This window comes from Girardinichthys multiradiatus, chromosome 22 (genome assembly GCF_021462225.1).
Source record: "Girardinichthys multiradiatus isolate DD_20200921_A chromosome 22, DD_fGirMul_XY1, whole genome shotgun sequence".
Lineage (NCBI taxonomy): Eukaryota > Metazoa > Chordata > Actinopteri > Cyprinodontiformes > Goodeidae > Girardinichthys > Girardinichthys multiradiatus.
This window is the reverse complement of record NC_061814.1, coordinates 12,024,538-12,156,417: the sequence shown is the minus strand read 5'-3', so window position 1 is coordinate 12,156,417 and position 131,880 is coordinate 12,024,538. Positions and strand designations below refer to the sequence as shown.

General features: G+C 39.7%; 6 protein-coding genes and 1 long non-coding RNA gene across 11 annotated transcripts; 1 reads left to right on the top strand and 6 right to left on the bottom strand.

Annotated features, from left to right (window-relative positions):
• Positions 1 to 7,912: 7,912 nt before the first annotated feature.
• LOC124858885 (actin-related protein 2-B) lies at positions 7,913 to 23,616 on the bottom strand. The gene is made up of 9 exons (XM_047351198.1): positions 23,461 to 23,616; positions 19,961 to 20,071; positions 18,392 to 18,607; positions 18,102 to 18,174; positions 16,846 to 16,982; positions 16,573 to 16,722; positions 12,602 to 12,747; positions 12,169 to 12,301; positions 7,913 to 9,362 (listed from the first exon to the last, which is right to left on the bottom strand). The coding sequence occupies exons 1-9, from the start codon at positions 23,506 to 23,508 to the stop codon at positions 9,192 to 9,194; spliced, it is 1,185 nt and encodes a 394-aa protein (XP_047207154.1). The 5' UTR covers positions 23,509 to 23,616; the 3' UTR covers positions 7,913 to 9,191.
• Positions 23,617 to 30,018: 6,402 nt separating this feature from the next.
• Positions 30,019 to 42,396, bottom strand: aftphb (aftiphilin b). 2 transcript variants are annotated; one of them, XM_047352165.1, is made up of 11 exons: positions 42,276 to 42,386; positions 41,919 to 41,944; positions 37,463 to 38,748; positions 37,219 to 37,385; positions 34,723 to 34,849; positions 34,570 to 34,626; positions 34,298 to 34,414; positions 34,156 to 34,213; positions 31,071 to 31,157; positions 30,821 to 30,944; positions 30,020 to 30,699 (listed from the first exon to the last, which is right to left on the bottom strand). In XM_047352165.1, exons 3-11 carry the CDS (start codon positions 38,711 to 38,713, stop codon positions 30,555 to 30,557), a joined length of 2,133 nt encoding a protein of 710 aa, XP_047208121.1. In that variant the 5' UTR covers positions 38,714 to 38,748; positions 41,919 to 41,944; positions 42,276 to 42,386; the 3' UTR covers positions 30,020 to 30,554. The 2 variants fall into 2 exon arrangements, with proteins under 2 accessions (XP_047208122.1, XP_047208121.1); XM_047352166.1 differs by lacking the exon at positions 41,919 to 41,944 and having other exon boundaries at positions 30,019 to 30,699; positions 42,276 to 42,396.
• A 484-nt stretch (positions 42,397 to 42,880) lies between these two features.
• On the bottom strand, positions 42,881 to 44,459 carry LOC124859282 (zinc finger and SCAN domain-containing protein 12-like). Its single transcript, XM_047351994.1, has 2 exons — positions 44,096 to 44,459; positions 42,881 to 43,886 (listed from the first exon to the last, which is right to left on the bottom strand). Exons 1-2 carry the CDS (start codon positions 44,292 to 44,294, stop codon positions 43,081 to 43,083), a joined length of 1,005 nt encoding a protein of 334 aa, XP_047207950.1. The 5' UTR covers positions 44,295 to 44,459; the 3' UTR covers positions 42,881 to 43,080.
• Positions 44,460 to 47,044: 2,585 nt separating this feature from the next.
• LOC124859632 (zinc finger protein 3 homolog) lies at positions 47,045 to 49,335 on the bottom strand. Its single transcript, XM_047352522.1, has 2 exons — positions 49,137 to 49,335; positions 47,045 to 48,051 (listed from the first exon to the last, which is right to left on the bottom strand). The coding sequence occupies exons 1-2, from the start codon at positions 49,333 to 49,335 to the stop codon at positions 47,357 to 47,359; spliced, it is 894 nt and encodes a 297-aa protein (XP_047208478.1). The 3' UTR covers positions 47,045 to 47,356.
• A 3,635-nt stretch (positions 49,336 to 52,970) lies between these two features.
• On the bottom strand, positions 52,971 to 60,787 carry LOC124859496 (galectin-related protein B-like). The gene is made up of 5 exons (XM_047352307.1): positions 60,164 to 60,787; positions 59,588 to 59,680; positions 59,396 to 59,484; positions 57,973 to 58,159; positions 52,971 to 55,541 (listed from the first exon to the last, which is right to left on the bottom strand). The coding sequence occupies exons 1-5, from the start codon at positions 60,194 to 60,196 to the stop codon at positions 55,398 to 55,400; spliced, it is 546 nt and encodes a 181-aa protein (XP_047208263.1). The 5' UTR covers positions 60,197 to 60,787; the 3' UTR covers positions 52,971 to 55,397.
• Positions 60,788 to 60,941: 154 nt separating this feature from the next.
• Positions 60,942 to 68,698, bottom strand: LOC124859284. 3 transcript variants are annotated; one of them, XR_007036059.1, is made up of 4 exons: positions 68,558 to 68,698; positions 64,494 to 64,597; positions 62,778 to 62,888; positions 60,942 to 62,557 (listed from the first exon to the last, which is right to left on the bottom strand). It is a non-coding gene; the product is annotated as an uncharacterized LOC124859284 (long non-coding RNA). The 3 variants fall into 3 exon arrangements; XR_007036057.1 differs by having other exon boundaries at positions 60,942 to 62,554; XR_007036058.1 differs by having other exon boundaries at positions 60,942 to 62,554; positions 64,494 to 64,583.
• Positions 68,699 to 69,134: 436 nt separating this feature from the next.
• abch1 (ATP-binding cassette, sub-family H, member 1) lies at positions 69,135 to 118,492 on the top strand. Of its 2 annotated transcripts, none has more exons than XM_047351995.1 (20): positions 69,135 to 69,279; positions 72,761 to 72,906; positions 74,442 to 74,601; positions 76,579 to 76,733; positions 78,057 to 78,164; positions 80,974 to 81,067; positions 87,652 to 87,726; positions 87,992 to 88,169; positions 88,572 to 88,668; positions 88,769 to 88,943; positions 91,414 to 91,514; positions 98,732 to 98,802; positions 99,061 to 99,110; positions 99,313 to 99,369; positions 99,465 to 99,535; positions 99,730 to 99,818; positions 103,012 to 103,115; positions 109,036 to 109,195; positions 111,062 to 111,166; positions 114,780 to 118,492. In XM_047351995.1, exons 1-20 carry the CDS (start codon positions 69,247 to 69,249, stop codon positions 114,884 to 114,886), a joined length of 2,136 nt encoding a protein of 711 aa, XP_047207951.1. In that variant the 5' UTR covers positions 69,135 to 69,246; the 3' UTR covers positions 114,887 to 118,492. The 2 variants fall into 2 exon arrangements, with proteins under 2 accessions (XP_047207951.1, XP_047207952.1); XM_047351996.1 differs by lacking the exon at positions 69,135 to 69,279 and adding an exon at positions 69,630 to 69,768.
• Positions 118,493 to 131,880: the final 13,388 nt, after the last annotated feature.

Here is a 131,880-nt window from a genome sequence, read left to right as displayed (position 1 = left end):
GGGACTGGGGCACTTCACTATATACACTGCTCAAAAAAATAAAGGAAACACTCAAATAACACATCCTAGAGAATGAAATATTCTCATTGAATACTTTGTTCTATACAAAGTTGAATGTGCTGACGACAAAATCACACAAAAATCATCAATGGAAATAAAATTTATTAACCAATGGAGGCCTGGATTTGGAGTCACACACAAAATTAAAGTGGAAAAACACACTAGAGGCTGATCCAACTTTGATGTAATGTCCTTAAAACAAGTCAAATGAGGATCAGTATTGTGTGTGACCTCCATGTGTCTCTATGACCTCCCTACAACGCCTGGACATGCTCCTGATGAGACGGCGGATGGCTTCCTGAGGGATCTCCTCCCAGACCTGGACTAAAGCATCCGCCAACTCCTGGACAGTCTGTGGTGCAACCTGACGTTGGTGGATGGAGCGAGACATGATGTCCCAGATGTGCTCAATCAGATTCAGGTCTGGGGAACGGACGGGCCAGTCCATAGCTTCAATGTCTTCATCTTGCAGGAACTGCTGACACACTCCAGCCACATGAGGTCTAGCATTGTCCTGCATTAGGAGGAACACAGGGCCAACCGCACCAGCATATGGTCTCACAAGGGGTCTGAGGATCTCATCTCCTAATGGCAGTCAGGCTACCTCTGGCCATGTGGTCCTCCAAAGAAATGCCACCCCACACCATTACTGACCCACTGCCAAACCAGTCATGCTGAAGGATGTTGCAGGCAGCAGATCGCTCTCCACGGTGTCTCCAGACTCTGTCACGTCTGTCACATGTGCTCAGTGTGAACCTGCTTTCATCTGTGAAGAGCACAGGGCGCCAGTGGCGAATTTGCCAATCCTGGTGTTCTCTGGCAAATGCCAAGCATCCTGCACGGTGTTGGGCTGTGAGCACAACCCCCATTTGTGGACGTCGGACCCTCATACCATCCTAATGGAGTCTGTTTCTAACCGTTTGTGCAGACACATGCACATTTGTGGCCTGCTGGAGGTCATTTTGCAGGGCTCTGGTAGTGCTCCTCCTGTTCCTCCTTGCTCAAAGGCGGAGGTAGCGGTCCTGCTGCTGGGTTGTTGCCCTCCTACGGCCTCCTCCACATCTCCTGGTGTACTAGCCTGTCTCCTGGTAGCACCTCCAGGCTCTGGACACTACGCTGACAGACACAGCAAACCTTCTTGCCACAGCTCACATTGATGTGCCATCCTGGATGAGCTGCACTACCTGAGCCACTTGTGTGAGTTGTAGAGTCCGTCTCATGCTACCACGAGTGTGAAAGCACCACCAACATTCAAAAGTGACCAAAACATCAGCCAGAAAGCATAAGTACTGAGAAGTGGTCTGTGGTTTATTTAGTGTCTTGCTAATCGCCAAAGATTTCACCTGTTATCTATTGCATTTGCACAACAGCTGTGAAACTGATTGTCAATCAGTGTTGCTTCCTAAGTGGACAGTTTGATTTCACAGAAGTTTGATTTACTTGGAGTTTTATTGTGTTGTTTAAGTGTTCCCTTTATTTCTTTGAGCAGTGTACAGGTCCTTCTCAAAATATTAGCATATTGTGATAAACTTAATTATTTTCCATAATGTCATGATGAAAATTTAACATTCATATATTTTAGATTCATTGCACACTAACTGAAATATTTCAGGTCTTTTATTGTCTTAATACGGATGATTTTGGCATACAGCTCATGAAAACCCAAAATTCCTATCTCACAAAATTAGCATATTTCATCCGACCAATAAAAGAAAAGTGTTTTTAATACAAAAACGTCAACCTTCAAATAATCATGTACAGTTATGCACTCAATACTTGGTCGGGAATCCTTTTGCAGAAATGACTGCTTCAATGCGGCGTGGCATGGAGGCAATCAGCCTGTGGCACTGCTGAGGTCTTATGGAGGCCCAGGATGCTTCGATAGCGGCCTTTAGCTCATCCAGAGTGTTGGGTCTTGAGTCTCTCAACGTTCTCTTCACAATATCCCACAGATTCTCTATGGGGTTCAGGTCAGGAGAGTTGGCAGGCCAATTGAGCACAGTGATACCATGGTCAGTAAACCATTTACCAGTGGTTTTAGCACTGTGAGCAGGTGCCAGGTCGTGCTGAAAAATGAAATCTTCATCTCCATAAAGCTTTTCAGCAGATGGAAGCATGAAGTGCTCCAAAATCTCCTGATAGCTAGCTGCATTGACCCTGCCCTTGATAAAACACAGTGGACCAACACCAGCAGCTGACACGGCACCCCAGACCATCACTGACTGTGGGTACTTGACACTGGACTTCTGGCATTTTGGCATTTCCTTCTCCCCAGTCTTCCTCCAGACTCTGGCACCTTGATTTCCGAATGACATGCAGAATTTGCTTTCATCCGAAAAAAGTACTTTGGACCACTGAGCAACAGTCCAGTGCTGCTTCTCTGTAGCCCAGGTCACGCGCTTCTGCCGCTGTTTCTGGTTCAAAAGTGGCTTGACCTGGGGAATGCGGCACCTGTAGCCCATTTCCTGCACACGCCTGTGCACGGTGGCTCTGGATGTTTCTAGTCCAGACGCAGTCCACTGCTTTCGCAGGTCCCCCAAGGTCTGGAATCGGCCCTTCTCCACAATCTTCCTCAGGGTCCGGTCACCTCTTCTCGTTGTGCAGCGTTTTCTGCCACACTTTTTCCTTCCCACAGACTTCCCACTGAGGTGCCTTGATACAGCACTCTGGGAACAGCCTATTCGTTCAGAAATTTCTTTCTGTGTCTTACCCTCTTGCTTGAGGGTGTCAATAGTGGCCATCTGGACAGCAGTCAGGTCGGCAGTCTTACCCATGATTGGGGTTTTGAGTGATGAACCCTGGATGGGAGTTTTAAAGGCCTCAGGAATCTTTAGCAGGTGTTTAGAGTTAACTTGTTGATTCAGATGATTAGGTTCATAGCTCGTTTAGAGACCCTTTTAATGATATGCTAATTTTGTGAGATAGGAATTTTGGGTTTTCATGAGCTGTATGCCAAAATCATCCGTATTAAGACAATAAAAGACCTGAAATATTTCAGTTAGTGTGCAATGAATCTAAAATATATAAATGTTAAATTTTCATCATGACATTATGGAAAATAATTAACTTTATCACAATATGCTAATATTTTGAGAAGGACCTGTAGATCACATTAGGAAAGAACATCTGAAAATATTGAAGGCATCAGCAGTGTAAATGGGTCTTCCAAATATACCAAGATTCTAAGCATACCACCAAATTAGTTACAAAGTGGTTTAAGGACAAAGCGATGCTCTGGAATGGCCATCACAAAGATTTGATCTCAGTTCCATAGAAAACATGGAGGCAGAGCTAAAAGGTTGTGCACAAGCCAAGCAGCTTAAAAACCTGACTCCGTTACCCGAGTTCTATCAGTAAGAATGTGCCAAAACTACAGGAAACTCTTGTGAGAAGCTTGAGGAAAGAAACCCAAAGCTTAGACCCAAGTCATAATCCTAATTGACCTAAAAAGGGAAATGTTTAGTCTGCTTTAATGTCACAGAGAAAAGGGGCTGTCTTTATATGATCTTTGTGTAAATCTCTGGTTTTAACTGTAGATTAATTGCAGATAGAGTGATCATATAATGGATAAAATAAGTACTGAACATGTCAATATATTCTCAGAATGTTTCTAATAGGACTATGAACCCAAACTTCACCCAAGATGTTTGCTAAAGCGTAAATAATCCACACACTTGGAATAAAGGTCTATACATAATGTGCTAGAACAGAGAAATTTCTTCTCTCTCCCAGGGCTGCAAGAACAACATCTGGACAGAACTTTTTTTTTTTCTTGCAATGGTATCTGACAATATTTAGAAATGCAGAAATGGTGGGGACCTATGCGGACTTTCCAAGATTTCTTATGAAGTATGAAATGCCCAGGCCAGAAATAACTTTGTTCTTATTCTTGCCACCTAAAAAGAAAAAAATTCTCTGTTTCTGCAATGTATGTATGGGCCTTAAGTGCAGAGTGGTAAGATTGGTAAAAGGAAAGATTCCTTCAAAAATCTTACTGTTGCAAAACCTATTAATGGAAATGGTTACAGTTCCATTTCTAAACTTCTGAATGTTCCAGTGAGCACTGGTGTCTCTTGTTGAAGCTCGGAGAACATAGTCTGGTTCAGGTGAGGCCAAGGCTGAACTCTGTAAATGTCAATGAGCACACCATGATTGGTGGAAGAGTGGTTCTGCACATCATCCCCAAAACTCATGCCAAACATTTGCAAGGAGAGATATAATTGGATGGACCAAAACATGATGTCCCAGAGACGTTCTATTGGATTTAGGTCTGGGAAGCACGGAGGCCAGTCAACGGCATCAATTCCTTCATCCTCCAGAAACTGCCTGCATGCTCTGGCCACAATAGGCTTTATCATGCACCAGGAGGAACCGAGGACCCACTGCACCAGCGAAGGGTCTAACAATGGGTCTAGGATTTCATCCCAACACTTAATGGCAGTCAGGGTGCCGTTGTTTAGCCTGTACAGGTCTGTGGGTCCTTTAAACTGATGTTAAAGTTCAGTGCACTGGCAAATAATTATGCTATCATGATATTTTTATTTAGAAATATTTTGGTATAATCAATAGCATAATACAGCCACATTTGTGTTACATGGATAGTCTTCTGTTTTCCTACTAGAATATATGTTTTTCCTTTTTCTATAATGCTACTTGAGAATTAATAAAGTGAATAAATAAAGATTCCATGGGAGCCGCGATGTCCATTGTTCTGGTTGCTGGAGAACCATAGCTATTTAAAAGAGATCCAATGGTAAAAACTTTGTTACCCGTCTGAGGTTTTTTTGTTTTTTAAAAGGGCATACATTTTTTAGAAAAAACATATTTAATTATACAATCTCTGTAGGATGGAGGACGGTTGTGAATACTACCTTGATAGATCCTTGTCTTTTTCACAATTTCATTATCTCCTGACCAGAAATCCCAGTTTAGTGGGCAAATGTTAGCCTGCCCAGGTTGCAGCAGTGTATTTCATCACAAACAGCAAAACGAGGACATCAAGGCTTAACCCACAGGCCACTGATTTGAGAACCCAATATATCACTAAATCCACTTTATTTAAATGAAAAAGACTTTGATCTGATAAAAAAAAGTAATCACAACGAAGGAAAACTTGGTACAGATGATCTTCTCAAGATGTCTTTCCCGAGCTGCCTCCCTCCTCAGCAGGAACATGTGATAGCCATCGAACTGTTTCACTCAGGATGTCTCTGGAAAAGCATGTGGGCGATAATGATGAAGCCCGGGAGAGAGAGAGGGTCCCTCAGGGCTTTTGGGGGCCTAAGCAGCTCAACGGCTGCAAACAGCATCACAGTCCACATGTGCAAACATTTAAGATATCTGCCTGTGTAATGGGGTCAACATGGCCCCTCTCCGGGTGCACCGAGCGCTGGCGTTCACTTCCCACCGCAGTTTACAGAAATGAGGCGACCGTGGAGTCCAAAGTCAGGGAAGGATTTGGATTTTCTTTTACCTCGGGAATTTGGTTCAGTAAGAAAGCTGTACATTTGCAACGTTGTGGCCTTTAGTTACTCTATCAAGTCCCATCAAAGTCTCTGAAATAACTTGGAGCCCATCTGAGCAGGAGCAAATCCAACTCAGGAAGCAAAGAGTAAATGTACTTGGCTGCAAGTTGTCCTTGAAAACATGAAAAAGAAAACAACACAAAAGCGGATGTTTGGCTGGTGAACACATTCTTTGGCATCAATAGTTTTTACGAGTCTGAAGTTACTAAACCAAACTTTTCAGTTATGTCAGTGAATAATACAAATCCAGTACAGATTTGCAGACATGGAAGTGTGTTTTAGTGCATAAAAAGGCAAATATTAGTTTTTTGCTCCGTAGATGTTGGAGCTTGCTTCTCTGTCGTAGAAAAAAATGAGCATTTTCCATTTTTCTTTATTTATGGAAGCTCCACATTGAGATTGAGTTCTTTTACGATATTAGTACAAGCTAAGCATGGGTCGGTTAGCTGTATCAAGGTGAAACAAGGCTTTAAAGGTTCTGTTTTCAAGACTGTTCAAATTTCACGTCGTTGCTTTACTGTGGTTTGAAATCCTTCTGAAGAGATGCCGGAGAAAGGGCTGGAGTGAGCGGAGTTTTGTCCGGGCAGTGCGGAGCAATGGGTAACCCACTGCCCTTCCTCCACCTGTTGCTGTGCACTGCAGGTCAGTTGGCTGAAAGATGGCTACAGCGTTTTCCCTCACACAAAAGGCAAACTGAAATTATTTCAGGATGTTAAAAGCATGGTTGTTGTTATACTCCTGTTACTCTGTAAAACGCAGAATGGTTAAAATGTATAATATTCTGTACAATGGCATGTGAAAATTACTTAAAGTTTATTTTATAGTTCAACCCAAAAGTATTCATACCCTTGGCAGATGTAGGTTTAAAGTGATCTTTTAATTTTACCAACATGTTTATTTTGACTAGAAGCAATATTAAGGTTTAGGAGCAGCCCTGCCAGCATCCCGACTAATTCTCTAACTAGGGTGATGGCCAAGAGGCCTTTCCTACCTCAAAGACTTGGAGCTCATCACTAAACATAAACCATCAAAACGCCAGAGGCAGCATGCAAAAAGCTGCTCAGCAATTACATAAAGTGTTTGTTGTAATACCAATAGTTTTTCCATTGATTATTGAAAAGGGTATACATCATTTGACTTTTTTTAAAATAAAAAAATACACTCGTTTTACAAGGTTTCACTATCTTTTGAGAGATGTCTGTCTCATTTCCCATTACAAACAGACTTCTCATCTGAATGGAAATGATTTGAAATCCAGATCTGCTTGCTGTATAACTGACTGACTGGCTGTGTGTTTGTGTAGGGCTACGAATCAAAATCAAAATAACTAATAGATGTTACATCTGTAGTTTATTTAAATAGTGCCAATTCACAAAAAATATCGTTTCAATGTACTTCAAAAAACAAAAAAAAAAGTTGCTTTTAAGTGCTCTACAACGGTTGGCATCTTTACCTCATGGTTGTCATACTAAACCTACCTAAAATTATAAAAGCATGACTTTTTAACAGTACAAGTTACAGGTCTGTTCCACAGTGATATGTTGAAACAAACACGCCGATTGAACAGTGAGGGGAGGCATTGATCGGTTCCTGGTATCAAGGTATGCAGAGGTTTTAAACAGCGACGAGTTCAAGAATAAAATATTCCATCATCTCATTCCTGTTGTTTAACGTCTGTTGAATGAGATGGCAGAAGAAAGGGTCAATAGTTCTCTCTAGTTGTATGGAGCATAGAGAAATGTGGAAATTCCTCTCCACCACCAACTGCTGAGCACAGCTGGTCAGCTAGCTGAAATCAAGCTACTACAGGTTTCCTTCACAAGATAGATTTGGCCACCAGGAAATATTTGCAGTCACAAAACAAAGCTAAAGGAGCACCACCCATCACTTTCAATTGTTTTAGTAAATAACCATACTTACTGGCCTAAGCCTACTGCAGGGTTTGTCACGCTGAGTTTGACCCTAGCAACTCTCAGCTACATACAGAACACCTTCAGAGCTCCTTAGACGATGTCTCCGTTAGCGCTCAGACATGTAGGTACCAGTTCAAGGTTACAAGGGAAGTGCTGCACGTCGACGGATTAAAACAGAACAAGGCCGGAAGAGTCTGGGGTGAGATCTTTATTTCGGGCACGGAAAGTCTCTTCCTCTGATGGCGCCACTGCCACTGTTCCATTTCCCCTTCCTCCTTCTGGCCGCTGCAGAGATCCAGTCCCCTGCGGATGAGTCTGTGCGAGTGTAATTAATACCTCTAAAAACTCATCTGGCATCTAATAATTTAAGTGATTAAATGAAAACAAATGGTTTAATGACCCACAGAGCCATCATTATAAATCACTTTTCTTTATTTAAATCAGCGTTAGGCAGTTATGCTATGAACGACACAGGAAAATAAAAACAAAAACAGTGACAAAAAGAAAGATATTAAAACATAAAATCCAGTTAACATTAACTGCACTTGGCACTGGATAGACGTTCATGGAAAGAGGGGAAGGAAAAAAAAAATATACACATTTTTCATACCCAAAATAGAAGTGCCTCCAGTAACAAGTCAAACCGTTGGGAGTCAAGAGACTGGAGAACTTAAATATGGTCTCAGCGACGTTTCTACATTTATTAGGATATTGTGAGATTTTCCAGGTTTTATAATCGTTCACCTGCGACTGCCTCCAAACTGTTGATTCTGAGAGACAGCTGTGACTGCTCATATCCATTCATTCAACTCGAGATTTACACCTAAGGAGGAGGCAGAGGCGAGGCTGTGTAATGAAGAACAAATATGAACTCCCTCCCATTTCTTATTAACCGTGTAACCCCCCCCCCCCCCCCCCCCCCACTAACCCCTAACGTACCGTCACACACTCGCCATCAAGTTCAGGGGCTTTTACTTTGTTTTTCTGTCCCTTTATGAATCAACGATTAATTCTTTATTTTAAAAAAAAAAGAGAAAAGTGTCACCCTGTGCATTCCATTTACAATGGTAGCAATGCTCAACACCAGGAGGAAAAGTTGATAGAAAAACACAACAAAGAATGTATAATCCAGCCAAAGAAAAAGAGCAGAACCATAACCCCTCACCCAGAAAACATAAATCATGATATCATTTATATTAAAAAAAAAATGTGATCAGTTTGCGCTCGCCTATACCAGATGCTGAAAGCGGCCGTGGCTATTAGTGATGGGCTGTGAATGCAACATTATGAGCTTGAAACTTTGCATTGTTTTAATCCTCCTAAAGGCCTGAAGCTGGTGGGTGGACACATATCTGCAGGTGAACATCTCCACCAGCCCCCCCACCCCCCCCCAAAAAAAAGCGAAGCAGGAAATTATTTCTCGGGGCTTCCTAGACCAGTTTTATAGCCAATCCTCAAATAGGAGAGAAGAAAGAAAAGAGGTAGGAGCAGAGAAGAGGAGGAGGAAGAGGTTAACTCTTGATTCTTTCGGATGTTTGAGGAAAATCAAGAGCAGCTGATATATTAAAAAAAAAAAAAAAAAAAAAAAAGAGGGATAAATAGATATAAATTTTGCAATACGGGTGAAAGGAGGAAATGTGTGTCTGTGAATCTGTGTTTTCAGGTGTGTGGTTGTTCTGTCCGTCCTGGTTCTTTATCTGACGGTGACTCCGAGTTTTTCCAGCACGCGGACTCCTTTTTCCTGGTACTCCTCTCGGGTCAGCCAGAAGTTGTCCTTGTCCTTCATGATGTCGGCCAGTACCGCTCCACCCAGGAACACCATGTGCTTTCGCCTGGGAGGATCCTCAATCCGGATCTTAAATTTCTGCAAGACAGAGGAACACAGAGGAGTTATAATAAGGTTACGACCCAACAGCGTGTTGCCCAACCGTAATGGTTCTCTAATCAGTAGGAGGGAGCTCTAGATCTAAAGTGAACTGGACTTCCAACATTTCCTCTGCTGTGCATCAAGATGCATTTTTGTTTTCAGGACCAGGTTTGGTGACCATTATTAAAAAAGGTTAAAAAGGTGTTTGCAAACATAACATATTTATAGTCAGAGCTTGAAAGTCCTCCTGGTATATTTCAAACATTCTTTGACAGAAAGAAGAAACCTCTAACAATCCCGTTCCTGAACTGTAATGTTGAAAGATGAACCCCACATTAAAAAACAGTAGTCGGAGTTCCTACACATTTTTCCAAAATCCAGTTTTCCAGACTCAAATTACCAGTTAATGTTTGACTTAGTCTTAAAATGAAAATCCAAAAGTTTACTGTGAATTTAGGGTAGATGGACAGATCATTAGATGGAAGGACGGACCAACGGACAGAAAACAGATGGATACGGATAAAAGGATTGACAGACGGATGGACGAAGAGACAGAAACCTGACAGATGGAAATCTTTTGTTTAAAAACTAGGTCTGAATGGATCAACTTTTTTCATATCTTAAAATATGCTTCATGTAGACAATAGGACTGCGAATGTCTTCAAGCACAAGTACATGTCAATAGGAAGACAAAATATCGCTTTAATGAGCTGCAAAATGATTTCAGATCTCTATAGATTCCATCTCAAATTTCTCCTTTTGCACATTTAACTGAAAACTTTCAAGTTACTTTGACTGAACCAGATAAAAAAAAAAAAAAAAAACCATAAAAGATCAAATAAACAATGTGGCATGAAAGTCATACTAAAGAAATGTGTCCTTTATGCATCAAGTTGTGACATTAAATACATTTAAAAAAAAGTTTAAGTGGTGAACAATAAACGTATCTTTCTGGCTAGAGGGAAACATAAACTAAAAGGTTTAAGTCATTACCCTGTAAACTGTATTTGGTGCACAGCATGTCAGTTTCAATATAAAACCCTGCAGACTTCAGTGCTGATGACATTTGTTTGGAATCAGTTTTCATACAATAAAAAGTGTTCTTAGGTTTTTCCTTCCTGCTGGTTGGTTACGTTGATTTCCAGTGAAACCTTTGAAAGCCTAATGGTCCATCTGTGACACAAAGAAGAGTTGTCAGGGTGAACTAAAGCTGAATGCACTCAAAGCATCGCAGGGTCAAATGCTTGTTAAACATCAAATCTATTTCCTTTATCCAGGCAGCTACGTGACGGAGGTTAGACTCAAACACTCGTGTTCCCTCCAGATAGGGTGAAAATCTAAGCCGTATTTTTGTTGATCAGAACAAATATTTATAAGGTGCGTCTTTACTCATATTTTGCCAAATAACTGAGAACTTTAACAGCCTTATGTCTTCAGTTTACAACTCAAAGCACCCATCAAACAGGGTTCCTAGATTTGTCCATAAGATGGTGGACATTTCAGTATAAAATCATTTACCTGAGTGAAGTTTTAATATCTTTATAAGTGCTTTTTTTTTTTTTTATAATCTGGGCTAATTTAGATCCGCTGTATTTCTAACTCTAGCATTTAGATTTGTCAAATCTGGACTTAAAAATGTAAATATTCTAATTTACTGTTTCATTTATGTGAGACTGACATTTTAAAATGAGTCATTTAATGTATTTGTTTTGTAATATACATTTTCTTTACCTTTGTTTCTTCATTAACCTGAAAGCACCTTGTGTAATAATGGTGCCATTCAAACAAACATGCCTGGTCTCTAGATGACCAGTAAGCAGTGAATTGTCCCTTTTTCATTCCTGAATGACTGAGCATTATTATGTGGATTTCCTCACACCAGCTTAAAAGGTTGGGCAAAGATGTTAGTTTCTGATGTGACAAATTAAAGATAAAAGTGCCATTTATTTGTAAGTCATTAAAAAAGCAACTGTTTCAGTATTTTTTAGTAGTTAAATAAAAAATAAACTTTTTACATCATTTCTTACTTTCACCAGAAAATCTCATAGGAAACTAAAGATTCCTTTTAATACTGGACTAATTACAGGAGCTAATCCTCCAATATAAATCACACCATTACATGAATGAATAAATATAAATGCAGTTTACCAAGCACCAAACGTGTTGTTACGTGAGGATACTTTTACCTTAATTTCAAGACTAAGGATCCGACTAAACTTCCTGAAATCTGAATAATTAAAACAGAGCAGATGTTTTTTCTTTTGACCATGACAAAATGATTTTGTCTTAACCAGTTTTATTTCTTGGAAAGGTGAATCCTAGATTTATATTCTAGGATATAAACAAGCTGCTGCCATTTACAGCTGAATTTTAGAGAACTGAAAAGGGAATCAAGGATGCAAGTCTATTGCACTTTGGCACCACCTTGTGGTGGTTTATTTACACTGCATTAACTACAACATTAATGTTTTCCAAACTTTACGTTAACTCATTCCCATGAAACTCACATGATATTATTTCCCTAAACATTTAAACCGTTTATGTGCTTTTCCCACATGTTTGCAGCTCCACCTATGCTAAGTTGGAAGTTTTAATTCACACTAGTTGACAGAGGAGAAAAGCTGAACACAAAAGTAAATTATGCATCTTTTAAAAAAATTTTAAAAACACTGCAGCGAGTTCTTTCATGATAAACTATTATTAGCATGGTTTCTCAGGCTCTCCCTGCCATGTTGTAAACCACATCCAGTCAGTTTTAGATCACACAGTCTATTATAGCAGGGGTGTGAAGTCAGTTTCTCACCGAAAGTTTGTCCACGTCTCCCTTTAGCACGCGCTCCAAGTAGAGCTGCTTCAGTTCCCTCTCCAGTCGCGATGGCAGGCCTGGGTACATGGTGGAGCCTCCGGACAACACGATGTGTTTGTAGAACTCGGCCCTGATCGGGAGGAGATGGATAATAGTAAATTGGAGTGAGAAGGAACACAATCTAAGACCAATGTTACCAACTTTCTCAGGTAAATATTAAAAGTCCACAAATGTCTTAAATGCACCTTTCAGTATCTTCCTTGTTTAAATTGACTAATTTATGATGCAGTCACTGACAGTTTAGGCTCTTTTTATTACCTGTTATTCTGATAAATATTCTAAATCAAACAAAGATTAGGAAATCTAGGTTACTGAAAATGTTTAATTGAAGAACTTTACAGCTGAGGTGTGTTGGACTCGTGGGCCTCACCTGGTGTCTATGTCAGCGGCCTGGATGGTGTTGAAGAGGAGCTCAGCCACTCCGACGCCCTCCACATTGATGAGGTGGGGCTGGAACAGAGCCTCGGGGGCTTCAAAGCGCTCTCCTCCTACCTTGATCACACGGCCATCTGGCAGCTGGAACCGTGTGGGAGGGATGAGATGAAAAGACAAGGGATGAGGAGGGGGTTTGACACCATGAGGTGGCAGAGTGCCTCAGGGTGTCATTCCAGGTTAAAAAAAATTTGAATAAAATACAAAGATGGTTAGAAAGTGAGACCCTCCCAAAATAACTGCTACGCAACATAAAATTCTCCCCAGAGTGATGACAATGAACAGCCAGAGAAACCGTGGGCTCTAAGCCATGTTGAGTGAATGTGTTCTGAGTGTAAAAAGGCTTCATTGAGCAGAGGGCAGTGGGAGGAAGTGGAGCCCAGCCGCTGGCACAAAGTGGCTGCACAGGAAATGATGTCACACATAGTTCAGCAGCCTTCGGCCACAGTTACATTGCCCTCCTTGTTTCGGTGTGCTCTGCTCGCCGACTCGCCTACACTAACCATAACACACACGGTCAAAGCGAGCTCCGAGACACAACATGTGCTTGGAAAGGCATGCAGGAACACAGACGTTTAGATTCTGTGGTTCCCTCCGAAAGGGAAAAAGAACCTCGGAAAGAAAAGCAAGTCTGATGGCAGAGGGCTGCACGCCCAGATGTTTTAGACCCAGAGAAAACAGCACTACCCCGTCATTAAGCAGCCATCTGGTGGTCCCTCAGGCTCAGTGCTGATGTCTAATAACCTACCAGTTTTCAATACTTTATAATGAATCCTTTGATTATAATACATTATGTAGTAACGTGAAGCGAATGCTCGTGTGTGGGGCATGGAAAGAACTAATTTTACATTAGAAAAGCAAACTAGACATTGGTGTTCCCCAAAGGGCTGCATTTATGCTGGCAGGGGTACCTCAAGGCAATATGTCCTGAAAGATGCAGATGTTCCAGTTGGTCATTATTGTTTTAAAAGTAACTGCAAATCTGGGTCTCAAATGTGACATATTTTCATTGTCTTTTTTCTTGCCTACTCAGGTCCATTCTAGGTAGCTTAAAGCAAACGACGAGGGTGATGTGGGCAGGTGGAATTAAGGTCCACACATGGAGGGGTATCTGTTGTCTACAAGTAAAAGCATTTTCTTATGAACACGTATTTTTATTCATTCATTTTTTTTCTTGATTTTTTTTACCACTTGATATAAAATAATAGTTTCATATACTAAATGTCCAGTGGAAAGCAGTAGGGGGTCAGTTTTACAGAGCAGGCTAAACGATTTATTACAATGTTATACAGCTGCAGACTTAACATCATGTTAAGACCCCACACGTGCTTCTGGAAAACCTGCCCAAGTTCTGTTTCAGTTCACAAAGCTAATAAACAATGCATCATTTGATGACTTTTTGGTGTGGTATGTAATGGAAGTCAGGGGTAGGGTTGAGTTCACCAGGCAGGAAAAACCAGTAATGGAAACCGGTCACAAATCGGACTGAGTGGAGAGGAAGCGGCCAAAACCGAGCCCATGGAGAAAGGGCATAAGGTAACTTTAGGCGTTTAGAGATCAAAGCGATGAAAGCAATTAACGTTAGTTAGAAATTAAAGTTAATTAAGATGCTTAAACCTGAAAAGTACAGGACCCGTAATCACAAAGAATCCGAAGACTAAAAGTAGCTCTTAATGACGTCACTCGAAGAAAAATCCAAGAATTTCTCAAATTCTAGGATTTTCCTCAGAATTTTCCCTCATTAAGATAAAAGTTATTCAGTTATTCATGTGGCCTCTTAGGCCTGAAGAGATCTCCTAACGTGAGGAAATGTTTAGAGTAGTGAGGAGGACTTTTAGTGAGCTTAAGACTTTCTTAAGCAGAGAAGATGGCAGACAAACAGAGAGAAAGGAGAGATACTTTCCCAACAATAAACCACAGTGAATTAATAAAATGCTGCGCAGGGATCCACCCCCTAAACAGTCGAGTAAATAAGCACATAAACTTCTATACCGATCATACAATTATTAATATAGAGATAAGATAAACCTTATCATATAAGGCCAAATTAAATAGTTTCAGCAGCTCGACAGATTAAAGGTGCACCTCTAGTGAGGTAATATTAAGTAGGATAAATAAATTATAGGAACAAATAGCCATGAATAAAACTTTTATATAATTACAAACATTATAGCACAGAATTATTTAAATATTTACAGACTGTGAATTGCTTTCAAAAAATACATTTGGAAAAACAAATCAAAATAATGAGGAGCATGTAAATAAACTACGTTCAAACACGATGCTGTGTGACAATTAATCTAATCTTGCTAAGTTTTATCATTCGTGGTTTACACATTTCTGAATCCAGTTTCAATTCTGTCGTTGGTTCATTTTTCTCCATTTATTACTAGGAGCGCTTTTTTGTTGTTGTTTCTCATATCTGAACAACCAATCGCAGCTTCTAGAAGACAGTGTCACACCTAGCAATCACTCTTAAGCTATGGGTCCTTAGCAGGAATGTTTAGGCTAAGATATGAGCTCCCTGAGAGGACTCTGAGAATCTTTGTGAATACGGGCCCAGGTCATTTATCAGGAGCTCCAGACTGCAGACCGCGTCATTCTCTACAATCCACTAAATATTCTTATTGTACATTTATGTTCAAAGTCTCCCCTTGTTTACTTTTTCTGCTTAAAGAAAAATCACAAACCAAACATAACATGTTTATTTGTAACCTTATAGTCTAGATGTTTAAACTTCCTCTTTTATCCTTGGAGGTAGTTTAAAACAAAAAGAATTGAATGCAGTCCGATTGTTGCACAGATTAAAACTGCAGCTTTAAAAGTAGACAACTAATTCAAAAAAACCATCTAGAGCTGCAGCTTTTACATAAAAAAAAAAAACTTTTATCCTAAAACTTGTGTAACTGAATTTGCAGCAGCATTAATCTAGATTTAAATAGAATATATCTTTCCCTTTTATGAAAGCACATACTTTCCAAAGATGTGTTATAGGTGTGTTTTTGAACCTTGTCATTCATTTTTATTATTTTTATTTCAGATCCAACTGTAGACAATTTATATCTCTGCACCAAAATACAACCCACTCCCCATTAGGATCAAATCACTTAACAGCCTTACTTGTATTATACAACAGACACCAATGTGCTTAAATACATCAAAACCAATATTTTTAGCTATCCTCCAATTTAAAATACTTATAAAAACGTTTAAACTGGAGTTGTGAATAGACAATGTGCTAGAGGTGCACCAATTGCAGTTTTCTGGCTGATCACCGATCTTTAAAAAGCCTGACCTGCCGATTCGGATTTTGGTTGTTATAAGGTCACAATACACCTTCAATTTTATTTTACTGAAAAAAAAAAAACCCTGAAACAATATAAACTTGTTCTAACTGCACATGAGGCAGAGCTCTCAAATATAAATGAAACGTTTAGAGCACTGCAGTTCCTTTAGTCTTTCATTTTTCACATTTTAAAAAGAAACAAAACTCAATAGGTTAGACAAGTAGATAGAATCAGTGAATAAGATCGGTTTCACATGTAAGAATCGGCCGATTCTCATAATTATTGAAATCAGGGCCGATCAATTGGTGAACCCCTACAATGTACCCAGAAAGATTTTAAAGCCCATTGTTAAAGCTTTATTTAGCTGTCTGAATATGAGAAAGGTAGCTCTTATAGTTTGATGTAAAGCATAAAAAATGCTTTAAAATCTGTTTTTGAGAAGAATTTCTCACATAGGCACCAAAAACCGTGGCTGAATCTGAAGTGACCCCTTTTCAACTGATTGTAATACCAGCCACTGGTTACACAATGAGCTCTGTGAAACACCTTCAGCTTCATTTCTGATCTGATTAAAAGGAAGTTGCACCAACTGTACTAGAGGCAAGAAGAAGTGCAGGTGTACCGTATATGACTCCACCAACACAGTGGTCTCCAGTGCCAGCTTCTGCTCCTGCTCAATGTTGTAGCCCACATAACACAGCTTCTCCTTCATCATGCGCACCGTCTCAAAGTCTGCAGAGTGGTTGAAGGCGTAACCCCTCAACAACAGCAGCTGCATCCAAATAAAGACGAGAAAGAAACAGGTAAGAACAGGGAGAGGGGAGCTGGATTAGTTCAGCTCAGCTTTGAATTCACCATCTGAAGCCATTTTTTTCTCTCCTTTGGGGCCATTTACCTTAATGAGGTAGCGGGTGATGTCCCTGCCTGCAATGTCCAGACGTCGTGTCAGGTGGGGCAGACTGAAACCCTCGTACACTGGACAGATGTGTGTCACACCATCACCTGAGTCCACCACCACACCAGTCAGAAGGCCTGAAACACACAAACAGGGCAGTTTATTATATACTCCACCAAAGCTGAGGGGGCTTCATGAACAAGTTCCATCAGATTAGTATGCTGTGATGAAGGGTGACTGGGATAAATATCTTTATTATTCAGATTCAGGCAAATAAAAAATAAGGTCAGTCTTCCAATGAATGATGTTGAAATTGAGAGTGAAGTCAAATATGGGAGGGATAATTCACAGGAAATTCTCTTGCAAGTCACTTTGCAACTGAACTTCAATTCTGCTTGTCCACAATAGCTCTACAAATGTTAACACAACGCTCTATTATATGACAATTCCCTCTTTTCTAATTATTTACCATAAAAAAAAAGACTTATTGTGAAAAATTTGATCTGTACCGATCAGGTATAAGAAGAATATCAAGAATTTTCTTCTTAGTCTTTGTGCCGTGAGATATTATTTATATTAAGTGCAGTGGCAAGATTTCTTTTTTTTTTTTTTTTTTAAACAGACAAAATTATTATAGTGAACATTTTAAACTGTCATCTAATAACTGTAATATGCACAGCTGGCCTTACTAAAACAAAATCCTCCTTGAATATTCTCAATAAAATGTCAATTCTTACTTTAACTCCGGGTTTTCTTAAAGACCGACTATTAGAAATACAGCATGTTCCATGACAGACTGAGATTAAAAGGATAACAGACCTGCTTTGCTCTACTTTGTTCAGCCTTCCTGTTATCTGCTGAAAGGGCTGTTCTCTCTCAACCTGAAAGACCTGTAAACATGTCTGGACGCGTTTCCCCTCAAAAAACCTCTTCTGACCTCATCTTTCATTTCCTTACTGACACTGAAAATAGTCAACTCTGAGTTTTCTTCCTGCAGTAACATCCTCCAAACTGAAGACTGTCATTGTCAGCATGACCACATAAAGGTTAATATGGTGTGTTCACAGACTGGAATTTTGAGATTTTAACCAGCCGGTCACCAGTCAGCACAAATCTGCAAATTTGTGGTTTACCTCTAAAAAAAATATCTATTGTTTTACTAACAGTGGATATTATTTGTGGGAGTTGAAATATTGGGGAACAAGGAATCAAAAGCATTATGAATAAATTTGCAGCCCTGACATGAGGACTCTTACCCTGGGCATACAGTGTCAGGACAGCCTGAATAGCGATGTAGACTCCTGCAAACTGGTAGGTCTCAAACATTACCTGTGACAGGCATGAGAAAATACATTGGTTTGATAAGATTATAAAGCCAGCAACATTTTCTTTTGCATGTGATTTATGAGCTTTTACAGTGGTGTCACCGGAATAGCTGCTATGAGATGGAACAAACAAAGAACTGAACCAGTGACAAACAGCAGCTCATCTAACCCACTTTTGTCAGGAAGCTAAACTGCTCAAAAACAGACCCGCATCGCTGTACCTCAATGATTTTCTCGCGGTTTTTGGTGGGGTTCATGGGGGGTTCGGTCAGGAGGATCTTGCAGTTGCGCGAGTCGATGTTGAGCTTCTCTGGGCCGAAGGTGTAGTCCCACAGGTGCTTCATGTCATCCCAGTTTCTGACGATGCCATTTTCCATGGGGTAGTTCACCTCCAGCATGGAGCGCAGCTCGCTGGCCTCATCTCCTACCATCAAGTCCTGGAGGAAGGGATCAACACAGATAAACAACATTAAAAGGCATTATTTATTTCAGAAATCTCATTTATGGATCATTTGGTGTCACTCAGACAGGATGAAAACCAGCACAGAATCTTGCCTTCTGGTTTTCCTAGTTGACTAAAACTTGTAAATCTCGAGCCATCTGTCTAATGTTAACAGATGCATTCCTACAGTCTTTCAGCTCAGGACTCTGTTACCCAGCATGCACTACAAAGCATTGGTTTCCATGCATTTCCACCTGGAACCACTTCCCCCTCAGCAACATCAAACCACTTTTTTTTCCAATCCCCCATTCAACTATCCACATGCAAGGCCGATTAGCGATGTAAACAGCTGCTGGGTTAGAACTCAGTGTTAGCCACACAGTCAAGCATCTCACGTTCCACTTGGAGACATCAAAAGCTGACAGAAAGCAGCCATTTTATGGGTTCATCCTGTGCGCTTTGGCATTAACAAAGTACCAGGCAGGCTTCGCCTCGATGCGGTCTTAAAAGAAAAACAGATGTCCTCTTGTCTCAGACTCTCAGCTGCCTGCCATGCAACCTTCAGTATGGACACTTCCTCTGCTCCAAACCTTGATTTGAAATGTGTAATGCCTACAGGTCCTACTAATTTGTAGTAGTTGGGAACAAAGAGCTTCGATGAAGCTGACATTTCAATTTCTCTCCTGCTTAAAGCTGCGATAGGACTGAGGTGGGCGTTTGGCTGTCAGGGTGCACAAGGAGATCAGAGACTCTGAAAATGGAAATGGTCCAAAATCTCTTTTAGCACTCCATCGATAACAGCTGGCCTGTGATTCATCACAGGCATTTCTGCCAACACTCTTAGTCTGCAGAAGGGAGTGCATTAACAAAGTGATTGATGTCTTCCTTATTCCCTGCCACTCACTGGGCCAACCACACACACACAAAAGAAATTAGGTGTAAAAGAACATCGGTGAGTAACAAAACAAAAAGACTTAACAAAACTCCTCATTTTCAGTTTGAAAACTATCCGTAGCAAGCAAGAACAGGAGGCCCACAACAACCTGAACTTACCATCTTCTGGGAATTCTACTTCACAGAGGGAGAACAAAACACCGAGAAAGGGCAAGGCGTGTAGAAAAAAACAAAAGATGAATAAAGGAAAATAAACAGGGGAAAGGTAGAGACAGGTGCCAAGACGTAACCCTCTGCTGTCTCTAAAATGATAATTACTGTAATACAGAACTTATAACACCTGATAAACATTACCCACATGGCCTTTTGACAAAAACTTGAAATATTACGTTTTTTAAAAGATTTTGGTCCAATAAACATAATTTCAGGAAACACTGGGACAACCAGTTCCTACCTTGATCTCAATGTTTCCCACTTTGGCTGTCGAGCGGATGATGGGTCTCCCGACGAGCGCAGGGAATATGTGCTCTGGAAAATTGGAGCCCGCATAGCCACACTTGACAAACTGCAGGAACCAAAAAAAAAAAGACCGGAGCAAAGAGGAAGTGATTAGCAAATACATTCAAGTGCTTAAAAGATAAACAACCCACAACTTTACTTTATTTGACTACAAGAGCTTAAATATTAGGCATGAACCGTAATCTTTAAAAATTGTTTTGGCTTAATGCATTACTTGTCTAAATATCAAAGGAAATCTATCGACAGGCCTGAGCTTGTTTCCAGCGTCAAGGTATACAAAGATTTTTAAATGTCACATTTCCCAAAGCACTAAATCATATTATTCCTACGGATTAAAGTTCATTTAATAAGATGCCAGAAATAGGGACTGAACAGGACTGAAGCTTTTTTGACTGTATGAACCCCGGAGTATCACAGCCCCTTCCTGTTGTTGCTGCACACTGAAAGCTAACTGGCTGAAAGAAGCCTTCTACACTTTCCCAACTCTTACAAGAAAGGGATATTCAGCAGCTTTAAATATTTTTTGTCGTATTTGGTAGGCTACTGTATTTTAGGTTGCATGCATTCAAACTCTCCAAGCTAATACTATATTTGGTCAGTAGCAATGTTATAATGCCATTTCTGCCTCAACTTGATACAGGTTAAGGAGAACAGTGAGTCATTGTTATAATGGAAAAGAGGAAGAATAGGGAAATGTCGGATAACTGCAATTAATATCGTCACCAAAATATTCAAGGCGAATACAGCAATTTTTCTATTTTCCTATTATTGTGCAGCCCGAGTAAATACTGTGGAAAATGAGGTGATTTTACTTAATCTCATCATACTGTAGGAATCATATACCAGATCACACCTAGTGGTCATGAATGCACTTCCAAGAATTTGAAATGTGCACTTGACATCTGCAGTTTGGTTTGAGAGCTCAGTTCCTAAACAAGGAAAATCTGCATCTTTGCATCAGTATCATAATGATACGGCAGGCAATTTTGATTTAATCATAATGATCTCTTTTTGCAACAACGTTTAAATTGTGCACACAAAGCACTTGTTTTAGTTGAGTAACAGATTCAAGTGTTCAGACTTTTATTATTGATCTTTTTGAATCATATTTGAATATTTAACAGCAGAAGACCGAAATCTTCTCCAGCTCAATCCTCCCTAAATGACTTCAGGGAAAAACTCAGATTTTAAAATAAGGTCATCTCTTATGTTGATTAGGAGCCGTTTGTGTCTGTAACTTAAAAAAAATACCACGTCCCACATTGAACGCCAATCTGAAACAGAATGTGTCAGATCTCTGAATATGTGCCTGTGACATAAGCGGCTGTGGTTTTGTCTCTTCTCACTTCCTCTTGACTTCTCTATTCAACTCTAACACATGGCAGTTTCTTTTTTTTTCCCCCTTTACCGGCTTCACACAACAGCACCGAAAAATTCACATCCGAAAAAAGCCTTATTAGTCAGTAACGCGCTGAGCCGACATCCTCCCTGACTGCTGACAGTGTTTAGACAAGGAAGTCCTTGCACTCCAGATGAGGCAGCGGTACCTGTATGTGCAGCGAGCAAATCCCTGAGTTTAAACAACGACTAGCAAACTGTGCATTTTATGTATGAAAGATGTCAAGAGGTCACAGATGCGCAGAAATTATTCTGTCCATGAGCTTGGTTGTGACGACACCAAAAAACATAAATGAATTACATCACGCCAATAATTTGACTTTTTTTTTTTTTAAATAACGAATTTACTTTCATTCAAACAACCAATATGTGTTGTCATTGTCCAAACTCCAATGAAGGTGTGTTTCACACAGTTGTAAACAGAAATGTTCTTAAAAAAAATGACAATGTCTACAATAAAAACGCACAAAAGTGTTTGGCAACCCAATTTAGAGAACACCAATAGGGTACAAATGCCAAAAATGGATGTCTCAGACGTACTTTAAATGTTGTTCAGGCTTCCAATTCTCAAATGGACGGATTCAGTTTTTCTTCAAACATGATAGAGGTATTAGTTTAGAATCCAACAGAAAATTAATTATATGTCACTAATCTTTATTTCATAAAAAAAAAATCTAAGTCTGCGGTTGGTAGTGTTTAAACCAAAAATAGCAGGCGGTCTGAGTTTTATTGCATTTGATGAATACAAGAAAGGAAAAGAAGCAAATTGAATATTTGAGTATTTGACCTGTCGATCACAGATCATCGCTGATTATGGGGAAATTGGCCATTCGGATCTCTGGCCCTTTGATTGGTGCACTCTTAAATCCTCTAGAGTTTACAAATGCACAGCTATACTTCTTCCTACTAAGCAACTAAACATAACAGCTAGGTTGCAATGAAAGAACGCATTTATCGATTAGTTACGATTATTTTGACCAGATTTTAAATCTGTCATAGATGAGATGTGTTGATAAATTGGTAGGTACTGTTTTATTGTGTCAATGTAAGGCAATATGGGTGCTGTATGGACAATTCTTTAAAAACAATTTTGGACTAATCAAGGTTTAAACGCCCTCCTAAACGGAGTGTCTAAAATGTCTCGACAACGCAGTCCATTATAATTTATATGGCTATGAAGCAATCATGATAACATAGCAACCATAGCTTAATAAACCTGCCTTATTTCAAAAGATCGGCATCTTTATTGGCCAATGAAAAACCGCTAAGACAAATGTGGCGAGCTTATTGTTCAATGTTCGGGGGTATTTTTCCGCCGGACTGAAGGCTCTTGCACTGACATTTCCCATATCCCCCAACGACATGATACAATGTCAACAGCTGTGGATCTAATCGTAGAAAAATGCGTGAAACGCAGCTAAAACATGCCTGCTTTTGTGTGTGTTTTTTACCTATGCTAGCCGCCGCCAGGTAACTTTTTTTTGGGCGAAGTCGCTGCAAAGATCATAGAGGTTCCTCTATTCACCTGGAAGGGCCTAGTCAGCCTTCCACCTAGCTGTTGATGGCATTTCGTGCATAAAACACAATCCTTTGCCTTTATTAGCAAATCACGTGATTAGCAAAAATAATAAACCTGCAAAGTCCCAGCGTCTGTCGAGCAAATCTTTAGAAATCCCTGAAGATGCTAACAGACAACCAGCTGTTTTACCTGACAGGCTACTTAGCTAGCAGCTTTAGCTCAGTTACCGTTGGTTACGAAGAACAGCTCTCGTTAGTCGCGATTTTAAAACGTACGAGAGCCTCATTCATAGCAATTAATTCAACTCTTGGCTTGACAATTGCAAAAACTCGGGTGTTTTCAAGGAGAGTATGGATGAATGAATATTTGCTGGAAACAAAGCTACACGCCCAGTCCAGGCTAGCTAGCTTCAGACACTGACAGCCCCACTTCCTGTTTCAGCAATTTGTTCGACATTTCGGCTCCGTTTCAAGCGAAGCGCAGCTCGATGAAACAGCGAGCCGAAGACGCAAACCTACCCCGGTTCCATTGTCACAGACCACTACTTTCCTTCCCTGGCTGTCCATTGTGTAAAAGCCCAGTTGCCGCTGAACCCTCCTCAACTTTCTTCGGCAAGCCGGAAGAAAGACACAGCAGCCCGTCCAAAAAGAGGAAGGGAAGGGTGCTCATCCGGTGTGTGACGGAGCCGCTAAAATTACTAGTCACTGCCTCTGATATATTCACCCTTCTACCTAAAATGCTATTTTACACCAATATAGTTTTCATAACCTTGCCAGATTACCGTCCAAACGTCTTTAGTTTACATTTAAAAGCTTTACTTTAATGTCTTACCGAGGCATTATTTTCACTGAGCCCAAGAAGAGCCTTGTTGCAACAACTTATGTTTGAATCAAAATCATAATCATCTTTATTCGCCGAGTTTATGCAAACATAAAAACAATTTGACTTCGGTTCCACTTTTGTTGTAAATATGTGTACAGTGTTTTTACAAGACAGGAAGACGATGTTGAGCTATATTATTAAGATGATGCTTACTCTGATTCATATCTATAATTATTGAGCCCAGAAAGTGCCAGGATATCAAATTTTAAACCGTACGTTATTTAAATTTGCTCCTTTAGTTCATTGAACTGTGTGAATGAATGTGCGAATTATTACTTAGTTAAGGAAACATTGCTGTGCAAATTCACCGTTAACAAAAAATACTTAAAAATGTAGTTTGCATTTTCGCATAATAATCATTGGCCTGGAAGAAGTAAACGTGCTATTTATGCTGTGGTCCAAACTTCGATTTGTTTCAGTTTCAAGTGTGAAAACTAGTGGAAGTTGCTATTTGATATAAAGTGGTTGCAATGTTAAGTCAGTTAACTTCCTGTTCGGTACTCTGGGGGACATGCAGATCCATCCATCCATCAGGAATGTTGGAATGAGATTAAAAAGTCATTCCAACATCCCTACAGTCGTTCAGTAACCAGGCTAACTGTAATTAGCAGTTCAAGCTAATAACTATAAACAGTTTCTCTACTTTTAAATGCTGTACCAATATGTTCACTAAAGGAGTGTGTGTAGTACTGTGTGTGCATCTGACTTAATAAAAAACAAATAATCCAAAGTGCAAACAAACTTTTTTTCTACTTCAGCTTTTAAGATGTTTTTTATACGAGGCAGCCTTATTGGATTTTCAGATTTGGTTTGGTGAGAAATATTTGACTACTTAACTTGAAATTTTTTTTAAACTAGGGCAATATTATTACCAACCAATTACAATAATATTTTAAGGGAACATGTTAGGTACAATGCAGTATTTTTCTTTCAAAAATTATATTTTTTGCACTTTAATTTCATAGTAAATGGGACCACACCTAATTTATGCAAACCATTTTTCAGTTTTGGATCTACAGTGATTTACACATCCTTTTCCAACTAATAATTTTGACTACTTTTTTATTTTTTAAATATTGCATGCTTATGGTAAACGGCCTGCACTTGTATAGCTCTTTATCAAGTCAGAGGACTCCAAGAGCTTTGCACTACAATCAGTTATTTACCCATTCAGACACAATAACTGAGTCGGACAGAGCGGGGCTTCAAACCAGCAACCCACCAGTTACAGGATGAACCCCAAGTGAGCCACCGTCACCCTCATGCTTAGTTTATTGTTGAGCTGGTGAAGACAATTAACAATTACATTTTTTGTGATATTAGGTTTTTTTTATATATATGTTTGCTCTGTTAGTACTTTTGACCTGATGACTTTGGCACACGTGTCAAAAGGTTTGGACACTCCTCACCTAAAGGAAGAGAACACTACACAATTTAGGTAACTGGCTACAACAGCAGATAGCTCAAGCAGAAAATCAACAGCCAGACTGGATGTTGTTTGTTAGCATAAACTTTCTCTTGTGAGAAAAGGCTTTCCTTTGCCACAGTTTTTACTTTTTGTGTCCTTAGTGCAAAACGTCCGATGATGTCCGCAGACTGAGGCAATCAATAACTGCTCTTTCCAAATGTGAGAATTTGCACAACACTATATATATATATATATATATATATGTTTGTTTGGGGTCAATGAAGAGGAAAGGTTGGCCAAATTCTTACTCTCATGATGAGTTACTCAAAAACAAATAGTAAAATCCCAAACTCTGTCTCCTTTCATAGAAAGGTTTTTAGCAGTCAATCAATTTTTTTTATTACCACAACAGATATTTAAAAATCCGTTTTTTTTCCAACCAGCTTTCTTTTTTTTTTTTTTTACCTGGGATCAGATGTTTGCTTGTTTCTTTGAGCATAAAACGTTTTGTAGGAGCTGAAAAAAGGGCTTTGAGACCATCATATTGTAATGCAAGGATAAAAACGCCCCAAAATCATTAATGTTTCCAATTTACTACAAAGGTCTTTTATTTGCTATTTATTACTTATAGTTATGTGAAAAAAGGATTTAGTCCTAACAGTTTTTTCTGTTTATGGTCACATTTAAAAGTTTCAGATCACGAAACAAATTTTAATATCAGACAAAGATCACTGAAGTAAATACAAACAGCAGTTCTTAACTGATTATTTTATTTACTAAGGAAAAATACTTTTCCAAACGAACCTGGAGCTATGTGAAAAAGTAACTGCCCCGTAAACCATTTAACGGTATTTGGAAGCAGCTACCGCCATCAAATGTTTCTAACTTGGCAATTTTGGTTATGAAAAGGTTTCAATTTACCTATGCTAGAGGTTTAACAAATTAAAACAGCCTGTTTAAGGTCATGTCCCAGCATCAGTTTCACTTTTCTCTTGCTCTCGGTGGAAGACACACGCATTTTCTCTCCCTCCCTCCCTGCTGATCCCTGCTTCTGCTTTTGTCTGTATTTTTCTCAGAGCCTCGCTTTGCATATCCTCCAAACTTGTAAATTATGGATTTGGTCAGCTGGGCTCTCAACGTACAGGTCCTTCTCAAAATATTAGCATATTGTGATAAAGTTTATTATTTTCCATAATGTCATGATGAAAATTTAACATTCATATATTTTAGATTCATTGCACACTAACTGAAATATTTCAGGTCTTTTATTGTCTTAATACAGATGATTTTGGCATACAGCTCATGAAAACCCAAAATTTCTATCTCACAAAATTAGCATATTTCATCCGACCAATAAAAGAAAAGTGTTTTTAATACAAAAAACGTCAACCTTCAAATAATCATGTACTCAATACTTGGTCGGGAATCCTTTTACAGAAATGACTGCTTCAATGCGGCGTGGCATGGAGGCAATCAGCCTGTGGCACTGCTGAGGTCTTATGGAGGCCCAGGATGCTTCGATAGCGGCCTTTAGCTCATCCAGAGTGTTGGGTCTTGAGTCTCTCAACGTTCTCTTCACAATATCCCACAGATTCTCTATGGGGTTCAGGTCAGGAGAGTTGGCAGGCCAATTGAGCACAGTGGTACCATGGTCAGTAAACCATTTACCAGTGGTTTTGGCACTGTGAGCAGGTGCCAGGTCGAGCTGAAAAATGAAATCTTCATCTCCATAAAGCTTTTCAGCAGATGGAAGCATGAAGTGCTCCAAAATCTCCTGATAGCTAGCTGCATTGACCCTGCCCTCGATAAAACACAGTGGACCAACGCCAGCAGCTGACACGGCACCCCAGACCATCACTGACTGTGGGTACTTGACAATGGACTTCTGGCATTTTGGCATTTCCTTCTCCCCAGTCTTCCTCCAGACTCTGGCACCTTGATTTCCGAATGACATGCAGAATTAGCTTTCATCCGAAAAAAGTACTTTGGACCACTGAGCAATAGTCCAGTGCTGCTTCTCTGTAGCCCAGGTCAGGCGCTTCTGCCGCTGTTTCTGGTTCAAAAGTGGCTTGACCTGGGGAATGCGGCACCTGTAGCCCATTTCCTGCACACGCCTGTGCACGGTGGCTCTGGATGTTTCTACTCCAGACTCAGTCCACTACTTCCGCAGGTCCCCCAAGGTCTGGAATCGGCCCTTCTCCACAATCTTCCTCAGGGTCCGGTCACCTCTTCTCGTTGTGCAGCGTTTTCTGCCACACTTTTTCCTTCCCACAGACTTCCCACTGAGGTGCCTTGATACAGCACTCTGGGAACAGCCTATTCGTTCAGAAATTTCTTTCTGTGTCTTACCCTCTTGCTTGAGGGTGTCAATAGTGGCCTTCTGGACAGCAGTCAGGTCGGCAGTCTTACCCATGATTGGGGTTTTGAGTGATGAACCAGGCTGGGAGTTTTAAAGGCCTCAGGAATCTTTTGCAGGTGTTTAGAGTTAACTCGTTGATTCAGATGATTAGGTTCATAGCTCGTTTAGAGACCCTTTTAATGATATGCTAATTTTGTGAGATAGGAATTTTGGGTTTTCATGAGCTGTATGCCAAAATAATCCGTATTAAGACAATAAAGACCTGAAATATTTCAGTTAGTGTGCAATGAATCTAAAATATATGAATGTTAAATTTTCATCATGACATTATGGAAAATAATTAACTTTATCACAATATGCAAATATTTTGAGAAGGACCTGTAATTGATCAATTTTTTTTCTTTTCAGCGGGAAGACAGGGTAAAGGAGAAGCCTCTTATCCAAACGGGACGTTCTTCTGTTGTGTGCCTGACTACGATGTCGGTCGAGGTAGAAGATGTGTACATATTTGGACTTTTGATAACAGGATTTCTGCTTTTTGGAGTTGGTGGTTACCTGGCTTATCGAGTGATTCGCAAAATGTGGGCGGCTGTTCAAAGCACTCCAAAGCTGCCTGCGATGTTAGATGGAGTCTGTAGAGCGATCAACACTCAGACTGAAATGTTAAGAGAGCAGAATCGCAAGCTGGACACGATTCTTGAACAGAATCGCATCCTGGCAGCAGTTGGACTCAGAGGTTAAAGGATATAATCTTGGAGAAGTTGTACGCTCCAGATCTGTGGAAAATACCAGAAATTTGGCTATTTAGATTCGCATTTGAGACATACCAGTAAAACTTTTAAGGTAGTTGGAAATTCACAACTGCCTGAAACACAACATTTATTGTTTTTCTAAATCTGGCGCCCCAATGTGGCCTTGGCAACGTCTACTAACTGGCTATCGACAAAACTCTTGTATCTCCTGGATGTTATATAAAGATGACGCTCTTCCCCAGCACTCCCCTACCAGCTGTGTGCTGACAGGACTATGCAGCCGATAAATAAAACTTTCACCTCTCTTCTCAAGGACAATGGCGCTTCTATCAGTGTTGACAGTCTAATTCTTGCAAACACACTCAGACTTACATTCGCACCCTCAAGATCCCACCGTACCCTTGCTGAATCTTTACTTATGTGTGTGTTGCTTACCCCTGCTGAGGTTTTTTTGTACTGTTTGTACTGAAATATGATTTTTATTTTCCCCTCCTATCTTACTTTACCTAAATGTGTGATTGCATTACTTTTCATAGATTTTACCAGCGAAAACCAAACATTGTTAGTAACTTGGACTTTAGCTGCTCTTACACCAATGATCCAGCTTTCTTAATTAGATTACTTAGTTCAACTTCAGCACTAGTAAAAGCAATATATTATTAGCACCTGAAAATGTGGATTAAAGCTGTTTTGTACCAGTGACTCAGCTTCACGAGTTAGAATTCAGTGGAATGATGAGACTTCTTAGCACAAGATGCTTTCCCCTACATAGAGGACTTAATGATATAATTGCCTCTTTAGAAAGATTGGTTTAGAACCAGCTCTTACCAGTAAAACCCAAAGGATTATTAATGTTATCTGTATCATTGTAATATTGACCAGAGATTTTTAGATTTCTCAGAAGGATTCATAGATTTTTAGATTTCTTAGCATTTGATTTGTTTTTCTGTGTTCTTTGTGATTGTATTGTAATTGTATGTACAGAGCTTTGAGTGTCTCGTTACTGAAATGCGCTATATAAATAAACTTACCTTACCTTACCTTATCACAATCAAATTCAACTCTCAATCAAAACTCAAAGTCCAGACATAGACTAGGTCACTCCAAAACCTCCATTTTGTTTTTCTTTGGCATTCAGAGCTGGACTTGCTGGTGTGCTTTAGAACATTTCCCTGCTCTATAACCTAAGTGCACTCTGACAGAAAGCAAGAATGATGTCTTCATCAATTATAGCAAGTTATTCAGACCCTGAAGCATCCCTAAACCAACACAATGCTACCACCATGTTTGATTATATTGTCAATGCGCTGTCGATGAGTAATTTTGGTAGGCGACCTACAATTGGGGAGTTTCATCGATGTCCCTTATTTGCTCTATTTGTAGATATCGCCTCTGACTGTGGTTCACTGAAGTCCCACAGCCGTTGTCAGGATTTCAGTACCTAGGCCTGGATATTGGTATTGAAATTAAAGTATATTATATTTTGGGAAATATAGTTTCATATTGGGCTAAGAAGGCTGGTAGACCTTTTTTCTCTTAATAGTGGAAACTTCTTGTATTTAGTTTTTATTTTTCTCAGATATCAAAATTTGTTTGATGATCAAAAACATTTAAGTGTAGCAAAACCAAAACATCAGTTTTAAATATGTAACCAATCAAAAGAGGATTATATTTGCCTTATATTTGCAACTTCCCATCTTCAGGACTTCTCAGATGATCCATAAACTAAATTATTTCGGATATGTGAGGAAAAATATATATAAAATATATAATTTGTCTTTTATAATCTTACATATGCTTAATCTGAAACATTTTTAATAAAACATATGCATACTCTAAATATTTAAAGAATTCATCATAATACAATATTTAAGGGAATACATGTTGGATAAAATCAAAGTAAAACCTGAAGAGTGCACTTTAGAAGAATAATACTTGTATTCACAGTACTGCAGCTGTATATCTGCTCAAGTTTTAATAGTAAATATTTTTTTGATTGTCCTCAACACTGAATAAGAATAAGATGTATTGAATAGCCAGCGGGTGGCGTAGTTTGATCAAAACATGAAAGTTAAATAGGCCAGTATGGGGCATCTCAGATTCTGCCTTATCTACAGTACATTAGCTCGTGTAATGAACATATTTAATGTTTTCCTTGTCTTTTCAAACAAGTAAGTTGTAAGTGGCAGATTAGGCTTTCAGTGTTGCATGTTACAGTAGTTTTGGGGAACTATGAGCATTGGGTGCGAGAAATATTGGGAACATCAGAACTTTGGCCTGCATGAAGGACAGGTCAGGAAGTTCAGAAATCATTCTGCCAGCTTCTGCACTCAGCTCTTCTTGTGCTGAAGGCTTCCTGATCAAGAACAGAAACACGAATCAACAGATTTAATGAGTAATAGCTCTTTTTCTTTTTTGTATTTTATCTGATGTACAAATAGAAAATGTAGAGTATGTAAAACATTTTTGCAGCAGACCTGGTAGATATGCTCGTCCTCTCTGCAGCGGACATCAGGCGATTCAGAGTGTCTTCTCTCTGGCTGTTTTCATTGCCAGTTACCAGTTTGCAGATGATTAATTCATACAGCTCACGGTCAACACCTTTAAATGCAGATGTGCATAACACATAAAAAGGGACAAACGCTTCAAGAGAATTACCAGAGCATAAACCAGCACTGATGAGGTTTACAGAACAGTGCACCAAGTTCTGCAGTTTCACGTGCTAACCTGGAGGAGGACTGCTGGCTCGGCTGCTGCTGCTGGTCCTGCTTTCATCTTCAGACCCAAAATAATCAAGGTTGAATGAGGACCAGACTGTTAGCAATAGGAGAAATTAAATGGAAATGAGGGTGGATTCTGGATCTGTTTCCTATTAATTAAAAAGTAGATACTACAATCCTAATATTTTTAACCTCACTGATTGTTTGTTAATGATTCCTTTAAATGCACTTTATTTTGTTTACAACCACCGCTTTAAATAAAAAAGCTTATTATAAGATGCAGTTACCCCTATCTGTGTATTTAAAGAACCATATTATTCTTCATAGAACAACCCTAAACAAAAATGAAAATTGAAATTCAAAAATCATATTCCAACTTTGCTTTCAACCAGAGAGCAAAGTTGTTAAACTTTTACACAAGAGTGAAGGTATGAGAAGAAGACGGGCTGAAACCACACATGAAGGATCAACTGATTTATTTCAGTATTTACGATAATTTTCCCAACGGTACTTTACGCAGTGCATAATGTCTCAAATTTAGCAAAATAAATTTGAATACGTGGGAAAAAAAAGGTTCTGATCATCAACAGTTTAAGGAGAAATGAAAACAATGCTGGTACAAGGTTCAACGTATCAATAAAACGTTCTGCTGTATTTTTAAAGCAGAAACAACTTTAATTGGAAGCGAAAAAAAAAGAATTATGATTAGAATGATTGTTTTACATATTATCTCAAAATGAGGTGCTCAGCTTGTAAGACAAGTTAATGTGCACAAATAATAAAACATAAGGTCGAAGGTTCAATAGAAAGTCACAGCCTGAACTGAAACTGCAGGTTTTTAAAGCTTTAATATAATAATGTGAATGATTTCTTTATTTTTGGGTGACGGTTCTGCCTTTTATTACCTTCTGAGATCACAGTGCCCTCTACAGTTCACCAGACGTTACGGCAACACTGCTTCATTGATCAGGAAAAACACGGAATTATCCAGGTTTAATAAAGAAAGCTAGTATTTCAGGAGTTTTAGGTGTTATTATATTAAAATGAAAACGATCAATGGGATGAGATCATTTAAACAGATGTTTATGTTGTTGTCATTTGAGGGGGAAACTCTTCATCAAGGGAACACCTTGAGTTTCAGAAACATGCTGATCAGGTCAGTTCATAAAGTTAATATAGGTGTATTTACATTAGTTAGGGTGCGCAGCTGTTCACAATAAGAAACTTTTGTCCCCCCATCAAATAATTTCCAATTTCTAGTCAATATTTTAAGTATTTCACCACAGGCACATTTCATGTACAGTGCTTTGGTTAAGTATTCATACCCTTTGAACGTTTTTTTTTTTTTTACCTTTAGTAACGCTACAACCACAAACTTTAATGTATTCAAGTAGGATTTTATATGGCAGGCCAATACAAAGTAGTGCATAATTGGAAGAAGGATAGGACACGGCTTTTCATTTTTTACAAATTAAACCTGAAAAGCGTAGTGTGCATAAATGTTCAGCCCCCATCACTCTGATACCCCAAAATAAAATCCAGTTGCACCAAGAGGCCCATGGTAATGCTGGAAGAGTTGCACAGATCCACAGTTCAGGTGGTTAATATCTCACTAGAATATTAGTTACGCACTCCACAAATCTGGCCTTTATTGAAGAGTGCTGAAGAGAAAGCCAGAAGAAGTCCTGTTTGTGGAAAAAAGTGCCTTGGTCGGATGAGACTGAAATTTAGCTTTAGTGTGTGCAAGAAACCCTGCGGTGACACATGGTGTCGGTGGCGTCATGCAGCGGGGAAACTGAAAATGTATGTTCTCCCCATCCAGCCTGACTAGGCTTTTGCTATTCTGCAACAAGAACTAGGCAAATGTAGAAGTCTCTAGATGTTAAACGCTGGTTGAGTGTTGACTGAGGCACTTCCCACACTTCCCAGATTTTTAACGGTTATAACATTTAAAAACCAATAAACAATTATGAAAAATCGCAATAAAATACATTGACGTTTGTGGTTTTAACGTGAAAAAAAGTGTACGAATACTTTTGCAAGACACTGTCTTCGTGAACAATCATCGCTATTTTTGTCATACCGTCGAACGATTCTTTTCAAAACACATGCAGCAGAAAAATTGCTGGTGTAGCAAATTCTAATAGGTGATTTCTAACAGTTTTTGCCAATGAGTGAAAGCAATTTGAAATACTTAAATGGTGAAGTTTTATGTAGAATAACCTGCAGCATAAAGTACACCTAAACTAACATCCACTATGGTAGCTTAGTCTGGGATGGTTAGAAAAATGAAAGCTGTGAGTCCATTTGTCTTGACTTTTACTTGAAACTATGCAATAATAAATAAAAACATCATCTCTTTTCAGAACTGCGACATTTTTTTACGTTCAAATTTTGTTTTTTTCCAAAACTGCACAAGTTTGATTTATAGAAAAAAATCTAAATATCCCTGAGCAAAGATGAGCTGATAACCTGAGCCGATGTGTATTACTGACATTTAATCTGTAAAGTCTTTCCAAAGCTTAGGGAACCAGCAAGGCCTTGTGAGGCAATAAACATGTATAAACACAGAAGAAAAACCAAGCAGAAACCCTTTTACGTCAAATAAACACCTGGCTCAGGCAGCAGGCAGAAGTTAGCCAGTTTTACCACAACAGGATCATAAAGCTGGATTCACCCAGGCTTGACCCATATCAGGTGTTACAACTCAAGATGACTATATAAACCCCTTTTCTCACCACACATGGGGCTGATAGATATGAGATAAAATGCTTCAAATGGTGGCAGCAGGTAAAGGAGACAATAGAAGATGGAGTCTGCTGGGTTTTTCCGCCGTTAACAGTTCTGATTTCCGTTTTTATATTTGCTTTCACATCAGTCATACTTTCACCACCAGACATAGAGCTGTTGACAGCAACATGATTTCAGCGCTACCCCACTGCAGCTGGGAGAAGGAAGGAGAAACACAGCAGAAAAACGGCAGAATCAGAGCATGCTCCGGAAGAGGTGAAACGCTTTTTGGCTTTATGGCAGCAGCCGTCGGGTGTGGCTGGTAAACTACTAGGGGTGAGGAGCTCGGCAAGGGGACGTACCCTCCTGGGAGCTGCTAAGGCCTCTGCAGCTCCAGTCTGGCTTGTTCAAAGGAAGCTCCTGATTAGACAGAGATTATACAATATTTACATCAGTATTCCAGCTTTAATGCGTTCATCCTAATGTTGATTTTGAAAACACTACCTGCACCGAATGTGTCGAGGATTCCTGTGTTTCCACGGGCCCTGAGGGTGCTGAGACAGCTGTGCGTCCTGGAGAGCAGACAGCTGGTGAAGGGTCTTTGGTGGGATCCAGCATTCCCTGATAAAATATTAAGAAAGGAAGTTACATTTTAAAACACTGGGTTTAGCAACATTACCATAAGAGGCAGCATTGTGGAAAGAATCTAGATCATTTTCCCGGTAACCTGATGACTGAGTTTATCACCCTGAAACATAAAAAGTTAGAGAACTCACCAGAGAAGAGGTGTAAGCTGGCACAGTCACCGCCTGCTTCTTTGTGCCAATAAAAACCTTTCAAGGGGCAAAAACACAACATACTCACTAACGCATTCCAGCTCAGCTTGTTAGGACCAATCTGAATAAAAAGTTATCTGATGACAAACTTACAATGTTCCTAGGGTCCACACCAAGGCACCTGAGCAGAGTTGTGTTACTGTGTGAACCCCCCCACTTAAACTGGAGACCAAGCGAGCAGTGGACGTCCTCACGTAGGCTTAGCATCAACTGCTGAATCCTGGGAGGAGTTGAGAGAAAACACAAAACAGCAAGACGGGTTTTTTTTTTAGTTAAGACAATCTGATTTATTAAATGTACACCCAGTCCACTACTGCAAAGTCCAGATCTAATGTGCACTAAATCAGAAATGGCAGTGTGAAACCAAAGAGAATTATAAGAATTTGATTTTTTTAAAGAAGTGTCATCATCTTTGTAAGTGAGACCAATCAGGTTAGATAGACAACCCTTGCAAAACAGGTTTGGACAATCAAAACAGAAATAAAACCCCTTGCAAATGACATGCAGATGGCCTGTTTTAATGGATGAAAGCAAAGTGTTGGGTGGATCCTTATCGGTATACCTACGAGCAATTAATGGTAAATGGACTGAACTTATAAAGCGCTTTTCCAGTCATACAAACCGCTCAAAGCGCTTTACACTAGAGCCACATTCACCCAATCGCACTCACTAACGTTCACACATTCATACACCGATACGCAGATCGGTAGGCAACTTGAGGTTAAGTGCCTTGCCCAGGGGCACATCGACATATGGCAGGAGGAAGCTGGAATCAAACCCACAACCTTCTGATTGCAAGACGACTACTCTTCCTACTGAGCCACAGTCGCCTCAATCAAACTTGTATTTCAATTGACACTTTTGCTATAAAAAACCCCCACAAAAAACATAATTGCCCCCCCAAAAATTATGAATAAAATGATTTTGCCACATTCTCTTTTCTCTGACATCCTCCATGCTGGAAACGCAGATGGAGGAATCTCCTGTAAATGCAGAATGTCTTTAAATTTGGTCATATGTGGATGAGAATGAATCTGGGTTTTCCTCTAAACTTATTCAGTCTTTTCTATGAGGTTTAAAATGAAGGAACGGTGATGGACAGAAACTATATCGGTCCTTCCAGGTTCTGGTTTGTCTGTTCGATGTGACCGCTTCAGCTAAAGATCTGGTCTCATGCAGAGAGACATGGGAGAGGGGAACAGGGTCTTTTTTTATTTATCCCACAAACGTGTCCTTTTGTATATAGGCCAAGAACATTTTTTTTCCCTCATTGGATCAGAACACCTTCTTCCACATTTTTATTCTGTCCCTTACAGGGCTCCTTCCTCTGCTGTAGATCTCTGCAGCTCCTCCAGAGTTACCATAGGCCTTTTGGCAGCTTCTCTGATTAAGGCTCTCCTTGCGGGGCTTGGTAGACAGCCATGTCTTGGTAGGTTTTCAGTTGAACCATACTCTTTCCATGTATGCTCAGTATGAGGGATTGCTGCAAAGTCAACACCAGTGACTGTCCACTGTCTCTACATGCTCATCCAGGAGGAGTGAATGCTGCAAGTCACTGACTGGATGCAATCTGCTGGGTTTCCTTAGACAGAAAAACTTTTTATCCAATTTGAATAATAAGCTAACTCCGACTGCACTGTTCAATGATTTGGATTAATTGGAATGTATGAACCTGACTGTTGTGAAGTGCCTTGAGACAACATGTGTTGTGAATTGGCGCTATATAAATAAAACTGAATTGAATTGAATTTTGAAATGATGCATGGGATATTGTTTTATAACCAAACCTTGCTTTAAACTTCACAGGTCTGCCGTTTCTTGGTCTTCGTGATGCTGTTTGTTCACTAATGTTCTCTAACCAACCTTGAGGCCTACACAGGCCAAATGGATTTATATTGACATTAAATAACACCTAGATGGTTTCTATTTACTCATTAGGTTACTTGTAAAGACAATTAGCTGCACCAGATTATATTTATCTCAGTAAAAGGGGCTGAATACAAATATAAGTCACACTTTTAAAATTTATTTTGGTAAAACATTTTGAAAAACATGAATAATTTTCCTTCTACTTTACAACTAAGCAGAACTATGTGTGGGTCTATCAGATGAAAGCCCAATGAAACAGATGGAAATTTGCAGTTGGACTTGACAGAATGTGAAAAGGTTGAAGGGGGTACAAATACAAACCAAATTAAGGGTATATAAGTAAAACTATAACCATTTTTTACATGAAATTCTGAAAAATATGAAAAAGGCAAAAAAAAAAAAATGAACCTGATATAAAATAAAATGTTATTTAATTGTAATAAATAAAGTGCATTTCAATCTGAGAGAGTAATCGTGACAAATAATTCTGATTTCAATATTGAAAAAAATAAAATCAGTTGCATAACAGAGCAGCCCCAGCAACAGACTTTCAGTTCAGTGATAAACTCAGAATTTTATATCTTAGGTAACAGGAGCAACGTAGGCTTGTGTCTCATTTAGTTAAATTCTTAATAATAAATCAGCCATTCATCAGACCAGCCATGAATATCTTTTATAAACCTCTAGTCTGGACACAGCAACTAAGTTGATTGTCATCACCTCAGAGCATGGTGGAGTTCTGGTATCTCCTCCTCAGCCTCTGGAGAGTCCTGGGTGTGAAGTAAAGCACCAAGGTTGGGCAGGTCCTCCTCACCTTCCACAGCTGGGACCTGTATTTCTGGGAAACTGGACTGGAGGAGCTGCTGGACATGGCAGGACAGGGAAGCCTGACCATTGAGAGAAAACAGGAATGCAGATGAACGGTACCAAAGACAGGATTAGGTTTTAGAGAACAGTTTTCTACCTGACATCTGTTTATTCTTGTCACTCCATCTTGTTCTGATTCCTCCCACTTGTCCTCATTGACCGGCTCTCTCCACGTTCTTCCCACCGCTGGTGCCCTTTGGTCCGTAAAGTCCGCCCACGTTGGCCCCTCTTCACCGTCCTGCACGGGTGCCGAGCAGAAATCTGCAAAGCTGTCACTGGGTGGAAGAGTTCCCAGGCTCTGCACTCCTGTATCAGCTGTCTCAACGGGTTCCCTGTGATGCTCCGTATTAATGTCGATAAAGTGTGTACATTTCTCTTGAGTGTGTGTACCAGAGTGTGGCTGGCAGGAGGTAGCAGAGGTTTCCTGAGTCGCATTGCAGTGAGAAACAACCATCTCCGACTGAGACAGGCTGAGGTCTGCCATACTGCTGCTGACGAGGGAGTCAGAATTTCCACAGCTTTCCATCATCACAGATAATTTCGCATCATCAGTCTGACCATCTTGAGATGTATGGGATAGAACATTTGGTTCCAGCTCCGCAGAGGCACCCTCCAATGACAACTCATTATGACAGGAAGCTCTGTCATCTGAAGCAGACCCCTCCACAGTGATAGTCTGTGGGAATGTCGGAGTGTTCCTAGGAATATTTAGCCTTTCCTCAGCAGATCCAAAATGTATATTCGCCTTCTCTTCCTGAGACCCACGGTGGTCTTGAGGTGGTTGCACGAGTGCTGCATTTTTTTTCTCACAGTGCTTGTTCTCAACGCAGACACCTCCATTTGCCTTACATACGTGCTGGGATCTAGGCTCAGACTCCATAACCTCTCGTCCTGAATCAGGTATGTGTTCGTCCACGCTGTGGTTTCCCTCTTCCACTTTGCCATCCCACTGCTCTGTGAAGCCACAACACCAGGGGTGTCCCACCTGCTCTGTGAACAAAGTGAAATCAGCAAACCCTGTTTCCTCCACAGAACAGCTCGCTACAGAGCCAGGGTGCAAAGAAGATTCAGGATTACTGTTCCCAGATTCCTCAGATGGAGTGTGTTGTGTTCGTTCGGTCAGGTGATTAAAGCTGGGGCTAAGCAGGTGGGTTGCTGGCTTGTCGATGGGAGAGGTCTGTTTGAAAAAGGGTGGTGGCTCCGTAACGTCAGGATGACCGAGTGGGGAGCAAACGCCCCCCACAGAAAAATCCCCAAACTCATCCTCCTCTGACCCCACCTCGTCATCACTGTCGCCATGCAGCGGAGGGGGGGAGTAAGAGGGCAAAGGCATTACATCAGGCTCCATACGTTTGTCTAGCAGGACCCAAAGGCCTCACGCATCTGGTAAAGAAGATAAAAAAAAACAGAAAAAGTTGAATCACAAACCTTAAAACACATTCAGCTCTGGTTGTCAGGCAACTCTGGCTTGGATTAAAAGACTTCAGCTATTAACCTATAAAATACTGCCGATGAAATCCATCTAGCTAAACAAGTGAATCCTGAACCCATCAGACGCAAACTAAATATCTTGTGATTAGAGCCAATAAGTGTAACAGCCAAAACAGTGGATTTCAGAAAACATCACCATCAAAATGGTTCATTGGGTTTTATCACTTGAATTCATCATAACATAGCATGCAGAAGCCTCAATACTAGAATATTCATTATAAGCAGGATTTATAGATGATAAAAGTGTTAAAAAGTAGGGGTTGCCGATCGATTGGCCATATGGCTTCGATCGGCACAGTTTCCTAAATATTGGGTTATCGGCGATCGGCCGATACATACATGTGAAACCGATCTTATCCACCAATCTTATCTACGAGCATAAAGGTCTGAAAGTCACCCAGTGTCCCCTTTTGCTCTGCTCTGAGAGGGCTAATTGACAGACCCACCCACCAGGTCATGTCCGCACGTGCGTGGTTCAGAATCAGAATCAGAATCAGAAAAGCTTTATTGCCAAGTACGTTTTTGGACATACAAGGAATTTGTTTTGGCATAGTCGGTGCAATACAGTACAAATTAAACAGTACAAACATATCTACAATATAATATAAATATAAGTGCACAGTTTTAAGTGAGTGAGAGTAAATAGTGTTCCCACTGTTGACAACATAAGATCGGAACACCGAAGGTGTGTTGTGACCCTATAACACCTGACAGTGTCGGTTATTTACAAAAATTGGTATTGGCCAAAACCGGACTCAGCAAGTCAGGCTTTTTAAAGATCTGTAATCAGTGAACAGCCAGAAAACTGCAATTGGTGCACCCCTATTAAAAATAATGCTGAATAATGTTTTAGATATGACAGAAGCCTCAAAGAAGTGGAAACACTCCATAAAATATAAAGTACAAACAGAATAAACTATACGCCCACTGACATAACAAAACTTTGATTTTGAAATTAAATTGGTACTTAGCAAGCCTGGTGCTGGGTATGTAAATGATTTGATTTGCAAAAAGCTGGAGCATCTAGAACGGGCAACAGAGGGCATCATGGTGGAGTGACAGTGTCATCTGACAGCTGCTGAAGTATCTGACAGTCAGTTTGAGCAGTGAGGTGGACAGACACAAGGTGTCCAAAACCGGCCAGATCGCGGGAGAATTATAGTACTGTGCTCCAAATAATGCGCAACTCCATCCAGACAGACACAAGACCATATTCCTTTCTGCCGTGTCTTCCTGACCTACATAAAGCAAACTACAGGTCCACTTTCCCATGAGTAACATCAGAACTAAAAGAGTTGTTTGAGGACGTGCCATTACCGGGGACTTGGACTTGGTGTTGTATCTTGTTCAGCAACGAAACTCAGTTCTATATCACCATGTATGATTATCAGGAGCATCTATACCAGCACACAATGTCGCAGGCACACATACAAGTGCTGCTTCTGGCATCACGGTGTGGGGAGCCGTAGAGATAGACTTCCTGCCACCTCTGCTATTGACATGTCACATGAGCAAATGACACACTACTTTCATTTCAAGACAGTGATAATTGAGATATTTTAATTTGGCCTAGCAACCAGACACTTAAACTACACATGTGCAGTACTGTTAGACAATACGGCAAGTCTGGCATGTTGGACAAGTAGGAAAGTAGATTTTAAAATGTCTTGACAGCATCTTTAAAGACTCAAACTCCCCACAAGTAAATTAGATTCGAGGACTATTTTAAGATGAGGTAGAGAACTTCTTCAAGTAGCACTTAAGCAACGCAAACGCCAGGACGACCACTTGTCAAACAACACCCAGTTCTGTGGTTCTTAGGACACGCTTGGTCCAATATAGGCTGGAAAGTAACCCCTACCACCCAAATCAGCGTATCAACAGTAACCTCAGGACAGCACACCAGGCACAGAAGTCCAACCAATTGCAGGACATACACAAGTCATCTTGCTCAATGTTGATAGTTGAAATATACTTTGCAAAGGTGCAAGGTATCCCTGAAGGTAACCTCGGGGCTTCCTTTCATACGTGAAATACACCGTGCCATGCACAAGTACTCATACATCTTGAACTTCTCTTTTTTCACATTTAGTTATATTTCGACCATAAATGTTGAAGTATTTCGATAGATCACGAAAAAGTAGCGCATGGTCATGAAGTAGAAGAAAAACTGAGGTGTGCATTTGTATTCAGACCCCCCGTGAGTCAGCAGTGTATAGAAGCCCCTTTTGCTGCAATTAGAGCTGAGTCTAGAGAGTGAAATGTTTTGCTTATTCTCCTTTGTGAAAAAGCTCAAGCTCAGTCAGATTGGGCGGAGAGCTTTTGTAAACATCAATTTTCAAGTCTTACCACAAATTTTTAAGTCTATTTAGATCTGGACTGACACAAGAACATGCTTTGATCTTAGCTCTTCCATTATACCTCTGGCTCCTTGTTTATGGTCCCTTGGGTTTTATTTAATATCACCATAAAGGGGGATGAATACAGAAGTATGTTTCTTTTTTTTTTTTGGTAAACAATTTAAAAACCAATACTTTCCTTCCACTTCACAATTCTGCGCTCCTGTGAGTTGGTATATCACATAAGATCACCAATAAAATACATTGAATTTCAAAGTTGCACTGAGACGAAATATTTCGGTTTCTAAGGGTCCTGTAGTTGTAAAGATTGATAAAGAAAGACATCAAGACTGGGGTTGTTCTTTTTGTTGTTAAGACTCTCTGCTGACTGTTTTAGAGGAAGTTGCCTTCCTGTGTTTCCTTGAAGTTATATGCTTTGTTTTACATTTGACGTTCCTGTCTTTAATTCAGGCCGTGAGGTGTTTGTGGGGGGGGGGAGAAAGAGGCCAGAACCCGAGTCAGTAAACCGATACAGGAAAGATAATCCCCCGCAGCTCCTAGGTAATGGATTAACGGTTTTATTATACCGTCCTTTAATTTAAACACGCTTGTTTCGCCGTTTTAATGGCATGTTACATCCTTCATTGTTGTGTTGATGCTCTGGGTTAGCGCAGCTTTTTGGGTTTGTTGCCAGTTAAGCGAAAACAACCACTATGGTCCTACCTTGTCCTTTCCCCCCAGTCTTCATGCTGAGTAGAGCAGACAGGTGACAAAAACAGACAAATGTGAAGTCATAAACATTATGCGAAAATTAACACTATGAAGTAAAATAAAAAAAGAAATTATCAGTCACAGTAACCTGACACTGACAACTAATTGTGTTTTAAACAGAAAGCTGATCCCATTAGCTTATTATTTTGTTACCATCGCAGCAGATTAGCTAGCTTTACCACCCGTTGTCGGGTTATGTCGTATTTTATCAGTCAACAAATGTCATATTATGGAATCTTATTTAAAACAAACGACTAAAATTTAGTAATTATAGCTTTTAGATAACCAGCAGCAATAGATTTCGCTTGCCCGTCAGATTCGCAGTTCTGTTCCTCCATCACCTCCCTTAGCACTATTCTGTGTTGGAATGAAGTGGAAAGCAGGAAACACGAAGAGGTCTCACTCTGCCCCAGATTGCAGGTGATCCTTGCTGACAGAGAAAAGCAGCAACAAAAACAGGTGGGATTGGTGCTATAGTCTTTAGACTCCTTAAAAATAATTAGCGCGCAGTAAATGTGTCAAAGAGTAATTTAAACTACCATGAAGAATCAGAGGCAATCTTGTAATATACAACAATTTTATAATCATAGCTTAGTGTTAACTCTTTGAAATAGACAATCTATGGCAATATCCAAGTGGCCTGAGTGAAATAACACCCCCGCTGGCGGAATTTGGCACTACACTTCATTGTATTTGCCTGTCTGCTCCTGCTGGTTTCTGAGGATGGAATAACGAAAGAAAAAAACGAGCTCCATGAGTTATGCAAGGTATTTTTTACATATAATTTCAAAATAAAGGTTCTTTCATCTTGTTTATTCTTAACTTAACTTTCTTAACTTTAGTTTATTTACAATATCTTCAGTTCTAAAGTGTAACTAAAACAATTGTAATTATAGTCAACAACACAACCAATGTTTTTGGTTCTCCATGCTCAGTTTATTTAGATGACATAACAATAGGGAGTAAAAGGACCTGAAACACAACAGGCTTCTATATATGTAAACCCGTACACCAAGTTTTTTAATGGGTAAAAAATAATTTGCATTCACAATTCTTATCGACTTCTAGATTTTATGAGGAGTAAAATAGCAACTAATTAACATTCTACATCTGATCAAGAAAAAACCTGCACAAGAGCATGTGATTTTCTGGCTTCGTGGATCTTCATGTGCACACTGAGGTCTGAAACTGTATGAAATTTTTTGCCACATCGGAAGCAGCGAAAGGCCCTCTCCCCTGTGATGTCTGTTGTATATGAGGTTTGTCTGGAACATATTTTCAGGTGATAGGAGTGTGCCACCATTTTGCCACAAGTGTCGCAGAAGTACGGTTTTTCGCCTGTGTGTTTCCTCATGTGAACCCTGAGGTTTGAAGTCTGCGTGAAGGTTTTCTCACAGAAGGGGCACCTGTGCGGCTTCTCGCCCGTGTGGACCCTCATGTGCAAAGCCAGACTATCTCTACGAGCGAATTCCTTGAGGCATTCAAAGCATTTGAATGCTTTGTGTCCAGTGTGGGCCTCTTCCATGTGCCTGATCAGATCACAGTCCCTGATGAAGGATATGCCACAGATACGGCAGGACTTCTTATCCAGGGTTAGTTCCTGCTGCAAAAAGGAAGCATCACTGTGACTTCGACCAAAACAAGACAAATCTGAGCCAGCACTCTCATTCCACTCATTGTGCACATCATCGTTGTTTAAAGTCACAGTTATGGAGCTGACTCTTGGCAACAGCTGGGGCTCAGCATGAGGGGTTGTCTCTGATTCATAAGGAAAAACTTTTACATCTTCTGAGGAGTCGGTGTCCAGGTCTGGGATAATGCAGACATCCAGCTGCTCCTCCTTTACCTTCTGATGCTCCTGACTTTCCTTTTGTTCTTCAACTGGAGACTGAATTTGAATCTCTGGTACTGATTGGACACCTATGAGACAAAATAAACCCAATAAATGTTAATCTTTAGCAAATATGTTTAAGAAATGCAATGAATTTATGTGTAATTGTATTTAAGGTTGGTAAAGGTTGAGTTTATTCTTGTGAAGCGACAGAAATACAGATGTAGCACATAATACCGCTGCATTACGTACACCGCGGTTACTTAGCAACAGCTGCTTTGACGGCGTCGTCACCTACCTTCTTTGAACAAAGATACTCGAGGCTGTAAGACGGTCAGCTGCTCGATCTGCTGTCTCAGCTGGATGATTTCTCTCTTGGAGCGGACCACCTCTTCTTGATAGTCCGTTATTGTCCTCTCAACGAGCCCGAAGATCTCCTCTGCAGCCGCCGTTAGCCGCTCACTGACCAGCAGCCTGAGCTGCTGCATCCCCGACATGACGGGAACCACCCGGAGGAGCCAGGAAACAAAAGGGACCCCGCACGGACTGTCAAACAAAGAAACAATCACTGCAGTGCAAAAAGCCTGACCATAATCTAATTAAATGACAGCAGCGTGACTTGTTTCCCCCCCCCTGCACGCCTATAAAAGTAAAATATTTCTACATCGCCCCCTGTTGTTATGGAGGTTGTGTAGCAGCATTTAATACCACCCTTCAGCTCATCTGCACTTTTGGTTGTGGTTTCTCTCAGCTTCCTCTTGACAATAACCTTTAAATCAGGCCAGTTTGCTGACCAACCAAGCACAACGATACGATTGTTGAAGTGGGTATCGGTACTGTTGGCTGTGTAAGAAGATGACAAGTTCTGTTGGAAAATTAAATCAGCAGCTCCATAAGGCTTGTCAGCATGAGAAGCTCCAAAATTTCCTGGTAGACGGCTGCACTGAGTTTGGCGGTCCATCAGATTCTTGGCCATCTCTTATACACCCCACAACTGCAGAATCATCCAAGTATTTCTGCAGATGACAACAGTCTGTCTTGTACTATATATACTTATATATAGTAAATACGTATAGTTAACACTGGGTCAATCAACTTGGCCTCTGTACTTCACCTGTTTTCCTCCAGATTGTGGTACTTTTTTGTGGCACTAGTAGCCTTTATTTGCAGCATTCAAACAGGAAATGGGCACATAGAGAGAAGGGAGGAAGCCATGCGGCAAAGGTCTCAAGGTCGGGAAACAAACCCCAGCTGCGTCAAGATCTTATAGCCTCCATATATGGGGTTCACGCTCTGTCTCTATACCATACACTGCCCCAGATTGTGGTACTTTGATTTCCAAATGAAATGCAAATTTTACTTTCATCTCAAAATAGGACATTTGACCCCTGAGCAACAGTCCTGTCACTTTTCTCCTTACCCCAGATAAGACTCTTCTGATGCTATCTCTAGTTCAGCAGCGGTTAAACACAAGAAATGTGACAGTTGTCACCCATGTCCTGGATATGTCTGTGTGTGGTGGCTATTGAAAAACTAACCCCAGCTGTATTCCATACTTGGTGGATCTCTCTCAAACTCTTCAGTGGGCTTTGCTTCCCAAAACACAAAAGAGCTATCTCTTATGCTTGTGCACCTTTTCTGCCATACTTTTTCTTTCCACTAAACTTTCCATACTTCATACTTTTCTTTCTGAAACAAAAACAAATAGCAACGAGCCCCTGAAGCAGAACTGTTAGCATTCATTTCACAATTTTAGATTGGTATTGTTGGAAATAAAATCTTTATTAAAATTAAAAAGAAATAATGGGAGCACAGTAATGTGAATATAGCCTATTATGGTAGAAGATCCAATAACAGGTAGGATTACCTGCACTGGTTGGGGAAGAGCCTGAATGGGAGTCAGGGAAAATGGCTCTTTGTTTAGTGATCCTTGATGGCACCTCCACCATATTATTTTAAAATATGTGTGTGAATGCTAAATAATTGACAACATATCCGTCACACAGAATGCTTTTAGTGGGTCTAGGTAGGTGAAGGTTGCATTAGCAGAGCCAAGCTACAAAGGCACATTTTTGGGAGCAGCATGTTTTGCCAATGCAGAGGACAGGCTGACTGGATAAAAGATGAAGGTAGGTGGGTTCTGCAAACGTTAGGCAAATGTCTAGGAACATTTGCTAAAGGTTACTCCAAGCGTTAGCTGTAACTTTCAGCCATGCGGACCAAAGGTTAGCAAACAATTCCTGCAGAAGCTAGCTGTAACTTCCAGCCAACGCAGACCAGAAGTTAGTGAAAGGTTACTGCAGAAGCTAGCTGTACATATTAGCCCATATTCCCTGAACATGAGCGAAAGGTTACTGCAAACGTTAGCTTTTACTCTTGACATACTTTTCAGGAAATTTAAAAGCAACCTTTAGCCAATGTTCACGAAACATTTTATTGACAGGACAAATGTACTTTAGTTGAATGTTCCCTCAATGTTACTGTTTTTTCTAAAACTATCCATAATGACAGTCAAAGGACATTTGCTGATGGTCTATTGCCGATGGTTAACTAACCATTACCGAACAGAACAATTTCAAGAAAGCCGTTTTCTATTTTTTTAAAAGTGATTAGACCATATAGGTTTCAAGTTTTTTTGTGTAATATCTGACACTGTGTTTTTTTTTTATTATTTAAGGATATCATACTGTGAGAACCTGACACCTGCCTTCTCTGGTGGACCATTTTCCACATTTAAAAACAGTGGCTCCTGTTAACAGTTTTTATTCTAAATGTGCAGCGTCAACCAAAGCATCACCATCTAACAAAATATTTTTATGTTTTGCTTTATCTTCAGGAGCAGTTTCCACTCTTTGTAATGTATTTTACATGTAGTAGATCAAGTCATAATTATTAATCACTGTCATCTCCTAAAATCAGTTAAAAGAATTTGTTAAATTTAAACATTCCAATAAATGTGCGAGGAATAAAGAGTTATGGAAGAGACAAAAACCAACTTCAAACTTCCAAACATAACTGAGATCTGAGAGTGAAATGCAATAAGTCTTTGCCAGCATTATCTAAACATGATATACCAGACATTATGATTTCTAGTTTCACACTTCAAACCAGCTAAAGGGGGACTGTCTAAAACAGTAGTAGTGATTATTAACAAGCATAATTTTCCAAAATGCCAACTCTAACTGAAAACATTGAATTAAACACTGAATTTAAGAGTTACATACAATCTGACATCTGACAGGGAAAATAAACAGAATACAGGCTTTTATTGAGAGATACATCACAACAAGCAGAGGTAGAACTAATCACATCAAGCTTAAAGTTGTAAACATACAGCAGTTAAACACTGATGTTTTGTGGATTAAAAAAAGTTCCGATTATTCAAAAAAGCTTCTAGAATAATAAGAATATACAAAAATAATAAATAGCAGTAATAAATAATTTTTATGTTTGCCATATGTGTCTGATTAGGAGAAAGCTTCCATAACACAAAGTGATTACATGGTTTTTCTGAGCCACTGAGGTTCATAGTGGTGTAAGTGTATTTCCCCTCCAGCATTCAGTTTGAAGACCTCTCCCCACTGATGTCCATCGTCACTGAGGACCGTCTGGAGCATGTTTTTAGGTGATATGAGTGTGCCACCATTTTGCCACATGAGCTGCAGAAGTACGGCTTTTCGCCCGTGTGTTTCCTCATGTGCACCCTGAGGTTTGAAGTTTGGGTGAAGAACTTCCCGCAGAAGGGGCACCTGTGTGGCTTTTCACCTGTGTGAACCCTCAAATGCAAAGTCAGGCTATCTTTCCGGGCAAACTCCTTGTTACATTCGAAACATTTGAAAGCCTTTTGCCCCGTGTGGGACTCATCCACATGCCTGATCAGGTCACAGTCCCTGATGAAGGCCAAACCACAAAGACGACAGGACTTGCTGTCCAGGGCGTGTTCCTGCTGCATAAGAGAAACATGGCTGCGACTCGGACCACAATGCAAAGAGCTTGTGCCAAAATTTCCAATCCATTCTGCCTCATCACCATTGTTAAGAGTCACGGTTATGGAGCTGACACTTGGTAACAGCCGGGGGTCATTCTGAGAGGTTGTCTCTGGTTCATAAGGAAAAACTTTTACATCCTCTGAGGAATCAGTGTCCAGGTCTGGGATAATGCAGACATCCAGCTGCTCCTCTTTAACATGCTGATGGTCCCCATTTTCCTTTTGTTCCTCAACTGGAGGCTGACTCTCCGACACTGACTCGACATCTAGGAGACAGAAACATGCAAAGGAGAGAATAAAAAAAAGAGTACTTCTGAACTGAATTTGAATTCACAACAGTTTAGTTAAATGGAGAATCACCCTAGATATAGGAAAGAGAACTGTGAAGCTCCACAAGTCTGGTTTATCCTACTATATCCAGGATGCCTGAAGGTGCCATGTTCATCTGCTCAAACAACTGCATGTAAGTATAAGCACCACAGAACTATCCAGCCAATGCACTGTTCAGAAAGGAGACAAGTTCTGTGTCCCAGAGATGAATGTGTTTTTGTGTGAAATGTGTGTATCAACCGCAGATCAAAAGCAAAAGACCTCGTGAAGGTGCTGACTGAAGCTGGTAAGAGAGCCCGGTACTGACATGGGCTGGAAAGCCACTCAGAGAGGACGAATCACTCCAAAACATACATAAACGTTAGGTTATAGGTTGCAAATGCACTCAGAGACAAATTCTTTAAGTTTTGGACACGTCCAGTTGTCTCGTGATCTAATATTGAATCGTTTAGCCACTATGAACTATGTTACATTTGGAGAAAAAAGGGGGACGCTTGCAGGCCAGAGAACACATCCCAACTGAAGTCTGGAGGTCATCATGTGGTGTGGGTGTTTTGCTGTAGGTTGAACTGGAGTACCTACATTATATGAGGAAAGAACATTATATGGAAATACTAATGAGGCATCTCAAGCCATTAGCCAGAAAGTTTAGGGTGCAAATTGATATTCAAAATGGACAATGACCTGATGTTTACAGCAAAATTAGCTACAAAGTGGCATAAGGACATGTCTCTTATTATTCTGGCAGTTAGAAAATAGGAATATGAATGTAATCCTAACTGACTTAAAACTGGGAAAGTTTAGTCTGATTTAATGTCAGTGACAAATAATAGTCATATGTGTTTTTATAAAGTATGCAACACAATTTAGTTATATTTTACATCACCGACTTGCTAATTTTTTGTCAAGCTTAAATTGTGTGATTGCGGATGTAGCGCATATTGCCGCAAAGCGTTATTTATTTATTTTTTTTAATTCTCGGTTACTTAGCAACAGCTGCTTTGACGGCGTCGTCACCTACCTTCTTTGAACAAAGATACTCGAGGCTGTAAGACGGTCAGCTGCTCGATCTGCTGTCTCAGCTGGATGATTTCTCTCTTGGAGCGGACCACCTCCTCCTGGTAGTCCGCTATTGTCCTCTCAACCAGCCCGAAGATCTCCTCCGCAGCCGCCGCCAGCCGCTCGCTGACCAGCAGCCTGAGCTGCTGCATCCCCGACATGACGGGAACCACCCGGAGGAGCCAGGAAACAAAAGGGACGCCGCAGTAAAAAAAAAAAAAAAAATTAGCCCCTTAGAACATGAAAGCTGTTCATCGTCAAAACGAACCAAAGTAATTTAATTAATCTTTTGTTTTTTTGGTACAGGGTTGTAAAAAAAAAACAACAAAAAAAAAAATTGAAAATATGTAGCGCCCCTTGTTGCCGTGGAGGACTATTCGGTGCTGTTTGGGTTTCAAGCATTCAGATGTTTTAAATAGCCCACAAATAAATAGAAAAAGTTGTCCTGGTTTTTTCTTGTGTTTGTGAGCTGTTCCGTTTGCCTCCGTTTGTGGCTTGCCAGTTAAGATATTTCTCTTTGCATATAGGTGAAATGCTCCCTGTTTAAGATGCTTATCCAGTGTCACTGGGATGCAAATAATCAGGGCTTGGTGTAGGCCACTCAGCAGCAGTGAGGGATTTGTAATCTCTCATAACAGGATGTGGGCAAAATAGGGAGACTTTTGTTAAGTATTTAAATTTCTATAACAGAGTAAAGTGGCTCTCAAAAGTACACATAGCTGTTAAAATGCCACGTTTGTTGAAAAAGGTCATAATCAAATTTTTCAAAACTTTTTCCAAAGAATGAAAAATAAAGCAGGCTTAAAAATGCGACTGCATAAATGTGCACACCTTTAAGGTAATACTTTGTTGAAGCATCTTTGGATTAAATATCAGCATTCAGTCTCATTTGGGAGGAACCTATCAGCATCTCACATGTTGTGGCAAAGTTCTCTCTATCAGAGGACGTCTCTAGTCCACTGGCGTTTACAGGCGACCTCACATAGGTCTTAAAAAAATTTATTCCGGGTTCTGGCTTGGTTACTGCCAAATTCAAATTTTCTCACAAAGCCAATTCTGCTGTTGATTTCATTGTATGATTGGACTCACGATGATGCTAAAAAATAAAATCCCTCTTACTTCAGTTGTGTAGCAGACACCTGACAGTTTTGGGTCAAAACTTACCAGCATTTACTTACCAGCTCTTTGAGGAAACCTTCAGAATATGAGCTATAACAACATTTAATTTCCCTTTGGGATTGATAAAGTATTTTTGAATTGAATTGAAACTCTTTATATTTAAAAAAAAAAAACAGTTTAATCTGAAAAAACGTAATCCCAGATCATAATGCTGCCACCATGTTTCACAGTGGCTACAGTGCTGTTTTGGTAATGCTGTGTTGTTTTTATGTCAAACATATCTTTTGGAAATGTTTCCCAAAATTCAAATTTGGTTTTATCAGAACAAAACACATTCACCCACCAGGTTTTTGAAGATTAAGAAAAGGCTTCTGTTTTACAGCCTGACTCCTTAGATCAGGCATATGGAGAAACAGTAAGAAGAGTGAATCAGCGGGTACGTTTAGGATGAGAAGTTTATTTGTATGCAAAGTCAAGGTTTTTACAAAAGCAGGAGGACAAAATAAGAGCTGAAAATAACTTCTAAAGATGCCATCATTTAAAACAGCATTGAGCAGGCTCATTGCTAACATACATGATCCTGCAGGTTACACAGAAATAAATTAGAAAATGACCTGTACAACCACACAGTACATTAGAAAGAGATCCACCTACTTATACTAGGAGGACACTTTATAAATAAATGGGAGGAAGCATTTCACACAATGGCCATTTAGTTTTTAGCACTTTTAGAAAGTCGATCCACTCAAAAAAAAAATATATATATATATATATAGATTGAATTAGTTCCAACACGGGATTTCTTCATCCTAATCCTTTAGTTTATCAGAGTGTGCACTGGAATTGGACATTATCAATCATTCTCATCTATAAAGATTCCAACTAAAAACAGAAAACATTGCATTGTGAGCGAAAATGAACAGCATGCTTTAATAAACCAGAAACTGGGAAAAACACCAGTTATAAGTTCAGTCTATAACGCTCACTAGCCACCACGCGCAACATTATTATGCCCTGTAACTCATTATAATGTAAAAAAAAACAATCCCCTGAGGTCACGCCCACCAGTATCTACATCTAAAGTCCAAAAATAGGGTAACACACAGATTAATTTAAAACTTTCAAAATAAGATGTGGATTTTATTACTGAACAGAGGAACTGAGCTAGAAAAAAATCTGGTGGCAATGGGAACCAAGTCGTGTTAATCCAGTTACAATCAGAAGATAGACATTCAATTCTTCGGTTTTTAATTTTAAAGGGGTTTGTAGAGCAAACAATGGAACAGTTTGGAGCTACAAAAGATAATTTCCCAGAGTTTACTTTCCAAATTCACGGGATAATAAGGAGATCTAGGAGAAGAACTTATTTCGTTCAACACACTCCATGGAGACAGAAACTTTTCAAGCACATGTACCAAACTGGGAGTGTTGAAGATGAGCGCCAACATTGTTTAAAGTGCAACAGAAAAAAGACAAAATATTTAATGTTAGGGCTATTATATGTATGAACCAAGTTCTGCAGAAAAATCAAATGGTACAACCTAGGCATGGGCTGGATACTGCTATCAAGGTAGACCAAGGTTTTAAAACCAGCAAATGTTTTCCTCAATACCGCTCATAACAGTTTGATTCCCTTTTAACGAGATGCTCGAGAATGTGCTAGAGTAGCAACAGTTTGCTTTGACTGTAAAGAGCTTATAAGTAATATTTTGCTGCCCCTCCCCCACCTGCTGCTGTGCACAGTGGGTCAACCGGTTGAAAGAAGGCTCTTGCATGTTTTTCTCGCTAAGAAGACAGACAAATTCTGCTGTACAGAAATACTTTTGGACAATGTTGGTGCAGAAAATGAATTTGTTAGGACAGATGACTCAACCCAAACAGATCGTCCAACCAACTTGTTTTAAATCACAGCAATCAGATCACTTCATACATTTGTTTTTTAGTTTTTGTGTAAATACTGTGAAACTGGAGTATTTTTACTCACAATGATGGTGTGAGAATCTGATACCGACCCATGCCTAGTACACAGCGGTTCAAAGAAACCTGACAGAGTTTAATTGTACTTTGACTAGCTGAAACTCCCAGCCGAGACAGCTTGACATAAACAGAGCTGCTTCCCCAGTTGTTTATCTCCCTCCCAGCATGATTCCTACAGCTGTCAACTCTGCAAACTGCATCATAGCAGAGGACCCACAAACATGAGACTGAATTTAACACACATCTACCACCGACACCTACTGTCGAGTCACTCTTTATCATCACATAGACCATATCAACATGTTGAGGCAGTAGTAATGCAAACAGACATTATTCATAAACAAAAAAAATATTTCCAAATACTCCATCAATGCACAATTACACGTCATGTGTACTGATTTGACCTGATGCAACACTGATGCCGCCTCGTAAGTTTTCAAACGGACCTCTCGGCAAAATCGCATACCACACAGCTCACGCTTCCTGTTTGTTTCCAAAATAAACTAGTGCCTGCCAGCAAAGAACAAGGAATGAACCCAGGGTGTTTTTTAATCATTGCTGCGGTGAATTTGGAGTAATTCATGCATCGGTGCATAACAGATGCACTGACTTCACTGCCTGGAAATTCATCCAAGTCTCTGTGAACCCATGTATGCACTGTTATGCACCGATGCATGAATTACTCCAAATTCACAGCAGCAATGATTAAAAAACTTTTGAACTTTTTATGATCAACACAGAGAAATCCAAATGGTGTCCAAGGGCAGATTTGTGCCGTAAAATGTTACTATGACAAAAAACATAGTTCCGTTCTGTTCAAAACAGCATTGGTTAATGCTAGCAATCAGTGCCAATTTCTCATCTTGACTTCATCTTTTAGGGGTTATCCACAGTAAAAATTGGGCTTTATGACATACACAACTTGCATAACTTAATGAAATTAGAGCCAGATAATGAAAAAATGTTTTCTCATGCTAGTCATCCAGACCTGATTTCAGTATTTAGAAAATAATAAATAAATGTATCAAGAGCCACAAGCTCAGACTTGTGCTGCATTCTTTTTTGCATTTGGAAGTCAGATTTTCCAGGTTGCCCGTTAGAAATACAAGAACTCCCCCTGAAGTCAGAAATCCCACTAGCAAAGTTGGAGGTACTCAACAGCCTCAAGTTCATTGACTAACATTGTTGCTGTGTATATACTGTAAATCATAGCGGAAACTGTTGGAATAAATGGTTTTTGTATTCCCTTAAAACAGTCACACACACAGCACTCTGCAATACCTGCTTGAGAACACAATGATTTAGTGTTAGAACTAATTAAATGTAGATAAATATATATTTTTGTTTATATTGCTAATAATAGTTATTACCTCAACAAATAGCAAATCCATCTAGGTGGTGATGTTATTTCCAGATCTGAGCTCCCAATTCGGACACAAATTTTAGATACAGCAATAATGCAAAATATTTTAAAGTGCGAGTCACTAAACCTTGTTAGTAACTCGGTTACATGATGGTTGACAGGATTTTTGACATTTCTCATCATTAGATTTCAAGCTTTCACAGCCTGGAGCCCAGAGCTTATTCCTTCTCTTTGAATTTTAGTATATTTTATCTAATGAAACTTTAGCAGGAAATTACAACACTGCAAATTTTTATACAGGAAGAAGAGTAATAGTAGCACCAACAGAAAGTAATAGTTTTACTACAACAATTAGTGCAGATTTGTCATAACTGAGAAAAAGGATCTCCTGCACATAGTGGAATAACCGTAGTGATAGACCTGTGCATTGCAGGGCAAAGGTCACGTTATCAGAAAGTCTTCTGAAGAAGCTGCTGATGGTGTTAAAGCTCTGCCTCACCATGAGCTGGTGTGGAATGATTTAGGAAACAGAAATAAAAAATGTTTTTTAAATGTAAAACACACAAGTCCATGAACTGTGTGACATCACCAGCCACAAAAAACTGACCTATTAAATGTTTTAAATTAATTATGTACATCACTACATCTTCTATACAACTATGGAAACATGCACATCATACATTCAACGTACCGCCAAGGATGTGATCCTGCTTCCAAGCTGGCTACCAGGTTTGAAGGGTTTCTTTTAAATAAAATGAGAATACAGTTTGTACAAAGTGTTAGCATATTGTCATGAATACAAGTGCCATCCTGAGCCCCAGCTAACCTAATTACAGAAAATAAATCACTTCAGCATTATTTTCAGCTTTCTATCTGCAGGAGTCACTAAAATTGTAGGACGCTGCCTGCAAATGCAGCACACAATATAGGACATCCCAATATAATCCTTATTTTTGGGTATTTAGGTCGGTGAAGCTGCAGCATGTCATCGTGTAAACTGGGATGAATCTTATGGAGAGCAGAGGAGCTGAAAGTGAATCAGCAGAAAGTAAGAAGTAGGTTATACAGTTTTAGTTCTGCAATAATAAACTTTAAATTTGAACTGATTGATGTCTCCAGCCTTGGAAAATCCAATTCACAGAAAACGCACAGAAAAAGCTGCAATATTTTGATTAACGTCAAGTTTTCTCTCATGTGCAGCACTCTTACTACATTTGCATGACTTTTATTCAATATGAGCAGATTTATTTGTTTGAAGAAAGATTTCTATGTGCACAAAGCATCCCTTGAAAGTCAAGATCATAAATCAATTAACAAAAAAGTAATATTCCAATCTTAAATAATTTTTTTCTTTCCAGCTCAAGATATTTTCCCTCCTGAGTAATCTATTCTAGAGGTTTGGCTTCAAATTATTATCACAAATAATTTAGATTCTATAAAAGAGCTCAGAGATTTGTGATTGGATAAAAAGTGGAAACAACTAAAAATAAACAAAAAAAATATTAGCAGAACCGTTCAGCTACGAAATGTCGCCACATGTTCTGATGACCAAAAAAAATTAAATTAAATAAAAAGAAAAAGCAGGAAAAAACGCAATTGTTCATCTGTGGAGAGATTTTTTCCCCATGTGGAATGTTGCTGCAGCGCTGCATGACAGCTTACCAGTGATGATGTGACACACGAATGTGTGTGTGCAGTCATTTGTGAGTAAGTCTTTGCTTTACACACACAAAAAACTCCTGCGAGTGGGAAGAGCAGTGAGATTTAACCGAGCTTGGTGATCTGTAGATCCCCTTGTATCCGGACCGTGTCGATGGAGGACAAAGATTTTACTTTGTGATAAAAGTCAAAGAGCTGGTGTCCGTCCACAAATATCCGGAACCGCTGGTGCTCGCAGTGGATCTCGATCTGCAGGAAGGAAAGGAGAAAAAGGGTGCAGATAAAGTAAGGGAAAGAGGAGCAGAAGAATGAATATCTCAAATGAAAAAATTATGCAACTTTTAATTTAGCAAATTACATTTTAGGCTAAAAGAAAAACTCATTATTAAAAAAGATTTTCTGCGAAGTTTAGTCAAACATCTGACTCGAAAGGCACATAGAATGCCTTGCAAAAGTTTTCACTTCCCTTAAACCCTCCCTATTTGTCACCTAACAACCATAAACTTCAATGTTTTTAATTACAATGCTAGGTGATAGACCAACACCAAGTAGTGCATATGTGTGAAGTAGAAGGAAAATTATGCATGGTTTTTAAACTTTTTCAAATTAAGTCAGAAAAGTGTGACATGCATTTGTATTCAGCCCTATTTACTCTGGTAGCCTTTAAACAAAATCCAGTGGGTTAAAGAAAAAAAACATCAGTGTGAGTGAACAAACAGAAAATGACTTGAGGGGCACAGGTGCACCTTCCAGCAAGACCACGACAATAACCATAGATTGTAGTCAAGATAGACCATAGATTGTAGATCCAAATTCATTTAGGAATGTGTGGCTAAACTTAAACTGAAAGATTAACAAACTCATTGTTTGAAAAGTTTTTTAAATAATCCTTGTATCTAGCTCTTTATCCTTAGTCAGGTATTCAATGTAATTGTTCCTTTCAGGCTACCTGGGAGTTTTTTTTGGACCCATTAATGCCTTTTTTCCCCTCCACATGTTTAATTTATTCAAAAACCTGAAGTATACCAAAGGGATATGTCAAAAAACACAGCAAGTACTAGTAAACAAACTTCCCTTGAAAATAACAGGGCTGTTTCCATAAAGAGATCAGCAGAAATGAGCCTTGTCACTGTAAAACCACGGCACATCGTGTCTGTCCACATGCCTCCAGTTTGTTTCAAACAGCCAGCTTCGCAACTGTAATCTCCAGGCTCCAGCTTCTGACTGTGCTCTGACCACAAGCAATGACGGCTAATCAGAGAGATGGCAACAAGTAGCTGCATGCAGAACATTTTCCTTAAAGTATTTTGTAAACAGAAGGCCTAAGAAATATTAATGCAGCGGTTCAGGAGAAGGTTAAACGGTTTAAATAAAAAGGCAGACGAACAGCTCATCCTATTTTGAGCCGATTGTGATGGAACATTCATAAATTATTAGAGCGTAACATGATGGGAATAAGCTAACAGGCCTTGATGTCTAATGGTTAGTGATGAGTCACAGCTGTTCAACCTAAACCTCCTCCCTCCCAGCAGACTTCCTCCTGTATGTGAGCAGCTGATGCTATTTTGTAAACACACCACTGCACACATGCAGGCTGTGTTTAGATTAGACACACATGCAGCAAAGCATTTCTACTGTTTGATACAATTTGAATGCTGCAAGAACAGGTCATCATCTCAAACATTGAAGAGCATAGATGCACCGATCAGAGATTTTCTGGCCAATTTCCAATCACCGATTTTTTAAGGCTGTTGTGATAGAAATGACAAATTTCCATCGATATTAGCATCTTATATCAGTGTATTAACCTGATTGGTGCAGTTAGCATTGCTAACATCAGGAGACATCGGGCTTAACTGTAAGAGACCCAAAACATTGCCAACATTTCTCCATCCAGCGTGTTTCCTGACAGATATAACTGGATTCTTCAAAAAGGCTCAAACAGAGCAACTTTGCTGTAAGACATTCTACTTCCTATTATCTGCAGAGATCTAACTTCATTGCTGTGGCAGCTGGAGTATAAACTCCAGATGTCTCTAAATGGAAAATGCAGCTTCTTTCTTAGAAGCTTTCAACAGTCTTAATGTTTCCTCACATTTTTAAACACCTCACTGCAATACAAAATAACTAAATAGTCTTCTTCCCTCAGTAACAACAACCACACTAAAGAGTGTTGCTAGCACAACCTGTTAGTGCTTATGTATGATCTGATCAGGGTCTGTAAAATGTAAATTGTTTGATTCCGGTTATCAGCTGATTTCTCAGTGAATCTTTTGGAACCTAAAAACAACAAAAAAAGAAAATTCTACTTATATATAAAAAACAACCTCACACAACATAATTTTGCATGATTAGGCAAATTTTCTTTAAGTCAGAGACTATAGTGGCTCTCTTCCCCCCAGGACGTTTCAATAATAATAAATGCAATTAAAATATACTTATTTAAGCGTATGTCATTTTTTAAAATACTTTTGAGAGTCCATCACTTACCTGGCTCTGCCCCTTGACCCCACTATTTATTTCTTCAGCACAATAACCTCCTAAAGCTCCGTCCTGGATTTTGTTTTGGTGTTCGACCCCAAGATTATCAGTGGCCCCACCAATCTGTCCACTGTTGTGAAAGGCCTCTGGGAGTACCTCTCCTTATGTTGAGATGAATAGTGCAACGAGGAGCAATTACCCTAAAAGGCTGGTCTGGGATGAAAGGAAAGTAGGCGGTGGAGGCCTCCTCCTCCGTCCATTTTCCTGAGACGCGAGCGCTGTGCAGAAATTGGCGATCGCTGAAGCGAGCAGTGAGTTTCAGGGCTACGTCCAACGGCGCCTCCTCTTTTTCTGAATCCCGTCCACATGTCAGGCTAACGTCAAATCTGAGGACACAATAAACAGGTTGAGGTCGAACAAGATGCTCAACAGGGCAGCAGATGTAGGAGATAAATAGATCCAGAATTGGACAATTATGCTGGCACCTCTGCTAAAGACTTCCTAAAAGCCTTAAATTAATTTATCGTTTAATCTTTCTAGATTGTCCAGTCCTCTCTTTTCTTCAGCTCACCCCACAGGTATACTATAGGATTCAGATCTGGGGACCGATGTGGAAGACGGTTTATTTTGTGTCTGGTGAACAACATTTTCGTCATATGTTTTGGATCAATAGCCTGCTGAAAGACCCAGTGACAACCCATTTACAGTTTCAACAGAGTTTTATTTTTAAATGTTCTGTTACTTAAAGTCTGATACCATGCACTCTAAAAAAGTTATTTGAAGGAGAAATCGTCCCACAGCATCTCAGGTCCTCCACTGTATTTTGGACACGAGGTGCTTTTCCATATATCAATATTTGTTTCATGACAAACCGACCCAGAGAGTTTTTTTTTCTTCCTGGCATCAAGCACTGGATGGGATTAAACCAATTCAATAAAAGATTCAATTATTTCAAGGCTTTTTAACTCATCTTTACCAGTGGGGTGCAATAAATGTGTCCATAACTGTAGCTAATCTGGGATGAGAAATATTAATAATTCTGCTGTTGCTGTGTAAGAGCAAACCATGTGTGCACGTGTGTTAATTATGCATAATCCCTGATGCAACAGTTTCTGTTTTATCCTCCCTCCCCTGTAGCTGTGAAGCTCATACATACTCAAGCATCTCATCCTTACAGCAAACGTTTCAAGATGCAACAAGAAAAGACAATCTGTTGAAACAGCTCTTATTTTTCTCATGAACTTTGGATTCTTTGAATCCGCTGCCAGCAGCAGCAGCCTCTGAACAAGATGAGGTCATGGGGAGTTTGTTTCCCCCAGATTCAGCACAAGTCTCCATGAAGGGTAAGGACACACCCAAACAAATGTGCTTCAATGGGGCTTCTTATTCCTCGCATTTTCCCCTCCATTTTTTTCTCCCTGCTGGTTAGGGAACGCCCTGTCTCTGCATATTTAAAGCGCCACTGCCCAGGCCTCATGAAGTGGCTTTGCAAGTTTGACCAAGTAAAAACAAAAGGATCTTATCTAAAAACCAATCAGTGCGCACAGACTTATAATGGAACACTATAAATATGCAGAGGTGAGGCTAAGCTGCGGGCACTGCTTTGTGAGGCCTTATCTCACCTGTGTGGCTCCAGGTCGACGATGCCCATCACTATGATCTTCTTCCCTGGCCGCATTCCGCCGCGGATGCGCCCGCTGAAAGGCACCGTCTGCGCACAAAAACAAAGAAATACATAAATCATACACTGACATGGTGATGCAGTGCTCAAAGCCAGGCAGCATCAAACAATGATGCTGGCGGATTGTTCTTACCAGCAGACGGGATAAATCCTCCTTGTCGGGTGAGATCAGACCGGGGTTCCCCAGCGAGTCGTTTAGCGTGTGATCCTCTTCCATGTTCATGTTCTTGAAGAGATACCAGAACACAGATCAGGAGCAGGGCTGAGGTCAGCGACCCACCGTGAGGCTGCAGGCCAACAATCAATCATTTATATTGTTGTGGCCTCGCATGCGGTGCGCAACAATGACAATCTGACAGGTTTATCGGAGCCGCTGTAGGTTAGAGAGCCTATAATATGCAACAGCGTCATGTTCGAGCACCGCGCGTTATAAAAGCACACATCCAGAGCTCCAGCTGAGCAGCCAGGCTGAATGCATGCCACCACAGCCAGTTTGGATCTCCTCGTTTCCTCCACGGCCCACAGATGAATGAGGGTTGGATGAAAGAGGAGTCCCTTTGCGCTCTCATCGCACAGCGGGCCACGTTTACAGCATCCACACGTCCAGATAACGGTGCGCAATAACAACCAACACCCACTCAATACACAAATAAACGCAATCCCATCTACCCATGGTGTGGATCACTGATGTGGCTTTTAAAATACTCACTATCCCGTCCTTTTCTGCTGCCTGCACCGCCATCTTGAGCCGAAGAACACAGGATACCAGCCTGCCGCGGCGTGGGAGCGTTGCGTGTCAGCGTCGTGGAACTTGCCTCGGGAGGATTTCCCAGGTCCTGCGTCCCCGACGTCTGCTCACACTGGCCTCACGCAGGCAGAGAAAAAGAGCACAGTCGCCTAACAGGACATCTCACCCGCTTTACCGCCTCTGAAATGGGTGGATATATGTGCTGACGTATGCCTTATAATAATTAGAGTCCAAAAGCTTTAATCCCCGTCTGTTGGAGAGGGTTAATCATCGGACAGTTCTTCCTCAAGCTTTCAGCCAATTAGGCGACGCGCTCTTTGGGCTGTTTTCGGTTTTGTCAGCAGGCTGGGACCACAGTCCTGGAGATGGTTTCAGTTTATGCTCTGTCTGGATGTGGCACCGAGTGGGTAGATTAATTTATTCTAAAAGTCCAAACACTATGTCCAAACATAACGCATAGTAGCAGCAATGTGCGCAAAATATGATCAAAATGCGCATATTTGTACGCACATGAAAAATCTACCAAAAAAAGGAAAATTCGTGGATGTTTTCGCCCTCTCTGCCTTGACCAATAAAACCAGTTGTAGCTTCTCCCTGATTGGCTTGGTTTAGTTGGGCCACTCTGCCCCGCTGTGGACATTTAGAGACATTACAACACTTCAGTTAATTCCTCAGTGAGGCACCTCTACTAGTAAATAATGCACCAATGGATGAATTCAAAAATTAAGTTAAACTTTATTATTCCCAAGGGGCTATTTGTTTTGCAGCCAGCAGAGAAACAAATACATAGAAAAACAAACAGCTCTAACATCACAACATTCAGGATAGGAATATATTGTTTCTACAGTTTCTGTTTGCCAAATCTGGTCACATGATAAGGCTAATCCTACAGGGACAACTAAACATTTGTGCCTTTTTGTATTATACTTCAGTGCTATGTATCTGAGACCAGATGGCCGCAACCAGTGGTACCGTTGAAGACGATGACTTGGGTCGGCAAGGATAGTATGGCCTTTTTAGTGATTCTGGCTCTACAGAGATGGGGGAGCGCTACAAGATTGATCCACATGATGTTGCTGCACATCTTTAGCATGGATTGGATTCATGTTAGTCTCAGAGGTCATATGGTTGTCAATAATTTTACTAATTCCTTTCAATTTATTACAACAAGTTCATTTATTTTAGTACCTCAATTCACCAAGTGAAACAAATTACATAGTAAATTGATTACACAGACTGTTTTCAAGCCTTTATTTCTGTTGATTATGATGATTTTCAGCTAATGAAAACATCAAACCAATAAAAAAACATTTTTAATACAGAAATGTGGGCTTAATGCAAAGTATGTTTAACACCTAAGAATAATGTTAGATCCAACTGTGCAAGAATGTTTTCAAATATATTTTATTCATAACTTTAAAGTTTTTTCTTATTTAATGTAAAAATAATGCTCAAAAGCTTTGAATTTTCCCCTCATTACTGAAAAATGTGTCTGCAGTTATTTTGATACCGAATCTGAATGAAGCGTTACAATTAAAACATAACATAAAAAGGAACAATAAGTCAGTCAGTCAGTCATTTTCTACCGCTTATTCCATAGTGGGTCGCGGGGGAGCTGGTGCCTATCTCCAGCAGTCGTATTTATGCAAAAACAGTGTCAAAGACTCTAGTACAAATAGAAATGTTGACGTATTATACCAACAATCTTTACTCAAAAGTTCTCAAGGATTGTGACCAGAAAGGTAACCAGCAGCAAGATCAAGAAGCTATTTGTACTTTATTGTCTGATCGGTTGCAAGTTTGAGCACAAAATGCATTTGTTTCCTGAACATCTAGATGAGTTAACGCAGTGATCAACAGCATGCCAAATTGTATTGTGTGAAAGATTATTCACACAATAGCTGGAAAACATTCAGGACAGCTGGAAATCTCTTTTCAGAGGAATTTGAAAAAACCCAGAGTTACTATAGGCCTCAGCTAGCATCATAAATTCTAAATTTTATGATAGAAAATGACTGAATAAGTTCGGTTTTTTTTGTCCTTATGGCAGAAAAAATTTTTTTTTTGTAATGGTCAATAACAAGTACACACATAGGAAGAAGTAGTTCACATTAAGTGAAAGTATTGTGTGACCAGAGGAGTCATATGCATCTGGAGAGAAACAAACTATAGAAATGTGAGTGTGGCAGCCTTCTAACCTGATAACACTGAGCAATGAGGCAGAGGACACACAGCATCATAGCGATACAGATGAGCAGGTTTCTTAGGAGGATGATGATGTGGAGTATCCACCGGAAGACACACCTGATCAGTTTGATGAGGAGGCCACCGGTGCTGAAGCTGCTCCCACTCCTGCTGAAACATTCAAATCTAAAATTGGCAACATCTGTTTCCCAGTACCTCCTGAAGTACACTGCAGCTGCTGCAAATGTCATCCAAATCAACCAACGCCAAACAAATGTTTGCTGTGATGAGCGTAAATGACATCAACACACATTTTCATCTGTTTATTATAAAAATGTAATTACTATGACAAATCTTGAATAACATCTCAAATGACATGGATGAGGAATACCTGGATGACTACATTGGTGTCCTTCTCTTTGCTGGAAAGAAAAAACAAAAGATGTGATGCTGGTGTGTCATCAGAAAGGTGTGTCATCAAGAAGCCCATGATCTTCTTAGACTATAATTTAAACAAAGGAGTGAACAACCTTGAAAAGCTGACAGCCACATACACTTGCCAGCAAATGACCATAAGATTGCTTAAGATACAACAACACGTTAGAAGATGGGACATTGTGTAAAACCTAAATAAAACCAGACCTCAGTTGTCCTCAGTCTTCAAACACTTATTGAGTATTGTTAAAAGGAAAGGTGATGTGACACAGTGGTGAACATGCCCTTGTTCCAGTTTTTTTGGAATGTGTTGCAAGCATCAAATTCAAACTGAGTGAATATTTACAAAAAACAATAAAGTTTATCAGTTTGAACATTAAATATCTTGTCTTTGAAGTGTATTTGATTGCACATAGATTGAACAGGATGTGAAAATCATTGCAAGTGAAGCAAAATATGATTTCATTTGCAAAACGTATCTCTGCAAAGAACAACCAGAACGCCTCACTTTTTGCCACACGTGCATCTAAACATATGCAAATACACCTGCATGTTCTTGCATGTGCAAACACAGTAGTGGTGGGTTGATGATTTGGGTTTGTATTGCCACCACAGTACATGGGCACACGACATGGAACCGGACAATGATCAAAAACATAAAAACAAGGAAAAGAAAAGGCCTAGTCAAAGTCTAGACCTTAACCTGATTTAAATGATGAGATTGGATGATGTGGGGGAGCATTTGTTAAATAGGGTACACAGTGGCACAGAATGACACGTCAAGCTGTTGTTAATCTGAATTTTGCTTCTGGTTTACACCCCATAACTGTGTATTATGTTCTCATGCATACAAACAGCATGTACATGTTTGTAATCATCAATGACGAGTACACGCATATTAAGAGATAGTTCACATTAAGTGAAAGTATTGTGTGAACAGAGGAGTCATGTGCATCCAATGATAGAAACAAAGCATAGATATGTGAGTGTGTCAACCTTCTAGCCTAATAACACTGTGTTGATTTATTTTGTGTCTGTGTGGTCGATCCCAGATGTTCTGTAACTGCTGATTCAGCACCTTTTACAGACAATTTGTGTTGAATTTTAAACACACTTCCTGTGAGAAGAACTGGGAGTGGGAATATGACCTTTGAAGAGCGATATGTTAACATGTGTATGGTGACATTAGGGAGGAGGTTGTTGATCTGTCACAGATAATGTTTATGATGTTTCTTTTTGGTCATGTAAATCTGAAAGATCCTCATGCTCATCTGAGTCATTATATTGACATGTTCAGACAATATCACAGCTCAGATGTTTAAAAAGCTGTCTTCATAATTTAAACCTTTATTAGTGAGTATAATGTTGGTAAGAACGTGACATTTCATTTTTTCTGGTAAAGGTGTGTTTTAACTATTCATCACAGATATTCTGCATGAAAACAGCAAAAAATAAAGCTGGTTTTAGACTCGGTCTCCGGTGCATGGTGATGAAACCCAGGACTCTGAGATTTCCTCTGGTATTCAGCACTCTCATTCTGTTTTACTGGTCTGACAAATGAAGTTCACTGATGCTTTTCAGCCATTTTATTCATAATTATACAAATCAAGCAAGATAATCAAGCAACTAACATGCATGCTTATGTCTTAAACATTTGTGTTAGATTAAATACCTGGTTTGCCCTGAGATGGATTGGTGACTTGTCCAGGGTGTACCCCGCCCATAGACTGTTGGAGATCTGCACCAGCTTTCCCGCGACCCACTACGGAAGAAGGGCTATAGAAGATGACTGACTAAATACCTGGTCAATTCTTTAACTGATGTATAAGCATGGGAAAATTAACATGTATTTTCAAAAATAAAGACATTTCAGTCTGAACATATTGATCATTGTGGTTAAAGTTTTCTTTGACCTCTTGCATTTAGCATTCCATTTTTTCTGGATGCTACTTTTCGTTGTTTTGGACAAAACTTTCCCTCAAATAAAGTTTACTATTATAAAAAGATGGTAGATCAAAACTTTTACAGAGACCTCTAACTCCATAGCTCGTAATCCAGGCTAAGATGGATCTAGATCAGGGTTGTCCAAAGTGCGGCCCAAGGGCCATTTGCAGTCCCTGGAATGATTTTGTGTGGCCACGCTCACCGCAATACAAGAGCGGTACAAACTTGGCTCAGGCAGTTGATGCAGATGGACACTTTGGTAGTTTTTAAATTTGAAACCTTGTTAAAATGGAAAATGTTGGGTACAAAGGTTTTTGCCTTGCAGCGAGAAGGTCCTGGGTTCGATTCCCGGCTGGGGGTCTTTCTGCATGGAGTTTGCATGTTCTCACCGGGTACTCCAGCTTCCTCCCACAGTCCAAAGACATGCCTGTTAGGTTAATTGGTAACTCTAAATTGCCCTTAGGTGTATGAGTGTGAGCGTGGTTGTATGTGTGTTGTCCTGCGATGGACTGGTGACCTGTCCAGGATGTACCCTGCCTCTCGCCCATAGACTGCTGGAGATAGGCACTAGCTTCCCCACGACCCACTATGGAATGAATAAGTGGTAGAAAATGACTGACTGACTGACTGTATGAATGAGTGTGTGCATGGTTGTTTGTGTGTTGCCTTGCGATGGACTCTCGACCTGTCCAGGGTGTACCCTGCCTCTTGCCCGTAAACTGCTGAAAATAGGCACCCACTCCCCCGTGACCCACTATGGAAGTGGGTATAGAAAATGAATGATAAGCGGTAGAAAATTACTCACTGACTGACTGTATTTTTGCTTTTATTTTAACTGTATAGAAAGTCGTAACACAAACACTTGTTTGCCAAACCATCTGCCAAATATTCTGAAAATTAAAGAAAATAATGCCTGTGATGTTTACAAAGCCTCAACCACTGATTTAAAGACCAAAGAAGTGGAACCAAATGTTCTCACTTCCAAATAGCACACTTTACCCACAGATGGCTTGAAGTTTTGCCAGTTCCTTTGTTTTTAAATAGTCCAAATGTTCATCAGCGACCAGAAGTATTCTCTCTCCGACTGGTCACACTCCATTATGGGGTTGGGTTCCATTAGTGCCAAAAATATGTATATGTGTCTATGTATATGTATATGTGCTGTGCTCATGTCTATGTATGCTGTGTATGTGAGGCGCTAATGTTAAGTGTATATGTTAGAGGTACATGTTAGATGCTTATGTTAGCCCCCCCCCCAAAAAAAAAAACAACAACAACAAAACAGATGGGGGTAATCATTATATATGGAGAGCTCTTTAATTCAAAATGAAAAGAAATACTTTTATAATTATTCATAAATACTCCGTCCAATAAATAAATGTCCCCATGAAATAAAACAAAATATATAATAGAAATAATATTTTTTTAGTTTGTCAGGTATTTACTTACTTCCAGATTTATGCATTGAAGATTTATTTGACTATTTATTTCAAGATTACTCTATTTAATAATGGTATTTTATTTTTTGATACTTTTATTTAGTAAAGCTACTTTAGGTATTTCTGGGACTTTTATTTTTTAACCCCATTGTGTCTAGCAATCTTCAATGAAAATCCATGCTCTACATTGGAGATCTTCAACATGGAGGTGACACCATATCTGTACTTTGGCAACCACACACTGGAATAAAATAAAAACAGTTGGGGAAAGTCACTATAGGCTTTATTTGCAAGAATATGTTCCTTAAAATAATGAAACATCTAACATGTACATCTAACATATACACTTAACATAAGCACCTCACATACACAGCATACATAGACATGAGCACAGCACATAAACATACAGGTCCTTCTCAAAATATTAGCATATTGTGATAAAGTTCATTATTTTCCATAATGTCATGATGAAAATTTAACATTCATATATTTTAGATTCATTGAACACTAACTGAAATATTTCAGGTCTTTTATTGTCTTAATATGGATGATTTTGGCATACAGCTCATGAAAACCCAAAATTCCTATCTCACAAAATTAGCATATCATTAAAAGGGTCTCTAAATGAGCTATGAACCTAATCATCTGAATCAACGAGTTAACTCTAAACACCTGCAAAAGATTCCTGAGGCCTTTAAAACTCCCAGCCTGGTTCATCACTCAAAACCCCAATCATGGGTAAGACTGCCGACCTGACTGCTGTCCAGAAGGCCACTATTGACACCCTCAAGCAAGAGGGTAAGACACAGAAAGAAATTTCTGAACGAATAGGCTGTTCCCAGAGTGCTGTATCAAGGCACCTCAGTGGGAAGTCTGTGGGAAGGAAAAAGTGTGGCAGAAAACGCTGCACAACGAGAAGAGGTGACCGGACCCTGAGGAAGATTGTGGAGAAGGGCCGATTCCAGACCTTGGGGGACCTGCGGAAGCAGTGGACTGAGTCTGGACTAGAAACATCCAGAGCCACCGTGCACAGGCGTGTGCAGGAAATGGGCTACAGGTGCCGCATTCCCCAGGTCAAGCCACTTTTGAACCAGAAACAGCGGCAGAAGCGCCTGACCTGGGCTACAGAGAAGCAGCACTGGACTGTTGCTCAGTGGTCCAAAGTACTTTTTTCGGATGAAAGCAAATTCTGTATGTCATTCGGAAATCAAGGTGCCAGAGTCTGGAGGAAGACTGGGGAGAAGGAAATGCCAAAATGCCAGAAGTCCAGTGTCAAGTACCCACAGTCAGTGATGGTCCGGGGTGCCGTGTCAGCTGCTGGTGTTGGTCCACTGTGTTTTATCAAGGGCAGGGTCAATGCAGCTAGCTATCAGGAGATTTTGGAGCACTTCATGCTTCCATCTGCTGAAAAGCTTTATGGAGATGAAGATTTCATTTTTCAGCACGACCTGGCACCTGCTCACAGTGCCAAAACCACTGGTAAATTGTTTACTGACCATGGTATCACTGTGCTCAATTGGCCTGCCAACTCTCCTGACCTGAACCCCATAGAGAATTTGTGGGATATTGTGAAGAGAACTTCGAGAGACTCAAGACCCAACACTCTGGATGAGCTAAAGGCCGCTATCGAAGCATCCTGGGCCTCCATAAGACCTCAGCAGTGCCACAGGCTGATTGCCTCCATGCTACGCCGCATTGAAGCAGTCATTTCTGCAAAAGGATTCCCGACCAAGTATTGAGTGCATAACTGTACATGATTATTTGAAGGTTGACGTTTTTTGTATTAAAAACACTTTTCTTTTATTGGTCGGATGAAATATGCTAATTTTGTGAGATAGGAATTTTGGGTTTTCATGAGCTGTATGCCAAAATCATCCGTATTAAAACAATAAAAGACCTGAAATATTTCAGTTAGTGTGCAATGAATCTAAAATATATGAATGTTAAATTTTCATCATGACATTATGGAAAATAATAAACTTTATCACAATATGCTAATATTTTGAGAAGGACCTGTATACATAGACACATATACATATTATTGGCACTAATGGAACCCCATACACCATGAGGGTCTAACAAAAAAAAGCTGTTTTGGTCCATCTGAGAGTTTTCTGAATCTAATTTTTTGGTTGGGCTGTTGGCATTCTACTTTCTGTGTTTTGTTTAATTTAAAGCAGTGTAGCACAGGAGAATGGTTTATGGTTTTAATTGCAAGTAATAAATAAATGAAAGTACTGAATATTTAAATTTGCGCTGGAAAGGAGACACATGTCCAATTCAGAGTACATATTTGTGCCATACAATGATTACCTAGATAGTAGTTTGCGGGTAAAAATAACAAATAATCTACCTCAATTTGTTGCAAAACAGACAGTTTTAAGCCCAGCGGACTGCTGATGGACTATCCGTCCCTCTTCATGTCGCCCCTCTGTGGCGCTCTCTGCTGCACAAACCCAGCCGCCGGTCCGGTGTTCTGCGCCCTCCTCCTCCTGCTGCCATGGCTGCAGCGGCTTCAGACAAGAATAATTCGACCCCCGGCCCCGCAAACTGCACTGAGACGCAGGACCAGCTGGTAAGATGATTTTGGTTGTTTTTATGTTTTAATTTTTTATTGCGGGGGTAAACATCGCAGCGCTCCTTCTAGAGCGGGCCTTGATGCACTGCCGCATCGGGATGGAGTTTAGCTCTGCTGGGTAAACGCAACTAGAAGCGGCTGCGTCGTGTTTTGGCGTTTATTATATGAGAGGACAAACTCAGGGGAATGTGGGTAGATTTAACGTCTGCAGAGGGAGGGAAGATGTGCTTTATCGCAGCTCTCGATAGAGGGGGATGAGGGAGGGCATCTGCGGCTCACATCCTGTGTGGTGACGCGCTGATATGAAATGGGAGAAGTGAAAGTCTAGGGTCGGCCGAGGTTCGGCTTATAAATACTCTGTGATTGGCCGCCCTGGATGCAGTGGGTTCTCTCACTCGTCGCGTCTTTCCGCTCCTGAGTCTACGCAGCGCTTCTTCGGAGATCCCTTTTTTTTCCACTCGGCGATGACGCAAATTTCCAACAACTTGGCAGAAGAGGTATATATATATATATATATATATAGGAATTCTTCCAGGTCACCCGAGCGGGGCGAGCAATAAATGAGAGCAGATTTGTTGGGTTCATTTGATTCAGTATCAGAGAGAGGAGGTGGGGTCACACAGAACAGAGATCCAGTGCAGTGTTTCCAAAAATTATAATCCATCTTCTGATTGGAGCAAAGAAACCTGAGTTTGGATGAAAATTGGAAATCACAAACTAAAAAAGCATTCCCATTAGTAAAGCACCCGTTGAATGATAAAGAACCGCGTTTGTGTGTGTACGTGTGTGTGTGTTATCCTACATGAGTATTTTTTAAAAGGGAAGCATGCGTTTCTCCACCTGCTGGCTCTAAAACTAAAACCTGTTCTTCAACTTAGCTGAGATGTTTGTGTCAGCTGATTGTCTTCAGTGTGAGGACTCAGTCAGATGTCAGTTGCTCTGCCGCCTCTGCACAGCTCTCTTTCTGCCCACATCTTCTCTCTTGGGTGAGTTTTATTGCTACCGTGCTCCTCAGACCTCCATCAGTAATGCCATGTCAACATTTCATGTCGCTGCTTTAAAAGCAGGGTTCCTCTGTAGAGGAGGCTAGAGTGAAATATTTTGGATATAGTGACAAAGGTTAGGCCAACCAAATGCACCAGATTATGCGATGGAATCCATCTAATCCTTGCTGGAAAATGAGAGATTCTGGATTATTGGAGGAAGTTAGTTGGGAAAAACAGTGAAAGAAATGCTGTGATTAGAAGTTACTGGTTGTTTTTGGACCCACATAAGTGGTCTCACCGAAGCAAGCAGACTACAAGGAATGTCAAGAGTAAAATCCTGTATGTGCTTTGCTATGTGGTGTTTCTCTGCTAGTTTGGGTTCCACTTACAAATTTTAAAAAAATGGACCTGGTTTTGTTCGAAGTACAGTGGTCTGTTTTTTTCCAGCAACTTGCATTTCAAGCGCTTTTGACAGCACCACTTAACTCGGTTAACTGACGGTTGTCAGTTCCTTTTACAAAATCTTCAGCAGTCCTTAAAGCCAGGAAGCAAGATGATTCCTTGTTTCTGATTGTTAAATCTTGCACAGCCTGAATCCATGTTTCCTTTGTCCTTTTGGCATTGAGAGTTCATTTGCAATGTTTTATTTAAGGGCAGTTAGATACATTGTTATTGTAAAAAAAAAAAAAGATTTGTCTCAGAGTATGAATAAAATTGTAAAAGTAGTGGAAAAAAGTGAAATTAAGATCTGTATACGTCAAATAAAGTCTGTGGTCTTGATTTGTTGAATCCAATCTAGCCTTTCAAGCAAACATCATTTGGAGACATAAAATATGTAAAGATGCACCGATAAGGCTTTTCCTGGCCAATTCCGATCTTGACGGATTCTGATTTTTATTTTCTAAAAACTATAACACATAAAAAACAAAGAAAGGTGCTGTCTTTTTTAATAGATGTAGTGGTTTTTAGATTATCCCCTTTTATGCTTCAAATAGGTGCCTAACCTTTATTTAATTGTCATTAAACAAACAAAAAAACTGCACCAAAACAAGCTGGTTATTGCATTTATAGAATGAAAATCATGGTACGTCTATAAAGAATTTAATGAACTGGAAGAAAAATTATCACAATCAGAGCCAATCAAGGCAAAATTGTTGTATCAGTTAATCTTTGTCATGAGGGCTTTGTTGTCCTATTGATGTGAAGACTGTGTACATGAGCATTAGGCAGTAGAATAATTGTTAAAGCTCTGGGAGAAGAAACAGATGTGGTCGCCTTCAGACACTTGATTGGCTAGACTGAGAGAACTAAAGAATGGAAAGTTACAAGTTTCTCTATCCAAGCACAGTCACAACATGTGGGCATGGTTATTTCTTTAGACACAACTCAAATCTGTGCAACCTTGTCTGTATAAGACAAATAACCATTCTGACCCTATTGAAATGCTCCAAAACACATCTCCGACCCCTTTTTAGTACATTTTGTAACCAAGGAAGAAGTCAATAGACTTTTGACCGAGAGACTGTGTCAAATCTGGCAAAACTGTCTCCTGAATTTGGCTGGCATAAAAATTTATTTTTCTTTATTTAAAGTCTTATTTACCACATGTTTTTCCCACTGTAGATTTGCATAACGTTAAAACCTGTTTGCAACTTTAAAAACTGTCTTTCCTTAAACTCGATATGAGAATCCTTTGAGAATCTAATTAAAGGAAGAACATCACTTTATTGCAGAAAATAAAACAAAACTAATCTAAGCATTGAGTGAAAACTTTACTGTCTATTCTTTTGATGACATAATAGAGATGAACCTGCAACCATAATTCACCACAGAGTTAACCTAGTGGCCTCTGAGGGTCATGAGGTAACCAACCCATCAATCACTTCCTTAGACCCAGGTAATGAAGCCACTCAGGCCACCAAACAGACCTGCCCTTGAGACCTAACATGTATTTAACCAACAGCTCTTTACCTCAAAATAAATGATGGAAAACATGTTTAAAGTAGTATCTCATGAAATTAATTATTTCTTGAGTTTTCATTGCCAGCTCCTTCTGACTTACAGGGTGGTTTAACTCCTTATTGCTGACTCTGTCTGTCTCAAAAAGCTGAAATTAGCCAATTTTTAAGCAGCACCAAATACTTAAATAAATAAAAATGTAAATAATTACTAAAGCAGACAAAAATGCATGTTGTAAAAGAGTGGACATTTCCAAAAACTGAACTCATTGTGTGTGGAAGTATTTTCACTCTTTCTTATTAAGCACCAATGAAACTGCTTAACATTAGGAGAACAATGTTCCTAGAACCAAAATATGTCGAAAGGTGGCTGAAAAATCTGCTCCAGTTGCATTTTTTCTCTGTTATTAACCTACATTTTAGTAAATACAAACAATGGCAAACTTGAAGCAATTCAAGAAATGCTGGTGCATGTTAGGATGTTTTATGTTTTCCGTCTTGTAGCTGGCTTTCCTACCACAAAACCAGGACAGTGGCTGAAACAACAAGTAATAAGTGAAAATGAGAGGCCTAGTGTTTATTGCGGCAGTAAAACTGTCGTTTGGTTAGCTCCATTTGTCATAAATGCTGTGTTTATATGCCTACATTAACTCTTTAGGTTTTAATGTTTTAATAATCCTCTTTTTCTTTAACAGTTTTATTTTTTACCAAGAATTTATTTTATAAATAAAAAATATATGGTACATTACACCTATTAGTAAAACATGTCTTATGCAGTGGAAAACAATTAGATCTTTTTGATCTAAACTGGTTTTAGTCCCTAAAAATGCTCACCTTAACCGTTAAATACCACATCGTACGAGGTTTTCTGAATCGAGGCAATTTGCGGAGATAAAGCGGCATACTCTAATCTCAATCTTATCTCAAATTTTTGTACATGCACGTTTGATGAGCTGATATGAAATATAGTAATTGGCAAGAACCGTTGAACTGTTGCATGAGCTTTAGATGGTGTCTTTTGATCTCTCTTCCAGATAAAAGAGAGGGACATGAAAGATTTGGAAGCATCTCTGTCTGCTGCACAGGACAACTTTGCCATCCGGTGCCGAGATGTGTGCCGGTCATACGGAAAGCTAAAGGTGCTCACCAACCTTAACCTGACCGTACCACAGGGGCAGATGTGAGTACTGACATACTGACTCATTGTGGCTGCCGTTTCCACTAGGTGATATTCAAAGTCAAGTAAAAAAAAAAGTTTAAACTAACTATTAAGGTACTTCAACCCTCTGCTTTGCTCCTTGTTGCACTAGCAGGCATTAAGCAATAGACTTGTCCTCTTCATGGTCATCTAGGATTTGCTCACCATGCAAATGATGTTTGGCTTCTTAAGAGAGTAGCTGGTAGGCTGAAGCCAGTCTGCTCGCTCTCACCTTTTGTCATTCATCTGACTGACAGTTGCCAAAAATGTCAGCTTTCTACATGCTAGTACATACTGTTTTGCTCATTTTTGTTAAAAGAAGAAAGTTCCATCCCTCCTAAGTTGTAAAGGAGTTTGAGATGAGATTGCAAAGAAAACATACTGTTCAGTGACAACACAGCCTTCATTTTGGAGGAACGAGCATCTGTTGTCTGCCCTTTGTTCGCTGTGTCTGTCGTTTGTCTTTGTCACTTCTGAGCCCAATGATAGAGGATTTAATGGATGCAACTTTTCCCACACAGACCTAGATTCCTGAAATGACAAAAGTACATTTCACTTAGTATGTCTATGTTCAGATTACAACTCCCTCTTGTACCGATTCTACCGGGAAAAAATAAATATGGACGCAATGTCAACAAGTCTTCTTAATTATCCATCTACCTTGAACATGTATATAATACCTTCTGCATGATAACGTCTGTTTTATTTCTACATGAGGTATCAACAATTCTGGGCTTAGTTGTATAATTTAATTAATAGTGTATTATTTTCTGCAAACTTTCCATTACTCTCTGTTTTCATTTCATTTGGTTCAGGTCCTTATTATGGCCTGTTGGCTCTTATAAAGCGTGACAGATTATGACCCTTGATCAAACCAAAATAAGTCTAAAAGGCCTCCTGCTAATAGAGATTTACTGAAGTCAAATAACCACATTTCCTTACAGTAGACTATCAGTAGATTATAGAAAATTACTTTTTTTCACACCATGGTCAGTATGAATTATACAGGGGTGGATGACATTGTTTCATGCCTGAAAAAGATGGATTCACACACAATAGGCAATATGGCTACCACCCAAAAACTCTTAAGGAAAAAAATCGTATTAAGTAGACATTATGTTTACAATAATAATAGTAATCAATTCATGGACAAAAAACTCAATTTAAATCATGAAAATCATGACAATATTTAGGATCTGAGCATTTGCATTAAAAACCTAATTTACACTATCAAAACTTTTACCCTGCCTTGCTGTCTTAGTTAGAGGCACATGGTCCCTCAATGTCTTGATTGTATATTTACTGAAGCTTTTATTTTATATAACATGATCATCTTGTTACCTTCAACATGACTTGCATCCAAACCTGATAAACTAAGTGACAGCTGTGCTACAGAAAGTGTTACAGAAAATGCAAATAGTAGCTCAGATGTTTTGTCTTCCTTTTTTAAATGTAAAAAAAAAAAATTATTTTTAGTTTCAGACTCATGTGAAATGGTCATGATTTTGTTTTTGCAGTTACGGCCTTTTGGGCCCCAGCGGATGTGGAAAAACGACGCTTTTAAAATGTATCGTAGGAACACTGAAAATATCACGAGGACACATCACTGTGTTGGGGAAGCCACCTGCATTTCCTGGACACGAGGTCCCAGGGAAGATGGTTGGATACATGCCACAGGTAAACTTCAAAACTTTAACACCCATTAATTCAGCTCCGAAATCACTGTGTAAAGTAAAGCCCAAGTACATTTTGCTGTCAATCGTAGGACTAAGTTTTGACTTTTAGCTTCTTAAAAGTTCACAGATTCCTCACAAATCTGTTTTGTGAGTGTGGAAGATTTTAGCTTTGTTTTTACAGAATATTCTAGACCCAGCCTTCACGTTAGTGAGCTGCTCCTTACAGTCCAAAAACACTGCCTTGCTCCAGGGCTTCAGGAATTTAGCCTTTGTTGTTAAGTAACGTGAACCTGCAGTGTGAACTCGTAACATGCCATCTGTCCTCATGGTACCTTAAGCGTTTGTTTGCACAGGACATGAATCATATCACAGAGAGAAAGAACTGCGACACCTGAAAAATGTGGCATGTTACTTTTCTTTGAGGTCAAAATACAGATTTTCTTACAACTCAAACACAGATCCCGTCAATAAATGGTAAACCCCATAAATGTCTTGTCATACAGGAATGTTTTGTAGTTGTATATTGAAGCCTCTAAGACTTATGGATTTTTAAAGAAATGTGGTGTTCATCTTCTGGGCCATATTGTTGTATATTTCAGTGGCATTTATGGTTCTTTCAGATTTCTTTTTCGTTGAATGATTGAACTTGCTAGGTAAAGATCTTAATGTGTTGCTAGTGGTTTTTGAAACAAGGTTGTGGTTCAAATTTATTAGCAGTTAATATCTTACCAGTACATCACTCTCTTTAGCTTCATTATCTGTTATCCTGAGAGGCCCTAAATAAAGGCCCCTAGTCTAACAGGGGCTATAGCCAAAGTGGACTTTCGTAAAGTGTTTCTAATCTCAAAAACCTGAATGTGGGTTATGCGAATGCTTTTTCGTGAGCTTTTTAATCATAGTGCCATTAGCATTAGGTGATTCTTTACTCAGAAGCTGATGATTATGTACACTGTAAATGGAGGTAGGGTGCCGTGCGCAACCAGTGGTCTTTCTATGTGAAACACTGGGAACAGAACATGTAAAGCACTTTCTGGTCAGAGCAATCCCTTAAACCGCTATAAGATTTTATGTTTTATAATGCTTTACTTATATATCTGACCAGAATGGCTTTGCATGTGTTGTTCTCAGTATGTTTCCCATAGGAAATGTACTGATGACACACAGCTCCCTAACAACCTTTCCAGTGCAAATAGTCATCTGTTTGTAACAAAAAAACGTGTACTGCAAATGCGGTAACAGTTTATTATAAGGGTGTATATAAACTCCTATGATGTTTTTGAATTTGGGGTTGATCTATGACTTCCAACCTCCCACTAATCAGAATTCGTACTAAATAAAAATGCAAAGAGAGTTATCTTTTTCAGGAAGGATATTACCCATTTATTACCTTTTAGTAGAATTCATCAATTTTCTATACACACCTAATCCAGGGAGGGTTGCAGCTGGGCGGGTGCTTGTCTCCAGCACACATTAGGCATGTGGTGGGGTTCACCTTGGACAGGTTGCTAGTCCATCAAAGAGACATAGAGGACAAACAACTATGATCACACACACTCACTGCTAAAGACAATTCAGAGTGACCAGTTAACCTAACTGGCATATCTTTACCTCAGGAAACCCCCACATTCACAAGCACCACAAATTATGCAGATGCAGATTATGGGGTCTTTAACATGGTAAACAAATAAAAATAATTGAATGCTATAATGAAATTCAGGTTTTTGTGGTTATGAAAAAATTATGCAACAACGTGGAGAAAAAAAACCCTCACAAAACTGTTTTGGTATTCTTAGACATCCACCAAAGTGGAACCAAGAGTTTCATTGCTCTAAATTAAGAGCAGCACTCTTTTTTCATTAAGGTCAGGTAGATAATGATGTTTTTTGTGCGTTTTATAGATTTCCCCTGACGCATCTCTAAAAAAACAACCCTCCATACATAAAACAAATGTAAACATTCTTATTTTTGTGTTGCACAGGACCTGGCACTGTACAACGAGTTCACCATTAGTGACACCTTGACTTTCTTTGGACGAATCCATGGCTTGACATCAAAGGAAACCCGGGCGCGCATGGACTTCCTCATTGACTTCCTGCATCTACCTCAGAAACACAGCCTAGTCCGAAATCTCAGGTAAAACTATGTGCCACTACATTCAGGCTTTCAAGTTACTAATGATTTTAATGATGTTACTCTCTAGTGTATACCTGACAGAGGCTACAAGGATCTTAATCCTTAGATGCAGCCAGTTTATGATGTGCTGTAGACTTTGAACCCAGAATGATCTGTATTACTGTATCTACACAGACAGACAAGCATTATCTGTTGTCATAAGAGGCTGTAAAACAACAAAACAGTCAGAGTTTCTCTGATAAGGGCACAGGGGAAAGTCAAATAATGTCACTGACCATTTAATGACTATTACATTCACAGCAGTGTTGACAGAACTGACTGAGAGGCTCAGTTAAAATTCATATAATTAAAGTTCTTGAAGGAAATCTCCACCAAGTATTTAGGAGTGACGCATCAATGAAAAGATACCCAGAGAAAGATAAAAAAGATGTGTAACGCTGCATGTTTATCCTGTAAGATGTGTCCATCTTTGCTCCCCTATATGAGCATTACCATAAAGTTATATGCAAGTAGGTTAGAACTTCTGTTGTTTCACGTTTTGCCACTCCACCGTCAACCCCACCCTGCTTGCTTCGTTACCGCGTTACTTGGATGCCGCGTGATGGGCATCGAGGTTTCCCAGGTTTTTTCCAATTGAACAAGCTGACATGTTCTTTATTAGTTTCTGATCCTGATATAGTTTTTTTGTTTCTCTTTACTTTCTCTTTACTTTGGCATAAAAATGAGCTTCAGTGTATTCAAGAGTTTAATTTTTTGAAAACACAAAGATGAAACGACAAAGCTTCATTCTAAAGACATGAAAAAGCAACAAATTCCATGTTTCTTGACTAGTTAGTCTTCTTGTTTTTATCCGGCCCATGTTTGTTGGTCTCCATGATCCATGGCCTTTTGTGGCAATGAGTTCCTGTCAAGGTTTTGCATGCTCTGGTGCAGCCTTACTACATAATACTGTACACGCTACACAAAAGATATGACTGGTATGCACAAACATGCTCCACATGTAGTCACCGTAGTGATGTTTGTGTATTTGATAATTTTTTTATGTTGAGATTTTGTTAAATCTTTTTTTGTCAGTTATGATGCGATAAATTATGTATATGGTGTCACCTCTGAGCACACTTGTTGTTTACCTTAGTCCTGCCGGGCAGGTTTGTCTTGACCGTTTTGTTTTGAAAGCTTTCGGCTCCCACCTTTTTGCCTCCCTCTGGATTGAGTGGCATGCATACACTAATCAGTTACGAAACAATCAGGAACATTGGAGAAGAATCTCCCTGTTGTCCTTTGAGCGTATTTTTCGTGATGTCTTCTCCCTGTGTGTCACAGCGGGGGTCAGCGGCGAAGGGTGTCTCTCGGAGCTGCTTTGTTGCAGAATCCTGAACTGCTCATCTTGGATGAACCAACTGTCGGAGTGGACCCTGTGCTTCGAGCTAAGTATGTTACCGCCTGTCTCTTCTCTGTGAGTCGTGCAGCAGGTCTCCAGACTGTTCTTCACAGTCATGTGTCATTGTAACTTTCCAGATGCCCTCAGACACACAAAATCCATGAAGGGGAGACATCTTATTTAGATACAGTTAAGCTCCAGATGCTTAAGATAAACTGGCCACATTTTAATTTGGGTATAATTCCAAATATGGGTGAAACCACATATTTACATACACTGTGCAAAGAAAAACATCACTTTTTTTCTCATAATCTGACTCGAAATCAGTCTAAACTTTTCCTATTGTAGCTCAGTTACAATTAACCAAATTATATCTATTTACTAAATGCCAGAATAATTAAAAAGTGATTTCTTTTTTCACACTAAGAGAACACCATCCCAACTCTGAAGTATAGTGGTGGCAGCATCGTGTGCGCATGTTTTGCTGCAGGAGGGACAGATGCTCTTCACAAAATAGAGAGCATCATGAAAAAGAGAATTATATGAAAATATTAAAGCAGCATCACAACACATCAACCAGGACTTTAAAACATGGGTACAAATTGGTTTTCCAAATGGACAATAAGCCTACACAGACCACCAAAATAGTTATACAGTGACTTAAGGACAACAAAGTCCATGTTTTGGAGTGACCATCAGAAAGCATCGATCTCAGTCCTTCAGAAAATGTGTGAGCAGAACTGAAAGGGTGTGTCTGAGCTACAAACCTGACTTAGTTACACAAGTTCTGTCAGGAGGAATGGGTGAAAATTCTTGCAATCTCTTGTCAGAAGCTTGTGTTAGGAAGCACAAAATGTTTGAACCAGGTCATAAAGTTTAGAGGGAATTCTACTGAATACTAACGATATGTATGTAAACGTCTGATTTTGTTCAGTATCAGGAAGACAAAAAAGGTTTGGTAAAGGTCTTAAAAAAGTTTTGTCTGATTCAATGTCAGACACTGAAGAAAGAAGGTGACGTCTTTTTATACATTGCATGTAAATATCGTTTTTTTTTACTGTGCATTTTAGGTTAAAAAACATATTTCAAAACAAGATTTCTAGACACCGAAGTAATATTCAATGCTAAACATTTCTTTTTCAATTGTTATTGATGTGTTTATGAAAAACACCAACATTTAGTTCATGTCTTTACTAGGATTTTGTCTTCATCTTTCTATTTCTTTGTCCATTTCTAACTGCCTTTCTGGTGATGAGATTTATAGTTAGTAGCATCTGTTGAACAAGATTAGAAATTGTCTACATCAAACTGTGACATCGACCCAAAGCCCATTTAGCCTCATAAATGAATAACCAAAACCCCATGTTAATCTATTTTATACGATATGAGTTTGTATCAGACTGCTTTAGTGATCAAATTTAATTTATTGTCATGGCATGTTGTCAAGTGCATTACTAAGACAATGTTATCTACAGATACTGGTACATAGGCATGGGCCAGTAAGACTGATAACCTTAAGTATCAATGCCATATTAATTTCACACTATTATGGTATTTACATAAAGATTGTAGGGAAAATGTGTAATATGATCGAATTGCTTTTATTTAAAACCTAAAAACAGCTATTTGGGCTAAATAAAAGGAAGCCAATTAACTGAAAAAGGTAGGTCAATTATCAAAAACGTTTTTAATATAATTGTGTATAAAATCTTTTGAAATTTCGCATTTTCTTGTGATATTGCTCACAACTTTTCAGAGACATACACTACACCACAATTTTTGCTGCAACCGCCTTAATTTTGTATCTTCATACAAGTTCTTGGTATCCATGCTCTTTAAAATTCAACTAACATACCTGCATATAAGCAAGAGAAAAAGCCTTCTTTCAGCACGCTGAGTGGCAGTGCACAGCAACAGGTGAGGGAGGGGCACCATTCTCCATACAGAGAAAACTGAGCAGACTGCAGCACTCTCTGTGGCATCTCGTTAAAAGGATGGAAAATTCAAACAGTTTTGAAACTGAAACTTTATGTCATGAACCAGCTCATACTTACTTAGACAATGCTAATGCTTCTTTATGAAAGTCTCTGAAAAGGAAAAAAAATGACAGCAGTATATAAAGTATGTTATTCTAATGATTAATGACTTTTATGACAATTGTGATATCAAAAACATCCATCCATCCATCCATCCATCCATCGTCTTTACCTGCTTATCCATGATGGGTCCCTTGGGGGGTTGCTTATCTCCTGTGCTCATTGGACAAGAGACAAATCTATCGAAAAAATGATGCCCATAAAGTTATTGTCCATTTGTTAGTTTAACATGAATTTTTCTTAAATTATTATGTCTAAAACACATCATAATGTAATTATAAGCAGCCACAAATGCACTATAATTTATTATTGCACAGTCTTTCCCAGCTAGATTATTCTAGTTCAGTTTGCTGAAACCACTTTTTATGACTGCCCACAGGGTGAAGTTCAGTTCAATTTTCCAAAAGATAATAAACAATCAGATTACATTTACCATATATTGATAGCTTTGGTAAACCACTTATATTCTATTAACCTGCAGGTAGAAATGGTGAGCTGATTACTACAACCTGGCAGCAATGTAAAAACTTTCACCAGCTAAGGTCAACACAAACGGGTTACAATATTCTTAAGAAAGGCGGACATTTTGGAAAACTGTTGATGCACTGTCATTGTGTTATCAGATCAGACGACTGGTAGCAAGGCTGCTGCTGGTAAAGCATGGGAGCTGCAAGTTGAGGAAAACTCCTTTCTTACACAAGTCAATGGTCATGTAACATGTTTTGTTTCTTGTTTTTTTTTTTTTTTTCATCCCTGTTTCTAGGATCTGGCAACATCTGGTGGAGATTGTGAAGACGGGGAAAGTCTCCGTCATCATTACTACACACTATATAGAGGAGGCTAGGCAAGCCAATGTGGTAAGCAGATAAACAGGTGCCTCACACGTACACACTGCACTATACTGAATGGAGAAAGACAAATAAGTTAGGCATAAAAGCAAACAATCAGAGAGAACATCTATAAAACAAAGATCTTTCATCCTTGTTACAGAATAATGAGTCTCTAGATGAATTATAGTATTTATTAGCTTTGACAGCAAGGTCATGAGTTCAAATTCAGTGAGGGTACCATGTAATGAGAAAATACAAAGGCTCGCCTGTGTGTTTATTTACATCTTCTCCACTGGTTGGCAAATTTCGGTGTTGTAAATTGCTGCTCTAATTAATAACTATAACCATTATGTTTCTCCTACAAAAGTTTAAACATGCTGGAAATCTTCAGTGGCTTGTTTCTTTTCAACTTTATTCACTGCAAAACGTATGTGTGGGAGGACACAAAAAATGCAACGGGTTACACTGTTCTCCAAAGATTGCATAGTCTGGGCTTTGTAACACGTTTTTGTGCGAACTAAATTAATAATATTCTTTTTTTGTTTTGTTTTTTAAAACTTCCAGTTATAAAGAAGAACTAAGAATCATTACATTTGCATAAAATGATATTAGGAAATCAAATAACCTGTTACCTTCATATTAATATGGAGTCACTTTCTCAGAAAACTAACTCTAGGTACTCCAGAAATCCATGAATTCCCTGAGTTCATGTATTGTTTCCTAAGTAATCTTCTTTGTAAAATCCAAGAAGTTAAATGCTGGTGAATGTTTGTGCTGTTCCTTAGAGTCCGCAGGGTTGCTGCTTCATTTCTCACCTCGGCATAAGCTAAGCTTAATGAAGAGAAAGATTTAATCTAAAGTACATTTTCCTTTTTCTTGAAGAATTTGTGATATTTCTTAATGCTGTAAATCTCCTCCCTGTAAGCCAAGCAGTTGAAGCGGATTACAGTGTTATAACTGTTTGTTATACATATATATTTTTCCTTTCTTTGCTTATAATACTGCTAACAGGTAGCACAAAAATAAACTGCTGGTTTATTGGTGAAAAAGTAAAATCAGTTAAAGCAAACCTTATCAAAGCTTTGAAATTTAGCCAGAAAGGGCTTTTAGTTGCCATTTGTGCTAAAAATAATCCCTTAATTTACTAAGTAAACTAAAGCTACAAATTAGGTTGCTACATCAAGAAAATTCAAGGCAATTTTGCTTTTTTTCCTTTCTAACTTGCAAATAACATTTTTTTAAACGAAGTTATGAAAATGTGTACTCTTTATTGTGTGGCTAATTTAATATTAACATAATGTAAAACATGACTTGACTTTGAAGCATTTTAGTAGATTGTTTAATGTCTGCCAAGAGCACGTTTACACAGCAAATATTTTTAATGCAGATCTTCCTTTCTATTTTTAATTTATTGAATAAATGGAATGATTCCCCTGTTTTCGAACGCTCACAGTCAGTAATAAATCAGTCTAAGAACTGATATAAGTGAAAAGAGAAAACATTTACGTTTACATTTACACCTATATGAACCTCTTCCTGATTTAACACAACGCCAGCTTTTATCTTGTGTTTGTTTGGAATTTATTAACAGAAGCTTTCAACATTTGCACAAATAATGTTGTCTGACTCTAAAGTCTCACTTCTGGTTTCTTGTGTAATATCTTTCAGCACTGTAAAGAACTTGCCAGCCTATTTAACTTACAGTACCATCAGAAAGTATTCACACTCTGTCACTATTTGCACAATTGTTGCATTACTGACTTTCTACAAAAGAATATGTTTAGATTTTTTTTTTCAAAGATCTACACACAGTACACCATGATGACAAGGTAAAAACAGATGTGCCATTTTTCGTTTTGTCAATAGCTTGTTAATTGGACGTTTCACAAGTATTCACAGCCGTACGAAGATGAATCACGGCTATAGTTTGAGTTCCAGAGCATGCTGCAGCAGGTTTTCTTAAAGGATCTCTCTATATTTAGCTGATTCTCATCTTACTCTCTCGGCAGACTAGTTGCTTAGTTCCTGCTATAGAAAAACTTCCCCACAGCATAATGCTGCCAACAACATGCTTCACAGTGGGATGGTTTTAACCAGATAATGAGCAGTATCTGTATTGTTTCAGGGTAAACAGTTTTATTTTGCGGAGAAGAAAATTTAGTTTTTAGGCTTCTTAAATCTCTAAAGTACTTTTTGGTAAAATCAGTGCAGGGTACTATGTACCTTTTGGTGAGAAGTGGCTTCTGTCATAAAGGCTTGATTGGTAGAGTGTACAGGTCCTTCTCAAAATATTAGCATATTGTGATAAAGTTCATTATTTTCCATAATGTCATGATGAAAATTTAACATTCATATATTTTAGATTCATTGCACACTAACTGAAATATTTCAGGTCTTTTATTGTCTTAATACGGAGGATTTTGGCATACAGCTCATGAAAACCCAAAATTCCTATCTCACAAAATTAGCATATTTAATCTGACCAATAAAAGAAAAGTGTTTTTAATACAAAAAACGTCAACCTTCAAATAATCATGTACAGTTATGTACTCAATACTTGCTCGGGAATCCTTTTGCAGAAATGACTGCTTCAATGCGGCGTGGCATGGAGGCAATCAGCCTGTGGCACTGCTGAGGTCTTATGGAGGCCCAGGATGCTTCGATAGCGGCCTTTAGCTCATCCAGAGTGTTGGGTCTTGAGTCTCTCAACGTTCTCTTCACAATATCCCACAGATTCTCTATGGGGTTCAGGTCAGGAGAGTTGGCAGGCCAATTGAGCACAGTGGTACCATGGTCAGTAAACCATTTACCAGTGGTTTTGGCACTGTGAGCAGGTGCCAGGTCGTGCTGAAAAATGAAATCTTCATCTCCATAAAGCTTTTCAGCAGATGGAAGCATGAAGTGCTCCAAAATCTCCTGATAGCTAGCTGCATTGACCCTGCCCTTGATAAAACACAGTGGACCAACACCAGCAGCTGACACGGCACCCCAGACCATCACTGACTGTGGGTACTTGACACTGGACTTCTGGCATTTTGGCATTTCCTTCTCCCCAGTCTTCCTCCAGACTCTGGCACCTTGATTTCCGAATGACATGCAGAATTTGCTTTCATCCGAAAAAAGTACTTTGGACCACTGAGCAACAGTCCAGTGCTGCTTCTCTGTAGCCCAGGTCAGGCGCTTCTGCTGCTGTTTCTGGTTCAAAAGTGGCTTGACCTGGGGAATGCGGCACCTGTAGCCCATTTCCTGCACACGCCTGTGCACGGTGGCTCTGGATGTTTCTACTCCAGACTCAGTCCACTGCTTCCGCAGGTCCCCCAAGGTCTGGAATCGGCCCTTCTCCACAATCTTCCTCAGGGTCCGGTCACCTCTTCTCGTTGTGCAGCGTTTTCTGCCACACTTTTTCCTTCCCACAGACTTCCCACTGAGGTGCCTTGATACAGCACTCTGGGAACAGCCTATTCATTCAGAAATTTCTTTCTGTGTCTTACCCTCTTGCTTGAGGGTGTCAATAGTGGCCTTCTGGACAGCAGTCAGGTCGGCAGTCTTACCCATGATTGGGGTTTTGAGTGATGAACCAGGCTGGGAATTTTAAAGGCCTCAGGAATCTTTTGCAGGTGTTTAGAGTTAACTCGTTGATTCAGATGATTAGGTTCATAGCTCGTTTAGAGACCCTTTTAATGATATGCTAATTTTGTGAGATAGGAATTTTGGGTTTTCATGAGCTGTATGCCAAAATCATCCGTATTAAGACAATAAAAGACCTGAAATATTTCAGTTAGTGTGCAATGAATCTAAAATATATAAATGTTAAATTTTCATCATGACATTATGGAAAATAATGAACTTTATCACAATATGCTAATATTTTGAGAAGGACCTGTATTAGCACTGCCTTCTGGATGGTTTTCCTATCTCCTCAAGGAAATCAGATCAAAGTGTGTGAATACTTATTAGTTACTTATTTAAATGTTTATATTTTTTTTAAAGTTACAAAAATGTTTAAAAACATCTTCAGACGTTGTACGTTGAACTATTTTGTGCATATCGTTGAAAACAAATTTTACTCAAATCGGTTTTAGAGTAAGTCTATATTGTAAAAAAATTTGGAAAAAGTGAAGGGTGTGAATACTTCAGGGTGGAAATCTACTGTAGGCTCAGTAAATTCATTTACAGGAAATAATAGTCCATACTCTGCTTTAGTTAGTCCGGGTCTTTGTGCAGAATTTATTAAGACATGATGGTCTTGCTGTCATTCAAGACATTTTTTTAACCAGCTGAATACAAATCTATCTCTGAACCTGTATAATTTGAAATAATACCTGATATAATTATATTCTTGTCATTGAACCCATAAACAATGAGAATAAAAACAATTTCCAATAAAACCAGTATAACCAGTTGGAGGAGAATACTATCAGTGTTAAATAACAGCCTGATCAGAGGCAGACGTAGAATGACGCAAATGTATTTGCTAATTGGCTGTTATGACTGTTGCACCTTGGCCAAGGAATGTTTGGTCATGTAATAGGCATCACAACAACGTGTTGCTCTGTTTTTAGGGAATGAGAAGAAATACGTTCTTCTGGCTATTGGAATGTTGCCATGTCACTTTGACATGACCTAGAAAACAGGAGTTTTATCAGTACACTTTATATTATAGCATCTGTTGTAACAGGTAAGCATTTACAGAAAATGCATTGCTCCTGCAGCTGTAGTTGGCAAGTGGCATGTGTGCACCAGAACTGTCAAATTTGAAGTCCCTTTATGCATTTTGAAGATGACTCCTTGAATATTCCTGATGAAATTAGCTTTTATTTCCCTTCTACAGTGTGTAAAAGCTTCCTGCACAAACTCCTTGTCCAAAATCACATCATGTTTTAGAAAAGTTAGGGGACTCCCAGCGTATTATATGTTCTGCACCTTTGAAAAGTCTTCATACCCATCATATTGGTTCACATTTTGTGAGATTACAGCCTTAAACTGTTCATTTCTGATGTGATTGTATGTGAAAGACCCACACAAAGTAGCATATGAATGTGAATTGATAAGGAAAGGATTGGTTTTAAAAAATGCAAAGTTTTCAATCTGTGATGTACGATTGTATTCAGACTCCCTGAGACAATACTTTGCATTTTGCTGCAAGTCTGTTGGTGTTACTTGAACTTTTTATCTATTCTTTTTTCTTCTTTTCTGTTTTTAGTTTCATCCATCCTCCTGTTATCTCTGACAAGGTTCTCTGTCACTGCTAAAACAAAGTCATCCCGCAGCATGATGCTGCCACCACCATTTTTCACTGTGGTGGATGGTGTGTTCAGGGTGATGGGCAGTTTTAGTTTTTTACCATATACAGGGATTTGTATAGGCCATAAAGTTTATTTTTTTATTTTTAGACAAGAACACCTTCTTTCACATGTTGGATGTATCTCCTAAATGGCTTGCCACAGAATGACTTCAACAATGACTTACATTTGCATCTCTTCTATAAATGCCAGATTTGTTGAGTACCCAGCTAATATTTGTCCTGTCATCCCAAGCATCTTCATCACCTCCAGAATTACAATAGACCATTTGATTGTTTCTTTCACTACCTTATTGTCAGTTTAGATAAGCAGCCATTACTTTGCAGCTTTGCGGTTTTTCAGATGAGGGATTGAACCGAGCTCAGAGAGATGTTCAAAGTTTGGGATTTTGTTCACAAGCCAACCCTGCTTTATATTTCTCCACAACTGTGTCCTTGGCCTGTCTGGTTTGTTCCTCAGTCTTTATGATGCTGTTTGTTCGCTAATGTTCTCTAACAAAGCTATGAGGCCTTCACAGAACATTTGGATTTATATTGAGATTCAGTAACCCACAGGGGGAATCTATTTACCACTTTAGGAGACTCCTGTACGCTGGCACAACTGGCTGCACCTGATCTAATTTACAGGTACTTTGGGTGCTTTTTTATTTGTAAAGAAAACATTGAACCTTTCCTCTAGTTTGTGTTGGTCTATCACATAAAGTCCTACTAAAATAATGTGATAAAATGTGGAAAAGTTCAAGAGAAAACAAAAAACTTTTAGAAACCTCTGCAAGCTAATTATAATGTATTTATATATTATTGTCTTCTCAACAGTCATAAAAAAGAAATGAAATCTGTCATCAGGACAACAGAAAACCTAAGATAAAAATTTAACCTTGCTGAATTCAAAATGCTTTTTAGATGTTCAACTTGCTTCTTTATCCGTTTGCACCTTTCATCAGATCACTTTGATTTTGAGATGTCTGCCGGTTTTATATAGGCCTATTATTAGTCATCTTATTTACAACAAGCAAAACCTCATTACTCTCTGTTCTAGTTCTACATCTTCGCTTTTCTTTTATTTCTTTTTTCTGTTTGTGGTGAAAGTTTGAGCCGTTAACCATTTTCAGGAACTTGATAAACTAGATGTCAGCTTCCTTTTGTTGCCGCTTTGAGAGCTTTAGGGCCCAGCTGTATATTTAGCTTTAGTTTTTTTTTTTATAACTACGTTTTTAAATACAAACACTAGAAACAGTTTTCAAGACTGTTTTTAGTCAAATCAAAGCTACTCCTATAAATTTAATCATGTATTTTCTCATTTCTCAAGGTTGGTCTGATGAGAAACGGCCATTTGCTGGCAGAAGGTCCTCCAGATGCAGTCATGGAGCAGCACAGTGCGACAGTGAGTACTTTCTTGGTCTTACGTGTGTTACTCTCTGTGGTGGGAGGGGATGGAGCTGTGGAGTTATGCCTGAATCTGTAAACCAAGACAAACTGATTTTACTATGATTTGTGTGTTTGAAAAATGACTAAAAATGGGGAAAATCTTAAGAGAAGGTAACCTCTCCTTGCGCTATTGAACTATTCTTATACAAGCTGTGCAAATGCAACAATTAAAAAAAAATGCAGTGCAGCTTGTTTTGACCTTCATTATCAACTGTTTGCAGACCCTGGAGCATGCCTTCTTGCAGCTGTGTGAGTCGTCAGACCAGAACTCCACCCAGGAATCCAGTTTAGAGAGCGAACCCCTGGAGAAAGGCCAAGCTTTTGGGAATGGCCGGGACGAGAGTCAGCCGATTCTCGCAGTTGGGCCGCCGCCTGTAGAAGAAGTTCCTAAATGTACAGGTATTGATATGCACATGATATATTCCCATTACATATTAATGTTAGTTTTTTTTCTGAACCTCCAAGGACTAAAGTTAGCCCGAGAAGGATCGACATTCCAGGATTTTAAATAATTTACTTTTATTTCCGTCATAAATGACAAAATTGTGTAACAATAACAGCTCCCATTATTAAAACTTTAATTTGCCTAATAAAAAAAAGGTATAGCAGGCACATTTCTCACCACATAGGTCTAAAAACTATCTCCTGTAACTTTCTTTAAAGAGAACATAAATTAAAATGCAACATGAACAGAATACAAGAATAAGTATGGAACTAAACCTAACCATTAACTTGCTGTTTTCCTGAGGCATCACATTGAAGAGCAAGTGACAAATGCTTTGTGGTGTTTTTGCTGTTCAGCGGACTGGATGGTGCGGGCCAGACACCTACTGCCAAAGGGGAGAAACATTGGAGCACTGGTCATTAAAACAATGGTGCGGATGAAGAGAATGCCAGGGTATGTTTTTTTTTATTTATTCAAATGCATCATCTGGTCAATAACAGCAGAACAGAAGAAGCAATGTGTTGGTGACTGGCGATGTCCTGTGTGGTTGCAGCTCATTGTGCTTCCAGTTCCTGCTGCCCGTCATCCAGATCTCCCTCATCTGTTTATGTGTCGGCGGGGATCCGAAGGGGATCAAGGTTGCCGTGGTGAACAACGACACCAGCCCCCTGTCCTCCTCATTTAGCGTGTCACTGCTCTCCTTCCTGGATAACTCCACCGTGATTCAGGTATAACCGTTGCCCTGAGGGATATTTTTCTAACACCAGATGTTCTGTGGTTGGGTTTTCACTTTAGCTGGATTTGGTATATGCACTGATGATCTGTTTGTTGTTTGACATCTGAAATTAGCACTAAAAATAATGTTTTTTTGGTTTTGTTTCTTGGTTGTAACTCTTACTATTGTAAAATACTGTTGCTTTTAAATTTTTATGTAAAATGCATCCATGGGTTGAGGAGCAGAGTTAAGTATGTGGGTTGCAGCCATGAAAAACTCGCTAAATCTTCTCTGCCAATGTTAAACAGCTTTTGGCTTTATCAAAGACTACCTTCAGAATTTGGTTGTGGAGGGAAATCCTGACCTCAATCCTATTGGATCAGCTTGGACGTGCTTGTTTTGTGCCAGAGTGGCCAACACGACCACACTGGCTAAATTGCAACAAAAATTGGTTGAAAAATGGGATGCCATCCCACATCAGTGTGTAACCAACTTGTGGCCAGCATGAGGTGGTGGTGCCAGACTGTTGTGCTTGTGTATGGTTTTCCCACACACAGTGAGGCCTATGTTTTTGTTGAATAAAGATATTGTTAAATTGCCAGTATGTCTTGTTTCTTCAAACTTTTATTATCCAATCCAATAAGCAAAAACAAACAATAGCATATTAAGCTGTTTGTCATGGGCAGAGATGGTGCTCAACCCAAAGATGCTTTTTCCTTTTGGCACATTTAGAGGGAAATAAATAGGCTTTCCAGTAGTAGGAAATGTATTTCCAACAATTACTTTTTACAACAAATAATCAACCAAACACAAATTTTCTTACTTTTTGGACAAATCTTTTTATCTTTAGTTCCTATGAAAGCAGCATTTACTTTGCAGAGTGATTTGACCGGGAGTAGATGTGTAGTTTGTTTTCAAACTGAGCTCTTAACGAACTGAGTTTCAGTTCTGTGTCCTCACAGAACAGACACTAACACTTCCTTTTTTCTAGGAAACTTTCTTTCTGTTTGAGGAAGAACTACAACCGTTCAGCACACTGTACTGCACATAAAACACAAACTTTCTGAACCTTGTCAGGAGTTTTTTTTATTGTGTCCTTCCCATCTCTAAATGGTCTTCTTAAGTCCTGGAAATAACTGTTATTATTACAAGTGCTCCTATTTTTCCAGTCCTAGATGGGACCTTTTCAGACAGGTTTAAAGGCACATCTTATTTCCAAACCTGCTGATTTTATTAGACCTGAGTGCTGCATTTGATGCAGTAGATCATAAAATCCTGCTAGATTGCCTGGGACAGTGGGATGATGTTAGTGGTCCAGCTCTTCAGTAGTTCAAAAGCAGGATACTTTCTATATCTTTAAAAAATCTCTCAACCTTTATGCCTTATCACTCCTACGACAGGGCCCCATTCTGGGGCAGTCCTGTTTTCTCAGTAAACTACAAGTTATCTTCAAGCTCTCTTTCCCTCACTTCATGACATACCATCAGGGATAGAACATGCATTTGTCAAAATAAATAGCAACAAGTTCAAAGGTATTTGTTTCAGATTCTGAATTTATGTAAAGGCACTAAATAGGCAAACCCCTTGCATATATTACTAACCCGTGAATTTACATCAGTACTCTAGACCTCTTACGTCAACAAACAACGTTTTCCTTCATGTCCTTTCATCACATCTCAAGCAGAAAGGAGACAGAGGCCTTTCATTCTGTGGAATTATCTTCCTCTTAATATTAAATGTGCTCCTTCTGTCAGCACCTTGTCTCATAATGGGTGTTGAGGTAGGAACCAAATGCAGAGCAAAGTGGATATGATGAGAAGGGTTTAATGAATAACTTACAGTTTAACCAGGTACAGGAACTGGTGAATAACATAAACAGGAACATGGACTCAGGTAGCAATGAAAACCAGAGAGCTTAAATACTGAGGGAAGTGGAGTGTGGACCAATGAACTGAGAGGGGAGCTATTCAGAAGAAACATGGAACAGCTGGTGACAAGGCCTGCAGAAAGACTGAGGGAGAGTGCCTAATTTACCTGAATGAGCAGAGGAAGAGAACGGGGATATGTCTACAGAACAGAAGAAGTCAATAATGAAACTAAACTAGGGGACATAACCAGGGGAAACAAGATCTATAAGGAAATAGAAACTAAACACATCTAACCCAAAAATCCAAGAAGAACCAAAACTAAACAAGAAATCTAAATAAACCTGAATGAACAGAAAAGCACCTGGCTGAACAGAAAGTAACCAAACACAAAAACCTAACACAGACAGATCCTGACATTTAGGCAGTGGGAGCTGGATTTAAATGTGCTATAAGAATAAAACTTGTACTCACAGCTTACCTAGTGACCTGCTGCACTTTAGAACATTGAAGCATTAGAAAAAAATTACAATGATGTTCAAGCATACAAATGTAGTCAGTCTTAATACAGAAATGAAAAAGCATGTATAAACCACTCGTGTACTTTCGCATTTATAGGTTCCCTTGCCCCACAAGGAGGCTTTTGAAGGTGTTCACAAAGGACGGTACTGGGGTGTCATCGGCTTTGGACAGAACTTCACCAGTTACTTGACTAAACGGTAAGAACAAATTAGGTGATCTCTAATGGCCTTACCACCTTTAAATATTTCTGAGTCTGCCCACATAACGTGAATTATGCCGAATGTATCAAATTTCAAAAGAAGAAAACAATTTTAAAAAATGGCAATGCAGCTATGATACGACAAAGGCATTAAACTGCCGCTTAGTTGTAGTTTTTTTATTGCCAAGTACCAAAATGTGTGTAAAATAGACCAAATATATGTACTACAGTTAGAGAAACATAATGTTGAGGCAACGATCCTCTTGATCTCATTATTGCCGATTACCAAAAAAAAATACACAGATAGACCTAAATAAAATAAAATCTAGGTATTGAGAAATGTAACAGAACAACGAGATATGATTCCTTTTCCTGCAATTTAGGTACAAACTGGTTTAAAAGTAGTTGTAGAGCAATCAGTCAGCCAATTATGAATCCTGTATCCTCTGGACCCAGCTCTGGCCTAGGGATCAACAGGTCAGGTACCGAAAAAACGTATTTGTTCTCTTCGAGTTTTTTTAACCCTTCCAAACAGAAAACTCCCAAATTTCTGGTCTGTAAATGCATCTTTAAGTAGCATGCTCTTTGTTTAGGGTTTTAGTAAAAATCAGCTAAAGGTTTGGTGACAAATGCTTTGATGCCTTAATGTGGATAATCTTCTAATACCTTTGTCCTACTTTGTCCTTGGATTCAAAACCACACCCTCCATCAAGGAGCCTGTGGCACATTTGTTTTTCATTCATGGCCAATGTTTGTTAAATTTAATGGTAAGGTTTAAGCTAAATTACACAAATGTTATAGTCCTTGGAAAGAATATTCCAAAATTCATAAATCACATGTCAGACTTCAAAGAACAACAGAACTTGCTGTCAGCTTGTGAAAATCTGATTGGAGGAAATTTACTTTAAATGACCAAAAAGGTTGTTTTCAGTCAGTCTCAAACTGAATGTGAACATTATTTGGGGCAAATGCAAGACAACATAATACATTTATTTCAACTACAATAATGTGTCATAACTAAAATAACCTCAAATCAATTGAAGAAACCTAAAAAAATCAGTAGTTATCCTTAATAAAAGCAGCTTTATAAGAACATCTCTGCTCCTGTTTGACTGGCAGCATTGATTGTTCCCAATGTGCTAACTTTTCTGTAAGATGCAGTTTGCTGTGTTTGTCATTTTCCCCCACAACTCAAGACTGTAAAAAACAGAGGCAGGTAAAAGTGGAGTAGAGCTCTGTAATGTAACCCACCAATTACTAAGAAGCTCTCGCATTTCACCGCACGGCTATTTTTACGTGTCAGATACACATCTGTATCTACAGTATACAGGAATCTTCTCTGTCGTGCTGCGAGATGCATACAGCACCCTGCAGAGATATTCAAACCTCTTGAACCTTTCACATTTTGTCACATTATGATGCATTCAAAACTATATTTATGAAAATAAAAAGACAATGATACAGCTGCAAATTTCCCAAGGAAAAGGGCCAAGAAGAAAACTGTAATTTTTGCTGCAAGCCATGTAGCAAGAAGGTGGAAGATGGTGCTCTGGTCAAATGAGATTCAAAAATGAATGTTTTAGCCTTCATGTAAAATGCCATGTGTGACTGAAATCTAACACTGCACATCACCCGGATCACAGCATCTTTACTGTAAAACATGGTAGTGAAAGTATCCTGCTGTGGGACTGCTTTTCTGCAGCAGGGACTGAAGCTGGCCGGGGATGACGCATTAAATTAAATACAGGGGCTATCTTAAATGAAAAGCTGTTAGAGGCTGAAAAGATTTCTCACTGGGGCAGAGGTTGACTTTCAGGACAAATTAAAAACCTGAAGCATGAATCCTTTTCCTTCCATTTCACAATAATGTACCAGTTTGTGTTGTTCTATCACAGAACATCCTGATGAAATATATTTATGTGAAACAAATGTGAAAAAGTTCTAGAGTTGTGACTACTTTTGCAAAGTAATGTATGATCAGATTCAGTCACTTAATCACAAAGATGCACATCTTTGTGTACCAGATATTTTCCTCCCTGTGTTGAATAGCAGCTGCTCTGTAGATTCCAGCTTTTGAACCTCATTTATTATTGAACTGAACCCCCAATACACCTGACCCGATTAATAATTTTGATCTAAAAGATCCAGAAATGAGTCCAAGATTAGAAACACCCAAATTCCTGTAAGTTTTGTGTGCCTGGAGGGCACATGTCAGCAAACATAAATAGCTGAAAGCTTTTCTTTCAACAGTCATAGTTTAAATGCACCCCATAGTTTAGTTTAGCAGTTATCAGATGCGGCCTTTCCTCTCATCTCTCAGAATGACTTTTTGTTTTTCTTTCCTTCCTCTTTTGTGTCACGATGAGGGTTTGTGTGTATTTTTTTTAACCATAGAGTGATGCGCTTGTTGTAGTGCACCTGCAGCACAGTTACAGGTCCTTCTCAAAATATTAGCATATTGTGATAAAGTTCATTATTTTCCATAATGTCATAATGAAAATTTAACATTCATATATTTTAGATTCATTGCACACTAACTGAAATATTTCAGGTCTTTCATTGTCTTAATACGGATGATTTTGGCATACAGCTCATGAAAACCCAAAATTCCTATCTCACAAAATTAGCATATCATTAAAAGGGTCTCTAAACGAGCTATGAACCTAATCATCTGAATCAACGAGTTAACTCTAAACACCTGCAAACGTTTCCTGAGGCCTTTAAAACTCCCAGCCTGGTTCATCACTCAAAACCCCAATCATGGGTAAGACTGCCGACCTGACTGCTGTCCAGAAGGCCACTATTGACACCCTCAAGCAAGAGGGTAAGACACAGAAAGAAATTTCTGAACGAATAGGCTGTTCCCAGAGTGCTGTATCAAGGCACCTCAGTGGGAAGTCTGTGGGAAGGAAAAAGTGTGGCAGAAAATGCTGCACAACGAGAAGAGGTGACCGGACCCTGAGGAAGATTGTGGAGAAGGGCCGATTCCAGACCTTGGGGGACCTGCGGAAGCAGTGGACTGAGTCTGGAGTAGAAACATCCAGAGCCACCGTGCACAGGCGTGTGCAGGAAATGGGCTACAGGTGCCGCATTCCCCAGGTCAAGCCACTTTTGAACCAGAAACAGCGGCAGAAGCGCCTGACCTGGGCTACAGAGAAGCAGCATTGGACTGTTGCTCAGTGGTCCAAAGTACTTTTTTCGGATGAAAGCAAATTCTGCATGTCATTCGGAAATCAAGGTGCCAGAGTCTGGAGGAAGACTGGGGAGAAGGAAATGCCAAAATGCCAGAAGTCCAGTGTCAAGTACCCACAGTCAGTGATGGTCTGGGGTGCCGTGTAAGCTGCTGGTGTTGGTCCACTGTGTTTTATCAAGGGCAGGGTCAATGCAGCTAGCTATCAGGAGATTTTGGAGCACTTCATGCTTCCATCTGCTGAAAAGCTTTATGGAGATGAAGATTTAATTTTTCAGCACGACTTGGCACCTGCTCACAGTGCCAAAACCACTGGTAAATGGTTTACTGACCATGGTATCACTGTGCTCAATTGGCCTGCCAACTCTCCTGACCTGAACCCCATAGAGAATCTGTGGGATATTGTGAAGAGAACGTTGAGAGACTCAAGACCCAACACTCTGGATGAGCTAAAGGCCGCTATCGAAGCATCCTGGGCCTCCATAAGACCTCAGCAGTGCCACAGGCTGATTGCCTCCATGCCACGCCGCATTGAAGCAGTCATTTCTGCCAAAGGATTCCCGACCAAGTATTGAGTGCATAACTGTACATGATTATTTGAAGGTTGACGTTTTTTGTATTAAAAACACTTTTCTTTTATTGGTCGGATGAAATATGCTAATTTTGTGAGATAGGAATTTTGGGTTTTCATGAGTTGTATGCCAAAATCATCCGTATTAAGACAATAAAAGACCTGAAATATTTCAGTTAGTGTGCAATGAATCTAAAATATATGAATGTTAAATTTTCATCATGACATTATGGAAAATAATGAACTTTATCACTATATGCTAATATTTTGAGAAGGACCTGTATTTTTTACAGAAGACCGTGTCTAGTGTTCACTCATCATGTAAACACCATACCAGTTCAGACCAGCTCTGTTAAAGCATGCCTAGGTGTCAAATAAAAAGTAAATTCCAATCAAATGCCAGGTTCCACTGAGCCATGTGGTGCTCATGTGAACAACCTGCCTAAGGAAAACAAAAGATCCGCCCGTCCGCGTCCTCTGGCTTCAATGGAATATTCTGGAGTGGACAAGCAGGGTGCAGAATGTAGGCACGGTGGAGAAGAGGGAAAACTAATAATTACTGTCAGGAATATGCAGACAGAAAGGGACTATTTATCGTTGTTTTGTGCATCCTCTTCCATCTTTACGCATCAGGCTAAAATAAAATGGTTTGGTCTTAAGCAGGTGTTAAACACAGGTATGTTTTTAGACATTGATTTCTAGTGCCTGACTATCTTCAAAGTACTTGTTGTTAGTTAAGCCCTTTATGTCAGACCTATGAATCATTCAGGTAAAAGAAGGCTCCTCAACTCAAGGGATGAGTTAGTGTTGTGTGTGGACATAAAGAACAATGCCTTTCCCGGGTCCTGTGTCATGTGTGTGTTTGGGTGCTTTTACATAAGGATGTTTCAAGGGGCTTTGGTCTGGGAATGCTGAAAAGTTACAACCTTTCATTTGGTTCGGTTCATTTTTACTCTGCACCTTTGGAAACAAGCCGCAATGTCACACAGGTACAGCAGCTGCTTGTTCGCGACGAAGAATCAGCCCACTATGATCATTTAATAAAATAACACACCTATCTCTACTTCCAGCTTGAATTATACATATACAGGTCCTTCTCAAAATATTAGCATATTGTGATAAAGTTCATTATTTTCCATAATGTCATGATGAAAATTTAACATTCATATATTTTAGATTCATTGCACACTAACTGAAATATTTCAGGTCTTTTATTGTCTTAATACGGATGATTTTGGCATACAGCTCATGAAAACCCAAAATTCCTATCTCACAAAATTAGCATATCATTAAAAGGGTCTCTAAACGAGCTATGAACCTCATCATCTGAATCAACGAGTTAACTCTAAACACCTGCAAAAGATTCTTGAGGATTTTAAAACTCCCAGCCTGGTTCATCACTCAAAACCCCAATCATGGGTAAGACTGCCGACCTGACTGCTGTCCAGAAGGCCACTATTGACACCCTCAAGCAAGAGGGTAAGACACAGAAAGACATTTCTGAACGAATAGGCTGTTCCCAGAGTGCTGTATCAAGGCACCTCAGTGGGAAGTCTGTGGGAAGGAAAAAGTGTGGCAGAAAACGCTGCACAACGAGAAGAGGTGACCGGACCCTGAGGAAGATTGTGGAGAAGAGCTGATTCCAGACCTTGGGAGACCTGCGGAAGCAGTGGACTGAGTCTGGAGTAGAAACATCCAGAGCCACCGTGCACAGGCGTGTGCAGGAAATGGGCTACAGGTGCCGCATTCCCCAGGTCAAGCCACTTTTGAACCAGAAACAGCGGCAGAAGCGCCTGACCTGGGCTACAGAGAAGCAGCACTGGACTGTTGCTCAGTGGTCCAAAGTACTTTTTTCGGATGAAAGCAAATTCCGCATGTCATTCGGAAATCAAGGTGCCAGAGTCTGGAGGAAGACTGGAGAGAAGGAAATGCCAAAATGCCAGACGTCCAGTGTCAAGTACCCACAGTCAGTGATGGTCTGGGGTGCCGTGTCAGCTGCTGGTGTTGGTCCACTGTGTTTTATCAAGGGCAGTGTCAATGCAGCTAGCTATCAGGAGATTTTGGAGCACTTCATGCTTCCATCTGCTGAAAAGCTTTATGGAGATGAAGATTTCATTTTTCAGCACGACTTGGCACCTGTTCACAGTGCCAAAACCACTGGTAAATGGTTTACTGACCATGGTATCACTGTGCTCAATTGGCCTGCCAACTCTCCTGACCTGAACCCCATAGAGAATCTGTGGGATATTGTGAAGAGAACGTTGAGAGACTCAAGACCCAACACTCTGGATGAGCTAAAGGCCGCTATCGAAGCACCCTGGGCCTCCATAAGACCTCAGCAGTGCCACAGGCTGATTGCCTCCATGCCACGCCACATTGAAGCAGTCATTTCTGCAAAAGGATTCCCGACCAAGTATTGAGTGCATAACTGTACATGATTATTTGAAGGTTGACGTTTTTTGTATTAAAAACACTTTTCTTTTATTGGTCGGATGAAATATGCTAATTTTGTGAGATAGGAATTTTGGGTTTTCATGAGCTGTATGCCAAAATCATCCGTATTAAGACAATAAAAGACCTGAAATATTTCAGTTAGTGTGCAATGAATCTAAAATATATGAATGTTAAATTTTCATCATGACATTATGGAAAATAATGAACTTTATCACTATATGCTAATATTTTGAGAAGGACCTGTATGACATTCAATAATAGGAGAGAACATTTTTGAAAAGAAAAAGAAAATGATCAATAAATTAGGAATTAAAATAAAAATAAGGAAATTGTTAGAGTAAGAGTTAGAATAATAGAGTAAGGTCATGAGATAAATGGATGTAATGATACAATTCTGGTAAATAAGGAAAGTTGATGAGAAAGCCAAATGAAGAAAGTGGCATAAAATGCCAAATTATTCAGTTGAATTTATTCTTATGCTCAAGATAAAATCTATTTTAAACAAGTTAAATATATGTCTTCAGGTTCCTTTTAAAAACAGCGACACTTTAGATGAGTTTGTGTTTCTAATCAAATCATTTGGCTGAAAGCAGAAATCAATGCATTAATTACCGCAGCTGTTGGTGTTTCAATAAAATATTATCTCTATATTAAACTGAAGTTGTACAAAAGAGACATAAACATACAATATAAAACTATCTGCAAACTTAATGCACAGTAAACACATGATCTGTTCAAAGAATAAGATGAAGCTGAGCTTATGTTTTATTCTTGCATTAACTGATTGATAGCTTACAATTCCAAACATTTTATTTTATAAAAATGTGCTTATGTTAAAGTGAAAGAATGTGAATGTTACTAGATGTAAACCGTTTTACATTCTCTGCTCTTTATTAAAGCTTTTTATCTCATCAGCAGTTATCATTCAACTTTTATTGATCAGTGCTGACTGTTAGATTGCTCTGTTTTGAAAATCATAACTCTGTCCCTGGTTTCATAGGATTCTGCAGCGACAGGTTTCCAAGGAAGTGATCGATGGTGGATCAATGCATGTCTGGCTGGACCTGACCAGTGAGATCCAAACTTGTTTTCTGTTATTTGTTCTAATTTTATGTGAAGTTTAGTGTGTTAAATTAGTTTATTTCATGTTCTTCAGAACCTGATATCCACTGAAAACTTTCAGTTTAAACATTTGAGCCGTGCACTACCTAAAATGGAAGATAACTGAGAAAAAATATAATCCTGGATGAAATGCTTCCAGATTAAAAACTTTGCACACATGCGTTATTCTCTGTGACACTATCAAACTGAAGTTTTGCTGTTTAACAGACCGACAAATCGGCCTCATGTTACAGAAGCAGCTGCACCAGGCTTTTCAGGTACCACATGACACAAGGTTTAATTTTAAAAAACTAGAAATATTTCACTGAATGAGCATTCTAGCTCTACGGCAGAGTATTAACAATAGATTTTATTTTTGTTATCACAACTTGTTTACTGATCAAATCATTATTTTCATTTGATTAATATCAACCGATTTCTTTTAAGCACCATTAAATCTGTGTTTTTTTCCATCTGCAGGATTTTGTGGATTTCAAAATGGGCAGTTTAGCATACCTGGCTGCTCTACCAATAAAAGTAAGAGACTTCAAGGAAAATTCCAGAACTTCCAGAAGTTCCAGAAGTTAATCATTGTCATTAACAGTACGAGATGTTTTTCTGGTCTTTCCTAGTTTGAGGAACCAATCTACGGAAGTCTGGACATGGATTTCACTACCTACGTGACCCCAGGAGCTGTCCTCAGGTCAGTATAGAGTTGACTGCTGTAGTTTAATGTGTTTTACTTGCTCCATTAGCTTATTTATTACTAATTATTTGGATTAGCTTGTGGCAGAATGTGTTTCTTTATAACGTAACGCTAAACTTAATGGTATTGGCTGGGAAACCTAAAAGAACTCTGATTTAATTTTCTTCTTCTACTCGCCTTCGTTCCTCCAGCATCTCCTTCTATTTGGCTCTGGGTCTGACAGCACTCTCCTTTGTCCTGGAGAGGAAGGAGGGACTCCTGGACAGGTGCTGGGTTGCAGGTGAAAAAGTTACAGTTACAGTTCTTCACTCATTTGAGGGATTTTTGTTAGTGCTTTTAGAACGTTAGGAGCTAGAGCACTACACACGGCCATGATTTTCACAATTTTTTAACAATTTTGGACATGTGGAACACACCAGGTGGTTTTGGAAAACATCTATAAAAAAGGATTTCTCTCTCACAGCAACATGTTGGTTCTCATATTTGTGCACAGATCAGACAAATGTTGTTGGTTGCCTTTAAATGGCTGGAATAAATATCACCCTGTCACTCTTAAATACTTAAATGTGTTCTTCATTTTTAAGACATGGCTTGATCATTTGATTTATTTGTTTATAAATCAATCCAAATTTATTTGAATAGCCCCTTTCATACAACATGTGAATATGACCAATAACAAAGAAATAAATCAGCAGAACTGCTGTAGAGGAAACAGGCTTCAGCTATAAGGAAATGCGAAAAAAACAAAACAAACAAATGAGCAAAAACAAATCAGAAAAAAAAGAAATTACATATATATACAGTACAGGCCAAAGGTTTGGACACACCTTCTCATTCAAAGAGTTGTCTTTATTTTCATGACTATGAATATTGTAGCTTCACACTGAAGGCATCAAAACTATGAATTAACACATGTGGAATTATATACTGAACAAAAAGTGTGAAACAACTGAAAATATGTCTTATATTATAGGTTTTTCAAAGTAGCCACCTTTTGTTTGATTACTGCTCCGCACACTCTTGGCATTCTGTTGATGAGCTTCAAGAGGTAGTCACCTGAAATGGTTTTCACTTCACAGGTGTGCCCTCTCAGGTTTAATAAATGAGATTTCAAGCCTTATAAATGGGGTTGGGACCATCAGTTGTGTTGTGCAGGAGGTGGATACAGTACACAGCTGATAGTCCTACTGAATAGACTGTTAGAATTTGTATTATGGCAAGAAAAAAGCAGCTAAGTAAAGAAAAACGAGTGGCCATCATTACTTACTAAGAAATGAAGGTCAGTCAGACCGAACAATTGGGAAAACTTTGAAAGTGTCCCCAAGTGCAGTCGCAAAAACCATCAAGCGCTACAAAGAAACTGGCTCACATGAGGACCGCCCCAAGAAAGGACGACCAAGAGTCACCTCTGCTGTGGACGATAAGTTCATCCGAGTCACCAGCCTCAGAAATCGCAGGTTAACAGCAGCTCAGATTAGAGAACAGGTCAATGCCACACAGAGTTCTAGCGCAGACACATCTCTAGAACAACTGTTAAGAGGAGACTGTGTGAATCAGGCCTTCATGGTAAAATAGCTGCTAGGAAACCACTGCTGAGGACAGGCAACAAGCAGAAGAGTTTTGTTTGGGCTAAAGAACACAAGGACTGGACATTAGACCAGTGGAAATCTGTGCTTTGGTCTGATGAGTCCAAGTTTGAGATCTTTGGTTCCAACCACCGTGTCTTTGTGCGGTGCAGAAGAGGTGAACGGATGGACTCTACATGCCTGGTTCCCACCATGAAGCATGGAGGAGGAAGTGTGATGGTGTGGGGGTGCTTTGCTGGTGGCACTGTTGGAGATTTATTCAAAATTGAAGGCATACTGAACCAGCATGGCTACCACAGCATCTTGCAGCGGCATGCCATTCCATCCGGTTTGCATTTAGTTGGACCATCATTTATTTTTCAACAGAACAATGACCCCAAACACACCTCCAAGCTGTGTAAGGGCTATTTGACCAAGAAGGAGAGTGATAGGGTGCTGCGCCAGATGACCTGGCCTCCACAGTCACCGGACCTGAACCCAATCAAGATGGTTTGGGGTGAGCTGGACCGAAGAGTTAAGGCAAAAGGGCCAACAAGTGCTAAGCATCTCTGGGAACTCCTTCAAGACTGTTGGAAAACCATTTCACGTGACTACCTCTTGAAGCTCATCATCAGAATGCCAAGAGTGTGCGGAGCAGTAATCAAAGCAAAAGGTGGCTACTTTGAAGAACCTAGAATATAAGACATATTTTAAGTTATTTCACACTTTTTTGTTCAGTATATAATTCCACATGTGTTAATTCATAGTTTTGATGCCTTCAGTGTAAAGCTACAATATTCATAGTCAATTAAAATAAAGAAAACTCTTTGAATGAGGTTTGTCCAAACTTTTGGTCTGTACTGTAAATATTCCAAAGAAAACAGCTAACTATAAAAATAAGTTAGAAATTATAAATGATTGAAAGAATAAATAAATACAAAGAAATAAAATACAAAAAGAAGTACATAACAAAATGTCAAAATGGATAAAACGATAAAGTTATGAGACTCTTGGTATGCAAGTGAGAAAGCCAAGTTAAAATTACACACCTAAAACACTCATATACTGAAAAATAAAGACTAGTGTAACAGGTAACTAACAAGATAACTTATTATCCTTCTAAAGAGCAGAAAATGCTTGATTAAAACCACATCTTTAATTTACTTTAAAAAGTGCAAAACTTTAGATCAGTTTGGGTTACTGATTAAAAAGCTTGTTGATAATCTGCAGATGTATTTAAATCTTTTGGCTTAAAGTTGTAAGAGTGTGGCTGACACACATGAAATATTTATGAAAATCCAAGTGATGCATCATTTAAGTGTAATTTGAGACATGGCCAGTAGAGGGAGGAATATGATCACAGCTGATTGTAAAGATGGTTTGATCCAAGAAACTAACAGATGACTTGTGTCACTGGTTTGGATGCTGGTCAATAAAGCAGGAATCTGATTAATCTGAATTTAATATGTTTTTTTGTTTTTGTTTGTTTGAACAGCATTTGATTATTTTAAGTTTTTGCTTTTCTTTTCTATTAGCTAATTGTTAAATCGCATGTGGTCATCCTTTTCCAGCTAAAAAGGAGGTGAGGAGTTGTAGAATCATACTAAAGATAAGAAAGGAGAGATTATTTCAGGGTTTAGCTTTCACTTATACCTAACATTTATGTTTTCTTGATTTTATTTAAAAATAAAAGCGGTCCATTTCCTCAGTTTGTATAAAACTATTCTAGAAATACGATTATTTGGTCTCTGATTATTTGGCCTCTAACTACTGATCTCATTCTGGTTTATCCATTTGCAAAACACATTTTTATTCAAAGGAGACAAAAACTAACTCACATCGGTACCTCGCCGCTGAGTTACATCAAAAGATTAAAAAAAAAACCTTTCCTATTCTTGTGTCCACCAGGTGTGAGCTCTATTGAGACGATGCTGGCTCACCTCTTCTCCCAGCTTTTTGTCATCAGTGTTCAGATCATCCTTATGCTCCTCTTCATCCTGCTCGTCTTCAAGGTTGGCTCGATGCAGTCTTCAGATCATGTATCTATAAAAGTATCTGTAAAAAATGGATAACTGTTTAAATTAAACAGGCTTTGCAAAAGTGGGATTTTTGTAACAGACCAGACTTTATACCAATAACAATAGTTAAAGCAATCTGCAGCATGTGGTTAAAATCATGGAAGCAGCCAAGAGGCACATGGTAGGTCTGGAGGAGCTGCAGAGATCCATGGCTCAGGTGGGGAAATATTAGTTGTGCAATTCACAAATTTTGCCTTTAGGGAAGAGTAGCAAGAAAAAAGCCATTGTTGCAAGTTTGCCACAAGCCATTTTGGGGACACAATAAACAGGTTGAAGGTTCTATGGTCAGATGAGACCACAGTTAAACTTTCTAGGGGGCAAAAATCTAACACCGCAAAGATCCCTGAACATATCAATCCCACACTGAAATATTCCAGTGGTGAAACATGGTGGTGGCTCCATTATGCTGTGGTGATATTTTGTAAGCAGAGAGGGGGAAGCTGCTTCTTTTGTTAAAGGCTGCAAAAGAAAACAACAACTCTGTACACTCAGCTTAGACTTTCACTGTAGTTGTTTAGAACCATAACATTTTCATGTGCTGGAATGACCCGAAGCCCAAACTTAGAAAACCTTTGGCAATACTTAGAACTGATGTTCACGCTTTCTCTCCATACAATCTGACTGGGCTTGAGCTATTTTGCAAAGAAGACTAAGCTCTAGATGTGCAAAGCTGCTGGAGATATGCCCCAGAAGACTTGCAGCTGTAACTACAGCAGAAGGTGGAGTTGAATACAGATTCAATGCTGCACTTTTAAAGATTATTATTTGCAAATAAATAAAGCTTTAGGTCATTTATTTTTTTAATTTCCCTTCACAATTACGCAGTAATTTGTGTTGGTCTGTCACATTAAAATCAATAAAAAACACCTTCAACATCACAAACCGTGGAAGTTCAAGAAGCATGAAGACATTTGCAAAGCACTGTAAAGGTGAAAGACAAAAAAAGCAATCAAAGTTGCAATTAACAGGGTTTAGGTTTGACATGCGGGATGCATTTCTGACATGTTGAAGGTCAATATTTCACCAGCCCAAAAGGGCCTTTTCCTGGGTCCATTTGCATTTTTATTACATCAACAAAAATTAAACTTTACCTGTAGCAAGTTAGAGAGTCATAATTATTCAAATTCACTGATGCCAGCAAACAGCTTTTCAATATCAGCTGTTTGCCTTAGATGTATTTTCCATTACAGTGATGCACTCTAGAAGAAATGAGCGTTTCTCCTGTTTGTTCAACAGAGTTTGAAGGTAGTTGAGGTCAGGTCACAACAAGATAAGAGTGCACAATTGATTGTCTATAGATACAGTATATGTATTGAATCAGTAGAGAGAAAGAAGCTTTCAGACAGAAAGGGACAAAGTTTGAAGGATTTTTAAGGATATCTCTATTCATTTTCATTGCAAAACTACAGGGGTTGGACAATGAAACTGAAACACCTGGTTTTAGACCACAATAATTTATTAGTATGGTGTAGGGCCTCCTTTTGCGGCCAATACAGCGTCAATTCGTCTTGGGAATGACATATACAGGTCCTTCTCAAAATATTAGCATATTGTGATAAAGTTCATTATTTTCCATAATGTCATGATGAAAATTTAACATTCATATATTTTAGATTCATTGCACACTAACTGAAATATTTCAGGTCTTTTATTGTCTTAATATGGATGATTTTGGCATACAGCTCATGAAAACCCAAAATTCCTATCTCACAAAATTAGCATATTTCATCTGACCAATAAAAGAAAAGTGTTTTTAATACAAAAAACGTCAACCTTCAAATAATCATGTACAGTTATGCACTCAATACTTGGTCGGGAATCCTTTTGCAGAAATGACTGCTTCAATGCGGCGTGGCATGGAGGCAATCAGCCTGTGGCACGGCTGAGGTCTTATGGAGGCCCAGGATGCTTCGATAGCGGCCTTTAGCTCATCCAGAGTGTTGGGTCTTGAGTCTCTCAACGTTCTCTTCACAATATCCCACAGATTCTCTATGGGGTTCAAGTCTGGAGAGTTGGCAGGCCAATTGAGCACAGTGATACCATGGTCAGTAAACCATTTACCAGTGGTTTTGGCACTGTGAGCAGGTGTCAGGTTGTGCTGAAAAATGAAATCTTCATCTCCATAAAGCTTTTCAGCAGATAGAAGCATGAAGTGCTCCAAAATCTCCTGATAGCTAGCTGCATTGACCCTGCCCTTGATAAAACACAGTGGACCAACACCAGCAGCTGACACGGCACCCCAGACCATCACTGACTGTGGGTACTTGACACTGGACTTCTGGCATTTTGGCATTTCCTTCTCCCCAGTCTTCCTCCAGACTCTGGCACCTTGATTTCCGAATGACATGCAGAATTTGCTTTCATCCGAAAAAAGTACTTTGAACCACTGAGCAACAGTCCAGTGCTGCTTCTCTGTAGCCCAGGTCAGGCGCTTCTGCCGCTGTTTCTGGTTCAAAAGTGGCTTGACCTGGGGAATGCGGCACCTGTAGCCCATTTCCTGCACACGCCTGTGCACGGTGGCTCAGGATGTTTCTACTCCAGACTCAGTCCACTGCTTCCGCAGGTCCCCCAAGGTCTGGAATCGGCCCTTCTCCACAATCTTCCTCAGGGTCCGGTCACCTCTTCTCGTTGTACAGCGTTTTCTGCCACACTTTTTCCTTCCCACAGACTTCCCACTGAGGTGCCTTGATACAGCACTCTGGGAACAGCCTATTCGTTCAGAAATTTCTTTCTGTGTCTTACCCTCTTGCTTGAGGGTGTCAATAGTGGCCTTCCGGACAGCAGTCAGGTCGGCAGTCTTACCCATGATTGGGGTTTTGAGTGATGAACCAGGCTGGGAGTTTTAAAGGCCTCAGGAATCTTTTGCAGGTGTTTAGAGTTAACTCGTTGATTCAGATGATGAGGTTCATAGCTCGTTTAGAGACCCTTTTAATGATATGCTAATTTTGTGAGATAGGAATTTTGGGTTTTCATGAGCTGTATGCCAAAATCATCCGTATTAAGACAATAAAAGACCTGAAATATTTCAGTTAGTGTGCAATGAATCTAAAATATATGAATGTTAAATTTTCATCATGACATTATGAAAAATAATGAACTTTATCACAATATGCTAATATTTTGAGAAGGACCTGTACAAGTCCTGCACAGTGGTCAGATGGATTTTAAGCCATTCTTCTTGCAGGATAGTGGCCAGGTCACTACGTGATACTGGTGGAGGAAAACGTTTCCTGACTCGCTCCTCCAAAACACCCCAAAGTGGCTCAATAATATTTAGATCTGGTGACTGCAGGACATGGGAGATGTTCAACTTCACTTTCATGTTCATCAAACCAATCTTTCACCAGTCTTGCTGTGTGTATTGGTGCATTGTCATCCTGATACACGGCACCACCTTCAGGATACAATGTTTGAACCATTGGATGCACATGGTCCTCAAGAATGGTTCGGTAGTCCTTGGCAGTGACACGCCCATCTAACACAAGTATTGGGCAAAGGGATATGGCAGCCCAAACCATCACTGATCCACTCCCATGCTTCACTCTGGACATGCAACAGTCTGGGTGGTACGCTTCTTTGGGGCTTCTCCACATCGTAACTCTCCCTGATATGGGGAAAACAGTAAAGGTGGACTCATCAGAGAACAATACATGTTTCACATTGTCCACAGCCCAAGATTTGCGCTCCTTGCACCATTGAAACCGACGGTTGGCATTGGCATGAGTGACCAAAGGTTTGGCTATAGCAGACCGGCCGAGTATATTGACCCTGTGGAGCTCCCGACAGACAGTTCTGGTGGAAACAGGAGAGTTTAGGTGCACATTTAATTCTGCCGTGATTTGGGCAGCCGTGGTTTTATGTTTTTTGGATAAAATCAGGGTTAGCACCCGAACATCCCTTTCAGACAGCTTCCTCTTGCGTCCACAGTTAATCCTGTTGGATGTGGTTCGTCCTTCTTGGTGGTATGCTGACATTACCCTGGATACCGTGGCTCTTGATACATCACAAAGACTTGCTGTCTTGGTCACAGATGCACCAGCAAGACGTGCACCAACAATTTGTCCTCTTTTGAACTCTGGTATGTCACCCATAATGTTGTGTGCATTTCAATATTTTGAGCAAAACTGTGCTCTTACCCTGCTACTTGAACCTTCACACTCTGCTCTTACTGATGCAATGTGCAATCAATGAAGACTGGCTACCGGGCTGGTCCAATTTAGCCATGAAACCTCCCACACTAAAATGACAGGTGTTTCAGTTTCATTGTCCAACCCCTTTACATCTCAGTATATTAAAAATGGCAAAGTTGAAAAAACCCAAATTTCTTCAACACAAGTCCTCAATAAGCTGATGGTTTAAACCTGAACATAAGTGTGAGTGTTCTTCTCTCTGCATGTCTTTGTGTGTATGTGCATGCATGCTCAGAACTGTGTTAATTAAGTTGCTGAAGTCCAAAGAGACCACCGCTTCATAAATCATTTCCTGCATCGCCCGTTTCCAGGGATCGCTGCAGGATTGCCACCACAACAGCCTGCGATTGCTGTGGCAACCGTGTGGTCATGTGGCCTCTGGGTGCAGGTCTATTTTTGCACGTTGTCAGGGGAGACGGATAGTGTCTTAGAGCTCCAAGGAGCAACACAAACATTCCAGTCAACTTTGGAGAGTTTATCACTTCAACTCCTCGCAGCTGAGTCCGGCTAAACTCTGTATGGATTTTTAAGTATCTCATCTCACCTCCTAATGTATTTATTTACAACCAGATTGAATTATACTTGTCATTTCTTGGATTTTGTTGCTGTATTTGTCCAAAGATCATAGGAAAACATTAGAGAGCTTTTGTATCTCTGCAGATCTGTATTTTTTCCATTCCCATGTTGTCTTTTTCTGACAGAACAGGCTCCTTAAATCCATCCCTAAAACAGTCCATAAAAATATTTCCCAAATGTTTTTGGGTTTGCGATAAATAACCATTTAACGAATATGAAAATGAATTTTTCATTTCTATGTTTAATCTTCATGAAATTTGGATTATAACTCTTTTTTTGATAGGGAAATACTCATATTTGTTTGAGGGAATAGTAAGAGTTTTACATTCCTAGAAAGGTCTGGATAAGAATTGACAAAAGGTTGAGTTTTGAAAAATGTTTGATTTTTCCATACCTGACTGTTTTACTTCTTCCATTTCTTAAAGTCTACTAATGCTTAAGAAAGGCAATTGTTTCCACTTTGGATTATTAATCTGACATCTTTAATTAGGCACACCTTGATTTTAAAATTTTCCACATCAGTGTTTTCATTTTGACTTCCTGGCACAGCCTAATTTACTCCGGGATGCAGCATTTCTGTTGTTTGTGTGTTTAACTTGAAGGTGATCAGACGTTGTTCATTTTTCATGTGGAAACAGATCATGGTAAAATAATATAATAATTTAGTCTTTTAAAGGCTACTTTTTGCACAGTTGCCTATTCTCGCAGCTTGGTTTACATTCATTGTGATCACAGAGAGTATTAGGGCAGCAGTTTAAAACACCACCACTTTACCACAACAAACAGGTGCAATAATGTCAAAGTGATGCATGTGGTATGTATGGCTCTTTTTTAAAGGGCTGATCTGCAGCAGAGACCATCTGGCGGCTGTAAACATGGCAGCCGCCGCTCCACCTCACTGTGGTTGCGAAAAGAGTGGCTGTTTGTGGCTGACTGCTGCTGTTTCATGTTTGAACCCCATGTGGGCTTGTAACCGATATAACAGAATACAATGCCCAACCTAAAACAAATAGATTTTTAGAAGCAAAGCATTATCTTTGAGCCTGTTACCTTTCCTCACTGTATTTCTTTCTTCCCTCTCTGCACAGATGCCAAACGAAGGCTCCTTGTTTCTAGTCATATGTTTGATCCTGCTTCAGGGCGTCACAGGCATCTCCTTCGGCCTTGTCATCTCGGCGGGGATTGACGACGAGCAGAGCGCCAATCAAGTTGCCCTGGGCATCTTCTACCCTAACCTCATTCTGAGCGGTGAGAAGAGATTCATAAAAAATCGGTCATGAAACTGCCTTACATGTGTCTCGTGTGAACTTGAAAAGCACAGTGGGTGACTGATTGCTTATTTAACCAGGAACGCTGATTAAATATTGGTTGTGAGCTGGATGTCAGCCAGCGTGTGGGGACGATATTTGTTTAGAACATGGGAACTTAGGATGGCTGAAAGTATCAGTTTGATGGTGAAGATACTGATTACAGGGGATACTAATTCCAAACACAAATGCTTGGTGACTGTATCCAAACAAAAGAGCAATTGTCCATCATTTCATATGAAAATAACAGCAGAAGAACTGTCAGCATAAATGCTCAAAATGCTTGAAAAACACATTTATATGTTGTTCATGGTTTTTCATTCTTTACAATAGCAGAAACTTAATAAAGGACATTTAGTGAAACCATATAAAAAATAGTTTTAAATTAAAGATTAAAAAATCCTTTTGTTTGAAATTATAACAGCCCTTTTTTAAATGTAAGTTGAAATGTAAAAACTGAAAGGATAATTGGCAGCGTTTTTCAAAGCTTCAAAACTATCCTAATTTCTCCAAAGGACCAGACTTTATTATCTTCATTATCCATTTTATTGTCTTAGAAAACTGTCATAAGCCGTACGGTTTTTGACTTTCTGAAGGTTTTGCAAGCTCTGCTGTGGACACTGGTTGCTTTTTAACTTATCGTTTGTGAAGTTTTTTTTTCCCCTGGAGAGGATAGCAGATTTTGTACTGCATCGCTAAAACCAAGCAAAGTTCACATGTGGAGGGTAAAAGACGAAGAGTCAGGCATAAAACTAACCTTTTCCAAGCAAAAGAAGTTTGTCTTTAGGAAAGAATCAGCAAAGACCTGACATGGGACCTGAAATATGGATCACACTGCTGTTGATCATCCACTGCATGCCAAACATTTAGTCTACAGCTGGTTGGGAATCATCTTGTTGGTTATTGGTGTTATTTTGGTGTTTTTTATTGATTCTACCAAACCCATATGAACAAACATTCTTTGTGACAGAATGCTTGTAGCAAAAGACATCAAGAAAATACCTCAAGATCCTATTCAAATTTGTATCTTTACTTAGCTGTCTGTTATGTACAGACACAACTATGGTTCATCCATGGAGTTTAGGAGTAGAGATGCACTGATCTGAAATTTGTGACTAATTTCCGATCTCCCATTTTTGAAAAGTTTTGACCTGCCTATTTTACAGATTTTAGACCATTCCAACTTGTCTTTAAGAACTATAACTAACATTATTCAAAATATTGTCTCTAGCCTTCAGCAGTGGTTTGGGAAAATGATTATAGAGTTGACATTTTAAACTGTCTTCTGATATTAGCGTTTAGCATTGTTAGCTAAGTTAGCATTAATTAAACAACTGTCTCATCTATGTGTATTCCCTGGACAATGTAGATCTTTACCTTGACTTTCAAAGTAGAACTGAAATACCCTGAAATACGTTACCTTTCCTGTTTGCTGCTGAAAGTCTCACTCTCTCACAGCCTCGGCAGCTATGTCTCAACAAGTCCTAGAAAATACAGTTTCCTGTGGCTTCTAACATTTCTGTTCACCTCACTCATACTGAAAATTGTTGACTTTGAGCTTTTCTCCTACAGCACCACGCCACAGAAACAGAGAAAAACCTAAAAGAATCTAGGAAACTACAGATCAAGACCACTAGAAAAGAAATCATGCCTTCTTCGAAGACAGCCATTAAGCAATGAGGGATGGCTTGTAACTTGCAGTCAGCTCTGTAAATGTTTAATATGTTTGTTATCAGAATCCAGGCACAAGTTGCATTTCTTATTAATATGACATCTTACACTGTGGCCTCTCTGTCCTGTGATGCAGGTATCATCTGGCCTGTGGAGTGTATCCCGTATCCTCTGCGGTACCTCAGCCTGGCTCTCCCTCAGACCTACGCCTCAGAGTCCCTCCGCTGCATCATGTACAGAGGTAAGGTATATGCAAAAATTGACCCAGCAGCTGTAAATAACATGTGTGAGGCTCAGCTCCATGTCAACAACTTAATTTTCTGACATCATACGCAACATAAGCATGTGTCTAAATCATTTATCAGCCCTCAGTTGTGTGTAACTCGTGTTCCTGGAATGTAAGGTGTAGTAGTTTCACTCTATCTCACAAGTCTTTCTCCTTCCTCTGACCCCACCACCTCTAAACAATAAGACCCACCTTCAGACCTCCATGTTACATGATACACAGGAAGACAGAGAAGCCTTTTCCTGTTTAAAAACCTTACCACTGAGACACAGTGGAAGATGAGACTGAGGCAGAGGTCTGCACCTGCACAATTCAATTCAGAGAACTAACACCTTCATTATGACCTCACTGCAGTTTAACAAATATGTTGACAAACAGGGGAAAATACCCTTTTATTCCTGAGAGCATGAAATACCTTTTTTGGTAAGGACATCTGTAACATACAGTGCCTTGCAAAAGTATTCGGCCCCCTTGAACTTTTCATCCTCTTGCCACATTTCAGGCTCCAAACATAAAGATATAAAATTCAAATTTTTTGTGAAGAATCAACAACAAGTGGGACACAATTGTGAAGTTGAATGAAATTTATTGGATGTGGCAAACATTTTTAACAAATAAAAAACTGAAAAGTGGGGCGTGCAATATTATTCGGACCCTTTACTTTCATTGCAGCAAACTCACTCCAGAAGTTCAGTGAGGATCTCTGAATGATCCAATGTTGTCCCAAATGACTGATGATGATAAATAGAATCCACCTGTGTGTAATCAAGTCTCCGTATAAATGCACCTGCTCTGTGATAGTCTCAGGGTTCTGTTCAAAGCGCAGAGAGCATCATGAAGACCAAGGAACACACCAGGCAGGTCCGAGATACTGTTGTGGAGACGTTTAAAGCTGGATTTGGATACAAAAAGATTTCCTGAGCTTTAAACATCCCAATGAGCACTGTGCAAGCAATCGTATTGAAATGGAAGGAGAATCAGACCACTGCAAATCTACCAAGACCCGGCCGTCCCTGTAAACTTTCATCTGGAACCAGGAGAAGACTGATCAGAGATGCAGCCAAGAGGCCCATGATCACTCTGGATGAACTGCAGAGATCTACAGCTGAGGTGGGAGAGTCTGTCCATAGGACAACAATCAGTCATACACTGCACAAATCTGGCCTTTATGGAAGAGTGGCAAGAAGAAAGCCATTTCTCAAAGATATCCATAAAAAGTCTCGTTTAAAGTTTGCTACAAGCCACCTGGGAGACACACCAAACATGTGGAAGAAGGTGCTCTGGTCAGATGAAACCAAAATCAAACTGTTTGGCCACAATGCAAAACGATATGTTTGGCATAAAAGCAACACAGCTCAGCACCCTGAACACACCATTCCCACTGTCAAACATGGTGGTGGCAGCATCATGGTTTGGGCCTGCTTTTCGTCAGCAGTGACAGGGAAGATGGTCAAAATTGATGGGAAGATGGATGGGGCCAAATACAGGACCATTCTGGAAGAAAACCTGTTGGAGTCTGCAAGAGACCTGAGACTGGGACGGAGATTTATCTTCCAACAAGACAATGATCCAAAACATAAAGCCAAATCTACAATGGAATGGTTCACAAATAAATGTATCCAAGTGTTGGAATGGCCAAATCAAAGTCCAGACCTGAATCCAATTGAGAATCTGTGGAAAGAGCTGAAGACTGCTGTTCACGAACGCTCTCCATCTAACCTCACTGAGCTCCAGCTGTTTTGCAAGGAAGAATGGGCAAGAATTTCAGTCTCTCGATGTGCAAAACTGATAGAGACATACCCCAAGCAACTTGCAGCTGTAATTGCAGCAAAGGGTGGCACTACAAAGTATTAACGCAAGGGGGCTGAATAATATTGCACGCTCCACTTTTCAGTTTTTTATTTGTTAAAAAAGTTTGACACATCCAATAAATTTCATTCCACTTCATGATTGCGTCCCACTTGTTGTTGATTCTTCACAAAAATTTGAATTTTATATCTCTATGTTTGAAGCCTGAAATGTGGCAAGAGGTTGAAAAGTTCAAGGGGGCCAAATACTTTCGCAAGGCACTGTATCTATTTTATGGAGAAACTATCTTGCTTTACTCAGGTGTGATTTTGACCTATTCTATAAGAACTGTCTTCAAATCTTGAAGGTCTTGGGGGTCCTTTCTATGCACTCTAATCTTCTTTTTTCATAGAGCTTTAGTATGGATTCTGTTATAGTAATTTACTGGGCTATTCTATCGGCTTTTTTTCCCTTTCTATGAAACCAGATGAGAGTTTTCTGGGCGGCATGTTTGGAATCAATGTCTAGCTTAAAAAGACACCAGATTGTTATTAAAAAATTTCCCAGCACATGTCCATTCATTCTTCCTGTAATTCATAACTCTGTCTGTACCTTCTGCTGAAATCAACCCACACCACTGTGTTCTCAATAGTGGAGTCTTGCGCAGTGAATATACATAGAGGCTGTTTCTGCTAGTTGCATTACTTAAAGTTTATTTGGAAACAATTGTATCTGCTAATTACAGGTCCTTCTGATGCGCTAAACAAATATTTTTTGTTTCAATTATTCTTTTGACTCATCTGTCAGAAACCTTGCAAGGAGCACCTGGTTACTCCTCAAAAGATATATTTTCTGCAGTACTGTGGGAATGAAAAATCTTTTTATAGGTCATCAATTAGGATTTCGCTGATAGGGAGTAGCATTGCTTTCTAAATACTGACTTCTTTCAGCCATTTGCTTCCTATACCTTATTTCAGATTATTTTCCTTATGTGTTCAATATGTTATTCTGCTGTATTTCGCATAATAATTCATGGACCCATTTTTGCTGGTTTCTTTCTGTGTGTTTTACCTGGGTTGTATAAAAGCATGACATGTCTACAACACTCTTCTCTCCATTCTCTCCTGCCCACTGGCTATATGGTGAGGCGATGTTAGTAGCTGTAAAACAGTGTTTTACTAATTTAAATCAAACCCAAAATAATTTGAAGTTGAAACTGTCTTTAGCATCTTATTTTATTTATTAGCTAAATTATTCTGGTTAGCAGTGCTATGCAGCGTGTATTTATTCCCTACAGTGGGGGTGCCCCTGTCCAGTCCTCGGGAGGTAGCCTACTATCCTGCAACTGTTAGATGCATCCCTTCTCCAAATGAATTTCCTCATTCAGCTCTGCAGAGGCCTGGCAACGAACCATGAATGTTACCAAGGGTCTGAGTCTATCCTCTCTAAACTTTACAATTGACACACTGCAGTCAGATAGATACCATTCTCCTTGCAAGTGACAAACCCAGACTTATGCATTGGATGGTCACACAAAGACACATGATTGGTCACCCCAGAGACCACGTCTCCACTGCTCTAGAGTCCAATGATGACATGTTTTACCTCTCTGCTTCACGCTGCACTTGGTGTTATAAGGCATGAATGTGGCTGCTATCACATGGAAATGTTTGTAGAACTAGTCTGTATTCCTATCTGCTAAATATTATACGTATGTGGCCATAGAAGTGATTGGAAGATCTTATTCAATATGTAGCTAACTCTGTTATCTTCTCTCCAGGCTGGGGTATGTCTGAGATGATGGTGTGGAGAGGTTTTGCCTTCACCCTGGGCTGGAACACGTTCTTCCTGATCCTGGCCACCGTCATCCTAAAGCTCAGGACGTGACAGCCTCCATCTCCTCGGAGAAAGTTTTCCTAAGTGAGGACCAGGCTTTCAGATGCAGATCAGGAGCCAGCAACAATCCTTTGACGTACCGTCAGTGGAGGAGGAGGAGCAGCAGTAATCATGAGGAAAACGGTGGTGGACGTGAAGGATTTACTGTGTTTTAAAGGACTGATGGGAGATGCATCAGTCTCCCTCCTCCTGATTATCTCTCTGACACACACTAACACACACTCTCTGATCCTGCAGCAGTTGGTTTGGTCTGTTCAAAGTCTAAATTCAAGTTGTTTCAAGTAGAAAATAAGTAGCAGCAGTTTATGTCTGTTTCACTTCTAGGTGCAGCTTCTTGAAAACCTTCATGCTGTGTACAGCCACAAACCAACTCAGGATCACTTTTTGTTTCCCTTTCGACTTAACGCTGAGAGATTTTTTTGGTTGTTTGTTTTACACTTTATTTTATAACGAATGAAGGTTGTGTCATTCATTTTTGATATAAAAAGAAAAAAATATAAATACGTTGACTGTAAATGATGGATAGTTTGAGGTTTTGCCATCTATACTACGGTAGAAGTTAGATGTGGATTGAAGAAAAGGAAGAAAACTTTAAAGAGGAGGAGTTTGAGCACAAGAATGTGAGAAAATGCCTTATTTCAAAGCAGGAAATTGAGTAGATTATTGCACAATGTAACGTGAATGCATACGAAAGCTAAAAAGTGATGATTGCTTCATATTACACACCCATTAGGTTTCCCACAGCATCTCTATCTCTCTATTGCTGCTTGCTTGTTATATTTTTGTTGAGCCTCTCGTCCTGTCTGGTAATGAAAGGAAGCGGTAACTGATCTCGCTGCATTACCAGGTGCTCAATTGTTGTTCTTCTTCAGCTTAGGTTGATGGTGTTCCTTATAACTTTGTGCCTGTATCTCCTAACTGAGGGGAGTGTTTTGGTGATTGGAAATTTTTCTGTCCTGGGACTTCAGGTTGTTTATTAACTTTCTACTTTGCTGGACAGAGTGGACGCTGTTCCTAAACTGTCAGCATCAATCCAGTCATGTTTTCTTTTTTTTTGTTTGTTTTTTACAATAAAAAGTAGATTTAAAAAGAAAATTATATTTTATGATGTTTTGCTTTAGGAATAATAGAAAATCTAAGCACACAGGGGTTAAGCTTTTGGGGGATTTGACATAGAGATGGTGTCTGTGCTGTAAGAAAATCCTAGAGAAAAGCTGAACAGGGAAAGCTGGGGAGTTGCTGGTAAGTCAGTCCATCCTGCTGATATTACAAATATCTGTTGTCAAAAAGCCACATTTTGAATGAACCTATAAAGGTGCTTTAAGAGGAATCCATTTTTATAAGTAGAATTTATATAGTTGTATTTTCTCATGATCTAAAAACAAGCAAAATTATAATCAGATCATTAGAAAAGGACATCACAATTTTTTAAAAATTTATAAATGAATCTACCCCTATTATTTGCAGTACTTTTATACCAATGAGCCAAACTCTCTTTTATCTTCTAAGGTGGAAAGTTTCGATATGTGCCATATGGCTCACCACCCAGAGCACCATGACTTAGTGGGGAGCACAAGCATAACTAATTTTATTTAGACCCAGAATGGGGTTTCTTTGCTTATGTGCATGTCAGGTTATATGATGCATGCAGTCTAAGCACTGTAGCAATATGAGAATGAAGTTGTATTATAATGGCATGATTCATGCCATTGTAATACATGATTCAAGAGTCATGATTTGAAGGGAACAAAATTATGTCTAAATCGGCGATAAATTGAAGGGCTATGTCGCTGCCTTTTAAAATTCTGGAGTGCATTGGGTATAGTTAAAACGTCCTTAGACAGATTAAAAGACAGACTGAGAATGATGAAACCTTTATTCTACGCTAGTCTTTATTCTACTCAAATTTGCAGAGAGAGGCTCACCCAGGCCAACATTCGTGCTCAAACCTTGTTTTATGGCTTGTCCACTGGAAGAAAACCCAGAGCAGACCCAAATCATTTGTCCAGCCTCTCTGAAGGTCTATAAGAATTGTCCTTTGGACTCTGGATACTTTTTAGTGTTTTAGGTATCTTTCCCTAAATGGCTGTCTATAGCAAGCGAACAGTATTTGAAAGTCTTATCTTCCAGAAGAAGACAAAGACCGGACACATGAAACGAAGAGATGCCTTGTCCTTCCGTTTTCAGCTAACAGCTTTTAGGAATCACCTTGCTGGTGAAGGTGCAACCATTGAAATGAGGTAAAATTAATATTTTGCAGATTTAGCAAAAGCAATAAATTAAACTGCCCAAACATCTAGTTTAAAATGTGTTCCACGGTACGTTTTCTGCAATGTGGAGACAAACACTGAATAAACCTTTGAATTAAGGAGACTTTATATGCCTGAATGATTCAGAAGTCACAGTTAAATAGCTTTTTTGTTTGTTGTTAGTCAATTTAATTCAACTCTAAAAGGCTAATTAATAACAAAGAGAAATTAAATCATCTGTGCTTGACTTTTCCTCCGAAAATTATCAGGTTCTGGACTGAAAATGTTCCAAAAAACAAGCCAATGAAAAACTTAACATCTTCAGAGAGCCCAGAGAAATGTTAAGAATCCGTTTAAAAAGTCTAAAGAACGAGTGGCTCCTTGGGATGAAAATGTAAAGAAATGTCAGATGACTTTTGACATTTGCCAAGCCCTGTACATCCTGGTTTTAGTAGTATTAACAATCTCAACTCATTCAAACCAACAGTGAAACCAGCATCACATCTGTGCCAGTCAAAGATTTAAAATGTTTACAGTAATCTGCATGTATTAAATCTGAGCGTGCTGTTTACTAGCAGGGTTTTTTTTTTCTGCTGTTGACCTAAACACAGGTACCTGTTTGGTTTATAATGGGACAGTCTCTAATATCAATGAGTTCCTGCACATTCTAATGACAATGTTGAAGTATTGTTTGATAAGAATGGTAAAAAAGGTGATCATATGTTCAAAGAGAATCATTGATACACTCCTTAAAGATTACTCACTCTAATGCTGTTACAATAATAAACCTTTGTGAAATAGATTTAAATGAGTGATCTGTCTTTGGGTTTGCTGGTACAGCTTGTTTATACATTATTTTAGGTTAAAAATCTATTTTTTGGACTGTTGGGTTATTACGGCCAAAAACCATGTTTAAATTTTGCAAGACGGCAGTCATGTGCTCTTTTTTATGGAATATGATCTTGTTGCAACTGATTTTGAAATTTACACACCCTTCAAATGGCAAAAATGATCTAACTCGTGTTGATTCTTGGAGATTTTAATGCAATTATCCAGGGAAAGACATTGTTAAAGAGAAGCCACAGCTGAGAAGTTTATTGATTAGAAGTTGCCATTTTTGATTTCAAATGTGACCTTTTTTCAGTTAAGATGTTGCAGATTATGGAAGAAGTGGTGTGTGCATCCACTGTGCTCTATAAACTCCAGATTACTACCTCCACCTCTCTCCCTGAGGGGCACGTGAAGAATTTACACTCCTGTGTTGTGACTTGTATGCACTGTGATAGCAGACATGCTTGGATGAAGTTCTATTCATTTATTCTGAAACAATAAATGTCATTGAAAAATCCTTCTTCTTTGTGTTGCTGCTAATTTTGAGGTTGCAAAAACACCTGGAAGTCATGGACGATAAAGGTATGTGATTACATCACACTTTGCTTACATGGCTGTGCTGCTCGTTACCATGGCTTCATTTTTGATCTGTCCCTACCTGACTGGTTATGGATGACTGTTTGAACTGGTTGACTGTTTAAACTTTTCAAATAAAATTTTGAAGAAGTTACACTGTAAAGCTACAAGCCAAACCTTTTTGTTAAATTACCTTTAGATATAGAATGGTTCTCAAAGGTCCACACACCTAATTCACATTGCAGGTTTTTTAAATATAAAAAAGATGAGACCATTATGAATATTTTTCCTTAAGGTTAGAACTTTAATGTGACATTCATCCTGTACTACTGAACTGAAAAACAAATATGTTAGAAGGAAAAATAAATTTAGAGAAAAGGCAAAAATCTGGTTGTATGTGCACAAATTCTTTCTTTTTGATCCAATTTTAAACTTTTTTTCTTCCTTTGGTTTAACATTAGGTATGGAGATTCTGATTAACTGTAAATAAAGTTAAACTTTCCTGTTGGGGTTTTCTTGAACTTGTTTACAAAGGGGTTACAAGTAATCAAAATGATCTAATTGTATGAATTATCAGTCAGGAGACCACCCCCACCCCTTCTCCACACACACACTGTATATGGGACCACAGTCAGATTAGTAACACTAGATGTTTTTGTAAAACTGTGAAAAAAGACAAGAGGCTGACAGCAGCACTGCAGGAGCTAAGGGAATTTCTGATTAGCACCAATTGCTTTGTACTATTGCGACTAAACTCTCCTGTACTCATTATATTTCTTGGCTAAGGAGTATTGTTGCATGTTGGGACCCCACCGCCATGGGTATAAAATGAAAGGCCAATACGAACTTTTCTGGAACTTTCAAAATAAATCGCATTAACCTACTTCCAGCACAACCAGGAAAAGGGGTAACAGCGGACTTCCCGTGACGTCACTGTCCAAATAAAATCAACACTTTTGCAACAAGCTGACCTCTTCCACGCAGGTCTCCAGAGGAACTGGACGGAGGGACACAGCGCGCTAATGTCTCTTTGCTGGCAAACAGACATAACTCTTCAAACTGGATTCAAGAGTGTCATACGATCCCGCGATCATATGCACTAAGTTAAGTAGGAGTGAATTGCTGTTTGTGTTTCCGGTATTGATTCATGAACGGGGTAATTAAGGTACAAGCGTGGCTTGACTTTTTTTCTGAGGCCTACAGGAGCAAACTGTGTTCCAGAGAGTTCCCAGCAGAAACCCTGTCTCTACGACGCAGAGTGGAGCAGTTTTCCCAGTCTGAAGGAAGGACAACGGGACCGCATCACCGTGGCTACAGCTGTAACGTGCAGTTTGGCCGGCCGACAGAACGAGCCACCCCACCTCACAGGTACGGAGGTTAGATGCAGTTAACCCTTTGTTCACTGTGGAAGCTTTCTTCAAACTTTGTCGCCCTGGACAACTTTTCCTCTGCACAGTCCCGTAAGAGGTTGTGTTTGGGCAGAGAGTAAGTAGTTTTGTCATAGTGTTACACAAGGATCTGACCCACATGCAGAATGACGCTCAAGGGAAAACCAGGAAACAATTTTAAGAAGTTTATTTAAATGAGTAAGCAGGAACGGAGTGCAGGAATAACTGCAGGAGGGGAAACGACAGGTAAGTGATGAGGCAAAACGAAGCTGGATAAATAATTGTGCAATGTCTCTTACTAGGTGGGAAGTGGTTATCCACCAGGAGGAGAGGCACACGGCCTGGAGGAAACAATCATGACAACGATGACGGTAAGTCCAAAGTTCACTTAGATCCAAAGACTCTTGTACTTGGCGGATAGGTGGCATGTTAGCGGTTCGGTGGAGGGTGGACAGGCAGGGATGAGTGAGCACGACGAAGTTCGAGGTACAGGAGCAGCCAGCCAGAATGAGTTCCAGGTTATGGTCGAGACTTGTAGATCCTTAGGTGAATATATAGGAGGTCTTAGGAACGAAGGTAGCTTAAAGGTTAGGTCACTGGGGCCAGCCTGGGTATCCTCCAGGTAGTCGCGAGTTCACAAGAAAGAGCAAAGAGTGGTTAAACCTGGTCGAAGACAAAGTGTACTTAGCTTGGAACGTAGGTTGGCTGAGTAGCTACCACTGAGGCTAATACTCGAGCGACAAGATGCTGGCTGCATCCTGCTTAAGTACTCCAGTCTCAATCACCGGGAATGGGTAACACCTGTCTCACCACAGCCGCAAAACATCAGCGCCTACTAGGAAATGAAAACACAAACAATACACACACAAAAACTCCAGCCCCGACAAATTTAGTATGGAATAATCTAAACCTTTTTTGTTTTATGACGTTTGGCTTTGTTTGTGTTGAAACTCAGCCTTCTTAATGCTAGCAGATTATTTTCTCAGCACATGTGCTTCAACCGCTAACAGCTAAGAACACGAGCTTGCCTGCTAAGATAATTTACCCACAAAGGTTGTTAGTTTTCAATCTGAAAAATTATATTTCCCTAAATGTTATTTTACTAAACTTGAAAACTAAGTAAACACCATTAAGCCCCATTTCTCCAGAAAGATTTGTCTCTTTTCCAAAATATTTCCTTAAATATTTTACCATTTCCTTAATAATATTTCTTTAATATTATTTTAATATATAAAGGCAGCTAATTAAACACCATTGAGAAATGGTCATCCAGAAGGTTAGTTTTATTCAGCAGATCATTCTTTAAAACATTATTTTATTAAAATAAAATTGTATCTGATCTTTCATTGTGAAGGGTTGTCTAAAGGTTTACTGATTATTGCCTAAGTTGGTTCCAAGACTAACTTGACTTCAATTCCAGATTCTTCCAGATAATCCTTGGTTCTCAAACATAATCACTCTTTTGGTCATGATTTTCAACAATCTTTAATCAACTTGTTTATATTGTACATAGCCCATTACTCTTCCCTATTCTTTAATTCTGCTTGGTAGTTTGATTGGATTGTGTTTGCATAGTAAAGGGCTTGTTGATTGAAATATGTTTGACTTTGAGTTTACTTATTTTTGTTAATAAATTCTTGTATTTTAAGAAATTGTGTGAATTCATTCCATTTGTGTGCAGAGTTTTGCTGTTCAATAATGTTTGAGCTTGGCTCATCCCTTTCAATTTGGCGTAATGCTACCGCCTTACTGGGCTGGTATCCACAGGACAACCCTTAACAGACCGAAATATTATCTAATAAATATTAAAGTATTAATATTAAATATTAAATAATATATTCATATTCATAATTACAACATGCAATACATAATTCCTTTATCCCAAACAAAACATCCAGGCCTGGTTAAAATCTTCTAAAACCTTGCAGGACGGTTTTACTAAAATCAAACTTTTACCTTTGACCACAGGTTCTCGAGGGAATTTTGAAACAAAGACAACACTCCGCATCACCACACAGTGAAATATGGTGATGGCATCATCATGCTCTGGGCTTAGCTTTCTTTAGATTGAATAAGACCTTTTGCAAGGTGGATGAAATGAAGAATCTAAATACCAGTCATATCAGACTGATTAAGGGGCACTGGTGCCACTGGTGGCGCAGGGGGTTAAGCGTGTGACCCCTGTTTGGAGGGCTAGATGCAGGTTGTTGTTGGATCAAATACCTTAAAACATATATATAGTTGACTGATTAATATTTTTGCTAGAAAGCTGAAAATGGGGTTTTATTTTTCAGCACTGCACTGATTACAAGTATACATCAACAACAAAAAAATTCAGAACAAAATCTGTTGGGTCACCTGAAGATTGTTGTGAACTCGACATCAAAATCTGAATGACTTGGAGAATCTTTGCAAGATAGAGTAGGCAAATACAACAAGTCAAGCAAAGAAGATGAATGCTGAAATTTAATCAAAAGGTGCTTCAACAATGTCTGTGCACACATGCAACCAGGTTATTACACATTTTTTATTTTTTATATTTTCCCTCTAACAGACTTATTTGTTTTTTCAGTCACAGTTTACAGCATATGTATCGCATCAAAGGTGGGAAATATAACCAAATCAGGAGAGATTCATAAATAACCCATAAAATAATGCAGCCAAGCCAAGAGTTTATGTTCTGGTGTCTGTTGTCTATTTTCAGTTTAAGTCAACAACTCTCATGCTTCTCAAAACATCAAAGCCAACATAGTAGCCCATCGATCAACTACTTTCTGTTTGTGGCAGTCAGTGCCAAATTTTATGCTCCTTCTGAAGCTCTAAAGTGGGTCTCAATGTTTAAAAAAGACTCTCTAATTTAAAAAAGTAGCTGGATAGAAGAATTTCTTGTCAAGCTTCTTCAAACAGCAGTAAATTCTACATGTATAGTTGAATGTAAAAGTATTCATACCCCTGGCAGATTTAGATATAAGATTGTTTTTTTACGCAAACAAGAAATTTGTTTCTGGCAATGAAAAACAAAACAGTGTTAACTTCTGATAACCTGATGTTTGCAGACAAATTTAAATGTTTGTGATGTTGCCTTTAAAATGTAGAGGTAGTCCTTAAATTGAGGTTTTCATGCTCTTGTAATTGTAAGTTGTTTCCGAAGATGTTTTGTGTTTTCACAATTAGAATAAATATTCCACCAATTTCCAACTGTGTTTTAAAGAATCTCTCTTCAATATAGAAATATCCACCTCAGGTTTGATCAGGTTAAGTATATTTGGGTTGAACTAGAGCCCTTAATGTAGATTATTTACTTTTAGGTTCTATTCAAAAGCGTCCGCACTCCTGAATCGAACAAGTTGGAAAAGGATCGCTTCCTTGGAACTGCAGCTGCGGACCAGAAGCTGCCAGTGTACGTTGCCCTTATACTGTTAGCCAGTATCATTTGCGTCTTGTCGGTCACTGTACTACCCATATTTGTGCACCATATGTGCCAAGAGTTATGCCATACAATGACTGAAATGTGTTGGACACTTCTTTAAGGCTTTTCTGACAGAGCATAATTAGCCAGCCTGACAGGACGTCTTCAACCTGTTTTGTCAACATTACAAAACCATTGAAGAATTTCTTTCTTCCTTACTTCAAATTAAGGCCCTGTTTACACAACAACAATTCAATGAAAACTGGATTTTTGTTTTTTGGGTTTTTGTTAACACGTCTACACAACAACGTTTTAATTACAAACTCTGTTCACATGGCAACAGTAGAGACGTGAAGATGGTGTAATTCCCTCTCCACGCTACTAGACAGTATGAATTTTTAAACTCAACATGTGCCAACCCTTTCTGCTTGCAATACGAGGGAGAAAATAAGCTTTTTGTTGGAGAATCATCATTAGGATCAGCTCCAGAAGTAAGTACACTGCAGTCCGCCATTGTTACTGTTCATATCTTCATGTTCTGTGGGTTTTAAACTGGTCGGCGGCTGTTATGTTGTGCTCGTGCACATTAATTTCTACTGATTTCAGTCACACTGCACATGAGCCAGGGCTTCCCAATAAGAAAGATTTCATCCTTCCCATCTACAACAGACACCCGGACATTTTTAAACCATTACACTCTGGAAGCCGCTTTCAAATTGTGCCATTTTCAGAGAAAACTTGTTGCAGTTGTTGCGAAAGACAGAACTGAGTTTTATGATAAATATTGTGGCGTTTTAATTTCGTTGCACCCCTGCTCTCTGCTAAAAGCAAGACTCTGACTGATCATATCTTCACTTAACAGATCTATTTGTTTAATTCTAAACATCACAGTTATGTGTGTGTTTGTGTGTTTTAAACGGCAGTAATCTTTTATGCATTGTCCTCCTGCTCAGAGTCTCAAATGACCCTCAAGATAAGCCTTAAATGGGAGTCTAGTTGTCTGTCCACAGTCATTTACAGTGGTTGGTGTGCTTGGTGACAACATAATTTCTAATTACAGTAAATTACAGCGTAATTACATGCATTGACACCCTCAGGACTATAGGAACCTTAGTGTTCATGTTACACACAGCTCAGTCCTTGCTTACACATGATGCAACGTGGACAGAATGTACAAACAATTTTCAGTACGAGTCATACATCCAACAGTGATGAAAGTGAGCCACATGTTTGGCAAACTTTAATTTATGGGGAATTCTGCGGTTAAATGCAATTTACAACTGTCCACATCTGGTTTACATCAAATCCAATCATTCTAAAACACATCATATGATTATATATTTTTTTAAATACTCAGTTCTTGGAAACATAAGGATATAGTTTATCTTAAATTTCCTCAAATTAATTGCTGTACCAATCACCAATATATCAGTGAAATCAAACAAACACAGTCTATTACATAGTAGGTCATATATATATTAATTTTAGTCATGATATACAGAGTTTGTGGAATGATTTCATTAGCAAACCCCAAGTATTTTTTAGTACTGTATTTTATACAATGGTTTTTTGGAGATTCGTTTTCTTACAGGTTGTATCAGGAAAAGCAGACTTGCTTGCAAAGTGGTCCTGATCAGTATTACCTTTGGTGTTCTTATGGTGTTTCAAAGTTTTTCTGTGAATGTTGACTCTTTTTCACGTTTTTCCTTTACTTGGGGCCTGCGAAGGACAGAAATTAAGTGACAAAGGTGCTAAATAAATTACAAAACTTTGAAAATGCTTCCCCTAGCTTGAAGAAATTAAAGCTGGTCTAGTCAGTCAAGGCTTGGATATCTGGATGCTATTTAGTCCTAGAGAAGGTCTTTAAAAGGAGGTCTCAATGCAGGTCCAGGTAGTTGAGGGGAGAAAGGTCATGGAGTCTCTGCTTAGACTGAGGCCCCTTCAGACCCAGGTCTGCATTATAAGGAATAGTTCCTAATTTTTGAAGTGAGGTTCTCTAGAAGTTCATAATCAGTTAATATAGGATCTGCAGTAGATAATGCTCTCAATGTCTTCATTTCTAAATTCAAATTTTTTGCCCTAGCTACCTTGAGAGGGGCCAAGACCAAAGCCAATCTCTACTATCTGTAAACAAGTCCAGTTTCAAAAATTTCACAACAGTCTATGAAGTTTTTAGACCTTTAAGCTGTCATCATGTTTGCATTACGTCACTACCTACACAAAAGCCAACAAGCAAATGTAGGCAAGAGGTGGTGTGCACACAAAAGTCTTCCTATGTGACACACACACTAAGAACAGAACATTTAAAGGATTTCTGGTCAGAGTAATTGTCTGATATAAGTCATTAATCTGAAAACTAAAAATATTATAGCAGTAAATGCAAACAAACTTTTATTGATTTTTCAACCAACCATACTTTGCTATTAGGTGGTTACTCAGACCTGAAATCCAAAAAGGTTTTTTATGTATTTCATACAGGAAGGCAGTTAGTGACGCATTGACTTCCATTTCCTGTGTGGATAAACATTGGCTTCTGTATAAATGATCATCCAATGCAAACATGACAACAATTAAATGATTAATAAAACTGGATTTGCATAAACCACCATGTTGTTTTTGAGACCGGAATAATACTAAGATAGTAGATTTTTGGTAATGGCCCCTTTCGGACTAATTGTTTGCTTCACCCTTCAGGACCAAATAATCTAAATGTATACTAAATAAAGATGCTAAGAGGATTAGCAATTGCAGATAAGATATTAACTGTGTACAACTTTATAACTAAACCTTACTTAGAAAATCCTAAATGATACCTTTAAGTACCAGAAAATAGATAGGTAGCTTTTTAAATAACTTTAATGGAGGACAGGAGCAGATCTAGTCACAATGTCATATATTAAAGTATTTTTACTTATTTTGGGGCAGACATTTTGGTTGTTTTGATCAGGGTATGGTTACGGTTAACAGCTGCAGCTGAGTTTTCACAGTTTCTTAGCAAGTTGAAAGAAGATATTTACATACAGTGTCTGACACTAAATCAGATTAAACTTTTCCTGTTTTAGATCAGTTAGAATTAACAACATGTTTCTATGTTCTAAATGGCAGAATAACTAAAGAGGAATATTTTTTATTACTTTGTCCAAAGTCAGAAGTTTACATACATTAAAATAACTCTGCCTTTAAACAATTTTGACGGTTGTTTTGTCTCTATAAGCTTCTGACTTATAAGTCGAATGGAAACACACTCGTGGTTCAATTATAGGGCAACACCTCAAGCACACATTGGTTTCTTGTGTGAAATCATATGAACATCAAAAGAAAACAGCCAAGATAACAGGAATTGTGTATCTCCACAAGTCAAGTTCATCCTATTATTACTACTATTTCTTGAAGGTTCCACATTCATCTGTTCCAACAATCCTGAATTAGAATCAAAAACCTGATTTTGCTGGAGACACATCTCACTCTGACCAAGACTTGGGAAAAAGGCCTTCATCAAGGCCTTACGCTGAAATAACAGTGAATTATGGGCCCACAGACGCAAAAACACAGAACCGTCAATGAAAAGAAACTGTTAAATTGTCAGGACTTGAGCAACGGACAAAACCAGATTGCAGACTAGCAGGCAGCATGACGGTAGGTGAAAAAAGATTTAATAAAAAACTCACTCAAAGGAGGAGGCAGGAAGCAAAACAATAAATGGAGAGGCAAGACAGGCAAAAACAGACATGGGCAGGCTGGCAAGACAGGCTTGGCGTGAATAACAGGACAAGAGCGTGATCTGAAAAATGTTTCTGCAAGGAATAAACAGAATGTAGGTGTATATATGGAGTGTGAACCAGGTGAAGCAAGGAGACAGATTAACTAGGTGCAGGTGAACCGAATAAACTTAATTGACAGGAGAGAACAAACGTGACTCAGCAAAACAGGAACTCAAGCATACAAACTAATAGAAACATAACTAGAAAAACATGAAATGAAACATAACCAGATCCAAAAACCAAACTTGACAAAACATGAACAAAAACATGATTCAAAACTTCAATTGTGAAACAAGATCAACAAAACCCCAAAACACCCACAAATCTTAACATAAATTCAGCAAGACTGATCTTCTTGGTTAGAATTTGTTTGAAAAAAAGTTTTTATTACTCTTAACTTTATGTTTTTGTTCACAATCAAGCTAATCTGCCAGCATGCTGTGTTTTTGTTTTTGACCTCTGTGCACCTGCAGTAGAGACTAGAGTCTAGCTTATCCAGCAAGATTACCATTGCTTGGTCTCAATTTGAGTCTAAACACCAAGAAGAGGGACTGTCAAACATCCAACAGCCTCCCATGCCCAGAAGATCCTCCCAGGCAGCAGACAAAACAGCTGTAAAGCCAAGGCTGACAATCCCCTCAGCTCAGAGAGATTGCAGAGAACTGACGGAAGCAAAAACCCAAGTTGGTTTCGAGAACATGTGTCTGACCCAACTGAAGGTGCTCTTGACCTGTTTTATATAAGGCTGTTTTTGGTGTAAGCTGAAGGATCTTAACATCTCTTGTTTAATTTTTCCAATTTCTTTATCAAATGTTTCTTCAGATTTACACCTTAAGTTTACATTTCACATTAGGAGAAAAAGGGAGAGAGAGACATTTGATAAAGTTAAATCCGTAATCATCTCATGATACTCTAAATGTTCAATCTCAGTTACCTTCAGAATTTCCCTTTAGGTAGATAAATTTCATGTTTGCTTGTGTGATTGTATTTACTTAAATACAAAATAAAACAGTGTAATTACAAATAGGTTTATTATTGGTTTTAAAAGTGACTAGATCTAATATAATCATTCAGGGTTGTCAATATAGTGATTCAGAGGATAAATGTTTCTCCTTCAGAAAGATGCTGGAGCTGATAAGAAAATCAACATTTTATTAATGAGACTAAAAATATTTGTAATACTCGTACTCGTTGTCTTCCGCTTATCCGGGACCAGGTCGCGGGGGCAGCAGGCTCAGCAGAGACACCCAGACACCTCCTCCAGCTCTTCCGGGGGGACCCCTTGGCACTCCCAGGCCAGCCGAGAGACATAATCCCTCCAGCATGTCCTGGGCCGTCCCCTGGCCCTCCTACCGGTGGGACGTGCCTGGAACACCTCCCGAGGAAGGCGTCCAGGAGGCATCCGGTATAGATGCCCGGGCCACTTCAACTGGCTCCTCTCGATGTGGAGGAGAAGCGGCTTTACTCCGAGCCCCTCCCGGATGGCCGAGCTCCTCACCCTATCTCTGAGGGAGTGCCCGGCCACCGTACGGAGGAAGCTCATTTCAGCCGCTTGTATCCGGGATCTCGTTCTTTCGGTCATGACCCAAAGTTCATGGCCATAGGTGAGGGTAGGAACGTAGACCGATCTGTCTGTCGATCTCCCGCTCCATTCTTCCCCCACTCGTGAACAAGACCCCAAGATACTTAAACTCCTCCACTTGAGGCAGGAACTCCCCTCCAACCTGAAGAGGACAAGCGACCCTTTTCCGGTCGAGAACCATGGCCTCGGACTTGGAGGAGCTGATCCTCATCCCAGCCGCTTCACACTCGGCTGCGTACTGCCCCAGGGCATGCTGTAGGTCTTGGCTAGAGGGGGCGAGCAGGACCACGTCATCTGCAAAAATAAGAGACGAAATCCTCTGGTTCCCAAACCAGACCCCCTCCGGCCCTTGGCTGCGCCTAGAAATCCTGTCCATAAAAGTTATGAACAGGACCGGTGACAAAGGCCAGCCCTGCCGGAGTCCAACATGCACAGGGAAGAGGTCCGACTTAGTGCCGGCAATGCGAACCAGACTCCTGCTCCGCTCGTACAGGGACCGGATGGCCCTTAATAAAGGGCCCCCGATTCCATACTCCTGGAGCATCCCCCACAGGGCATCACGAGGGACACAGTCAAATGCTTTCTCCAGGTCCACAAAACACATGTAGACCAGTTGGGCAAACTCCCATGAACCCTCGAGTACACTGTAGAGGGTATAGAGCTGGTCCAGTGTTCCATGGCCGGGACGAAAACCGCACTGCTCCTCCTGAAGCCGAGGTTCAACTATCGGCTGGACTCTCCTCTCCAATACCCTGGCGTAGGCGTTACCAAGGAGGCTGAGGAGTGTGATCCCCCTGTAGTTGGAACACACCCTCCGGTCACCCTTCTCGTGAAGGGGGACCACCACCCATGTCAGCCAGTCCAGAGGCACTGTCCCCGACCGCCACGCAATGTTGAAGAGGCGTGTCAGCCATGACAGCCCCACAACATCCAGAGACTTGAGGTACTCAGGCCGGATCTCATCCACCCCCGAAGCCCTGCCACCGTGGAGCTTTTTAACCTCCTCGGTGACTTCAGCCTGGGTGATGAAAGATTCCAACCCCGAGTCCCCAGCCTCTGTTTCCACCAGGGAATGCGTGATGGCAGGATTGAGGAGATCCTCGAAGTACTCCATCCACCGCCCGATAATGTCCCCAGTCGAGGTCAGCAGCTCCACACCCTCACTGTAAACAGTGTTGGCGAAGCACTGCTTCCCCCTCCTGAGGCGGCGGACGGTTTGCCAGAATCGCTTCGAGGCCAACCGGGAGTCCTTCTCCATGGCCTCACCGAACTCCTCCCAGGCCCAAGTTTTTGCCTCTGCCACTGCCCGGGCCGCAGCACGCTTGGCCTCACGGTACCCGTCAGCCTCCTCAGGAGTCCCACAAGCCAACCACAGCCGATAGGACTCCTTCTTCAGCTTGACAGCGTCCCTTACTGCCGGTGTCCACCACTGGGCTCAGGGATTGCCGCTGCCGCAGGGATGCAACCCTCTCATCCACCAGGGTAAACCCCAACACAAGACGGCTGAGCTGGGGGGCAACAAGCAAACCCACCCCAGCCCACCGCCTCTCCCCGTGGACCACTCCAGAGTAGAAGAGAGTCCAGCCCCTCTCAAGGAGATGGATTCCGGAGCCCAAGCTGTGAATGGAGGCGAGCCCGACTATTTCTAGTCGATATCTCTCGACCTCCCGCACAAGCTCAGGCTCCTTCCCCCCCAGCGAAGTGACATTCCACGTCCCTAGAGCCAGCCTAAGCATCCGGGGATCGGGCCGCCAAGGTCTTCACCTTTGTCCGCTGCCCAATCCTCTTTGCACCGGTCCCTCACGGTTCCCCCTGTAGGTGGTGGGCCCACTGGGGGATGGCCTTGCATCTCTCGCTCGGGCTTGGCCTGGTCGGGTCCCGCGAGGAGCAACCCAGCTTCCAGGCTCCCTTCGACGAGTCCCGATCCCAGGCCTGGCTCCAGGGTGAGACTCCGGCTCCGCCGTACCGGGCGACGTCACGTGCCTCGATTTAATTGTTGTCATATTTAAATATAATTAAACAGCTTATCAATGGACGTAGCGGTGGTTCAGGGGTAAACACGCAACCCATATTCAGAGGCTCCAGTCCTTGACGCAGCTGTCGCAGGTTCCCTCTCTCTCCCCCCCTTTCCTGTCAACTTACTGACAAAAATGAGAACCATAATGGCCACTAGTGCCAAAAAACCGACTTTAACTGTTTCTAGGCCCTATACATTCCCCTTGATATGCAATGAGAAACCCTATGGCCATCATACTGCTTAGAAAGGAGGCAGTATGACTCGTTCTGACAGGTTTCAGAGATGGACGTGTTTTGGTGCAGAATGTGCACATCAACTGGAGAAGAAAGCCAGGTGTCATGGTGTGTGGGTTGTTTGTAGGACCAAAAGCGTATGGAGTAGCTCGGAAGCAGCATAGCGAGTAGAATGACTTTTAATAATATAAAGTACAGCAAACCTACAAAGAAAACACTGGAGATCCAGAACATAAAGCATGAGCAGAGTTACTGGCATGGAACAAGCAGGCTAACAGTAGAATCCAACAGTGAGCAATGAAAACCGGTGAGTTGAAATACAGAGGAAGGGTGGAGAAATGACCAGTGAAGCAGAAAAGCTCATCAGATGAAATGTGGAGCAGTTGGTGGCAGGGAGAAGGTAGAGCATTTAGAGAATAAGTGAAGCCGCTGACAGAAGAAAAGAACAGTGCAGAGAAAGGAAGAAAAGAGAAATAAACATTCATGGAGCTGAACATGAAACCCTGGAGACCAAAAGAGATCAAACAGGAACCAATCTAGATGAAAAAGAATCACAAGAGAAACACAAAGGAGTGAACTGAAGGAATACACCTAACAATAATGAGCACAAGAAAACAAGCTGATATGGCAAAAATAAAAACAAAATATAGCAAAACCTATACAAAATAATAAACAAGGAAAATGCTGAAAAACATGAACACAAATGAAAACCAAAACCAAATTGCCCAAAAGTTAAAGCTTGGGCATAAATTGGTCTTCCAAATAGACAATGAGCCTAAGCACACTTGCAAATGTGTCACAACATGGTGTAACGACATCAAAGCCAATCATTTGGAATGGTCATCATAATGTCCTGATCTCTGTCCAATAGAAAATGTGTGGGCAGAGCCATAAAAGTGTGTGAGGCAGCCTTAAAAATAATCTGTCTATCATTACTCT

What these genes read in the sequence shown, in the direction of transcription:
- aftphb (XM_047352166.1), bottom strand. Translation starts at nt 38,713, where the DNA reads ATGGAGCCTGATGTAATGCCTTTGCCCTCTTACTCCCCCCCTCCGCTG. An exon ending in CCTCGACACATTCGGTGCAG is followed by an intron (nt 34,214 to 34,297) that starts GTAGTGTTTTCA and finishes CTGTCTAATCAG; the next exon opens with GAGCTTCCTTTGAACAAGCC. An exon ending in CCTTAGCAGCTCCCAGGAGG is followed by an intron (nt 31,158 to 34,155) that starts GTACGTCCCCTT and finishes TATTGCTAACAG; the next exon opens with TCTGGTCCTCATTCAACCTT.
- LOC124859496 (XM_047352307.1), bottom strand. Translation starts at nt 60,196, where the DNA reads ATGGCGGTGCAGGCAGCAGAAAAGGACGGGATA. An exon ending in CAGCAGAAAAGGACGGGATA is followed by an intron (nt 59,681 to 60,163) that starts GTGAGTATTTTA and finishes TATCTCTTCAAG; the next exon opens with AACATGAACATGGAAGAGGA. An exon ending in TCCCAGACCAGCCTTTTAGG is followed by an intron (nt 55,542 to 57,972) that starts GTAATTGCTCCT and finishes TCCTTCCTGCAG; the next exon opens with ATCGAGATCCACTGCGAGCA.
- abch1 (XM_047351995.1), top strand. Translation starts at nt 69,247, where the DNA reads ATGACGCAAATTTCCAACAACTTGGCAGAAGAG. An exon ending in GACCCTGTGCTTCGAGCTAA is followed by an intron (nt 78,165 to 80,973) that starts GTATGTTACCGC and finishes CCCTGTTTCTAG; the next exon opens with GATCTGGCAACATCTGGTGG. An exon ending in ATAACTCCACCGTGATTCAG is followed by an intron (nt 88,944 to 91,413) that starts GTATAACCGTTG and finishes TCGCATTTATAG; the next exon opens with GTTCCCTTGCCCCACAAGGA.
- LOC124859632 (XM_047352522.1), bottom strand. Translation starts at nt 49,335, where the DNA reads ATGTCGGGGATGCAGCAGCTCAGGCTGCTGGTCAGCGAGCGGCTGGCG. An exon ending in AGTATCTTTGTTCAAAGAAG is followed by an intron (nt 48,052 to 49,136) that starts GTAGGTGACGAC and finishes TCTGTCTCCTAG; the next exon opens with ATGTCGAGTCAGTGTCGGAG.
- LOC124859282 (XM_047351994.1), bottom strand. Translation starts at nt 44,294, where the DNA reads ATGTCGGGGATGCAGCAGCTCAGGCTGCTGGTCAGTGAGCGGCTAACG. An exon ending in AGTATCTTTGTTCAAAGAAG is followed by an intron (nt 43,887 to 44,095) that starts GTAGGTGACGAC and finishes TTTGTCTCATAG; the next exon opens with GTGTCCAATCAGTACCAGAG.
- LOC124858885 (XM_047351198.1), bottom strand. Translation starts at nt 23,508, where the DNA reads ATGGACAGCCAGGGAAGGAAAGTAGTGGTCTGTGACAATGGAACCGGG. An exon ending in TCTGTGACAATGGAACCGGG is followed by an intron (nt 20,072 to 23,460) that starts GTAGGTTTGCGT and finishes TGGTTCCTGCAG; the next exon opens with TTTGTCAAGTGTGGCTATGC. An exon ending in GCCGCTGACATAGACACCAG is followed by an intron (nt 12,302 to 12,601) that starts GTGAGGCCCACG and finishes CCTCCCGATCAG; the next exon opens with GGCCGAGTTCTACAAACACA.